The sequence below is a fragment of the Mus musculus genome, chromosome X (genome assembly GCF_000001635.26).
Source record: "Mus musculus strain C57BL/6J chromosome X, GRCm38.p6 C57BL/6J".
Classification (NCBI taxonomy): Eukaryota; Metazoa; Chordata; class Mammalia; order Rodentia; family Muridae; genus Mus; species Mus musculus.
Genome location: NC_000086.7, coordinates 36869196 through 37013374, shown reverse-complemented (window position 1 = coordinate 37013374; position 144179 = coordinate 36869196). Strand labels below are relative to the sequence as shown.

The 144179-nt window shown below is 42.8% G+C and overlaps 3 protein-coding genes and 1 long non-coding RNA gene across 15 annotated transcripts; 2 read left to right on the top strand and 2 right to left on the bottom strand.

Annotated features, from left to right (window-relative positions):
- The first annotated feature begins 23338 nt into the window (after nucleotides 1-23338).
- Septin6 (septin 6) lies at nucleotides 23339-102103 on the top strand. Of its 11 annotated transcripts, none has more exons than XM_030251429.1 (11): nucleotides 23347-23996; nucleotides 38198-38312; nucleotides 46584-46779; nucleotides 66621-66807; nucleotides 71159-71293; nucleotides 78895-78991; nucleotides 83108-83276; nucleotides 86461-86593; nucleotides 90345-90535; nucleotides 92962-93006; nucleotides 96830-99932. In XM_030251429.1, exons 1-10 carry the CDS (start codon nucleotides 23967-23969, stop codon nucleotides 92963-92965), a joined length of 1257 nt encoding a protein of 418 aa, XP_030107289.1. In that variant the 5' UTR covers nucleotides 23347-23966; the 3' UTR covers nucleotides 92966-93006; nucleotides 96830-99932. The 11 variants fall into 11 exon arrangements, with proteins under 11 accessions (XP_006541454.1, XP_030107289.1, XP_006541451.1 ...); XM_006541390.3 differs by having other exon boundaries at nucleotides 23356-23996; nucleotides 71159-71320; nucleotides 98028-99932; NM_001359142.1 differs by lacking the exon at nucleotides 96830-99932 and adding an exon at nucleotides 100121-102103 and having other exon boundaries at nucleotides 23680-23996.
- Gm15008 (predicted gene 15008) lies at nucleotides 101390-102541 on the bottom strand. The gene is made up of 4 exons (NR_045917.1): nucleotides 102486-102541; nucleotides 102279-102374; nucleotides 101767-101820; nucleotides 101390-101643 (listed from the first exon to the last, which is right to left on the bottom strand). It is a non-coding gene; the product is annotated as a predicted gene 15008 (long non-coding RNA).
- Nucleotides 102542-109909: 7368 nt separating this feature from the next.
- Nkrf (NF-kappaB repressing factor) lies at nucleotides 109910-127384 on the top strand. Its single transcript, NM_029891.3, has 3 exons — nucleotides 109910-110639; nucleotides 121620-121750; nucleotides 122863-127384. Exons 1-3 carry the CDS (start codon nucleotides 110374-110376, stop codon nucleotides 124818-124820), a joined length of 2355 nt encoding a protein of 784 aa, NP_084167.3. The 5' UTR covers nucleotides 109910-110373; the 3' UTR covers nucleotides 124821-127384.
- Nucleotides 127385-129152: 1768 nt separating this feature from the next.
- Nucleotides 129153-139080, bottom strand: Ube2a (ubiquitin-conjugating enzyme E2A). Of its 2 annotated transcripts, none has more exons than NM_019668.4 (6): nucleotides 138846-139080; nucleotides 138584-138664; nucleotides 138183-138208; nucleotides 131629-131718; nucleotides 130688-130776; nucleotides 129153-130363 (listed from the first exon to the last, which is right to left on the bottom strand). In NM_019668.4, exons 1-6 carry the CDS (start codon nucleotides 138887-138889, stop codon nucleotides 130235-130237), a joined length of 459 nt encoding a protein of 152 aa, NP_062642.1. In that variant the 5' UTR covers nucleotides 138890-139080; the 3' UTR covers nucleotides 129153-130234. The 2 variants fall into 2 exon arrangements, with proteins under 2 accessions (NP_062642.1, NP_001300625.1); NM_001313696.1 differs by having other exon boundaries at nucleotides 130688-130767.
- Between the last annotated feature and the right edge of the window lie 5099 nt (nucleotides 139081-144179).

The window sequence follows — 144179 nt, the reverse complement described above, 5'->3', positions numbered from 1 at the left end:
CAAGTCTGGGAGAGGCAAGGACAAAGTTTTGAGGGAGGAAGGCCATGCTACACCTTTATTTTGAACTTAAAGCCTTCCAGAATGGCAAAGCAACAAACTCCCATTATTTTCATTTCTTTTCTGTTATTTAAATGAGTCTGTAGCACTTTGCTACTGAAGCCCAAGCAAGTGAATGCAGGGAATGCTTTCCAGGAAATGGACTCCAGAGCAGGCAGATGCCAAAACCAGGGGCCATTCTGCTCAGCAAGCCCCTTTGCTGTCAGTCACTCTCCGTTTGGAATGAACCTATAATGCTTAGTGACAGAGTGTCCTCTGCAAGTGGTCCTCAAGGGGACTCGATAGAAGATAGCTGTTTCCAGAACGCCATGGCCACTTGAAATCTAGTGCCAAGTGTTTATTTAGTGTTTCCAGCTCCTTGATTCCGCACTAGGCTCAGGGATTTAAGACAAGGGATTGTGGCTCACAGGTGAAAGCACATGCTAAGGGCCCCAGTTTGGTTTCCACTGAATGTAGTAGAAAGAGAGAATGACACCTCTGCTTCCACACTCACACTGAGGCACATGTGTGCCACTACTCACACACATGCATGCACACACAAAACAAGGATAATTTTTTTTTAAAGCTGAGGAGATCTGGGTATAGTAGCACATGCCTTTAATCCCAGAACTTAGGCAGCAGAGGCAGGAGGATATCTGAGTTCAGGGCCAGCCTGGTCTACATAGTGAGTTCCCTGACAGGCAGAGCTATGTAGTGAGAGCCTGTCTGTCTACCTCCAGTTCCCTTGGAATTGGAGATACACTGTTTTTGAGCTGCCATATGGGTGCTAAGAATTGAACCAGGTTCTCTGTCAGAGCAGCCAGTGCTCTTAACTGCTAGGCCATCTCTCCATCCCACTTATCATTTATGATTGCACATTTACTATATACAGATCCTTGTGTTAGATGCAGTGAGAATATGAAGAATTTAAATATGGTTTGCTTAAATGAATATTCATGGCTCACTCTTATAATCTTGGGAGCACTGGGATGCTGAGGCAGGAGAATCACAAGTTCAAAGCTAGTCTGTACTAGAGTGGAACTCTGTCTCACAAAAAATATGGTTCAGTTTCAGTTGATTAACAGCTTTATGTCTGTGCAGGAGAACTATAGGGTACCCTTCTCTCAAAATAACAAAATTAGCACACATGTTGAACATGATATGATAGTTAAAAAATGCTTTAAGAGCAAAATATTTTCCAGGCCTAAAGCAGAAATAAGAAATTGATTGTAGATGAGCTGGTGGCCCCAGAGTGAGTTCAAAGCTAGTCTGGACAACTTAAACTCTGTTTCAAAAAGTCAAAGAAAGGGCAAGGGATAGAGCTCGGTGGTAGGTAGGACACATGCCAATCCCAAGTATCAACACATAGAAAGCAACAGTCCTAAGCCAGGGAAAGAAGACATCTGACCGGAGATGTACAGTCATCATGACAATCAGAAATGGGAACTTGAAAGAGAGTTAGTAGTGTTCTCCCAATGTGGTAGAGTTCAGGGTCCCACCCAGCTCATTGAAATGTCAGAGTTACCCTCCTTAGGATTATGTCTGCATCCCCACACCTTGTCTCCACCATGTGAGATGGACACAGGGAGTCAGAAGAGTAGAGGCTGGAGTACTACAGCTAGAGAAAATTGATGAGATGAGTCAACCAGTCAGAGAGAGGCCCAACGTCTCAGGGACCTCCAAGGCAGATGCTGAAATAGATGTTCCGAAACCAGACTACAAATAGCTGTAAAGCTTCACTGTGGAGGCAAGGGTTTGGAGTTAGTTAGCTAGAGATGATAATTGCTGGGTGAAGTCAAATTGCATAAAGCAAGGAGATCCCAGGGCAATGCATCAAAGACACTTGGGTGGATTCCTGGGGGCACTGGCTATTGAGGATCCTAAAGGCTATGTTTGAGCTGGCAATGTAGCTCAGTGGTAGAGCACTTTCAGAGCATACCTGAAGCCCTGGGTTCCACAAATAGCACTCGGATGATAACAAGAATGGATGGTAATGAAGGAAGGAAAACAAGGACTGAATTCATGACAGACAGCTTTTCAGTTCAGCGGAGATGATGGATTTGTTTCTCCTTGCTTGCTGTCTGCAGACTTTGGAACTACGCAGCTAAGCCGTCGCCTCTGGTTCTGTGGTCACTAAGCAACCTTCTGATTAGCTGTGCTCCCCCACCCTCGTGGGTCTCCTTCTCAAGACTAATGAGCTGAGTTCTTCTTCTCTCTTGATCTTTATTTCTCCACATGTTTTTTTTTCCCCAAAGTGGGATGTATTTGATCATTCTCCTATTACAACATCTATATATGCAAATTATAGAAGAAATAGACATGTAAAGAGGAGAGCATAAAGATCATGGACCATCCTTCAACCCAGAACAGATACTGTGGAGAGTTTCATGTGAGTCTAGATCCTCTTCATGTGCCCTTGTGCCTACTACACATACATATAGCCCTGTGCATACTTATTTACCTTTTGTATTCGGCACATATTTTTCTATATTTTTAAAAGTAATTTATTTAATTACATAAATAATATGAGTTCATTTTCATTTGTTTTAAATGGTACTGGGCAATGAACCTCATTTACTTATTTATTTTTGTTAGTTAGATAAAGTATTGCTACTTTGGTTGCCTTTGAATTCACTAGTAGCCCAGGATGGCCTAAAACTCATGATAATCTTCCTACCTCAGCCTCTTGGGTGCTGAGATTGTAGGTGTGTGTCACTGTGCCCAGCTTTGTTTTGTTGTTGTTGTTTCTGATCATTGAGATATTACGGGTTGCTGAGAAGGCTTGCGGGTAAAGTTGCTCACTGCCTGATGACCCGAGTTAGATCCCTAAAACCCCCAGGTAGAAGAAGAAAACCAACTGCCCTAAGTTGTCCTCCGACCTCCACGTATTTGCTGTGGCAAATACAACTCCCAACCTCACATACAAAATAAATAAACGAAAAGACAGCCATAATACATACTATTAAAATAGAGAATTTAGGGTTCTTTCATCATCTTTTAGTAGCTATTTTCTCATAAAGGTATAATGATAACGATTAATTCAATTTATTTGTTATTTATATAACTATTGTTTGTTGTTGTTACTATTATTAATTGTGGGGGGCATGTGTGTGCCATGACATATATGTGTTGGAGGGGAGCAGACCTTGGATGTCAATCCTCACTATGTCACCAAAGGAACGCTGACATTACAGGCACATACTAGCTGCCTTCGTACTCAGATTGCTGTGGTTTCTGGAGGCTTTGGTCAGGTCCTCAGGCTTTTGAGGTAAGCGCTGTATCCAGTAAGCCATCTCTACAGCCCTACATGACCATGTTTAATGACCATACAATATTCTGTTCCATGAACTCACTGTGACTTATTTAAGTAGGGTCTTACTGTTCAGCATGGAGGTTGTTTCCAGTGTTTTCCTATTGCGAATAGTGCCTCAGTCAGCGTCCACTGAGTATATCATTGTGCACATGAGTGATCATTCGCATGGAATAAATGTTCACTGGCAGAAGAGTGAGATCAAACAGTGTGAGCATTTGAAGGGCCGATTGGCCTCTGTGCAGGAGGTGTCAATCTGCACCCCACCACCTGGAGGAGGACAGCGCTCGTTTGCTCCAGTGCTTGCCTATGGTGGATATTTTCAGGCTTTTTAGTCTTTGCCAATCCGCGGGCACAATGCTAGGTTATTGTTGCTTTAATTAGCATTTAAAATTGCTCCTGAGGTTTATTCATTTATTTAACAAATATAATTCAGAACCTGTTGTGTGTCAAACACTGTGTTAGGCATCAGAAATACAATGGGGAAGATAAATGGCCACAAATGTTGATTTCTACAAAGGTTTTAATCTAATGAAAGAGATACACAGTAATGAAATGAACTCACAACATGGGTCAGACCAAACACACACACACACACACACACACACACACACACACACGCACACACGCACACACACACACACACACCCCACAGTGCACGAAGTACAAGTATAAAGAGCTCTCTGAGATTAAAATAGGGGAACTTAGCCTTGATGGGAAAGCTTCCCTGAGGAAATGATTACGTTGGTAAGTAAAGGAAGAATTGGCATTGTCAGGTAAAGCAAGAAAGCAAACATTCTATGGGTGGCCAACATGTACAAAGGCCCAATGATAGGAAATATGGTGTGCTCAGCACAGTGAGTGATTAGTTCAGACATACATGCAGCACCAGAATATCTAGACTTCTAGGGCTGGTCAATCATCCAAGAATTTCTGTGTTTATCCCAAATGTCAAAGAAAGGCAGGGTACTATCACAATTAGTCTTATGAAATGGTCACTGTGGCTGAAGCAGATGAGGTAGAAGGGGTATCCAAGTGGGAGGGAGATGAGATTAACTGATGGGGCTTGAACCAGGGTTGTGGTCTTGCAGATGAAAACAAGACACAGAAATGGACACTGGCATTTTAGGACAGATAAAATGGAAGTAGGAGCTGTCAAAAGTCTTCCCTGGGGAGCTAATTAAAGGTAGTTAATGGTTGCTGGAGAGGGGAAATAGCTTTTTGGTGGTGTGCACATCAGTAGGTTACCAAGGCTCTAGGAAATAACCCTTACTCATGTTCCTGCAAGAACCTAATTAAACTCAGTGAGTAGCTGTGTGTGATGGCGCACACCTCTAATTCCAGCACTAGGAAAGCAGAGGCAAGTGGATCTCTGTGAGTTGGAGACAAGCCTAGTCTACAGAATAAGTTCTAAGACAGACAGGACTATACAGTGAGATGTTGCTTTTAAACAAACAGACAGATGACAGAAAAAAATTCAAAATCAAAATAAATGCAGTGAGTTACCAGCCCAAACAAACAGCCATAAACACATGAAGAGGACTTTAGAAGAAGAAAAACCTGGGTATGAGAAAGTATTAGGGGTGAAAATGATGCACATAAACACATATGCACATACAGATTTTTCAAAGAATAAAAAATATATTAGGGGCCAGTAAGATGACTCGGTGGGTAAATATGTTTGCTGGGCAAGCCTGGTGACCCGAGTTCAAGTCCCAGGACCCACGTAAAAGAAAGAAGGAAATAACTAACTACATCAAGTTATCCTCTGGCCTCCATTCCTACACCCCTGCCACACATACTTACTTACACATTATCATCAATACAACTTAATAAAAAGACAAAAATTAGACTATTCTTTTGAGATTTTAAAATTTTATGTGCGAGTCTGTGCACCGCCTATATGAGGTGCCCTCAGAGGCCAGAAGAGAATGTTGTAGTCCCTGGATCTAGACTTACAGATGGTTGTGAACCCCAGTGTAGGTGGTGGTCATCAAACCCGGGTCCTCTGTAAATCTCTCCAGCCCCAGATGAAATAAAACTTTTAAATGCAATAGTAAAAAACAAGACCCAATTAATTTTCAGTCTGATGGAATGGCATGTACCTGTATTCCCAGTATTTGGGAGGCTGGGAAGATCATAAATTCAAGACCAGTCAGGATTCTCTCACCATAATCCCTACCCATCCTCCCACACTGCCAAAAAATTAATTGTCAGCAAGCTTTGACATATCTCTATTTTGTCTATCTATCTAGTGACCTTGACCCAGGCCAGGCTTCCTTCTCCTGCTCAGGCTAATCATGTTCCCGCCTCTGCCCTCCCTCCATGGGGCTTTTATAAAATAGCAACTTGATTAAGATACAATTATTATGCTACACAATTGGCTCTCTTAAAATGTACAACTCAGGACTGGAGAGATGGCTCAGCAGTCAAAAGCATCGGCTGCTCTTGAAGGGACCCGGATTCAACTTCCAGTGCCCACATGGTGTCTCACGACCTTCTGTAACACCAGTTCCAGGGGATCTGATACCCCACTCTGGCCTTTGTGAGCACCAGGCACACACGTGATGAAGAAATATACACAGGCAAAACATGCATACACATAAAGTAAAATAAAAGTTAAAATGCACAACTCAGCAGCTTTTAGTATTTAGCTGTGTGTGTGTGGTTTTCACAATCACCTATTTTTAGAACATATTCATCACTTCCAAAAGAAACCCCGCACCCACCAGCAGTCACTCCTCATTCCCTTCCTGCCCTCCAGCTCCTGGCTATAATTACTAATTACTACTACTAATTTGTAATTGCTGGTTACTAATCTACTGTCTATCTCTGTAGAATTCTCTATTCTAGGCATTTCACAAAATTAGAATCATGCAGTGTGTGGGTTCCTTTTTATTACTTTTTCAGTTTCTTCATTTAGTGTGTGTTCAAGGTTCACTCATGTTGTGGTGTATATTAGAACTTCATGCATGGATTGTTGCATAACATACTATACTGTGTGGACATACTATATTTTATTAAAACCATCCATCCATTGACGGAATGCATTTATTTCCATCTTGGCTATTATGATTAATGCTGTCATGAGCACTCATGTACAACATTTTTGTATGGATATATGGTATTCTGAATAGTATATGTGTGTTGTACATACTAATGGGTTATATTTTCACACATGTATATCATATACTTTGCATCTAGTCCCTCGCTACCATTTCTTGTCCCCACCTTTCCTGTTGGTCATCTTCTTCTCATGTAGTCATACTATTTTCATGGTGTGTGTGTGTGTGTGTGTGTGTGTGTGTGTGATGGCTAATGATACTGGGCATCTATTTCTAATCTCGGTATGCCTATCATATGGTGTATCTTATCTATGCACATATTTTGCTTTAAAATTAGTTATTTGGTTTATGTTTTTGTGGTAATTCTTTACATATTTTAATTGTAAGTGTCATCAGATATATACTTTGCAAAAAGAGCTCTATGCTTTAAATTATCTCTTCAATTTCTTGCTTGGGATCCATTGGAGCATACAATTTTGAAAAATTAATGAAGTTAAACCTATCTATATGTTAACAATATTAAACATTATTTTGTTGATAAAAATGAAGAGAGGGTGTTTGGACACATAGCTCAGTTGCTAGAATGCTTCTCTGACATGAATAAAGCCGTGGGTTTGTTCCCTAGCACTACATAGAGCAGTTGTGGTGGTGTACAATTGCAAACTCAGCACTCCAGAGTTTGACGTTTGAGGATCAAGAGAGTTCAGGGCCATCCTCAGCTACATACGGAGTTCCAGAATAGCCTGGGACACAAGAAGCCCTGTCTCAAATAGGAAAATAAAAAGGGAAAGATCATTGTCAGGGATTATATTGGATTAGTAAATAGTAGTCATAAAATTTTCTCCAGTGTTCCGTGACTTCACTAGCACTGATTAGTTAGCTAGTTTTCCAGTAACACAAATGGTATCCCTGTTGTTGAATGGGTCTTAAGTCCAATTAGAGAGCAATTGGTTAATACCAAAGTATGTGTGCCAGTAATTCACCCCTTAGGGGTTATCATGCCATTCTGGTCATTGACTTGGTTCATAGACATCTAACAATCTATGAATATTTGTCTCGAGAGCCCTCATCAAGGAAACTTCTCTTTGCAACAGAGATCAGTACAGAAAACCAATCAAAATGCAGAGTCGTGGAGCCTAGTCCCAACAGATACATTTACAAAACACTCCCACACCTAATGTTTGGCAACATTGTAGATGAAGACACCAGAAGGACCGTGAGAACCAGGGGATCAGGGAGTTTGCAGGGCGTTTGCTGTTATAGTGTGTCTTCTGGTAGCAATAAAAGCTAAGCCCAAAAAGTCTTACAAACAAGACCAAATGAGAGCTAAACAAGGATAACACCAAAGAACACGTCAAACTGGACTGGGAAAAGTCTACAAGGTCCAAACACTACACAAACAAGCAGGAGAGGTGGTCTTCCTCCGAGAAGAGCACACCAACTGATCATCTGGTGCCAAACAGCCAGCCCTGAAAACGTGCATGTAAGTAACATATGGGCTGAGCAGGTTATATTTATGAATATATATACATATATATATTACAATGAAAAAAGAGATCATGGATTTGAAGGAGAGTGGGGAGGGGTATGTGAGAGGCTTGGGAGGGAAGAGAAGAAAGGGAAATGTTACAATTATAAACTCAAAAATAAAAATATTTAAAGGTGCATGTAGAATTGGTGAAGTGTAAAAATAAATAAATAAAAAAATAACAAAACCCAAATTGCTTTTACTTGGGTATAGCAGCAATCACATTTAATGGAGATGAAGACATAGTAAAAAGGGGGCCATCTATAAGTACTTTGATTGCGGTGTTCCCAGCCTCTTGAAGTAAGAAAAATAAATTTCTGTTGTTTATAAGCTGCCTGGTGTATGATATTTTGTCAATAGTAACCTGAATGTACAAGACAACATTCTTGCTGAAAATCAATTGACTATAAACCAGAGGGTTTATTTCTGTACTCAAATCTATTCAATTGATCTTATGTCTATTTTTAAGCTAGGACCTTTCTGTCTTTTTCCCATTTTTTTTGTGTGTGTCTGGTGTGTGTGTGTGTGTGTGTGTGTGTGTGTGTGTGTGAGAGAGAGAGAGAGAGAGAGAGAGAGAGAGAGAGAGAGAGATTTGCATGTGTGTAGGTATGTGTGTGCATGTGAGGGCCGAAAGTTGATGTCAGGAATTACCCTCTATACTCTTCCACCTTACTCACTAGGGAAGGATGTCTCAGTCAATTCCAGAGCTCACACATATGGCTACTTTTGCTAGCCACCTTACTCTGGGGACCCTCTCTCTGCACTCTCTGAAGCTGAAACTGCAGACTGGCTGCCATGCCCCTACCCAGAATTTTCATGGGTTTCTTAGGACCCAGAACTGTAGTCTTCATGGTTTTAATACTTAACCACTGAGCATTCTTTCTAGCCCATCACTGTCTTGATTACTACAACTGTATGAGGAGTTTCTCTTCTCTCTCTCTCTCTCTCTCTCTCTCTCTCTCTCTCTCACACACACACACACACACACACACACACACACACACACACACACACCTGCTTCTTTCTATGTCTTTCTAGCTGTGTCTCTGTCTCTATCTCCCTCTCCTTACATCTCTGTGTGTGTTTAGGACAGCACCTCTATGGAGTTCAAGCTACCTCAAACTCACAATCTTCTTACCTTGAAAGTGATAAATTTTCTTCTTTTAAATTAGTTGAAACTGGGTTTTTCTGTCCATCCCTGGCTGGCTTGATATTCACTATGTATCCCAGGCTGGCTTCAGACTTACTGCAACCCCACCCCTCCTGTTTAGCCCTTCTCCACCTCCCTAGTGCTAGGATGACAGGCATGTTAACCACACTTGCTTAACATTTTCCTTTCCTTTTGATGTTTTGCCCTCCTGGGAATTGAATCTAGGGTCCCACATATGCTTGGCAAGGGCTCCACCACTATTCCGCTGTTTTAGTCACCTCTTCCAAACTATTTGGACTATTCTGGGTCCCTTAAGTTGCCATATGAATTTTAAGATCACCTTTCCAACTTCTAGAAATTGAGGTAGCTTTGATTTTTTTATATAGATTGTTTTAAATCTATAGATTGGCCTGGGTTTTCTTGACTTTTAAGCAACTTTAAGCCTCAATACAAAGATCAAGAAAGATGCACTTAACAAGAGAAATGTAAGAGGTTAGGGGGGTGGCTCAGTTGGTGGAGTGCTCTACCATGCAATCAGGTCTTGAATTCTGATGCCCAGCACCCACATAAAAATCTGGGATGGTGGTGATATTATGTATTTGCAGCTCCAACACTCAGGGAGGTGGAGGCAGCGAGAGGCAGAGACAAGCAGATCCCCAAAGCTTGTGCAACAAGCATCCTACCCAAATTGATGAGTTTCTGATCCATCAAAGAGAGCCTATCTAAAAATAATAGAGATGAAGAATAATCGAAGGGAGACATCTAACAGTGACCTTGGGCTTCCATACTCACCATACTCACATGGACACACTTACACTGCACATACACACCAACTTAAGTTCAAGATTTATACACTGAAAATCAAGGCCTAGGGTTTGCTTCTGTTAGCAGAGTGCTTGCCGACACATGAGGCAGCCTCTCCCCCCTTTTTGATCCCCAGCACAGTGTAAAACTAGTTCCATTTAGGAAGGCCCTACCCTCACTCACGTACTGGGAATGGTGACCCAAACTTGTAATCCTAGCAATGGGGAGGTAAAGGCAGGAAGGACAGTTCAAGGTTTCCCTTGGTATATACAGACAGTTTGAGGTCATCCTGGGCTACTTGAAACATGTCTCAAAAAAAAAAAAAAAGCAAGTCATAAAACATTATCGAATGAATGAATGATGGCTCATTATTACTGACTGCAAAGCTTCATCTGATACCCATCTCTTTCAGTTCCCTATTTCTTCCTAGAGTAAATTCCTTCTATTTGGTCATTTATAGGATTTTTAAAAATTATTTAATCAGGACTGTGTAATCGTTAGCATTCAGTTGTTTATATATAGATATTTATGGCATTTCCCTGTAGTCCTTTTCATTTCTGTGAAAATTGGTCAGACTGGCTCCTTTTTCAGTTATGGTTTTGCTAACTTGAATGCCTTTTCTTTTCCTTTCTCAGCTTAAAGAAATCTTTGTCACCTTGATTTTTTTCCCAAAGAAGAAACTTCTGGCTTTGTCAATTCTCTGTTGGTTTTTTGTTCCTTTCCCTTCTGCTCTAGTCTATAACTCTTTTCTTTGGTGTTGTGGGGCTTTAAAATTATTATTTTATTCTTTTTAAAAGTATTTATTATCTTACACATATGAAGGTTGTGACTGTGTGCATGTTTGTACACCATGTGTGTACATGGTACCTGAAGAGGTCAAAACAGTGTTGGATCTCTGAGAACAGGAGTTACCGACGGTTGTGGGTCACTCTGTGGGTGCTGGGAATTGAACTCAGGTTTTCTGTAGGAGCAGCAGTGCTCTTAACTGAAGAGCCATCTTTCCAACCTCCCATTATTTTGTTCTTGATGGTGTGAATTTGTGTGTGTTTGGGTAGGGATATGTACATTTGAGCCTAGTGTCCACGGATGAGGCCAGGAAGAGGTTGTTGGATCTCCTGGAGCTAGAGTTACAGGTGACTGTGAGTCACCTGGCACGGATCTTCAACTAGAGCAGTATGTGCTCTTAACTGCAGAAGCATCCCTCCAGCCTCTACTGTGGGATTTATTTGACCTTGCTTTTGTTTCCTTGGGTGGGAGGTTAGGCTATCGATTTGAGAGCTTTCTTTCCCTTTTTAATGTGGGTATTTCTAGCTACACATTTTCCTGTATGCATTACCTGGAGGGATAGTGTACATCATTTTCACTCATCATGAGAATTTCCCTCATTACCTTGTCCTCTCTTCTTTGGCCCATTGCTACTAGTGAAATTGTGTTGCTGATCTCTTTCCTGGTTACAGATCTCAGGATTCAGGATCTTCTTGCAAGGACACTAGTCCCATTGAGGAAGGCCCCACCCACATGAACTAATTACCTCCCAAACACCCCAACTCCAAATACTGACACATTAAGAATTGAGGTTCAAGTAGTAGTCTCAATTAACCTGGATTCCTGAGATCTCTCAGACACTGGACCACCAACCAGGCAGCATACACCAGCTGATATGAGGCTCCCAACACATATACAGCAGAGGACTGCCGGGTCTGAGTTCTGTCAGAAAAGATACATCTAACTCTCATGAGACTGGAGGCCCCAGGGAGTTTAGAGGTCTGGTGGGGTGGGGGCAGGGGGGGGGATTTGGGAGTTGGGGGGGAGGTTGCAGACAGGGGCATGGGGAGGAGGTATGGGATATGGAACAGTCAGAGGGTGGACCAGGAGGGGGATAAAATCTGAAGTGTAAAAAAAAAAATTAAATAAAATTAAAAAATAAAATAAAAAAGAATTGAGGTTCAGCATATTAATTTAATAGGGATATAAACAGGAAATGCATATTGGCAACTCACTATTTCACTTAATAAATAAACAGATGGGGCTGGGGAAGTAGTTTAGTTGGTTAAGTTCTTGCCTAGCATTTCTAAAGTCCTGCGTTTGATTCCCCGGCACCACACAAAATGGGCATGGTAGTATAAGCCTGTAATCTCAGCATTTGGGAGATGGAAGCAGGGGGATTATAAAATTCAAGGTCAGTTTTGGCTGCATTACAAGTTTGGGATTCTTGAAAAGAAAAAAAAAAACCAGAAAGTGGTTAATGTAGCTTTTATTATATGACAGTATTGTTCTGAGCATCCTGCGGATTTGGAGGTATTTAATTTTTATATAACCCTGTACTATGTCTAGATTTTCTTCTTTTCATTATCTCAGTTATATGAGAAAACAAACTATGGCACAAAGAGGTTTACGATATTGCTTAAGGCCACATAGCTAGCAAGGGGCTCTGTGAGGCTTAATCCTAAGAGGTCTGGCTTCAGATTCCATTTTTTTTTTTTTTAGTGCCAAGTCACATGAAGAGGTGAATAGATAAATAGGTTCTATCAGTTCAAAGAGAAGCCATTAAAACGTCCAGTGTTCATTTGTTATTGGTGGGGTATATTCATCAAAAGGTGAGCAAGATTTAAGCACTGTATGTAAGCCAAGAGAAATTGGGTGAGTCTAGCTGTCATTGCCTCATAACATAAACTTTGCAAGTTCGATTTACCACGGATGTAATGGAGGAGGCAGCAAAGAGCATAAATTTTCTCAAGCCTTCGCCACGACCAGCTTCCAGGCTGCTTAAAAGATACCAGATCTGAAGATGGCCTGAACTTCAGCCACTAACTAAGGACTTTGGGGAAATGAGTCCTTAGATCCAACTTGGTAGACCTCCAGTGCTTGACAAGATTGCGTTTTCTTGTGGAAGTGGCAATACATCTGAACACACTGAACTTGAAGCCACAGGAGGCAAACAAGAGCTCTGTTGATTGGTTTGAGGAAATGCAGACTCCAACTGGCCCTGTGGATTAGGCAGATGGAGACTGGGAGCTGACTTGTGCCCGGTGCGTTCGTAGATTTTGAACAATGCTGTGCCATATTTGGTGGAGAATAAGTTATGATTGCATGAGGATTCGTGAAGATTCCCTTCCCCAAGTGCAGGGGTGGAGGGTGGGAAGAGTTCAAAAGAGGATTCAGATCACAAGGTCCTGAGAGCTCAGCTCTGGAGGGAAAAAGCCTCTCCCATTTTTTTGGCTAGATATGCAGAGCCAAGAACTAACAAGATCTAAAGACCGGAGTCATAACAGCAGGGACACAGCCAGCCTAAGGATGTGCCATGCCTAGCAGAGGTCTGGCACATTTGATTGTTCTACCTTTCATATGGTAGCCATGGTAAGGTGTAGAGGCCCAACTAAGTGTAAGACAGTGAAGAGACAAGCAGATGAGGCTCAAAGACATTTTTAAAATATTTACTTTTAGTGTCTATGTGTATGATTGTTTTGCTTTTGCATATGTTTTTGCACCATGTGCAAACAGGGTTCGAGGAGACCAGGAAGAATGTGTCTGATCGCCTGGAACTGGAGGTACAGATGGTTGTGAGCCACCCAACGTGGGTGCTGGGAACCAAACCTGGGTCTTCTGGAAGAACAGCAAGTGCTCTTAACTGCTGTGTCATCTCTTCAGCCCAGATATTTTTAGAAGTGTAAAGTAACTACTTACTGTGATAGAATTTATATTCTACACATGTAATCTTGTTCGTCTTTTCTTTGTTGGTCAGTGTTATGGTGCTGGGAATTAAATGTAGGTCCTCATGAGTTTGAGGCAAGACTCTACTACCAAGTTTGTATCCCTAGCCTTTGGCTTTTTGAGACAAGTTCCTGTTTTATATAGCTCAGGCTAGCTTGGAACTCCCCATTCTGCCTCTGTCTCTCAAGTGCTGGAATTTCAGGGGTGGATTAATTCACAAGTTTTGATAAATATAAGCACCTGTTTAACAAATGAACAAAAATACAAGTTTAAGGGCCTTTTCATGGTTGCTTTATGATTTACAGACATTGTATGTGCATCCTACCTTGCTAAATTATCAAAACCTATGCCAGGATTTTACAGATGAAGTCAGGCGTGATAGAACACACCATCATCCCAGCACTCAGAAGGTGGAGGTTGGAGGATCAAAAGTTTGATACCAGGCTCAACTATACAGCAAGCTTAAGGCCAGCCTGTGCTACCTGAAACCCTGTTTAATCCCTGCTTACCCTCAGCAAAAAATTTTACAAGTGAATATGTCTAAACTTCTTAAGATGAATGGCCAAGTTTGTGTGTGTGTGTGTGTGTGTGTGTGTGTGTGTGTGTGTGTGTAATTTAAAATTTTTTTATTTCATATGCATTGGTGATTTTCCTGCATGTATGTCTATTTGAGGTGTTGGATCCTCTGGAACTGGAGTTACAGACAGTGGTGAGCTGCAATGGGGGTTCTGGGAATTGAACCCTAGTCTTCTGGAAGAACAGCCAGTGTTTTTAACTGCTGAATCACTTCTGCAACCCTCGGGGCCAAGTTCTAACCAAAGTTGAGGGTCATCCCTAATGTTTCTGAATTAGATCTTCCTTTCCCCTCCCTTTATTCTCCCTTCACTTCACCCTACTTTCTGGTTTTATTGAGCTAGGTAGGGTCTTGCTATGTAGCCCTGGCTGGCTTACAACTCACTATATAGAGCAGCACGGCTTCATACTTATAATAATCCTCCTGCCTCCACCGCCACCCAAATGCTGGGATTATGAACATATAGTACTAACTTCAGCTTCAAATTAAAAGTCAACTTTTATGCGTGGTGGGGTGTTGAGGCCAGAACCTAAGCCTTGTGCTTCTAAGGCAAACTCTCTGCTACTGAGCCTTATTACTACTCTTCTTTCTTTGTTTTGTTCTCTAAAGTTCTTTTATGTGGATGAGTGTTTTGCCTGTGTGTATTTCTGTGCAACACATGTGTGCAGTGGCCACAGAGGTCTGAAAGGGAGTTGTATCCCTGGAACTGCAGTTATAATAGTTGTGAGGGCCCTTGTGGGTCCTCTGTAATAACAGCAAGTACTCTTAACTGCTTAACCGTCTCCACAGCACCCTCACATTTGTTTGTTTGTTTGTTTGTTTTGTTGAGATAGGGTTTCTCTGTGTAACACCCCTGGCTGTCCTGGAACTCTTACCTGTAGACCAGCTAGCTGGCTTGGCACTCATGGAGATCAGCCTGCCTCTGCCTCCTGAGTGCTGGAATTAAAGTTGTGTGCCATTCCCTACAGTACCCTCATTTTGTTAAAATTGTCAAAACTGAAACCCCCATCACAACTAGGTCAGTGGAATCATCATGAGAAAGGACTAGACTAAATAGCTCCTACCAGACTAGCTCATTTTGTTAAATATCCGCGTTCTATTCATATCATTGGGTCAATCAATACTGATCAATGACCAACAGGAAGCCTGGAAATGTGCCCTTTTGAGTTCATACAATTGATTAAACTCTTGGGGAATGCTTTTGCATTATTGTTCTTACAATGCACATTATTGAATAGATAATAACCCATCTTTAATCAACACTTTATTCCATATGTATTCATCTGTACTTTTTTTTATTAGATGACCTCCAATAGCAAAAATGTAAGTAATCTGGGTAAACAAATTTTCATATAACGTCAGGAATCTTGTTTGGATTTGTGATCAGACCCATGGTAATTATATTTTTTTAAAAAATATATTTTCATTAGTTCTTTGGAAATTTCATACAGTGTATTTTAATAATACTTATCCATCTTTCCCTAATTTCCTCACAGATCCGCCTCCACCTTTCCTACCCTTTATGCCATGGCAGTTTATTTAAATCTATAATTTCTGACACTGGATTTGAGAGCTAATGTTTTTATCACTGTCACTGCTGAAGGCTGATGCATTCCCTTAGGAAAACTGGGGAGGAGATAGATGGTTTGTGAATTCCTAGTATGAATGTGGGGAAGCTTGACTTCTGCTTTCACTTGAACCTACTGTAACAGAGCCTACATTGAGGTAGGCTGGGAAGCCATTTGTAGCAAAGTCGACATCATGCCCAGGAGGCAGCTTTGGCTCTTCGTCAATTTGTCACAAAATGACTACTTCAAGTCCCCAAGTTCCAAAATAAGAAGTGTATTTTCAGGTAACCTGTATGGTGGCTGATGAACCTCTGTGTCATGCAGCAGCATAAAGGCTGCATGAGGACCCTGTCATGGAGGTAGCCTGCTGTGTACAGTATAAAAATATGGATGGTATTTATCCTTAGCTGATGTGCTGGCTAGCTTCAGGCCAACTTGACCTGTGCTAGAGTCATCTGAGAGGGGAGAACCTCAACTGAGAAAATGTCTCCATAAGGTTGGACTGTACGCAAGCCTGTAGGGCATTTTTTTGATAGATTATTGATGTGCAGGATGTCATTCCACTGTAGGTGGGGCCACCCCTGGGTGGGTGGCCCTGGGTTCCATAAGAAAACCGGTTGAGCAAGCCATGAGGAACAAGCCAGTAAGCAGCACCGCTCTGTGACCTCTGCATCAGTTCCGGCCTCCAGGTTCCTGCTCTGAGTTCCTGTCCTGACTGCCTTCAATGATGGATAGTTATGTGGAAGTATAAACCAAATTAACGCTTTCCTCCCCAACTTACCTTTTGGTCATGGTGTTCTATCCCAGCAATAGAAACCTTAACTAAGACAACTGACAAGATTTCATCTATACTTGAGGCAAGGTATTTTGGATCTGCATACTTTAGAGATTTGTTCAAAGACATCTCCCTGGCCCATGGGAAGTAATGATTCTAAGTTTGGAAACCTACCCCCTCCCTGCCCTCCACACACGCACATTTATGCTCTCTCTTGGGATTGGATGCCAGCTCATATCCACCTCTGTGACTGGTTTTTCTTCTTCTTCTTCTTCTTCTTCTTCTTCTTCTTCTTCTTCTTCTTCTTCTTCTTCTTCTTCTTCTTCTTCTTCCTCCTCCTACTCCTCTTCCTCTTCCTCCTCCTCCTCCTCCTCCTCCTCCTCCTCCTCCTCCTCCTCCTCCTCCTTCTTCTTCTTCTTCATTTGGCATTTCCCAACCTATTTCTGGTTACTGGTGCTTCTGTTATTGAAGTCTTAACTTAGCTATCATCACATCAGTAAAGGCTCATTGGATTGCCTGAGTCTGACTTAAGGTACCCATTCCCGAGGGTCCAAGGGCATGGTCTCTTTATATTTCTCTGTACTGTAATATCCAGACTATCTTTCCATGCCCCTTCCCCTATTCATGTCTGGATTCTTCATGTAAAATGCTCTGCACACAGAAAGTGCTCTGTAAATCCTTATGAAATAAATGGGTATGCATAAATTAATTCTACTAGCTATCACTCTTTGAATCCTGAATGCATCTCTGAAATCTTCCCTCAGCTAGAGCTTGACATTACAGCTCATTTAAAATGGCATGGCTTCCTTATGCAGCGTCACCAATTAGCCACAAGTCAATATGCCCCCAGGTGATGGGACATACTTTACAAAGTATGTGTGACTTGAGTATGCCAAAGTCAATGGTTACAATTTTTAATTTTTTCCAACAAGAACAACATACCATGACTAGTTACTTTGAGGTCCTTCCTGGCCAGGTAACTATAAAGCCATGTGTTCTAGTTTGCTTTTCTGTTGCTGTGATAAACACCATGACTCAAAGCAACTGAGGGAGAAAAAGGCTTCTTTCAGTTTACACTTCCAGGTCACACAATCCATCACTGAGGGAAGTTAGGACAAGAAGTCAAGAAAGACCTGAAGCAGAAAGCAAGGAGAAATGCTATTCACTGGCTCCCTCACTGACTTCTGGCCAGCTGATTTTCTCATATGGCCAGGACCAAGGGCAGTACTACCCATAGCGGGCTAGACTTCCTACATCAGTTAGCAATCATGACAATACACTACAAGTAATTCTTCAATTGAGAGTCCCCTTTTCCCAGGTCTCTCTAGGTTATGCCAAGTTGACCATAAAAAACAGACAAACAAACAAACAAACAAACAAACAAGCAGGACACCAGTCACCAATTTACAAGGTACTTAAACTCTGTCTGCTAGAGTAGATAAAATACTTGATCAAGTGATAGAAATGTAGATTCAACTTTGAAAGGAAGGATATAGGCTACCTAGAAATGCCGTCTGCATATCTGAAATACTTAGTGGAGGGGCTAGGGATGTGGGTCACTTGATTTTTAGTGCTTGCCTAGTTTAGTGCTTGAGTTCAATCCTAGCATATTATAAATGGGATATTTTGATACACACCTGTGTGGTCTCAGCACTTGGGAGGTAGAGGCAGGAAAACTAAAAGTGCAAGGTTATCCTCAGCTACATAGGGAGTTCCTGCTTTACCTAGAATGTTCTTGCTGCTCTTCTTGCAGACTCCTATGTAATTTTCAGATCTCAATTCAAACATCATTTCAACCATGGAGACTCATATACTAAACTACCAGGCTAAGTTCCATCAGTCTTTAACCTCTTTCTCTCCCACTCCCTCTACTCTCAAGGTACCCAAAACATCCACCCCCTTTTTTTGCTCATTCATTCATTTATTTACTTTTGCTAAATATGTATTTACTTATTCTGGGGGGAGGAGGGGACATGAGCATGCCACAGTGCATGTGTGGAGCCTTTAACATATTGGCCTTTTGGGGGTAGTTAAGATCTAGCTATAGTAATGGGTATCATGATGTTTTCATACATGTATACGTTGTTTAAGTTCAGGTAAACACACACACATTTTGAATGATAAATATCAAATGTTTATCATTCTATTATGGTGAGAACATCCAAAATCATTTCATCTTTTTGAAATGTACAGTTCATTATTATTATATATAGTAACACCATTGCATAATAACACACCAAAACTTTTGGGGGGCACTGCTGTGGATTTAATCCAGAGCCCAATGCATGTTAAAGAAAAGCTCTATTACTGAAATGCATTCCTAGCGCTAGAGTTTTTTTTTTTTCCTTTTTAGAATTTTGAACTTTTTGTTGTTTTCTTTTTAGACAAGGTCTCATGTAGCCAAGGTTGACCTCCAACTTGCCTTGTAGTTGAGGGTGACCTTGATGATTTTTCTGCCTTTATTCCCTAGTACTGGGATTACAGGTATGCACCCCATGCCTAGCTTTCGAGCATCCTGCTTTTTCTAACTGTAACTTAGTACCCAGTTTATTGGCCTTTCCATATCCCCACTTCCTCTTCTAATGCACATTAAGTATCACCCACTAAGACACATGGATAGACTAGGCATGCTGGCTCTTGCCCATAATCCCAGCACTCAGGTAGTGACAGGAAGGTCAGAACTTCATGATCAGAATGGAGAGATGGCTTATCTGTAAGGAGTATTTGTTGCTCTTTCAGGGGGCCTGAGTTTTCTTCTCATGTTGAACTTTAACAATCTGTAACTCTAATTCCAGGGGATCCAACACTCTCCTGGCCTCTGAGGATCTCTGCACAATATGGAATACACTCACACAGATACATGCATACAGATACATAAAAATAAATATTTTAAAAATTCAATGTTATAATTATATTACATTCTAAAAAATAGTTCACGATCACAGGGCTTCACATTGATGATGTCATCTAATCCTAATCACTTCCTCGAGGCCTCACCTCTAAACGCATGCTGGGATTACATGTACACCTTCTCAATATCTCACAAAGGGGACTACATTTTAACATAAGTTTTTGAATGGGCCGACCACAGCAAATAGCATCCTGAGACCTGTCAGTGTACTTGGGAGTACTAACTGCTTCAATCATTCTCTGCTCCAAATTCCTTTTTCCTAGCTGAAGGCAGAGTGACCTTTTCAAATTGCAAATGGGCTCCCGTCACTTCCTCATTCCAAAGTCAACAGCTCCTCCCATCGAAGGACCATTTCTCTACCAGGTTCAGGTAGCACAGCATCTGGGTATCATGGTGTCCTTTCTAGAATGCCATAAAATAATTGATATATTAAATTATACCATGTGAAATAAAATGATTTTTTTCTATAAAACACTTCTATGAACAAAAAATATGTCTACATTATGTGTGTGCAATATAAAAATCGTAGCCACAAGCACAGATGTCCATGAAAAAACTAAACTGTTGAATTAAGCATGTTCAGCACTGGGATGGCCTGTCTATTATTCAGTTACTACTCATTCGTTCATCTTGTGCTTGCTAGCTGGTAAGTGGGAGCGTCTCTCAAATATTTAGGGAAGATTTACATTTAAAAAAATTAAAATAGAGAAAATTCTACCCATTCACCTTCTTTTTTCATTTCTCTAGGAGCATCTCATTTGTGGCAGACACACATTGAGACACTGGATGGGCGTTCTCCTTAGACAGCACAGCCTGAGCACCTCCATTCTGGAGCAAAAAGCCCAAGCAATTTGCTACCATTAACACAGCTCTTCCAGACATGGTCCCATCTTATCTTGCTGTCTCTAAAGCTATTTGGCTCCTGGTCCCACCCCTTCTGTTTAAGATCTGGAATTTCTTAAACCTTCTCTTCCTCTCTTTTTTATTTGTTTATTTTTCTTTGCTGTACTGAAAAATCAAACCCAGGGCCTCGTGCATGCTGACACTGAACTATATCCACAACGCGGACTCCTTCCCGCCTTCATCCTTTCTTTCCTCCCTTACTTCCTTTTTATTCTCCCAAATTGTATTTATTAGTGCATGCCTGCATGCATGTGTGTGAAGGTGCACTTGTGCCATGGCACACATGTGGAGATTAGAGGACAACTCTCAGGAGTCAGTTCTCTCATATGACCTCATAGAATTAATTAAGGTTATTAGTGCCTCGACTTGTTCACCCATCCAGCTGACTTCCTTATTTATATCCTTCTTTAAAAGGGGTGTGTGCGTGTGTGTGTGTGTGTGTGTGTGTGTGTGTGTGTGTGTGTAATGTGTAGTGTGTATATTCCATGGTGTGCTTGTGGTGATCAGAAGACCAAATGTAAGACTTGGTTCTCGCCTTCTACTATGTAGATCCCAGAATTGAACTCAGGGTTCAAGAAGCTGTTCCTTTATCTGCTGAGCCATCTCTGTGGTACCTCATGTTCTTAGGTATGCTTTTATTACGATTTAAGATAGGGTGTCCTTTCAGGAACACTACTAATTGTGCTTTCACAGAAAGTGAGTGCTGAAAAAAAAAAGATAGGGTGTCCTGTAACCAAGGCTGACCTTGAATTCACTATGTAGTTGACCGTGACCTTGAACTCCTAATCCTCCTGCCTCACCTTCCAAGTGTCAGGATTTACAGTGCCCATGAGTCCAAAAATTCATCTTTACCAGAAGCCTCCTCACAAAAAGCCTCCCCTATTCCTTCTTTAAAAAAATAACGGAGACAGAATCTCACTCAGCCCAGCTTGCCTTGAACTTGACTTGTAGCTGGAATAACCTTGAATATGCAGTTCTCCTGCTTTCCCCTTCTGAAGTACTGAGAGCATGAGTAAGTAGAGATACTACACCTGATTTATGTGGTGCTGGAAATCAGATCCAGGCTTTCCTGTATGCTAGGCAGGTGCTCTACCAACTCAATTAACTGCCCAGCCTCTCCCCCTAACCTCTGCTCTTGTTTTTGTGTTTAATTTCCCAAAGTTTTTTTTCCCTATCACAAAAGGAGGAGAGAAGAAACAAAACTTACCAATTGACCATTTATGATATCTCTTCTCTCTTCTCAGTCTTCCTGCCTCCCCTGTGCCTGAGAAGATAAGCCAGACTGAAAAGATTGAGAAGCACGGACTCAAACCAGTTCCAAAACTCCTGTAGAACTGAACGGTCTTTGTAATGGCAGACAGCAGGTAAGGAAGCAACAAGGGCATTGCAGGGGATTTGAATTACATACTCTATCTCAGGCTGGGAGGTCGTGCATTGTACAAAGATCTTGTTCAGGTTCTCATCCCCTCTAGGGACAGGCAGCTGAGTGTGCTACTTCCGTAGGGCACCAAGGTATCTGTGCTGAAGTGTCCCCAGTGCTCTGATGTCTTATGTGGGATGTGTATGTAGGGGCTAGAGGCAGGCATGACTCTTCACAGGGTCCCCACAACCTCCATCCAGCACAACCCTCCTTGTAGCAGCTCTTAAGTCTGTTTTCAACCAAATCCCATGCCAGTAACAGAGCTCGGCCCAGGCCCTTTGTCATCTACTATGTGCCAGCCTTTGTCAGGGGAAGACTCAAAGGCTACCTACTGGAGGCCTAGCCTGGAAGCAGCCAGCGCCTCTGCTTCCCCACCCCCATCCGGTTGAGGCCCAAACCTTAAAGCAGTTCCTCAATTTTAGTCTTGGCTTTATATGTTTGTACTACATCAGTCCAGGGCCTAGGCCTTCCCCCAAGTGGTCCTGGGGGTCTCAGAAATTACAGCTGCTTCTCTTCCTTGATACCGTCACCCACCCTGTGGCCTCTGACTGTTCCAGGCTCTTCTCTTTTAGCCCACTCTCTTGAGTATCTAGAACATTGATGAAACAGGGATCACTTAATGGGATCCTGCTTTCAGCACTGGGGACACGTTTCAGAGAGTCCTTGTGCTCAGGATGTAGAGGTTACTTGAAGAGTCCCCGAGAGAACACGAGAAGCATTCACTGCTGGGTGCAGTGCAGGACCAGGGCAGTTCTATTGTAGACACTTTGGTTCCCTGCTTCTGCTCTCCCTATACTTTCTAGGCCTGGTCTTTGTGTGAGATCCCTCTCCCTGGTTCTTTCTTGTTTTCTGCTGTCCCCTCCTCAGGAGAGAGACCTAAGATCCTATCGTTCTGAAGTGGGGGCCTCCTGGGCCTTTGAGAAACCATATCTCACCAAGTTCATCAATCATACGGAGCCAACAAAAAAGCCAATCCCAAGACAGAGAGAGAGAGAAGAGGAGAGGGGTGGACTCCAAGGCTAGGGAGGTGGGAAGCATGCCAGGAAGAGGGCCACCAATGGCAGTTGTCTGGGAGGAAAAGGAGAGCAGGCAGGCATCTTTCTAGCCTTTGGATGTTATGAGCTGTCCCAGGTCAGCCATATGGTCCTGGGATGAATAAGTATTGAGGAACGATTGGAACTGGACAGAATGATTACCCCTCCTGTATCTGCATCTGCCTCAACAGAGCTAGAGACCTTCAGTTCCCATTCTTAGACTCCCTTCTGGCTTCTAACCTAAAAGGTGGGATGTTCTGCATCCCTGTTCGCCCTGTTCATACTGAGAGGAGGGACCAGAGTGGGACCAGTGACGTCAGTTTCTATTTGGTACAGTAGTGGAGAGCTGGGCTCCTACTGCACCTCAGGACAGGAGCGATGTCCTCCACAAGTCCCAGCTCAGTTGTGGGGCTGCACTGCAGCTCCCCAGTTAATGCTCCATTTCTAAGCTGTAATGTGGTGGCGCTGCAGGTGCTGCAACCCCTGTCCTGCCACCGCCCCTCCCCAACCCAAGGAGATAACAGGATTAGTTAGGGTAGACTACGGGAAAGCACTGACACTCCAGAGACCAATGCTCCCACCCAGGCACCCAGGGTTCTCAGTTGGGAGCACAAGAGGTTATGGGGGCTGGGAAAAGAAAGCGGACTGCAGATCTCAGCCTAGGAGCAAAGAGTAGGAGGGGGAGGAGCCAGGACACCCTTCCAGCCTCAGGTCTGGGGGCTCAGGGATGTAAAGGAAAACAGGGTGTGTGTGTGTGTGTGTGTGTGTGTGTGTGTGTGTGTGTGTGTGACAATTCAGCAGAGGTCGGGACGTACCACGGAGCCCAGTAGCGGCAGGGAGGGGGGGGGGCGGAGGACGTGGTCACCGAGGGGAGCCCCCGCCCCCTTCACAGAGGCCGAGACTCGGGTTGCAGAGAGAACTGGAACTGGGCTCGCCCTAGGGGAAGGCAGCGCGGCCAATCCGTCCCCTCCCCACACCTACTCTGAGGGGGTGGGTGATAGAGGAGAGGTTGGGGTTGGAGCAGCGGTGAGGGGGCCCCTCCCTGGCACCTCCCTCCACCAGACTTGGTCGCGCCCGAAGTGTAACACTTTCTCTTTGTCGGAGGAGCTCTTCTGTTTCCTGTGCAGCAGCTCCCGTTGCGGAGGCACCCGAAGCAGCCCTGGCGGACCAAGGAGCGATGGCAGCGGCCGATATAGCTCGCCAGGTGGTGAGTGTAGGGCTTGGATACCAGTCCCCGGGCTAGGGGTTGAGGGTGTGGGGCTGGGGACGGCCGAGCAGACTTGGTTGCGGCTCGACTACCACCACTACCACGAGGAGGGCAATGGGGTAGCATCCAGGAGCAAAGAGGCAAGGCGGGACTTTTTGCTCCTGGGGTCAGCGGCTCAGTCTACTCTCCCCGCAGCATGTCCTGGAGACCTGTGTTGGCGGGAGGGTGGGGGGGCGGGAGGGTTGGAGAAGCATACTGGCGGGCAGCTGAACTTGCATCGCCGGAGAGAGCTGCAGTGAGCGCCTCCGCCTCCCTTGCTGCAGCTGCGGCCCCGCCGCTGGGGCGTTGCCGAATGAATGGCAGCATGGGTCTGGAGCCCTCCGGGGCCCCTGTCCTCTTAGCTTGGGAGCGCCCCTGCCACAGCTGCCTGCTGGGACTCCAGCTTGCTCAGATAGAGGGGCGCGGAGCTGGGGGGTAGCCCGGGACCTAAGGCAGAGTGTGGTGAGGGGGGCGGGGAGGTGACTAGCTGGAGTAGGGTTTCTCCATATGCATTATATACGTGACTGCGTCTGTATGGGTATCAGCGTGTGCGCATATATGTGCATGCGCGCCCTCCTGCCTTCCCCGTGGCAGGGTTATGTGACCCTAAATGAGTTGGCCTGTTTCTGTGTGCTCACCTCTACGGTGTGTGTCCCTGTGTTCCAATGCTGTGTCCACTTGTGCTGTGTCCCACGGGGTCCCATTTGTGTATCTGTGGAAGGGAGGGAGGGATGCAGTTTATCCCAGCCTGTAGGTGGCTGGTTGGGTATTTTGGCACGTTCCTGGACGGTTCCCTGAGCGTCGGTCTTGGGTTCAGTGTACATGGGTTTATATGCTAAAACCTGTGGCGCTAACATCTTTCTGTAGAGACCAACGAGAACAGTGTGAGACTTGCAGAAGCAGTGTTCTCTCTTTCGGTAGCGATCAACTCTGGAGGAAAAAAAAAATCATCTTAAAAAACTAAAGTTTTCCAGCCTGGGATGTGCAGAGAAATCATACCCAGGAACCCGAGGTTCCATGTTTGTTTGTTTTAGGTCTGAAGTTTGCTTACAAAGATGAAAAGTGGTGACAATTCCACCAGCGCATCAGCACAATAAGCTGAAGCAGAATGAGGTAGAAGGCAGCCAGGCATAGCCCACTACCCCAAATACTGCTGGATGAAAAATGATAACCCTGTAACCTCCCATTTATGAACAGCCTGTGCAATGAGACTCCTGTGCAAAAGGAGGGGGTGGGGAGCAGCCTCTGGGGAGTTGGTGTAATTGCAATTGATTTGTTGTCTAAATCTGAGTCTCCAATCTGATAGCATTTTCTCTACAGATAAAGAAGTTTATTCCATTTCCTGTCTGGCTTTGGAAGGACGGGGTGGTTTATTCGAAACCTAATCCACCCCGTGTACAGCCCAGCCTTATGCAGCCATGGTGTAGAAGGTAGAGGCAGTTGTGAGACGCTGCTTGACAATGATGGAATTTGAGAGATTTCTCAAGATTGATGCTGTGATATTTGTTGCTTCTAGTGTTTTGAGGACAACCAGGGTGACTTTCTTATCTGCATTCTAAAGATGCTATAGTTTTAAGAAGATGAATCCATCTCCTGGCTTATACTTGCTCTATCCTTAGTGACAAAAACAAAAAACCCACAACACTATAATGATTTTTTTTCTTGCTTTAATGAATTTGCATTGACCTGCCCTCACCTCACCAGTCTCCCTTGCCTGGATTAGGATTGCAAGGCTGATGATGGTGAGGGAGAAGATTCCAGAAGGTTGCTTCACCTTAGGCACAACTCCAACAATCCAGAGATCACCTTTGTTCTGCAGATGGGGAGGGCAGCAAGGGGGTGGTTTGGGGGTGTCCCTTGATTTTGCTTTGGGGTGGCTCCACTTTGCTCTGGCTGGCCTTACCACATTGTAAACTGAAAAACATAATTGTATGGCAAATTCTGGAGCAGACCGAGCATTTGAGACTTTGTTATCATGATAAGTGGGTCTCTGGGAAAACTGACGTCACTCTCCATGCTTCCCTCCCTCAAGCCAGCGAAGCTCTTATTTATGTGTCATTTGTCTCTCTGCTTTCCTTTGTGTCTGCAAAAAGTTGTAATTCACCAGGGGAAGCTGGAATTAACTCAAGAGTCTTTGGGTGGCTCGTTGCTTCTGGTTTCTTCAAAGGAGCATGTGTCTAGGGCTTGGGAAGAGAAGACCAGCGAGCCAGGCTATGTGTGGCAAATTTAGAAGTTCTTCTTAGTAAATTCTGAGGCATGGTGAGAGACTGTCTTGGTATGTGTGTTTCAGCGTCTTCACGGATTCCCTGGAGGGTCACTGCCATCAAACATTGTTAGTGGTAAACCTGGCACGGCAGTTGTTGGGCAGGGCCTACATTTGGCCCTTTGGAAATTTGTAATTCAGTTGCATCTCATCTGAATGAACTCCAGAAATGATTCTGCATGAGAGCCCTATGCAAAGTGTACTTGTTTGACTGATGTGAATAGTACTATACAACCAGCCCTTGTCAACCATACCAAAAAAAAAGTAGCATACATGGCTTTCAAGGTTCTAGCCTAGTTGGAGACACACATTGTGGATACTGAGGTAATTAAAGAACTAATAAAAAGTTCCCTGGGGTGTGTCCCACCTATGAGGTGACTTGAACTGTCATTGTTCTGTATTTTGAGAGGTTACGTGCCTGACTCGTTCAGGGTGACCTAGGAGGGCACAGTACAGTCAACTAAAAGCTCTATCTCTTGGCTCAATGTTGCAGTTTTAGTTCAGACTGTAAGTACTGTGCTTTGGAAATCACTAGGCTTGAACAGATCGTACCCACAATGAGAACAGTGTTGCTTTTACCAGTTACAATCAGGCCACTGCCCCTAATGAGCCATCTTGCAAGGACAGCAAGAGTTGCCATAAGCCAGGGTTGTCCTGGAGCAGCTGGCCTCCAGTTGCCACCTGCCATTGAGAAGAAGACTGCTTCTGCATTCTGGTCTTACAATTAGTGATAATTATCTAATACATCTGTTTGTTTGTTTGAGTTGAGACAGACTTTTACCTGTCAGCTATGGTTCCCCTAGAACCCCTGCCTCAGGTGCTCTGGACAGCAGTTAACTCATGGTTTCCCTCTTGAAGCTCCTCCTTAATTCTTTATCACTAAAAGTAATAATTGTATCCCACCCCCAAAAAAAAAGAAGGAAAAGGAAAAACTAAACCCCATAGATCTACCCAAGGACACAGTGCTGAAGAAAGTTTACATGGCCCCAAATAGTGAAAAGGTGTTGAATCCAAGTCAAGGGAATATGGGCAAACATAGTTTCCCAACTTTGCTGTGCCTTTAAGGGTTGCCAAAAAGGTTAGAGGAGCCAGATGTGGTGGTGCACACCTTAGAGATCTCTGTGAATTTGAGGCCAGCCTGCTCTACAAAGCAAGTTTTAGTACAGCAACGGCTACACAGAGAAACTCTGAAGGGAGGGAAGGAGGGAAGAAGAGAGAGAGAGAGAGAGAGAGAGAGAGAGAGAGAGATTGGAGGAATACTACAGCACTAACCCTCTGTGTATGACTTCTTTCTTCAAAGGAGTTTCCAGTTTATTGTTGGTGGAGGCAGACACAAATCTTTATGTAGGGCTGATAAGAGGGCTCAGTGGTTAAAAAACACTTATCATGAAAGTCTGAAATTTGAGTTTGATCCCTAGAATATGCAGAATCAACGACCCTCTGACCTCTGCACAAATACCATAGAATGCAAATCGCCCCCCTGTGGGCCTGTGTGTACACACACACATTTGCACAATAACAAAGTGTTTACAAATCCATATTTAGTTATCATTATCCTAAGTGCTAAAGAGAAGGGCTACTGCCTGCCATGAGAAGTCATTACAGGGAACCTAATTCAGCCATGGATGAAGGCTGTAAATGATAGGAGAGGCCTCCTGAGGGCTTCTGGATAGGAAAAGGGTAGCTGTGAAGATGGGTGAGATCACACTTCTGCCACTTGCTTGGGAACAGTTCATTTGTCAATTCATCCACTGCTGTTTTCATTCATTCTCCACCATTTATTTATCGGGCACAGACTCTGGCAGATCCCATGCCAAGTGCTGGAAGTGTAGTGGTGGCCAAGGCAAGAAGGAACTCTGCCCCCTTGCAGAACTGCCAAATGAGGCAGGAACGAGCCCTGTTTCCTCTTGACATTTTAACTCCAAGAACTGTGAGTGGTAGTGGTGTATTTATTTACAAAACTTCATGACACTACACTAATAGGCCTGTGTAATAAAACGAAAATTTGATCTGCAATCATATGCATAGCATTTACTTTGTGGAGTGTCTGATATAAAATTTCTATTAATTGCTGGTTGTGTTACCAGTATGTCCCCTCCCCCCACACCTTGTTTCTGTAAGGGAAGAGCACCATTGCTTTAACTTGAGCAAAACTAATTTGCAAAGTTAGTCTGCTAGAGGAAAATACAAGCACTAATACAAAATTCAATAGTTCTGACTTCCAGGCTTGCTGGGACTTTTGGATTGTCAGTGCCATGGCTTCATATTAGCATGAACAAGCGAGAAAACCTTTATTCACAGATGTGTTGAAAGTATATTCAAGACACTTGGAGAGAAGAAAAGGGGATGGGGAAGGAAAAAGGATAGCATGCATAGATGTAAGATGCTCAGCTTTCTTGAAATGCTTCCGTCTGTATGACTTCATTTTCCCCAACAACTTCCTGGACAGGTATTCCTGGCCTCTTTATTTTATGCCTGCAGCAAGCAGGAGGCTTAAGTCCAAAGCCTTATTGCTGGTCAGTGGATGAAACAAGGAGACACCTACCAGAGCACACAGATTCCCTGTTTAAAAGCACTAGTCTTTCCAAGGTGTTTCTAAGAAATTAAAATTCTGCCATGTCCCCATTTCCCCCTCTTTTCCTTGCATCTGCCAACACCCCCCAAAGTGGTCAGAGAAAAGCAAGCTTGGTTAGCTATGGAGACTCTCTGATGGTAAAAAAGCTTTTCAGCTCAAATCCAAGATAGCACAGTCACGGGTTGTGTGGGTTTTTTTCTTTTTCTCTCTCCATATTGCTTTAAATAAAAATCTTGGAGCCACCAGCCATGTAATGATGGATTATTTTAAGTAACAACTGGAGGGGGTACAGAATAAATTAGAAACACAGACCCTTCCTCCTCAGTTTGGCAGGAGGCGGCTTCTGCTGTGGGGATTTGAAACCGTGGGCTTCTCAGCTGCCTGCACAGAGGAAGGAGGCCACATGCTCCGGAGGGTGAGAAACAACGTTATCCTCTTCTCCACTGTCTTCCCACTAGAGACAGCCATCTGCTGAATTATGCAGCAGGCTCTCAGCTGGCTCTGGAGTTGGGTCATTCCTGTGACCAGGGAAAGATTTCCAGGCCTTCTCAGGGACAAACCTCTGGGTTCCGGTTCCCCCTGCTAAAGCGGGCCCTGGGGTAACAGGAGCAGAGCTCCGCTCTCACAGTCATGATGAGGTGCGAGGTGGTGTTTGGTTTCCTTCACCACAGAGGCCCCCAGCTCTGAACACTGGCGCAGAGGCAAGAACTGGGTTTTTTTTTTTTTTTGAGATCCCCGTTAAACGAGACCAGATGGAGGCAGAGGCAAATTCAGGCTCCCCAGAGGGCAGTTGGGCATTCACCCAGAGGCCTATGGGTAAAGTCTTTCTTTCCTTTCCTTTTCTTAAAAAAAAAAAAAAGATTAGAGGTAACATGGCCAGAACACCTAGAAAACTGTTCAAACTGCCTTACTTGAAGGAAATGTGTGTGGCTTTTGTGGGAAAGTTGACCCACCCAGAACAGGGGTCACCCCTAGCCTGAAGTGGAGATATTTTATAGACAATGGCTTGTTGAGTTAGATAGACCCATTAGCTCTGGTGCTCTTGAGTAGAGCTGGGCAGCTGGCCAAGCCTAGGATCGGACTGGAGTCAGGAGAGACCTAGAGGAGAGAAAAGTAGGGGAGAGAGACGAGAGTCCGAGCACAGACCTGGGTACCCTTGGTTGTCTTCTGCTGGCCAGAGCTATCGTGGGTGAGCCCACGAACTCCCAGTTCATGTCTCCCTTGTCCTTTCTCACTCCTACCTGCATGGAGCCAGGAGCCTGCTGGCCTGGAATTTTAACAGCAGGAAGAAATACATCTGGTATTTAAGTCAGCTTTTCCATCTGAAAGAACAGTCTGCCTGATGCTAGCACCACTCACTGCCACTAAATCATCACTGGATGACTCGGGACAAGTCACTCCCCCCACACGCACACTCTGAGTCTCCATTTCCCCCTTTGCAAAAAGAGCCCTTGGGTTAGGTGATCTTTAAGGGAGTCTTCAGCTCTCAAGTCCTTGTTTCCTTTTTCTCCAGATTCAGTTCTGTTAGCATCCTGCCAGCTTCTGCTTCTGCCTGAGGTAGCAGAACCGAGCCCTACCCCTTCCCTCCTTCAGCTTTGAGCTGGATGAGGAGAGAGTTTTGGAGAAAGAACTTATGCTTTTAGCTCAGCAGGGTCTCTGTAAGTGAACTAGAAACAACCATTTGAACATTGCCTGTCTGGATAGGTATGTATATATATAGCTATCGAAATTTTATAAAGATACATGACAACTGAATGTTTGTCTGTGGAATGTAACTTTGACTGCACTAGGAGAGCTGGCTAGTTAATGGAGTCCTTGCTGTGAATCTTCTTACAAACAAGAAGCCACTTTGGAGTTTATCTTTGGTATTAAAATCAGTTGCATCTGTAGGCTTTGCTAAAGACCGACCTTCACCCTTGTTTAGTAAAGATGGTTTCTCCTTTGTGGTTCCTTGAGGTCCCCTAAACTGCTTCCCCACTGAAGCTTTGGAAAACCTTGTTTCTCCTTAGAATGGTCCCTAAATTTCTCTCCTAGCCAAAGATTTTATATCTATTGTTTTCTCTTACCCCAACTTGATCAGCCCATGAAAACTCCTGGCATTTGATATGTGGGGTACATTGGTTTTTACCTTTTTGTTTTAAATTTTTGGATCTTATTGGTCTCTCAAGGCTGATAGTATAGTACTTCTCATTCCTTTCACAACATTGACGGCTGTAGATGGGGTTTTATCAGGACTTTTGACATGTTTCAGGGCATAAGATTTGTCTTATGGTTTACAGGACTATAATTATATTGTACTGTTTAATAGTGAATTATATACTAAATGTGACAATAATTCACAATAAAGGAAGAGAAGAATTTATTGTATTGTTGGTAAAACAAATGTCTTACATATAATAAAATTGCCCAGATGCTATAGGCTGTACTTAACCAAACATGCTGATTATCTGTGTGTGTACAACAGTGTGTACAGCATTTTCTGGTTGAAGTTGAGGATTTTTTTCCTAAAATAGCAAAGCCACTTTCCTGCCTAGGAATGTACCATCAGTCTTTATTCAAAACAAAACATTTTTCCAGATTATAAAACTAAAGTATGCCCATTTTAGAAAAATTGGAAAACAGAATGGCTACCCCCAAAGTAACCTGTTAACACTAGTTTTCTCTCTTCACTGGGTTGGGTGTACAAGGTTGTTGTTGTTGTTGTTTTTCCTTTGCTTTACATAACAGCTTTGGGCAAGTATTTCATGCCATTTTGCACTCTTAGAAAACTGTTTTCATTACTTGCTTAATAGTCCATCCAATGTCATTGGGTGGATGGATTGGTTTCAAAAGTCTAGGAGATTTACAGTTTCTCTGTTCCAGAATGATGGTGGAGCAGGGAAAGAGGTGAAGGATTGGGCCCACCACTAAGCAGTCAATGAGGCTGCTACCAAGAACCATGTTTAAGCATTTGTCTCCCTTGCTAATGTTTGAGTGCAAAAGACCAGAGGAGAAAGTCAAGGGAAAGTAGAGTCTTAGGTCCAAATGCTCCCCCTGCCCCATTCCTTCAGGATGACTAGGGCTAACTTAGATACCTTGAGTTTGAACAGAGACAGGTAGTTCTCTATCAACACAGGCAGACCCTGAGTTCCCAGAGGCCTCACTCAGCAATGTGCTTTGTCTGTTAGGGCTGTTCAAGGACAGGTAGAAGTCAGTGGAGGACAGCACTTGCTTATCGGGCGCTTCTGGGACACTTTGCTCCCCCAAAACACAAACAAACAAACCAAAAGCAGTGGGGGAAAGATACACAGCTGGTCGCACCATACCTCGCTGTTCTTTATGTACCATATGTAATATTCAATTAAAATCTGAAATCCGTGTGTCCTCGGGAGGAGGCAGAAGAGAAGAGCAGTGTTTCTGCCTTTGATACAAATGTGGTTATAACGTGTTTCAAAACCGCAGGTGACTGCAGATGACAAGCAAACAGGAAATGGAGTTGGGCGGAGGGAAGTGGGGGGCTCTCTCGGTTCCCAAGAGCACCTTTCATTTTGCCTTCCTTTAGCCACTCTTGGGCTACAACCTAACTAATCACCTGGGCTGCCAAGCTGAATGAGCAAGAACTTTCCTTATCTTATTAAAATATATATATCTGTCAATTATACCGGTAACAATGTGAGTTAGTTCTTCTGTGTCATAAAAGAATTGAACACTACAAAACCCGATGACACCTCTAATTAGGCCTCTGTTTCCATTTCCTGTTCTCTGACGTAACTGCCGGTGTCTTTTGGTTTGGTGTCTTTTCATGCATCTGTCCTAGGTATTGGCATAGATTTATGTGCATGTGCATATATACCAGGCATTTTGTACATACATGTACTAATTATGCATGTCTTTCTACAATTTCTGTTTTCTGTTTTATTCTATGTCTTGGGGGTATTCATATCATTACATATGGTCCTGCTGCATTATAGTGGTAGAACTGTTCTAAAATATTCATGTTCATAATTTATTTTTCAGTTGTCTACCATTTAAGGAATTCCTAGCTTTTCATTTACTATCATCAAGGCTTTAATATATTTCCTTGTACATGAATCTTTGTACAGCTGCGTGACGTTCCACAGAACAGATTGTAAGGGTGGTTCAGGGTTATGGTAGATTCACAATTTTGTTAATTTGCTGCCATGAACATGGCACCACTTGCTACTCAAGATAGCTAGGTAAAGTTTCGGTGTCAGATGTGCTGGGCCAGGCTTCTAGTCGCATCTCCTCTTCTGCACCTTGTAGTCAGGTGAACATTCAATTAACTGCAATCAGAGTAATTAGGATCTCAATTAATTATACCACCTTAAGAAGGACTAAGGAGATAAGGCATCAGAGGTGCTGTAAGAGAGAAGAAAAGACACTTCCTGGGGCTATCCTGGGATCAGTGTACCCTTAGCCCAGTAGTCTGTCCATAATTTGCATGCATACATTTTCACTCTGAACAATTATGATCTTGATGTAAGATTCATTAGAGCAAGACAGGTGCTCTCTAGACAGACTTTTCTAAATCAAGAACTGTACAAATATGTTTGGATGCTTTCTTAACCACAGAGATTGAGACAAAGTCTTGGCTCCTTCAACCCAGTAAAAAGCAAAAATGAAAACAACAACAACAACAACAACACACCAACATCAACCAGGCCCTATGTCTCAAGTTCTCTAGTTAATTTAGGTAGAGTGGACACTGAGTAAAAGACACCAAAGAAATAGAGATTCCGAGTCATGTGTGATGCCACTAAAGGCAAATCTATAGTTACTTCGCTGTAATTCTTTTTTTTTTTTTTTTTTTTTTTTTTTTTTTTTTTTTTGCTTCAGATGGCAGGAAACTGGTCTGATTATTTCTCCCTCTTGGTAAAACCCCCTTCATCTCCCCATTATTCATGGGTGTTTCCTATGTTCATTCTTTATCTCCCTCACTCTTACTACCTCCCAGTGAGCACATCCAATTTTATATCTCTCACTCCCCAAATTTGTTTCTCAGCTTTAAATGCTCTCTGCACCTAAAACCTCACATTGCTAACTACTTATTGACTTTCTTCTCTTAGCTATCGCATCTTGAAATCAATTCTTATTTTCCCCGATGCATGTAAGACTCTTACAAAGCAAAGAGAAAAGGCAAACATATATATTTTTAAGTGAGCAAAATCATGACTAGATAATTTACATACACAATACCCATACACAGTTGACATTTTTAATGTTTACTATCACTAATAAAATTCAAATTAAAGAATGTGATACCATTTCCCAATGAGTCAGTTCACAGTAGATACAAGTCCATGAAACTTCATGGATACACAGACACACACGCATAATAGTGATGGAAACACACATTGGTATGGCCCTCTAGGCCATGTTAAGTGATGAATCTGTGTATAAAATCTGTAAACCTTTTGATCTGGCAAGATTGCTCAATGGGTAAAGACACCTGTTTTGTTGTCGGACTTGACAACTTGAGTTTGGCCCCCAAGGTCCACATAGAAGGAAAGAATGAACTCTTGTAGATTGTTTTATGATGTCTACATATGCACTGTGGCATGCATGCCACCATAAATATACACAATACACATACACACACATATACATACATACATACATATGTACATAAATGCATGTATATAAAAGAATATGTGAACACTTTGGTCCAATAGTCTTCAATTTTAGGAAATAGAAACATTTGCAACCCTGCAAGAAGACTATTTGTTTGTTATGTTTATGTAGAAAACTTGGAGATACTAAATATTCAGCAGTTAGGAAGAGGTGGCAGATTCCTGCATGGGTTTGTTGTATGGCCAATAAACATAACGATTTGGGGTCTAGAGAGATGGCTCAGTGGCTAAAAGCTCATACCACTCTTCCTGGGGATCTTCAGTTGATTCTCAATACCCATATCAGGTGGCTCACAACTGCTGTAGCTTCAGGTCCAAGGGACTCAATGCCTTCTCTTGTCTTTACAGGCACCTGCACTCATGTGCACATACCTATACTCAGATGATACGAGTGCACACCTTCAAAAATAATATAGGCCTTTTAAGAGACAATGTTCTAAGGAAATGATTTAGAAGTATACTTAAGTACTCAGGAAAACATCTGTACTAAGTGTCAGGGTATTAAGTCAGAGTGTGGAAAGGAGCAGATTATAGTATCCCTATTTTGTTAAAGAAAGGTGTGCTGACTGGCAGGAAATATATAGACATGTTAATCATCTTGGGGGAATGAAAATATAATTTCTGGTGTCTAATACTTTCTGCTGGGTGTGATAGCACAGGCCTCATCTGGGTACTGTGAGGTAGAGGCAGAACGACTGATAGTGTAAGAGCATTCTTTGCAATATCTTAAGTCTGAGACAAGTGAGCTACATAAGACGCTTCCTCAAAATGAAGATTTACCAATCACCTATCACATGCCTATTGTTATCACCCACAGCAGTTTAAAGAGCCCCAAAGAGCAAAAGGAAGAGTAAAGACTTTATTTCACAACAATGGGCTTGAGGAGTTTGGGGTGTTTTGAGTAGGGAGTACCATGAACCATGTAATAGTTAAAAAATATTTATTTTTAGATTTGTTTTATATGGTGGGTGTTTTGCCTGCATGTATGGATGGATACATACAATGTGCATGCCTGGTGCCCTCCGAGGCCGGAAGAAGGTGACAGTTCCCTAGAACTGGAATTAGGAATAGTTGTGAGCCACCATGTTGAGTGCTAAGAACTTAACCTCTGTAAGAACAGTTAAGTCCTCTTAACCACAGAGGTTAACCTTCTGAACCCCACATGCAGGAATTGAAAAGCTCTTTCTACCTACACAATACTTGACTGGATGAAAGAACAAGAGAGTAGGGGCAGGATATGTCTCCAGTGGTGTTGAAGTGACAAGGTGACAGACATGTACACATTTTGAGAAAAAATGCTGGTTAAAGTCAACTAACCTGACTTGAGACTCAAAAGGGGAGAGCCGAGATTGGGAGCATAGCTTAGCCATAGAGCTTAGTAGCATGTAATTACCATGCCCCAGTTATGTGGTGTTGGGGATTGAACCTAGGGCTTTATGCATGTTAGACAAGCATTCTCCCAACAGAACTGCATCCTAGGCCCTATATTTGGTAAGTCTTTCACAGTGGCGTGAGTTTTTAAGGTAAGGCGCTCTTCCTACTACCTGCTATCTTTAGTTTGAGAATTCCTTGGACTTCGGAGCACTTAAACTTTCATAGCGCTGAATTTGGAGGCAGGAGGAGATGATAAAATATGGCTCAGGAAACCTCAACTCTGAATCTGTCCCAATTTTGAGGCCTGCTACGTAGGAGGCTCCCTGGAGAGAGCATATTGGCTCTGAAGTCTCTTCGGTGCTTTGCAGAAAGGCTGAGAACCAACAGTGGTAAACTTCCAGCTTACTGTTTGCTTTAAGCAAAAAAGAAAAGATGGGAAATAGGGTAAGGGAAGTGGAAGGGGGTGAAGTGGGTATAGGATAAGGTAATGTGGATCCCTCGTCTTTGGGTGAACAAGGAAGACATCATCAACCTAACTCAGTGATAGCATATGGCAGTCTGTCAAGTGTGCTCTGTTGGGAGTTTGTATGGAAAGATGTCAGAGGGGAATGAATGTTCCAGATGGTAGTCACCAGCACAAGCTCTTGGAGGATCCAATGGCACTGATGGAGCAGGGACACCCCCCCCCCTTACACACACACACACACACACACACACACACACACACACACACGGTGAAGAGGTTGAGTGGCTGCTCCACCATCACATCACATCCCTTTTGGTGTGACACCTAGCCTAACAGCAGGTCCAGTCAGCATAGGAGCTGCCTGCTGGCACAGCCTGGGATGCTGGTATGGTCCCTCCTGGCACAAACCATGGCCTTTTGGGTTGCTTTAGGCATCCTGGTGGTTACGGAAAGTTTCGTGCAGCCTCACCCCACAGAATCTCTGCCTATTTCCATAGCCCATCATTCTTGTGAAGCTCGTCTGCCTCCAGCTTCCATTCTCCACCCTTCTCCTGACACCCCACCCTCGGCTGTGACCATTGGCAGTAAGCATAGTTTATGAGTACATGCAGGCCCATTTCATCCTTTCCTTTTGGTCCCTTGGAAGTCTGCCTGAGTTTGAGACTCTCCTCATTTTATAAAACCATTAACTATAAGAAGCTTAGGCCCTATGCTTTCCAGGGCTGGGAGTGGCTTGGCTGACCCCTGTGAAGTCAAGGGAACCAGTAGAAAGCTGGAGAAAGCTCCTTCCAAGCTAGAGGGAGCTACAAGTGTTTTACTGCATGGTGGGCCAGTTTTTAGGGTCCAAAGATAACCTCACAGTGCAGTGATAAGGACAGCTACTGTTTGAATGCTTTCCACATGCCAGGCAATATGCTCTGTGTGTGAGGAGTATTGTCCTGTGGAGTCTGCACATTCACTACTTACTCGTGGTTTTGTAATGGGACACTGAGAACTTAACTTGTTAAAGCTTGAGCTGCAAAAGTTGGCCTCTGACTCAGATCTGCCTGATTCAAAAATTCTGCACTTTCAAACCATTTTTACATTGAGTTATTTGTCTGTCTGTCTGTCTGTCTGTCCGTCTGTCTGTTTAGTGGGGGTGGGGGGAACTGGTGTCTCATGAGTGTGGAGATCAGAGGACAACTTGTGGGAGTTGATTCTCCTACCGTGCGAATCCCAGGTTTTGAACTAAAGTCATCAGGCTTGGCAGCAGGCACTTGTACCCTCTGAGCCCTCTTGCCTGCCCAAGCCTGTAAGCTCAACCTCTCTGCTGCGCCACATTTGTAGGTCTCCAAAGTGTCCTAGAGAGAAGGTTCACTGCCTTCTAAGGACTTTAGAATGTTCATTGAATATATGTTCACACATTAATTAAATATATAGCATTACCATAGATATTTATAAACATTGCTGTCCCCCTATCACCTCTGAAATACATCCTGTTGTCTCCTGTGACAGATGTGGAAGGGAACTGAGTCTCAGAGAAGCTCCCCAGCCTCTGAGTGATTGAATTGAGATCTCATCCAAGTTTGGATGAGGGGGATCAACTGCCCACATAGTTGATTCTGTCTAGGACAACAAGTGGTATTTATTACTGAACGTATTGAGTGCTGTACCCAAGCATCCATAATTTCCAAGCTGATGGACCATTTTGCTCTTTAGGTATATGTGTTGCAGGTTGGGGAGGGGTGGCTGAGGAAAGAGATGACACATTAGTCCTTTGTGGCTGTTACTTTCTGGCACAGGATAGAAGTCCAAATGGCTTTTAAGCACGTTTTCATTTTCTCCCTTCCCTCCCTCCCTCCCTCTCCAAATTAGGGCGAAGATTGTCGAACTGTCCCCCTGGCTGGACATGTGGGGTTCGACAGCTTGCCTGACCAGCTGGTGAATAAGTCAGTCAGCCAGGGCTTCTGCTTCAACATCCTGTGCGTGGGTGAGTATTTCCAAGGCAGGAAATTCTATTACAGGATATAGATCCTTAATGGCTAGATGTGGCTTTGCAGGTAATTAGGTTAAATAATGTGTCATCCCCATCTAGTTACATGCTTGCACCCCCAATCCCTCTTCTCTTATCCCTTTGTTTATTTTTGTAAGCATCCAGCGGCAATTACGTCTTTCCCCCCTCTTCCCAGACCAGAATCTGGGGCTGTACCTTGGGGAAAAACAGAGCTTTGTGAGACTCAATGGAAAATTTTGTTAAAGGGGGCTGGCTGGCTCAGTTACTGCTGTCAGCTTCTTTTTGAGCGCAGAAGATAAGAACCAGGACAGAATTAGAAGTTGTGTGTCTCTAGTTTGTCTAAGCTTGCTTGGTACAGTTGGAGCTTAAGTGTAGGCATCACAGAGTTGCATGCAGAGATCATTTATTCCCTAGACTGTATCTGTTCCTAGGCTTTATTTTGTTTTGTTTTAAGACAAGAGTCTCATTGTGTGGGCCTAGGCCGGCATGGAACTCAACAAGTTGCTCAGGCTAGCCTCTAACTCTCAGTCCTTTTACCTTAGCCTCCCAGGCCCTGGGATACCTATGTGGGGAGACATAGTGATTTGAGCCCACTTGGTGTGCTAATCGTAGCACAAGAAGAGTTCAATAATATTTCCGAAGTGAATGAATAAGTTAAGTCTGAAGGAAGCCCCTACTATGCCTCTCAACACTTTCTCACAGAAGTGGTTTTGGCCCCCAGTCTGCAAAGTGAAGCTCAGAAGTAATAGTCTTAGGCTCATGGAGAAGACAGCTGAGAAGGACAAAGGGATTGACTTGAGGCAACATGGAAAAATGGCAGAGCCAACATACACTGGAGATGCAGGTCTGACTGACCTGTTGTCCTTCTCTTTGTCTCCAACCACTGCCAGCGATGTCCCTTGAGACCATGAAAGCACTTTAGAAACCATTGAGTACCATCAAACAAACGTGGACAATGGTACCTTGTCATTCTTTAAGAACATGTTTTGAAACCTTAAAAGTCCCAAATTTACAAACACAGTGCTAACTTATAATTTTCACCCCACAGTGCAAGAACATATACCTGTGTATTTTTAGTGACCCGCTTCCAAACCTTAATGGTTACATAAATGCCATAATAAAGCCAATTTTCACACTGGCTAGAACACTTACACACTGTTGATAATTTCCTGTTCTTATTTTTGTATAAAGCATATGGAGAACTCATTCACATCATAGATTCAAGCTACCACTGACTTAGGTACTTTGGTGGTTTAATGTATTGAAAAAAAAATCTAGTGGTATAGGTCTGTAATCCCAGCACTTAGAAGGCTGAGACAGGAGGATTGTAAATTTGAGTGTAATCTGGGTTGCATGATGAGACCTTGTCTCAACTAACTAATTAACTAGCTAACTAAATACTAATCTTTGAATTTTTTTTGAAGTCATTCATTTTCCTCTGATTTTTTTCTTCTTCTCCATTTCCAGTACTCTTTACCAGGTCCTCTTCTGTAGGGAATTCACTGTACTTGTAAGGACAAACAGAGCAATAAGGTCACTTCTAAATGTGGATGGCAGGCAGTCAGCTAGGCTCGCTCACTAGCAAAAGTGACTCATTGCCATGTATCAGCTTCAGAAGCTATGAGATAAAAATATGCGCTTCATGGAATTACACATCAGAGGCCTTAGAGTCTGCCTAGAGGTTGCCAAGTCTTTGGATGCTGACAGTCACACTCACAGTCACATTTCAGTGCTAATTGGGATGGGCATACAAAATAAATGCAAGGCAGGGCAACCAGCCTCAAGAACAAATGTCATCACGTCTAATATTGGCACTACCAAGTTTTCTGTTTAACTAACAAGATCAATCTCTGGCTAATGGCCAACTTATTTCACACAATATTTGATGACTGAAATATCCCAGTGCACACACATACCAGCTTCCCTTGGCATCCCTCCCAGAGTGCCGTATGACCTGTGCTGAAGTTGAGATGAAAGCAAACTGACAGCCCCCCTGCCCCCCCCCCACCCGTGAGCAACCTTTCAACCTCCAGCAAAAGACTGACCTGGTAAAAAGCCCTGTGAGTCAGAATGGGACCTTATGTCCAAGTATAGGGAAATTTGTAATCTGAGTCTGATTCCCCAGGGCCCCCAAGATGAGGCAGCCAACACCAAGACAAGCTGATGGGGTAAACAATCAACTCATATTCCCACCAGGGTATTGCTCATCCACAGCACTTCAGCATTCACCTGATGACAACAGCCTGGGGCAGACTCTCATCCCCAAGAAGTCATATATCTTTTCTTTCCTTTTCTACTTGTCAGGTTTCAGGAAATGGCTCTCTTCCTATACTGTCCCCAGATAGGACAATTAGATAAACCAATCCCTGTACTGGATCCAAAAATGCTTATAGTGCATGCAGCCCACTCTCTTACTGTATTCATGACCTTGCCATTGTTCAGAGAACCCTCAGCTTGCATCAAGGTCACATGTAACTCTCAGACTGCCATCTCAAACCAGCCATAACGCTAGGAACTGTCAATGACTTGGCAGAGAGTCCACAGTGAAGTTGCTGATCTTTGCTCCCCGGGAATTTTGGTGACTGTATTCTTATGCCTTGTACCTGTATGTGACCATTAAATTTGCCTCCTTGATAACTATAAAATGGTTCTGTTTGGTCACAGAAATTGTTCACCCAAAGTATTTTTAGTGTCAAATTATGGTATTGCTAACCTTGATTATTCACAGTCAGCTAGGATAGTTTGTTTGCGCATTGTTGTTTATTTAATGTTGCCCTACTGCTGTTATGCCCATACCTAGCAGAATAAGTATTATACATTTATTATGCCTGTGTGCATTTGTGTTTGGTGAGACTGAAAGGAGGGAAAGAGAATGTTTATGAATTCAGAGCCTAATTTATAGTGCAATAAATTGACTGTACCAATAATTGCTCTCCATGATTATTATGATTTTCAGCTAAGCACATAGACATAAGCATATTATGACTTCAGTCTGATATAATCTCTAGGGTTGACAGTAATTACCTAGTAAGGTGAGATTCCCCACTTCTCTACCCCATCAAAAAAATCATATCCCAATCCCTTAGCTTTGGAAACTTGAGGATCCCATAGCTGTAAACATTCATGTAGCAGGCCTCAAAAAAAAACAAACAAACAAAAAAAACAAAAAACAAAAAACCAACCTGAGCTAGCAGTACCAATGTTCTGAGGCCCAGGGCTTTGTAGTGCTGGGAAAGAGCCCTAAAAGAGACTTGCCCATCCGAATGTGCTGGCAGCACTAATGGCCACGAGGAGCACAAAGGCTCAGAACGATAATATTTACTTTGAAGCTGCTCAAGATTCCAGGCTCAACTGGGCTCTGTTGAACTTGGAAAACACACACAGGACAAGCAGGATTGCAGCTTTCTTGCAGGAGGTGTGCAAAGGGCAGCTAGTATTCTATGAAGGTCAGGTGCTAACCTTTCCATCCCCGTGCCTCTGGGAAACACAGTTGTTAGCATAAGGCGGCCACAGGGTTTGGTCACTGGCTAGCAAGGCATCATGGGAGAAAACAGGTTTGTAGCAGCCATTGATTTCCATGGTGTCATTACTTCCATCACATAGGCTTGGGAAGAGGTGCAGGAAGCTGCCTGTGCTGGCTGAAACACACCACAGTCTGCCTCGCCTCTGCAAGAACAGGAAAGAGAAAGGACAAGGTCGCACAGCCAGGCATGGCCTTGGTCTCTCTCCATAGACTCTCATGGCCAACTCTAGTGCCTGGAGAGTTTCCTTTCAGAGAGTTTCCTTCCGACCTCCCTGTTGAACTCAGCAGAATTTTCTCTTGGCTTATTCCATCATTTACAGTTGAGTGAGACTTCTCTCCAAATGACCAGGGGCTGTGACTAGCTTGCTCTTTGCTGTATCTTTAGCCCCTATATAACACCTATATCTGGTGATTATCAGCGGCTTTGTAAATACCTGTTGAGTGACTAAATAAATGAATATGCCATGCTTGTGAACCTCACTAAAATGTATTGGTTCAACGCATGGACTACAGAGGTAGCCCACCCTGGTGAAAATACTGGCTATGCTACCTATTAGTTTGTGATCTTGGACTGTCATCTCCTATACAGTATATAGAGGAGGAAAATCAGGTACATGGAAGTGGAGGAACTTGCAAATTCATGAAGCTAATGGCTGACTCGGTTAACCTAACTATAAATTAAGGACAAATTGTATTATCTACCTCTGGGTACCACCGTGCCCAACCAGGATAGAGCTCTTGCTTAACCTGAGTGACTTGAGTCCTTGGGCTCCATTACCAACACTAAAAAAAAAAAGTCATAGTGCCTATATACCTTCTAAGCTTCCTTCAAGGAGCAAATAAAATCTATGGAAGCTGAGGGTGTGGCTCAGTAGTTGAAAGCTTGCTTCATATCTGTGGGGTCCTTGGTTCCATTCCCAGCACTGCATGAAAGAAAATGAAAACATGCATTTGGTTACAGTAATGCCTGGCACAGAGCATATAAATCTGCTACAGGAAAATACTATTGGTGTATGCCTCGAAGTCCTAGCACTTCGACGGCTGAGGCAGGAGTCTTAGGACTTGAAGTCCTTGTCTCAAAATCAAACCAAACCAAGCAGAAAACAAAACAAAACAAAATAAAAAACCCTGCTGCTACTGCTTCAACTTTCCCATTTTGTAGAAAAAAAGGACTAGAATTCAGACTGGGGACAGGGCTTGGGTTTTGTCATAAGACAATGTAACAGTAGCATATCTAGGACTTGTATTTTTTCCTTTTTCTTTATTGCTTATTTTTGTTTTGAAGACTGGGTTTCTCTGTGTAGCCCTGGCTGTCCTGGAACTCTCTCTATAGACAAGACTAGTCCTGAACCCAGAGATGAATGTATCTTTCTCATCTTGCAAGGACTTAACTGTCCAAAGAACCAGAGATTGACAGCTACTGAGGAGAACAGCTAAACTTTTATCACATAATATGTGTTAAATTTAAATTCTTTTCTAAAGAGATTTATTTGTTTTATGTGTATGCATGTTTACCTCCATGCACGTATGAGTAGCACATGCATGCCTGGTGAGCAATTTTGGGTCCCCTGGAACTGGAGTTACAGTTACAGCTATTAGCTGGCACATGGATGCTGGACACTAAACCCAGGTCTTCTGCAAGAGCAGCTAGGGCTCTTAACCACTGAGCCATCTCTCCGGCCCCTGTGTTGTTTTTAAAAGTTATTGTTTCTAGCACAGTGTCAACAATAAGCAAAGTGAGAGCTAGAACATGAGTTCAAGGGGTTAAGAAACCCTGCTGTCCATTACGACACGCACTAGGAGGGCTGGGGAGAAGGAGAGGGAAATTGAGCCCTTGGGACTCATTGAGTTTCCTGCTAGAAGCCAGTTGCCAAGTTCCTACCTTCTTGCTGAGGCATGGTGGAATCTGCTGACCTGACCCTATTAGGCCACGTGTCTTATCCCCATACACATTTACTATTGGACCCAAGATAGCTATAGGAGGAGATATCATTCTAGTCTTGGGCTGGGCCTGTGCCAGCCATTGAGAGAAGGCTTCCTTCCAGCTCCAGGTCCCACCATGATGACAACTGAGAGCAGAAGCACTCAAAAGCCACTGAAGGAGCTGGCTTCCTTTTCTGCCTTCTTCTAAGGTGGCATTTATTGCAATTCCCTAAACACAGCAAGTTCTCCTCTTCCAGACCGTTGTTATTTAACAGCTAGTTGCTGCAACCCTTGTGTGCTGGCAGGTGTCTGGGTGGTCAGTTTCCTTGCTGCTCCTCCCTGCTGCTTGCCCTACCTCGCCCAGCCCCCCATTTCTCCAGCTGTGCAAACAGGGCGGGTCTCTGGCTCAGTAGAGCTGATCCTGAGACCTATGTGAGGCTTCCTTCAGGCACTCTCAAGTATACAGAGGAGTGTCTGAGAATTCTTAGGATGTAGAGGCAGGGGGCCCGTATTGGAGAGCTGTGGAGATTGGAGCCCACCACTGTCTAGGAGCAGCAGGCATATTCAGTAACGATCTCAAAGGACAAAGAGGGATGAGGTTGAGGAAAATCCATTAGATGTACAAAAAAAAAGAAGGTTAAAATGTACCTGGAACATGAGTGTCCAGAGAGTGGAACATGGGTGTCCAGAGAATGGAACATGGGATGTATCTGGAACATAGGTGTCCACAGAGTAGAGCATGGGTGTCCAGAGAGAAGTCGAGTTAGAACATGGTGCCCATGCTTCCATTCTCACCTCAGAGATCGTGACCCTACTCGAAAGTGAGCTGCACCATGTTCTTTGATGGGGTGTTCTGCTGCATGCCTGAATCTGTCACCTCCGTGGCAAAGACCTTACTGCACCATATTTTTCTTGGGACCTGAACACCTTCTTAGGGGAGAACCAAAAAAAAAAAAAAGCATCTCTTCTTAGACAATCTTTGTCTCTGATGAATAGAGCAGATCCTGGTTGGAAACACAGTCTGTGTGAGGAACTCTTTTTGCATATCTTGGCAATTCACCTCATTACTCATACCTGGCTATGGAATAGGGCTGGGGACCTTGGTAACCAGTCTAAATTGAATGTTCTTTTCTTTCTCTGCACATAGAGACTCTCATAATAGGTATTTTTATGTCAGTGTTTAGGATTTTATATACACACTGAGAGAGTGGGAAAGAGGGAGCATTTTCAGTTCCCCTCCATGCAGTTCTATGCACTGCCTTGCAAATGTCTACTGTTGGTCCCAAGGGAAGATTTGCCAGGCCAGGCACTACCCAGGGTAAGCCTAACCCTAACTATGAGGATTAAGCAAAGGTCACGTAGTCTCTCCTTGCTTGGGGAGGTGTAGGAAGAAGAGGAACGGTGCTAGTAAGGGAGTACTGTGGTCCAAGGTGGTCCAAGAATAATCCAGCATCCTTAACTTTGTGACAGGGTTTCTCTACATAGCCCTGGAACTCACTATGTAGGTCAAGCTGACCTCAAACTCACAGACATCCACCTTCCTCTGCCTCCCAAGTACTAGGATTAAGGATGTGTACCACCATGCCCAACCTGTCATTAACTATTGACTTCAAGACAAGGCTGGGCTCAAACGAGAGATTTAACAGAGGTTGATCTTATCCTTCTTATTTGCCTCTATCTCCTGAGTGCTGGCATTACAAATGTGTATGCTCAGTTTCTTCAGTGCTGGGTATCAGATAGGGTGTCAACTATCACAAACAAACACACTACTGGCTGAGCTACATCTCCAGCTTAGCTACTGACTTTTGGTTCCTAGTGTTTCTTATTTCCTTGGGGAGGGATGGGGAGCCAAATACAATCTGAATCCACAGAGATGAAAAGTGGCTTTGGTGCCTAGCCCAGCTATGGCTTCCTATCAGCCTCCTGCCTAGGTCCATGTCACCAGCATCTCTCCATTTCGTGGTTGTGATGTCTCTTTCTCCAAAGACTCCTTGGTTTGAGGCAGTGATTTGGTAGCCTCTCGTGTCCCAGGAATAACCTCCCCAAACCTTTACCAGTCCACCATAACCCTTCCCCCATTTATCGGCCAAGTGTAAAATTCTAGTGGTTGGATTTATTAGTGTCACACAGCCAACATGTTAGTTAAGCAAACAAATGCCTGGTTTGTTTGAAATTTAAGAAGAGTAATTTGCAGCTTAAGTTCATTCCTGGGTAGATAAAAAAAAAAAATAGTTTCCCTGAAAGGTCATCTAGGCTGGGAGAAGCCAAAAGTAGATACAGTCTTTCCACTGGGAGACAAAAATGTGGCATCTGTGGGTTGAGCACTGTTTGGGCAGAACCTGAGGCCAGGGGATGAGAGGAGAGGGTATTTATTTGACAACTGGTATTTATTTACATGTTTTACTTAGAAAATACAGAAAAGCTAAAGAAAAAATGAAAACTATATATAAAGGCCACCAGTCAGAGATAAGTATTAAGAGGAGTATATTATACCTCTGTACAGGCTACTTCTAGGGGTAATTATACCCCTCTATCAGGATGGATAGCATTTCGTTCTCTGCCTCTAAAAGCAGTATATCCTCAAGGTGAGGATTCAAATAACAGAAAAAACTGTGAAGACAAAAGTGGAAATTAGCCCAATTCTCTAGTACTGTGAGCTATCTGCTGCTGGCATGTCTCTGCTTTCCCTTTTCACATAACTGGTACTATATATTCTATGTACTTCTGTGCAATTGCTCACTTATGTAAAATATGATGCACAATGGCTGCATAGTCATTGCTTGATCTCTTTTGCTTTTCAGGGGAGACAGGTTTGGGCAAGTCCACGCTCATGGATACCCTGTTTAACACCAAGTTTGAAGGGGAGCCAGCGACCCACACACAGCCAGGGGTTCAGCTCCAGTCCAATACCTACGACCTCCAGGAGAGCAACGTGGGGTTGAAACTCACAATTGTGAGCACTGTAGGCTTTGGGGATCAGATCAACAAGGAGGACAGGTAACAATGGGACAGTGGGGGAGGAACCATGAAAAGTACCTTACCATGGGAGTCTTGGAGAGAGCACAGATTCTGGGGCCCACTAGAGTGATATGGGCAGGCAACTTGTAAGCAGGGCATCATTGTGGGATCTTTATCTACAACTGTGCCACTCCATATACTTTGACAAAAGAAGGGTGTCTTTCTAATACACGTGAGTGGATCCTTGATTCCGTTCAGCCTTGTGCCAGGCCCTCCTATAATCTAACAACCTACAAAGGATTGGCTTAATCTTTGCTCTTGACACATTCATGGGAAAGGCTTTTCTTAAGCAAAGAATTTCCATACAGACGACTATGTTCTGTGAAGGAGTGGGTGCAAAGAGGTGAAGGGCAAATTGCAATGAGACCACAAGGGCAAGTACAGTCAGTTCCATGCAGAGAAGTCGGAGAGGACTTCACAGGAAAGCCTATGATAACTCCTGAAGAGCTGGCCAGACAGACAGCTGATGAGAAAGAAAGGCAATCCAGGAAGCTGCCCACTTCTTTAAAGGTAAAGTGATGCAGAGAACTCAGGTGTGGTCTAGGGAACTGCAGCTTGGTGTGCTTAAGTAGAGAAGCAGATTTCTTTTTTTTTTTCTTTTGAAAATTTTTTTATTAGGTATTTTCTTCATTTACATTTCAAATGTTATCCCCTTTCCTGGTATGCCCTCTGGAAACCCGCTATTCCATCCCCTCTCTCCCTGCTTCTATGAAGGTATTCCCCCCACCCACCCACCCACTCCCACTTTTCCATCTTGGCATTCCTCTTAACTGTAGCATAGAGCCTTCACAGGACTAAGAGCCTCTCCTCCAATTGATGTCCAACAAAGCCATCCTCTTTGGTTGGTGGTTTAGTCTGAAAGCTCTGGGGGGTCTGGTTGGTTGATATTGTTGTTCTTCCTATGGGTTGCAAACCCCTTTAGCTCCTTCAGTCCTTTCTCTAACTCCTCCATTGGGGACCCCGTGCTCACTCCAATGGTTGGCTGAGAGCGTCCACCTCTGTATCTGTCAGGCTCTGGCAGAGCCTCTCAGGAGACAGCTATATCAGGCTCTTGTCAGAAAGCACTTCTTGGCATCCACAATAGTGTCTGGGTTTGGTAACTGTATATGAGATTGATCCCCAGGTAGGTCAGCCTCTGGCTGGCCTTTCCTTCAGTGTCTGCTATACACTCCATATTTCCTCCTGTGAGTATTTTGTTCCCCCTTCTAAGAAGTAGCCAAGCATCCACACTTTAGTCTTTCTTCTTCTTCAGCTTCACATGATCTGTGAATTGTATCTTGGGTATTCCAAAGTTTTGGGCTAATATCCACTTACTAGTGAGTACATACCATGTGTGTTCTTTTGTAATCGGGTTACCTCACTCAGGATAATATTTTCTAGTTTCATTCATTTGCCTAAGAATTTCACAAAGTCATTGCTTTTAATAGCTGAGTAGTACTCCATTGTGTAAATGTACCACATTTTCTCTATCCATTCCTCTGTTGAGGGATATCTGGGTTCTTTCCAGTTTCTGGCTATTATAAATAAGGCTGCTATGAACATAGTGGAGCATGTGTCCTTATAAACATAGTGGAGCATGTATCCTTGTTATATGTTGGAGCATCTTTTGGGTATATGCACAAGAATGTTATAGCTGGATCCTCAGGTAGTATTCTTTCCAATTTTCTGAGGAACCTCCAGACTGATTTCCAGAGTGGTTGTACAAGCTTGCAATCCCACAAGCAATGGAGGAGTGTTCCTCTTTCTCCACATCCTCGCCAGCATCTGCTGTCACCTGAATTTTTGATCTTAGCCATTCTGACTGGTGTGAGGTGTTGTTTTGATTTGCATTTCCTTGATGACTAAGGATACTGAACGTTTCTTTAGGTGCTTCTTAGCCATTTGATATTCCTCAGTTGAGAATTCTTTATTTAGCACTGTACCCCATTTTTTGCTTTCTTTTTCTTATTAGATATTTTCTTTATTTACATTTCAAATGCTATCCCCTTTCCTAGTTTCCCCTCTGAAAATCCCCTATCCCCTCTCCCTCCCCCTGCTCCCCAATCTACCCACTCCCATTCCTGGTCCTGGCATTCCCCTATACTGGGGCATAGAGCCTTCACAGGACCTAGGGTCTCTCCTCCCACTGAAGACCAACTAGGCCATCCTCTGCTACATATATAGCTAGAGCCACAATTTTCATCATGTGTTTTCTTTGATTGGTGATTTAGTTCCAAGGAGCTCTGGGGGTACTGGTTAGTTCATATTGATGTTCCACCTATGGGGCTTCAAACCCCTTCAGCTCCTTGGGTTCTGTATCCCATTTTTCATAGGGTTATTTGGTTCTCTGGAGTTTAACTTCTTGAGATCTCTGTATATATTGGATATTAGCCCTCTATCAAATATAGGATTGGTAACAATCTTTTCGTAATCTGTTGGTTGCCACTTTGTCCTATTGACAGGGTCCTTTGCCTTACAGAAGCTTTGTAATTTTATGAGGTCCCATTGTTGATCTTAGAGCATAAGCCATTGGTGTTCTGTTTAGGAAAATTTCCCCTATACCCATGTGTTAGAGGCTCCTCCCTACTTTCTCTTTTATTAGTTTCAGTGTATCTGGTTTTATGTGGAGGTCCTTGATCCCTTGGACTTGAGCTTTGTACAGGAGATAAGAATGGATAGATTTGCATTCTTCTATATGCTGACTGCCAGTTTAACCGGTACCATTTGTTGAAAATGCTGTCCTTTTTCCACTGGATGGTTTTAACTCCTTTGTCAAAGATCAAGTGACCATAGGTGTGTGGGTTCATTTCTGGGTCTTCAATTCTATTCATTGATCTACCTGCCTGTCACTGTACCAGTACCATGCAGTTTTTATCACTATTTCTCTGTAGCACAGCTTGAGGTCAGGGAACTTCTGATTCCCCCAGAAGTTCTTTTATTGTTGAGAATAGTTTTTGCTATCCTGGGTTTTTTGTTATTCCAAATGAATTTGAGAATTGCTCTTTCTAACTCTATGAAGAATTGAGTTGGAATTTTGATGGGGATTGCATTGAATCTGTAAATAGGTTTTGGAAAGATGGCCATTTTGACTATATTGATCCTGCCCATCCATGAGCATGGGAGATCTTTCCATCTTCTGAAATCTTCTTCGATTTCTTTCTTCGGAGACTTGAAGTTCTTATCATACAGATCTTTCACTTGCTTAGTTAGAGTCACACCAAGGTATTTTATATTATTTGTGACTATTGAGAAGGGTGTTGTTTCCCTAATTTCTTTCTCAGCCTGTTTATCATTTGAGTAGAGGAAGGCTACTGATTTGTCTGAGTTAATTTTATATCCAGCCACTTTGCTGAAGTTGTTTATTAGGTTTAGGAGTTCTCTGGTGGAAATTTTGGGGTCACTTAAGTATACTATCATATCATCTGCAAATAGGGATATTTTGACTTCTTCCTTTCTAGTTTGTATCCTTTGACCTCCTCTTGTTGTCTAATTGTTCTGGATAGGACTTCAAGTACTGTATTGAATAGGTAGGGAAGAGAGTGGGCAGCTTTACCTATTCAATGTAGTACTCGAGAGGCAGATTTCTTGAGAAACCAGTGAACTTTAATCTTTGGGGTTCCCATGTGCAGCCACTTTTAGTTATAACATGGTCTTTTTTTTTTTTTTTTGAGTTGTCCTGTGCATTTTGTACGCATAAGGCCCCATTAAACCTAGAACATAGCCTGGGCTACTAGTTGAAGTGAGCTAGGGGAAAGTAAAGGGAGGGGGCAAACAGAGGACAACTCCTGCAGGGGTTATAGAATGTACAAATACGGATCCATTCAGAAGTTCTAGGCAGCAGAATGTAGTCTGATTAGCTTTTGAGATAAATCCTTTGGGCTAGTGTGGAGATACACTGGGTAAACAAGACCAATCAGGAAAGTATTAGACCAATGAAAATTGAGGCACGAAATAACATAGGAGCTGAGATAGGGAAGCAGAGATGGAGTCCATAAATATTGAGTAAAACTGACAAAACCTAGTAAAGATTTCATATGGGGTTGTGAAGGCAGAAGTATCTAGAATAGAAATTCAGAAATCCGAATTTCTGGCTTTGGGGAATAACTCAGTTATAATGGCCTTCCTTGAGAGATATAGGTGAACCAGACTTTAAAATACCAGAAACAAGGCATTCCAATTTTGAGATATGTATAGAATATTTACATGGAGGATAACCTCAGTAGTAGGCAGTTGACCATACAGAGTCACAAGTCCAGAGAAGAAGGTCTGGGCCTAGGTAAATGATATGTTCCAACCACATACATATGTAAAATCATCCAGCAATCAGAGAGAGAAGGATGCTGTGCTAAACACAGGAACCTCAGGATATCCGTGAGGTCAGCAGATGGAGGAGAGGATTGTGAAAAGGGACTAAAAAGCTCTAAACAGAGAGAAAGAAAGAGAGCCAGAAGAAGCTGGAGTAGTTTGGGGATGCATGTGAGGGGTGAAGGAGGCTGAGATAAGGGTGTGATAAAGGCTGGGGGGAGCTGGTAGGATACTCACAGAAAGGACCACTCAAACTCCTTTTTGAAAAAAATCTCTGTGTGTATGTGTTCGTGTATACAAGTATAAGTGCGTGTACCATAGCATATGTGCCATGTTGCATATGTGGAGGTCAGAGGACAACCTCTTACTTCTTGGTTGTTGGTTGTCAACCTTGTTTGAAAGATTGCCTTTTTCTGTTCTATGCATATGTCAGACTAGCTGGCCAGAAAATGGATTCTCCTTTGGCCTCCCATCCCATTTTAAGACCGCTTGGGTTATTGATGTGTGCTACTTTCTCCAGCTTTCCAGGTTCTGGTGATCTGAACTCAGATCCTCATGTTTGTATGATAAGTGCTCACTGAGCCTTCTTCCCAACTCTTTATCAAAAATCAGAAAGATTAGTATCTTTTCTTCCCCAGTGGCCTATGTAGTACCTAGGCACTATGAAAGCTAGCCAGTGGGAGTTTTCAGATCAGGTCCAGATTGAATTCTCTGTGTCCTGCAAAAATAATAGCAATAAGATCTTAATATCTAGTTATGATGGGCAACCAAGAACATTCGTAGTAGCCTCTGGAGCCTCCAAGACCAATAACTGAGAGGGAGGTATGTCGTGCCTGGCACTGGGGTTTTTGTTTTCTAACCCATATCTCCTAAGAGCGGCATTGACCACCCATACAGCATATCTCTCTGTTCAAATTCTTTTTTAAGAAATTCATTCTTTGTGCGTTTATGTGTGCATGCATGCTGGGGATTAAGCCAGGAACTTTATGCATGTAATGTCTTTGAAGCCAGAAGAGGGAGTCAGATCCTCTGCAACTGAAATTATAGGAGGTTGTGAACTGCCTCATAGATGCTGGAATCAAACCCAGGTCTTCTGCAAAAGTATCAAATATCGCTTACAAAGTAGTAGTTTTCCACAAGGAATGAAAATACATTCTTAGTTTGGGTTACCCCACTCCTCACTCCTCTCCCCCATCTTTCCACCTTATCCCTGCTTAGACTATTAACCCCTGGTAGACACGTAGTTTCCTAAGAACTGAAATATAGTCTGTTTTCTATACAAACCTCTAAAAGGAAGACACCTTTCTTTTTTTAAATAATTATATTTGTTTATACATTTACTTATTAATTAATTGCTTAGTGTGTGTGTCCATGCACATACACCCATGTATACTTGTGCCATGGCATATATGTGGACATCAGAGCACTACTTTGGGGAGTCACTTCTATCCTTCTGCCCTGTGAGACCCTGAACTTGGACTCATACTGTCAGGGTCTGTAGCAAGTGCCTTAATCTCCCGTATCATGTCACTGGCCACAGCTGATTTTTTTCTTTCTATAAAATGGCTTATTATGTTAATCTTCTTTAGTTGAGCATCACTTAGACCCTATTCCCCATCAATTTAGTAGTTGGGCTCAATATGATCATTACTCTAAGCTGCACATTTTTTTTTAGAAAGCCTTCAGTGAAATTTCTCACAGTCCTTTCCTTGTAGACATTCTGCATATGAGTGCTGTCTTGAATGGGATGGCTTGGGATTACTGAAGAGATACTATCTCCTAGACACCAGTCTATTTCTGTTTCATTTCTAGAATGTCATCGTAGTTGCTCTTGATTATAAAATTGATAGTGTGGCATACTGGCACATGTCTATAATCATAACACTTGGTAGGTTCATGCAGGAGGATTTAGTTTAGTGCCAGTCTGGGTAATTTACTGAGAAGTTATCTAAAACAAAACCAGAACAACCTAACCAAATAAAAGACTGAAATATATGTTACATATATATTATAAAAATCAAACAGTACAAACTCAAATAAGAAATGATAAAGTTTCCCTGGGATTAGGGTAGAGAGCAAGAATGAAATAAACTGTAATCATCTGTAGTACAAAGCAGTTTGTTTGTTTTCTTGAAGCACAAGGGATTGAACCTAGTACCTTTTGTTTGCCAGACAAGCACTCTAACACTGATCTATATACCCGGCCATTTTCTTCTTCTTTCTTCTTCTTCTTCTTCTTCTTCTTCTTCTTCTTCTTCTTCTTCTTCTTCTTCTTCTTCTTCTTCTTCTTCTTCTTCTTCTTCTCCTTCTCCTTCTCCTTCTCCTTCTCCTTCTCCTTCTCCTTCTCCTTCTCCTTCTCCTTCTCCTTCTCCTTCTCCTTCTCCTTCTCCTTCTCCTTCTCCTTCTTCTTCTTCTTTTTTTTTGAGACATGGTCTCAGTAGGTCGTCTAGGCTAGCTTCCAACTCTATCTGTAGCATAGATAGACAGTTTTGTTTGACTTAGTGATCCCCATCCTTGTAATCCTCCCTCAGCCTCTCTAACAGCAGAACTACAGACCAGTGTCAGCAGCCCTATGAAACTGGTGTTTTCTATGTGCTATGAGGGGTATTTTACCACAAATATGTCAGTGCAACTCCATTGAAACAGGTCTTCAGAAGACCCCGTCCTTTCCACAGCATCTGTTTAAACAAGGACGAAATAACCCAAACTGGTGGAAGTCACATTAGTTGCTACATCCTTGCACTTCCTGTACTTGGTAATCCAAGCATGCAGGAGGCTGTGGCAGAAAGACCAAGAGTTTAGGGCTATTTTGGGCTACAGACTGAAGCCCTGTCTTAAAAATATTAAAATAGGAACTGTTGCTGGAGGTCAGTTGGTAGAGCACTTGCCTAGCATGCACAGAGCCCTGGGTCTGGTCATCAGCATGCCCCCAGGCATGGTGGCACACACCTGTAGTCCTAGCATCAGAAAGGTAGAATCGGGAGACTCCGCAGTCCAATGTCATCCTTACTGTACAGTGAATCTCTGGCTAGCCTCGGATACTTGGGACCTTGTCAACAAACAAACAAATGGATTTGGTGATGTTTTGCTGTTCACAAGGATACATGCCTAGAATCATACATGCATAGAATCCCAGTACATGAGGCATGTATCCCTATGACACAGAGGCAGGAAGATCAGGAATTCAGAGCCAGCTTCAGCTTCAGAGTGAGTTTGAGGCCAGCTTGTTTACAACATGGGACATTGTCTAAAATTACACACACACACACACAGACACACACACACACACACACACACACACACACACACTACTTGCAGCTTGGTCTACTTATTTAGTTCAAGGCCAGCTAGGACTGCATAGTGAGACTTTCTCTCAAAATAAATACCACCAAAACAATCAACCACACATAAAATCCCGAATACTGATAATAAATGAAAGAAGAAAAAGAATAAGGAGTGCTAGAGGAAAAAAAAAAAAAGAACCCAGGGGTAAGTAAGACTTTTCAAGACCAGCTAGAGAGAAGAGTGGCTAGGAATTTAAGCTTTTGTCACAGGCAGGCCTGGGTTCTGATCTCATATTGCCACTTGCTAGACCAGGGACCTTTAAAGGCAAGATTGTCCAATTGACTATGTATCAGTTTTTAAATCACCTGTAAAATGGGTACAATGTCCATAATAATCTTTACACTATCAGGATATGGTATAACATACTTGACATGGATGACAAAAAAAAATGCTGAAACCATACCTGGTACAGTATAACTACCTAACAAATAGAATGTGTTATTATGAGCATGATTTTACTGGTAAGAATCAAAGGAGAATATAGCATTATGTAGCATTTATGGGAAAAAAATAAATAGTGTACAAGAAAAGGAGAATTAGAAAAAGTCTATTGGATGTGGCAGGATGAAAACTTTCAATATATTTAGGACTGATTATTCTCAGAAGATTGTAGGTAGAAATTAGGTTGGCATTCTTGTGAACGGGACAGGAGGCATCACAACATGGGTGGGGGAGAAGCAATAGAGTAGAACCATGAGGACAGGGTGAGATTTGCATTTGCATGGACCTTTCACCTCTATAAGTCAGCAGGGATAGAATGGACCATTGAAGAAGTGCTGCTGGGGAAAATAGGCCATCCGTCTAGAAAAACATAAAATGAGACCCTCTCATCCAAACACCGCTTATAAAAATAGATTCCTGTTGGACTAAAAACAAATTCTAAAAATATAAAGAGAAAATGTCGGAGAATATTTTTATAACTTTGGGGGTAGAGAAAGCTTTTAGAATTGTGAAACAGTCTAAAATTCACAAAAGGAAAGAGTGTTTGGGTCTAAGTTAGAGGAAAAGTTGTTGAGGGCTGGAGCAACGGTGTCATGGTTAAGAGCACATACTGCTCTTCCAGAGGACCAGAGTTTGATTCTTGCATCCACATCAGTTGGCTCACAGCTACCTGTAATTAGCTCCAAGGGATCTGATGCCTCTGTGGCAGACGCTTACTGTCACGTGCACATACTCAAGCACATACATATAAATAAAAATGATAAAATTTTTAAAAATAAAGATATCTTATGTTTTAAAATATAAAAATACCATAAAGCAAAAGTGAAATCAAACTACAAATGGGGCAAAAATATTTGTAACCTGTGTAATAGAAATGGATTTTAAATGAAAAAAGGGCTTCTGTAATTCCATGAGAGATAAACAGATAATTGACTAGGAAGAGAGATACAAATGGAACAGTCAACACTATGAAATGATGTTCATTCAGCTTCCCCAGCAATGAGGGAAAAAAACATGATTTTTCCTCTCTCAGATTTGCAATAATAAAAGATGATATAATAGCCACTGCCACCAGGGAATTTCATTCATGTGGGTGTGTGAATTGATCAGATTTTTTTTGGAGGGCAAATTTGGCAGCATCCATTAAATTTTTGAATGTGAATAATTCATGGCCTAGCAATTCTCCTTTCCTTTACATTGCCCAGAAAACACACACACGTGCTTACAGGAAGCAATAGTGTCCACTGCAGCATTGGCTATCAAATGAAAAACCTTTAACCTGCCTACCTGTCCATAAGTAAATCAGCTACATTAGCTGTGTTGTGACCATACCATGGGATCATATTTGCAGCTTACATTCACATGGATACATCATCAGGTCATGCTGTTAACAAAAATGAGAAGTTGTTTCACTGTGCCATTTATGAAAATTCTCCCTCTCACAAAAACAAGTAATCTCCTCTACATCTGCATAAAACTATATAGGAAATCTCTGGAACAATATTCAACAGACAGACAGTAGTGATTACTGATAAAGCAGGAAGCATGCATGCATAGATTGTTTGTATAACTGAAAGGAAATTTAAAGGATGGCGCTTGAAAAGCGGAAATAAAGTAGGTGTAGACAGTGGATTTTAAAAGCTGGGGAAAGAGATAAGGCAGTGTGCAAAGGGAGATAAGGAAGGCAGGGGCAGTTCTTTAGGATAGGAGAAATTAGGAAGGCTTAAACAGGGAACTGAAAGTTATAGGATAAAGAAGAGGAGGTAGACTTGATTCAGAGAGAATCCACCAAACTTAAGATTCAAGTGAGTATGGAGGAACTTGTTCAGTTTATCAACAAATGTCTACAGTGTGCCAGGAACTGTGTGAGAGGCTAGTGGCACTAAGAAACATTGCATTTATTTATTTACTGTATGCATGTGAGGACAGTGTTGTGTGATGAGACTTTTCCTGGGGAGACATGACACACGTTTACTCACCCCAGATAAGGAGCCCACGACAAAGCATGGATACCAGCAAAGTTCAGCCTTGTGATGATTCACAAGGTTTACTGGGGTTGCTAGACAGTAATATGGGTGAGGGGTTACTTACAGGGCAGAAGTGAGTCAAGGATAGTTGCCTCACCAAAGCCCACCCCAACATGGGTGACAGCTCACAAAAACTGGGGACTTGAAGTACACTGCACAGGCTTCAGGCAGTTCAACAAGTTGGGGAGTGTCCTTTCCAAGTGACTCAGTTGGTTGAACCCTCTTCCAGGCTTCTTGGCCTATTTCTGCTTCCAGGAAGCTGGTGTGGTCTGAAAGTATCCTTTGCAGCTTGGCTTAATTGACAGTTGGTGAGACTGAAGAGTGACTCTCGGCAGTCTTTATTGCTTACTAGGAAGGGAGGTGCCTAAGTGAGTCTGCTCAGTTTCAGGGACTCCCTGAAGCTATTTTGAGATGTTTACCTTTTGGCTTAAGGAATTTCCTTTCAGTATGGACTGTTTCTGTTTCTGAGGAACTAGCTATACTATAGCAGCTGTGCTAGCCAGCTGGTGCCATGGTGTGTGCCTGGAGGTCAGAAACAACCTGTAGGAGTTGGCTTTCTCCTGCCACCATGTGGGACCAGAGTGTCAAATTCAGGTGGTCTGGCTCAGCAGCGAATGACTCTTATCATCTGACCCATCCTTCCAGCCTACTAGTAGGCTATAAAGCCCAGTGTTTGGGTAAGGAGCTTTCATCTTGGTGGAGGGGATGAATATGTATGCATAAATGGGGTTAAGTCAGTAATAGATAGCAGGGGTTTACAGTGTGGAAACAAGAAGGGGTAGCAATTGGCCAAGCCTTGCTGTGAGAGTCCAGAATGCAGGTTGATAAGCAGGGTGAGCAGGTGGTCAGAAAACGCTGGGCTTAGTCTTGAAGTTGTCAAGGATAAGTACAAGTTAGCCACCCTGAATATAGCTGGTATTCGGTATGTATTTGGTGAATGAATGCATGAGCTATATATTAGTAGGGAAAAATAAGAGAATACCAGTAAGGTTTCATCATTTGATAACAAAACTATCCATAAGATGTATTAACTAGGATGCTGGCACAGGATAGAAAATAGTCTACAGTGAATAGAAGAGTGAATTAGATTTAAAAAAAAAAAGCTAAAAAGATTGTTCTTTTCAAGAAACTTCGATTTGAATCTGAGTATGGTGGCACATGCCAGTAATCCCAGCACTTGGTAGATAGAAGTAGACAGGTCAAAAGTTCAGGGCCCTAAGGCTAGAAAGATGGTTCAGCAGTTAGAGTACATACTGCTTTCTCAGAGGACAGAGTTAAATTCTCAGCACATATATGTCATGTAACACATAACCACATGTAATGATAACTCCAAGGGACCTGATAACTCTAACCTCCCCAGACATTCATATTCATGTGCTCATATCAACCCCACATATAGATGTGATTTAAAATGAACATATGATTAGAGCTCAGGGGATGAGGTTGTATGAGCTTTGTGGCCTTGGGTCTGTTGGTAAAATAAGCTGCCAAACTATCATGTGACTAATGGGGTCAAGAATCATATGGGAGCCTGAGATATCAAGTGAAAAATGAATATGGAGAGATGGCCCAGCAGTTAAGAACACTGACTCCCAGAGGACTGAGGTTCAATTGTTAACACCCACTGAGCAGCCCATAACCATCTGTAATTCCAGTACTAGAGAATATGATGCCCTGTGAGGGCACTGCATCCAAATGGTACACATACGTGTGAATGCAGCTTAAACACCCATATATGTAAAAACATACATAAATATTTCTTAATTTTTGCATTTTTCATATATTACATTTTGATCATATTCTTTCCCCTCCCCCAAGTCTTCCCAGAATCTACACACCTCCTTACTCACCCAACTACACGTTCTTTCTCTCCAAATAGAGAAAAAAAATCAAGAACACAAACAACAAACCAAACCCTAAGTCAAAAACAAAATAAATCACTGAATCATAACAACAACAACAACAAAAACCCCACACACATGGAAAAATATGGAGTCTGTTGTGTGTTGATCGATTCCTCCTGAGTATGGGGCCTGCCTTAGAATACAGCCACTGTCAATCTATTGGAGAAAACTGATTTTCCCCTCACAGCAGTTATCAACTGCAAATAGCTTCTTGGTTGGGGGTGGGACTTTGCATTCCCCCATCTCTGTGTTGGAATTTTGACTAACTTAAACTTGTGCAGGTCTTTTGTGTGCTGTCATAGTCTCTATGAGTTCATATGTGCATCGGCACTGTTGTGTCCAGAAGATTCTGTTTCCTTGGAGTCATCCATCACCTCTGGCTCTTAAAGTCTTTCCATCTCTTCTTTTACACAGATCTCTGAGCCTAGAAGGGAGGGGTTTGGTAAAAACATCCCACTTAGGGCTGAGTGCTCCAAGGTCTCTCACTGTTTATGTTGTCCAGTTGTAGGTCTCTGTATCAATAGCCATCTACTGCAAAAGAAAAGTTCAAGGTCATTCTCTACTACATAGTGGGTTCAAGGCCAGCTTGGGCTATATGAGACCCTTTCTTTAAAAAACTGAAAAGAAAAAAATAAGAAATCTCTCTCCACTCATTAAATATTTATTGAGCTTCTGTGCTAGGTATAGATTCAAAACTTGACTGCTTAGGGAAAGGAAGGCACAGGAACATTGTTGGGGAGGATCAGAGTTGAGGAGGATTGGATTGGGTTAAGAAGAGTTCTCTTTTGAGATGAGAGAAGACTTAAGTATGCTCAAGAGTTGAGGAGAAAGAGTCAGTAGGAAGAGAGGAGACAGAGCATGGACCAAGGATCCCAAAGAGGCTGCAAAGGATGATCACGCATACAAGGATAACAAGCCTTGCAGAGCTGAGAGATACTTCATCCTTAGATGAGAAGGAAATGGGAGGGTGGGTACATCTTTAAAGCTCAGGAGATGAGGTTGTATGAGATTTGTGGTCTCAGCTCTGCTGGTAAAGGAAGCTGTCAGACTATCATGTGACTGATGGAGTCAAGAATCATTTTGGAGCCTGAGAGATCAAATGAAAGTCTGAAATGATCAATGAGAGAATAGTGGCGAATGAGCCAACCAAGGCCAAGCAGGGGCCTATTATATTACTCTGGAGATTGAGATGAAGTTACAGAGCTCTGTAGGGAGCAGAGGAAAGCCCAAGAGAAGTCCCATGCGAATGTATATTTTGTAATGGGCATGGCCATGTCAACAATATCACAAGGCCCTTGGACCTATGAGACAACTGGGGAAAGCTTTTACCCATATGATTCAGGCTCAAGAGAAATAGCAAATCTCCTTTTAAGATTTATCAGTGTGTACAAAGACTAGTAACTCCAGACCCCTCCTCCGAAATATTTATAGCCAGAGACTGCTCACCTTCAGAGACCTCCTACAGAGACTTGCTAGGCTTTGCTCCTGTGCTGTACCTAATAAACACACTGAGGTTCCAGTTGATGGGGATACAGGTAGCAGAGCCCAGTGTGATCTCAGGTTCACTGTATGTGTGTGTCCTTTCTTTATTCCCTTGCCAGGATTCTGGAGCCCTGGACACATGGAAGTTGTCAAGCTATGAATTTATAAAAGTGTCAAGAAGCACAGCTTTGTATTTGTGTTCAAACTTTGACAGCAATCAAGTAGTCAGAACCTGAAATGTATTCACTCGGTTCTTATTTCACTAGGCAGCCAGGGTGGAAGGACAAGGGTGGAGTGGAGCTGAAGGTGTTGATAAGAATGTTTCATGATGGACGTAGTGCCGCACATCCGTAGTCCCAGTTATTAGAAAGGCTGAAGCAGGAAAACTGCTTGAGCTAGAGTTCAAGACCAGCCTGGCCAACACAGCAAGACCCTGTCTCCTAAAAATGTGGTTCAGTTGACCAGCCATATAATTCTGCTTTGGCAGCCAAGAAGCTGATATCACGAAGACCTTGGTATCCTGTGAAATGAGACAAAGAATCAGACTCCTGAGCATTCTGAGGAGACAACTCATACTTAGGAGGATCAAAGGCATAAGGCAGGTTGTAGACACCAGATTGTGGTCAGAGAGTTGCATGTTACAGGGAGGATTTCTTGGGTGGGGAGCAGAGGGAGCCAAAGTTATAAAGTCAAGGCAGTCACAGCATTGGAGACTGGAAGAGTTGTTAGCAGGTACATTGGAATTACATAGAGTGGGGAGAAAGATTGGGCCAGGTACTACCAAAGGAAGACAGGCTGGGTCTCCAAAGAAAAGAGGCTTCGCATTGACATGATAAAGGAAGGGATGTCCAGAGGGTTGTCTGGAAGAGCTCCACGCTGGCCTACCTTATCTCACCTCAAGGTGCATGGGTTGTAGGGAAAAGAAACATATCCTGGAGATGGCTGCTGAGTGACAGTGTCTCCAGGGGAGAGTTAGCTTTCAGTCAGGTGATCAAGTTAATGACAGATGCCAAAACTTCTCAGACTTTAGTATGTACCCAAACCACTGAGGCTCTTGACAAAGCTCATTAAGCACAATGATCCAGTGGCATTTAATACAGCGACAATCACCACCACCTCTGTCTGCTGTTCAGCCATCCCTCCGCACAGTTCCCACACATCTATTTCACCCCCAAAGAAAACTCACCTAGTTGGCCACCATTGGGAAGAGAGGCCCCTTGGTCTTGCAAACTTTATATGCCCCAGTACAGGGGAACGCCAGGGCCAAGAAGTGGGAGTGGGTGGGTAGGGGATCAGGGCAGGGGGAGAGTATAGGGAACTTTTGGGATAGCATTGGAAATGTAAATAAAGAAAATATCTAATAAAAAAAAGAAGAAAGAAAACTCACTGGACAAGTCTCCAGTCCTTGTTCACCTCAGCTTCCAAGAAATGCCATTATTTTATGTCTCTGTAAATTTCACTGGTCCAGGTACCTCATATAAGTGAAATCCCATGGAATTTGTCTGTAGATGAGTCACTTCCTCCCTCCAGCCCTCCCCCTCCTTTCAGTGTTGTCGATGGATCCCAGGGCTTCACCTGTGTTATGCGGGTTGCATTAGAATTTCTTTATCCCTGAGGCTCTTTATTGTCTGGCTAGTCTACGTTCTCTGTACCCAAGCATCTCTGGATAGACTTGTGGGCTGCTTCTATTGTGTAGCTGTACTTAATAGTTTCTTCATTCCCTTTACAGTCACTACATTTTAGCTCCCCACCCTTCTACTCTTTCTTGTTTTGTTTTGTTTTGTTTTGTTTTGTGAGACAGAGTTTCTCTGTGTGGCCCTGGCTGTCCTGAAATTCACTATATAGACAAGGCTGGCCTCGAACTCAGAGAGATCCTCCTTCCTCTGCTTCCTGAGTGTTGGAATCAAAGGGGTTCCCCACCACTGCCAGGCCAGCTCCCTGCCTTTCTTCCTTGCTTAAACTTGTCAGGCTGGCTTCTGCCTTTGGGGCATTATTACAGACTGCTTCTTGGACTGCCCTGCTCCCAGATCTCACTGTGGCTTGCTGGTGATACTCATTCTTGCAGCTCTGATACCGAACCCTCAAAGAAGCCATCCTTGGTAATGGTATTGAAGTAGCCGAACTCCTAGTACTTTCTTTTCAGTACTCTATTGTAGTGTCTCCATAGTGCATTTCACTACCAGAAATGAAGGAGAACTTAGACCATTGTGCCATCTAGACCATTTAGTATTGTGCTGTAGACCATGGCCTCATTCTCAAAATAAATTCTGAATGCCTAATGTACTAATTGTATTAAAAATACAGTTATCGAAATATTTTTAAATTTTGATTTAGTAACCCATATGCTTCTCTGTTAAGTTCCAAAATAATGATATCTATTTGCAGGCTTAATAATTACCAGAATACAGAAACTATGATGGATGTAGATGCTATTTTGATATATGTTCAACCACTGGAATGGGAAAGAAAAATATGAGTGATCTGTACTGCATAGAAAAATCACAGGCACCACAAACAATACTATCGATTATTGTCTCGGTTTATAACTGAAGAAACGGGAACATTTCAGTTAGAGGTGTATTTTGTTCCTGTGTAAGTTTGTGGATTCACTAAATTCTATCCATAGGCTCCTTGGAGGTCTGTGGGCTCCATGTTTAAAACTGTATGGATAAAGCTGAAGAGGTAGCTCAGTGATTAAGAGCACTGGTTATTCTTCCAGAGGACCCAGGTTCAATTCCCAGAACCCACCTCAGGCCTTATAACTGTAACTTCAGCTTCAGGGGATCTATCACCATCTTCTGGCCTCCATAGATATTAGACAAGCACGTGGTGCACAGACATGCATGCAGGTAAAAACGCCTTTACATGTTAGAAAAGAATTGCATGAATGGTCTGTGAAAGTCTCAAACTTATTGCCTTAAAGGGAAAAAGATTAATTGTAGCGATGAGGAAAGATGGAATCTGCCAGGGATAGACTGGTAGAAGAAAACTGTCTTCTGTAGCCCTCCATGGAACTAGTGGGTGTGTCATACAGAAACATCCTCTTGGGAGGGGCATGAGAAAAGTAGTGCCTTAAAGAAAGAAATCGATAGTTTCTTTGCTCCAGAATAGAGTTCAGTAAGTATAGCAACATGTGGCAAAGAGATAGCCACTGAGGGCAGATCGGCCATGGGGGCAGAGGTGAGGGAACTCAGACAGAAGGTGGAACCCTTACTGTATGCCAGACAGCAGGCCAGACACTGGCAATACAAAGCTGACTGAGACAAAGATGAGTCACCCATCTTTCAGATCTCATTAAACCCAATCCTGGTGGCAGTTTGGCTGGTCTGTGTACTTCTTCAGAGACCCTGAGGGCCAGAGGCAGACCCTGGGATTTTAGGTATTCAGGAGGAAGGAAGTTGAGGGAAAAAATCTGCTCTTCTGTTTCCCCTGCCCCTTCGTGTGGAGCGAAAACTGAAGTAAATGAGAAATTATGTAATAGAAGAAAGCAAAGCCATATCCTGATCATATCATTCAAACCAGCTACCCATCTAAAAATTAACTACGCCTGAGGGATGCATCCTCTACTCTCACTATGAAATCTTCAGGAGCTTCTAAGACTCTTTGCTACCTAAAGAATCATTTGTGCTTCAAAACAGTCTCAGCTGGGGAAGGGGGAATCAAAGAATGAATGAATGAATGAATGATATTTTTAGATTTTTTTTTCCTTTGGGGTGCCAGAGATACCTTGCACCTGGGTCTCTTCCTGTCCTTGCTTCTCAGGGTGAAGGATGCTGTGGTTCTTTTTTTAAATGTCGCTTTCTTCCTTGCTCCTTGGGGGCTCTTTCACAAAGGCTCACATAGGGAGCTGCTGCAGGTGGGAGGTGTTGGCTGGGCTCATGTCTCCCTTTGATCATTCTCTTCTGGCAAAGGAATCTGAAAATCCCCTGCCCTAGGCTGACAGAATTATTTCTTCCTCCCAGAAGGGAAGCAGCATCTCCAGTGGAGAGGTAGCATGCAAACTGAGGCGGTGAGAAGAGAATAGGGATGAAGTTGTAATGACCTACTTAGAGCAAAAAGATGATGTTGGGGTCATGGGTGAAGCAGAGATTGGGCGAGATGGCTCAGTGGGTAAAGATGTTTGCCACTAAGCTGGTGACCTGAAGTCCATCCCTGGATCACTCATAGTGAAAAGAGAGAGAAGTGATGCCCATGAGTTGTTTTTTAACTTCCACACTTATGCCATGGCACACACACAGTAAATAAATATATTTTAAAAATAAAGGAAGGAAGGAAGGAAGGAAGGAAGGAAGGAAGGAAGGAAGGAAGGAAGGAAGGAAGGAGGAAGGAAGGAAGGAAGGAAGAGACTGTCAGGGCAATTGGGGTGGCTCCAGTGCAGACAGGGCAAGGAAGAAAGGAATTTCCAAGAATGTCCAGCACAGAAAGGAGGAGTGAGCTGACTATTCTTTTCTGAGGTTTTAAAAAAATTAGCATATATTAATCATCTATGATAATGGGTTTTATTATGACACTTTTGCACATTACATAGTATATTTTTATTATATCTACTCCTCATTCCATTCTCTGGTCCCCTTTCTTTTCTTTTCCCCCTTGGTTTTTCGAGACAGGGTTTCTCTGTGTAGCCCTGGCTGTCCTGGAACTCACTCTGTAGACCAGGCTGGCCTCGAACTCAGAAATCCGCCTGCCTCTGCCTCTCAAGTGCTGGGATTAAAGGCGTGCGCCACCACTGCCCAGCTCTGGTTCTCTTTCTATTGATCTCCTTGTTCTTCCCAAGTAATCCCTCTTTTACTTTTATTTATATAAATAGAGGTATTTTAATAATCACGTTTTCATTTATTTATTTGTATGTGCATAAATGTATGTGTGCATGTGTATGCATACCATGGTGCATGTAGAAAGGTCAAAGGGCAACTTTGAGAGAAAAACTGGAGAGAAACCCTCTAGTTTTCTGTTTCCGTCATGTGGGCTCTGGGAATCAAACTCGGGTCCTCGGGCTTGATGGCAGATGCCCTCACCCACTGAGCCACCTCAGCAGCTCCCTCTTCTACTTTTATGACTTTGTGTATGTGCACAGGCAAATAATTGACTTACAGATATTTATAGGAGCATGTTGTAAGTGATTGGTTATAGAATCATGGGCAACTCACCAGTGGGTACACTACTGAAGAAAATTCTTTCACTCCCTTAACAACTACTAACTGCCTATAGACTTACTATTGTTTAGGAGGCCTTGATGAATCAGCTGTGGTGGTACACATATGTAATTCTAGTACTCAGGAAGCTCGGGCAGGAGGTTCATGAGTTTGAGGGCAGCCTAAGCTACATAATGAGTTCCACACCAGCTTAGGTGGTGTGGCAAGACATCATCTCAAAAATAAATAGATTGAGCTGTATGCATGGTGGTGGATGCCTTTATTCCTGGCACTGGGGAGGTAGAGACAGGCAGATCTCTGTGAGTTTGGGGACAGTCTGGTCTACAGACCAAGTTCCAGGACTGCCAAGGCTATAATGAGACCCTGTATCAAAAATGAATGAATGAATGAATGAATGAATGATTAAATGAATGAATATGTCTTGTTGAGTCATGGAGACTGCCTAGGGGAGCTTTGCATGGATACTCAGTGAGCTGGGGTTCCTGTGTAGATGATATGGGGGAAGTATCTTTATGAAATTTTGTCTAGGTGCTTAGGTGAGAAGTAGAGAAATAAGTGGCTATGGAGGTTGCTAATTGAAGTGCTCCACTCATTGCTGCAAGAATGAGCAAAGATCCCACAGCACTGTGACATAATTTACCCCCAATGGATCACAGAGAGGTCTTGTGTACACAGCTCTGGTCCAAAAACATGGTGTGAGGAGATGCAGGAAGCCTCTAATGGGCTTAGATCGAGGGCCTAATATGGAGGACTGTCCTCCCAACTACAGATCCCACCAGTGGCTTCCACGTTGCCTCAGGGCCCATGGATCTGAGAGAACAGTAACTCCTGGGAAGCAGCACTGAGCAAGTAACACCATGTATATATGTATTTACACTGCCGGCTCACAGAAGGGATTTAGGGCATACGTAGAGAAGGCTTAGGAAGGAGCTAGACATGAAACTAAGCCCAAGGCACGCAAAAGCAGGACTGAAACAAAGAAAGAGAAATGGTCATTCCACACTGAAGAAATAAGTTGGGCTCATGTGCACCAAGAAGTCAACCAGAGCTGTCAGTAGAAGAGATGGAGAGGTCTGCCAGAGTAGAGGAGGGGGGTACAGTTACACAGCACGCTTTGCATTTCTAACTAGGACTGACTGTCAGAACGCAAGCATTCGAAGCTGTTTCTCTCCTCTCTGCTCTAGCTACAAGCCCATCGTGGAATTCATTGATGCTCAGTTTGAGGCCTACCTACAAGAGGAGCTGAAGATCCGAAGAGTACTGCACTCCTACCATGACTCCCGAATCCATGTCTGCTTGTATTTCATTGCCCCGACAGGACATTCGCTTAAGTCTCTGGACCTAGTGACCATGAAGAAGCTGGATAGTAAGGTATGAGACAACTGCTGGGGCTCCACAGGCTGGACTCTTCCTCATCTAATACACAATGGCTCCTGGATTCCAGTAGAGGTCTTATGGAATCCTAATCCAATTCTTTGTTACCGTCCTTCATAAAGATGATATTACAGATGCCTGCATTTGGGTCATATGCTGTGTCATCTGGATTCCTAGTATTAGGGATGGATTTGTCCTGAGTGCTCTTCCACCTTATCTGTCTTGGAAATAAAGATGGATACAAGCATGGTGGCTATTCAAGGCTAAGGGTGCTGGGTTTTGACAATGGAAAGTGGTTCTCTTTCCTTAAAAAATTATATTTCTTTTATTTTGTGTTTTCGAGTATTTTACCTGCATGTCTGCATGTTTGGTGTTGAAGGAGTTCAGAAGATGTCCTAACTAATACCCTAGAACTGGTGTTAGAGATGGTTGTGAGCCAACAAGTAAATGCTGGAAACCAAACCTGGGTCTTCTGCAAGAGCAACAAGTACTCTGAACCGCTAAACCTAAATTCCCAGCACCATAAAAACAAATTGAACATTGAATTCTTTTAAAAACCTAATACAGGGCCCCCAATGGAGGAGCTAAAGAAAGCACCCAAGGAACTGAAGGGGTCTGCAACCCTATAGGTGGAACAACAATATGAACTAACCAGTACCCCCAGAGCTCATATCTCTAGCTGCATATTGTAGCAGAAGATGGCCTAGTCAGCTATCACTGGGAAGAGAGGCCCCTTGGTATTGCAAACTTTATATGCCCCAGTACAGGGGAATGCCAGGGCCAAGAAGTGGGAGTGGGTGGGTAGGGGAGCAGGGTGGGGGGAGGGTATAGGGAACTTTCAGGGTAGCATTTGAAATGTAAATAAAAATATCTAATAAAAATATTTTTTAAAAGCCTAATTACTATAGTTTTTCTTTCCTAACATTTGGCATGCACCAGGCATTGTATACGTATACATGTTACTTCATCTTTCTTTTCCACTTGTATATGTGTTATATGTTGTTCATGTGTTCATATGTGTGTTTGCATGCATGTAGGTATACATATGTAGGTGCATCTGCATATGGGTGCTTATATATGTGGAGATTGAAGATTGATAACAGAATCATCCCATCATCTCCCTTCCACCTTGCTCATTGAGGCAGAGTCTCAGCCATGCCAGAATTCACCCATATGGCTACTCTTGCTAAGCTAGCTTGCTCTGGGAATCCTCTGTCTCTGCCTTCTGGGGCTGAATTACAGGCAGACTGCTGTGCCCACCTGATGTGTTTGTGGGTTCTCAGGATCCTCATGTAGAAAAAGCTTAGTCAGTGGAAGTGCTTCATTTTGATTGTTTAAGAAAAACTATTTTATTATATTTTTATAATTTTTAGATTTTGTTAATCTAAAAAATGTTATGCAATATATTCTCATCAGGGCTTCCTCTCCCCCAACTCCTCCCAGGTCCTCCCCACCCAAATCCGTGTGCTTCCTCTCTCAATCAATCTCTCTCTCTCCCCCTCCCCCTCTCTCTCTCTCTCCCTCTCTCTCTCTCTCTCTCTCTCTCTCTCTCTCTCTCTTTTGTTGAAAAAAAACTAAAAGAAACTTCATGAAAACAAAAACCAAATATACAAGTAAAAGATCAATAAGGAAAAAAAGCCTAAACAAAGGAATATGAGACAAAACATCTACAAAAACATTTTGTGTTGGCCATCTACTACTGGGCATGGAGCCTATCATGAAGTTAATATACTCAGGGAGACTTCATTGGAAAAAAAAACACATTTTTCCTTTGCAAGTAGGTATCAATTATAGACAGCTTTTTGGTTAAAGATGGAGCCTGTGTTTACATCCCTTCTCTCAGCAATTCCATCTGGCTTGAACCTGTGCAGGCCCTGTGCATGTTGCCACAGACTCTGTGAGTTGATATCTGCCTCAGCCTCATTGTGTCTAGAAGATGTTGTTTCCTTGGAGTCATCCATCCCCTCTGGCTCTTACAGTCTTTCCACCTCCTCTTCCACATAACCTGGGAGAACAAGTTTGATGAAGACATCACATTTAAGACTGAATGCTCCAAAGTCTCATTTTCTACACATTGTCCAGTTGTGGGTCTCTGTGTTAGTTCTCATCTACTGTAAAAAGAAGCGTCTCTGATGAAGGTTGGACAGGGCACTGATCTATGAATATAGTGGAATGTTGTTAGGAGTCATGTTATGCAATGTTCTTTGGGCAGAGCTGTAATATTCGGTTTTCCCCTAGGCCCATGCCCTATCCAGTCTCAGGTGTAGCACTGTCAGGCATGGATTCCATTTCATGGAGTGAACCTTAACTCCAACTAGATGGCAGTTGGTTACTTCCACAACGGTTGTGCCACTATTATGCTGGCATGTCACTCAGTCTGGTGACCATTGCAGGGTTTGTAGCTGGGTGGGTGATTGTCTTTGGGTAGTGTACAAAGTATATCCCAGTACCATGAACACTAGTCAGCAGGGGTGAGGCTCTAAGTAGGCCTGCTCAGCTTCTCAGTGTTTGAATAGAATGTGTAAGTGTTGGCTCTAGCAATAGGGACTGGGCCCTGTTTTTGTCCTGATAATCTAGTGTAGTCAGGTACTGTTAGTTACATTTTACACATGAGATCACTGAGGCGTGGAGAGGCAAATTGCCTGTTCAAGGTCAGACAACTTGTAATGAAGCTGAGATTTGGCTTTAGCTCTCTAACTGCAACTTATTTCAGTATACAAAAGTCTAATTTACATCTAGTCATTTGGTAGCATAGCCATTATAAAAACTGAATGTCAGCTATAATCAGAATAAGAGTAGTTTTTCCATTTTTGTAGCAATGAGCTCACTGCTCATGAATAATAGGCTGCTCCTGAAATGCCTTCATGCCCAGCATGCCACAGTATAGGGCAGCATTGAGCCATGTGGTGGGCAGTCTGGTGGGTGGGCTGCATTAAGTAAGCAGTTTTGGGCTTATGTTTATTGTGTACCAATGAGGACTTGGACAAAAAAATGACAAGGAGATTTAGATTTGCCTGTGGTTATGCTTGGCAAAGATTCTGATCTCTTGATACCCCCCACCAAGACTTCAAAGAAGATAACTGCAAGACCTAGTCTTGGACCAACATCCTAAGCTATGTGATATGAGCCTTTGGGGGACTTGGAAAGTTCAAAAGAGACAGGACTTCCCATGCTCTCCTTTCAGAACCCGTGGCCTGAGTACCATTCATGCCGCCCAATGGGGTTTACGAGCAAGAATGACTCCATTCTATGCAGGAATGTGAGCTTTAGTCTACTCTGTCTCCACAAACCACGCCCATGACAGATCCCTTTACCTTTGGCAATAAACACTTTCCCCCATCATAGAGGGATTTCAAGGCTCATGGTTCAGGCAGGTTGAACTTTGGGCTTGCACTAGGCCTTTCTCTTGCTATCTGAAATTGGGCATTCACCCCTGCTTTCTTTACCCAGAAACAAATCCTCCAACTCAAGCATTAGTAGCTTGGGTGAGGTGGGATAGGGGTATGGAGTGGTGAGACAGGATCTTGTGAAGCTTAAAGCTACCCTCAAACCCAATATATAATTGGAGATGACATTGAGTTGATCCTCCTGCCTCCACCTCTCCAGTGCTGGGATTATAAGTGGAGCTGAGGATGGAACTAAGCTAGCATCCTACCAACTGAGCTCTTTGCCCAGCCCAGTCTACCATTTCTGCATAAGTTTCATGTCAAATTGGTATCACTGGTTCTTCTGTGCTTAATTAACTGCTCCAAGTAAGAAAGCCACATGTCCATTGTCACCAAGTTCTGTCCCTGCTTCTTTTTTCTGATACCTCCCATGTGGATACATGTTATATCTGGCTGGGGCAAGCCTAGGTTGAATGGGTTGGAACAACTTACTGTTACCAACAAATGTCCATCTGTCACCTTGTCAACCACAGATTCCCTGTCATCTTTCTTCTTTGAACTACTCTAGGGGTAACCTTGATTTCAAGGTAGATAGCTCATAGTTGTTCCTAGCTTTGGGATAAGTCTGACTTGGATTTGAATTTTAGTTCAGCTACTTATTTGTCCTGTGGCCTTAGACAAGTTACTTAACCTCTGTGTGGTTCAATTTCACATTGGCAAGACACTAGTAAAAGACCTTCTGGAAAAGTTATTGTTAAGATTAATTACACTAAGCCATAGCCAGTGGCCAATACATAGTAAGTACTCGTCATTTATTATTATATTGTTGTTTGGCCAATGGTGGAGAATACAGGGCCTATTTGCTGAGCTTTCCCTCTAGGCGCTAATGGGAGCCCTAGGTTATGCAGTTTTCAGTTGCTAGTCAACAACAGTTAATCCCACTTTGTCCCTCTTTCTCCTAGGTGAACATCATTCCCGTTATTGCCAAGTCAGATGCCATTTCTAAGAGTGAGCTGGCAAAGTTCAAGATCAAAATCACCAGCGAACTTGTGAGCAATGGAGTCCAGATCTATCAGTTCCCCACAGACGATGAGTCGGTGAGCGAGATCAATGGAACCATGAATGTGAGTGGGAACACAGGGTTGGCCTTTCTAGTCTTGTGTTCTTATGATCAGTCTTTGACAAGAAGCATCGAAGTACCTTCATCATCCATCTTAATGTGGTAACTCTTGATTACCTGAGTCTCAGGTATTGATGACAGAGGATCCAGAGCCTAAAAAGCTCCTCTTTCTACTGATGGCTGCTGCAAACCTCAGCAATGCAGATTAGTAACCAGGGAAAGGGCAAAGGCTGCCTCTGGACTGAGTGGCAAGCTGGGAATGCAGACCTCTCTTTCTGCTCTCCTCCTCTTCCTCCTTTGTGGCTCATATGTGTGTTCATATGTGTGCAGGTATATGTACATGTGTGTGGAGACATGAGGCTGATGTTAGGGGTCTTCCTCAATCACTCTCCACTGTATTTATTGTGGTAGGGTCTCATGCTGAAACCAGAGCTCGACCAAACCTCATAGTCTCTGCTGGCCTATGGGCCCTGGGGCTCCCCTGCCCCTGCCTTGTAAGTACTAGGATTGCAGGTAGGTGCTGTACTTGGCCAACTCTGAACTCAGGTCCTCAAGATTACCAGACAAATGCTTTATCCACTGTGCTACCCCTCCAACCCTCTAACCACCTTTTCAACAGCCCTCATATCTAAGCCAGAGTAGACTGCAGGAAAGACATACTTTGTTTGTTGCTGATTACCGACAGTGCTGGTCCAGCAAAAGACATAAAGGCTGAAAAAGTTGGTTGGCCTCAGAGGATGGGCTGTTGTCCAAGAATTAATCCCTGTTGTCAAGGAGGGACAATGAAAAATAGCCTCCAATTTTGCTAGCAACCACAAGTAATTTTTAAAAAATGATTTTCTTTATTTTTATGTTATGTGTCTGAGTGTTTTGCCTGCGTGTAAGTAGATCATGTGTGTACAGTCTGCAGGGAGGCCAGAATCCCTGCGACTAGAGTTGGAGATGACTGTGAGCTGCCTTATGGATGCTGAGAATCAAACCCAGGTCCTCTGCAAGGGCAGCAAGTACTCTGAAAAGCTGAGCCGTCTCTCCAGCCCAGTGATGTTGTTTTTAAGCATCAAGGTTATGCTTTACCTTATTAAGTATGAATGAATTTATAAGACGAGTCCTCTTCCCTCCCCACCCCCAGAGGAATGAGTAATAAAGGAGGCAGAGAGTCAAACACTCCCCGTGCTTCTTTACAGTGTGTTGCTTGCTGTCGCTGTGGAGGCTTCAATGTTGTGATTTCCAGGAGACAGCTAATAGCTTTCAGCAAGCCTCTGCTTCGGGAACAGATTTCTTTCTCTCTATTGAGAGGCATCAGTTTTTCCTAATGACATAATGTCAGGGGACAGCCAAACTCAGGAAAGTCTTGTAATAAAAGCCATTTTTAGCAAACTTTTCCTGCTGCTGGTGCCCTCTAAGTTATCATTACAACATCAGCTGCCACCTCCTATGAATTGGCCAACGAATTAGCATAGCCGGGCAGCAAGTCACTGTCTAGCCTCATGTCCTGCCCATCAACACAGCCCACCCGAGACAGGTTTATTAGTAGAAGCCCTTCATCTGCCTTGACAAGTCTGAATTAACTGAGACTCAAGTCTGCCTGCCTTGTGGTAGGTGGAGCTGTGTTCCCCGTGACCAACAATGGGTATGGATAAAAATGACAAAACACAAAACAGCGCTGTCTTCTCCAGGAGTCATTGCTTCTGGATGGAAATGAGGGACTGTGAGGACAAGAAAACCAGAAAAGATGCACACAGCCTGCAGAGAAACGGGAAGTGCTTTCTGGGTGTGGCTTTCACTGATGTCTGGAAGCATCTACACACCTCAGGACCTTAGTCCCTGTAGATAGCTTCTGAACTCATTTTCTCTGAGTCATCAAGCAGTGTTCATACTTGTGGTTTGATTTGCTAGGAACAAATAGGCCTGATAAGTTCTCAGCAATATGAAGATGTCCCGTTATTGCCACTACATTATGGGTTAAGAGTGACAATCACCCTTGCTCTGTTCTCCTCTCAAATCTGGCTTCCTGCTCAGCCCAGGGCTGCTCCAGCCTCAGAGTTGGAAACTTGCCAGTGCTATGAAGCAATAGTTCTCAAGCATGCTGCTGTGGCAGAGGAGAGCTTGTGAGTCCCACGATGCTCATAACAGTCCATAGCTCATCACTGCTTCACTTTGAAGAACTCAATTAAAAGCTAGATGTGGCAGTGCATGCCTGTGATCCCAGTACTGAGGCAGGAGGATTACATGTTTGAGTCTGGCCTAGGCCAGACATTTAACAAGACCTGGCCTCCAAAAGAAAAGAAAAGAAAAGAAAAGAAAAGAAAAGAAAAGAAAAGAAAAGGAAGCTAAATCTCATGAGTTCAGGGTCACCCCCCTAAGTAGTATTGCTCAGTATTCCATCATGCTCTCTTAAATGGGAAGGGAGGAGAAGGAGTGCCTTACAGCTAAGATACCTGAATTTAGGGATATCTGTGGGAGGGGCCTGTATGAGAAGCCTTTGTGTTCTGTATGCTGACTGGGAGACAGGAGGGAGGAGTCACTGCTATAATAAACCCAGGAGTGCTTTGCCCTCCTGCCACCATTCCAACTGTATCAAAGTCTCTAGAGAAACCATACAGTGGCACCACCAGGGATGGGGAGGGGTGCCTGGGTGCTATGAGGACCGAGTGCCGGCCTTTCCAATCTAGCTATAGTTCCAGATCCCTAGTCCTGCCTGCTGCACAGCCAGTCATCATGGGAAATTGAAGAGGCAGAAGTGTTTTTTGTTTTTTGTTTTTTTACATAGTTCAGGAAGACTTTACAGCTGCTCTTGTTATTCCCAAGTAAAAGATATTCATGGGGGAGCACCTGGCATTGCCCTTGGCTTCTGGATGGCTCTAGAAAACCTTATTTCAGATTGTGGGACAGGAGATGGAGAAGTTGGGGGAGATGGAGTGAGTCTGCTCCGTGCTATTTTCAACTCATGCTGGGATGGCTCTCACAGCCATAGAGGTTAAGTCTCAAAAATGTCACATTGTTTACATTAATTCATTAATTTGGGACATGGTTTCACTATGTAGCCAAGGCTGTTCTTAAACTTGTGACCTTCTTGCCTCAGCTTCCTAGTGCTTGCATTATAGAACAGAGTCACCATGCTCAGCTTACCATTTAGATACAATGCTACTGGTCTGGCAGAATAACACACCGATAGTCTCAGCATTCGGGAGGTAGAGGCAGGAGGATCAGAAGTTTAAGGTTATCTTCTACAATACAGAGAGCTGGAGGATAGCCTGAACTACATGAGACCCTGTTTAAATAAATAAATAAATAAATAAATAAATAAATAAATAAAGTAATGCTATTCTTAGAATAGCGCAAACTGTAGCTAGGGGATAAAGAACAGGTCCAGAACTCAATTAAGCCCAGTTAATTGGCCAGTTGTTAGGCACTGGGTTTGATTTTAACAGTAAGGGCACGTGGTTGGCAAACTGGATCACAGGGAGGCTAGAGGCTCAAGCCTGTCCTCTCCCTTGATTCAGCAATGATACCCACATTGTTTCCATGTACTTCTGTTGGGATGACCAATGGTATTTGATGGAATTAGCTGACAGTCTTGTTTAGCCACTAGGCTGAAGTGGGGGTCAAGTAGAACCAGCCTCATAACTAGGAAACTCTGTCAACCCTGGGAAGAAATCAAAGCCAATCAGTATATATCACCAGAAAAGATTTTGGTGGAATTTTGTAGCCTAAAGGGAAACAAACAAACAAACAAACTAGAAAACCACCCTTCCAGTCTTCAAAGCATAATACACGTGGTTGTACAAGGATAGAGTAAGTCATGTAGGATGGATCGTCAAAGAACTTTCAAGTGGACCAAGGGGAGTTCAAGGTAGATGTGAGCCTGGAAAAGTAATGTTTTCATTTGAAAGTGTTGCCCATGTGATAGTAATAGGAGATGGAGCCTTGCAGGGCCTGATGATGCAGCCTGAGAATCTCAGCCACCCTGCAGGCTGAGGCAAGATGATCACAAGCTGAAGATGTGCTTAGACTACAGAGTTGAGTTCCCAGCCTGGGCAACTTAGTGAGACCCTATCTCAAAACAAAAACTAAAAAAAGGAAGGCTGGGGATCTAGAACTCAGTGCTATATAACATGTGCCTGACATGTGTAAAGCCCTGAGTTCAATGTCTAGAATTGATGATTTTTAAAAAGAAGGGGACTAGAGAAATGGTTTGGAGGCTAAGAGCACAGAGGATCTTAGTTCTGTTTCCAATACCCACATAGGGTGACTCACAACCTCCTGTCGCTCTAGCTCCAGGGGATTTAACCCTTTCTTCTGGCCTCTGTGTATACCTGCCCTCGCATGCACACACCCATATACAAATATACACAATTAAAATAACTCTCTTTTGAAAAGAAGAGCGATTGGGGGTGAGGAGCCAAGTGGTGGCGTCACAGCATGCTTTAATCCCAGCACTCAGGCTCTCTGTGAGTTCAAGACCAGTCTATTCTACAAAGTGAGTTCCAGGACAGCTGGATCTGTTACACAGAGGAACCATGTCTCAAAACAAACAAACAACAAAACAAAACAAAACAAAACAAAACAAAAAAAGGAGTCAGAGTCAGGAAGGGGGAGATTAGGCCTTTATGGTTAGGTAAGCCATAAGGGCTGCTCCCTCACTCATAGGATTAAGGGTCTTTATAAAAGAGGCTTCATGAAGAAGTTAGCTAACTTGATCATCCACTTTCTGCAGTGGGAAGATGTAGCAAGAAAACTCTCATCAGACACTCAAATGTGCTACTACTTTGAGCTTAGATGCTCAGTCTCTGGAACTATGGAAAAGAAGTCTATTTATGTTCTTTATAAATTACTTAGCCTCAGGTATCTTTTTTTTGTGGTTGTACAAAATGGGCTAAGTAGTGACTGTGGGACCAGACTCCCAAGACAAGCCCAAGACTGTGTTGTAATAGCACTCTGCACCTGGAGGATCTCATATCTGCTGCCCCTCATCAGACACTTAGGTAGCAGCATTACACAAGGTCCCTGGAAGATCTCATATCTTGGTCTCCCTCATCAGACACTTAGGGAGAATTACACAAGGTCCCTTTATCAATCTGCTCATTATGTGTGGGCAGGAGCCTTGTCTTGCAACGATTAAGAGTCTCCTCCCTGAAGCCACATATATGAAACACCGCTTCTCAGCTTCCTGCAGGAACCTAAAATAGGGAGGGTGGAGGAGAAAGTCTGGCCTGTATTTTGAGAGGTATCATGGATAGGACCTGGTAGTGTGATTGAAAATAAAACTCCCTTTGTGGACACTTTGCCCCTTCTTAGAATTGGGAACAAAACACCCATGGAAGGAGTTACAGAGACAAAGTTTGGAGCTGAGACGAAAGGATGGACCATCTAGAGACTGCCATATCCAGGGATCCACCCCATAATCAGCTTCCAAACGCTGACACCATTGCATACACTAGCAAGATTTTGCTGAAAGGACCCTGATATAGCTTGTGAGGCTATGCCGGGGCCTGGCAAACACAGAAGTAGATGCTCACAGTCAGCTATTGGATGGAACACAGGGCCCCCAATGGAGGAGCTAGAGAAAGCACCCAAGGAGCTAAAGGGATCTGCAACCCTATAGGTGGAACAACAATATGAACTAACCAGTACCCCCAGAGCTCTTGTCTCTAGCTGCATATGTAGCAGAAGATGGCCTAGTCGGCCATCATTGGGAAGAGAGGCCCCTTGGTCTTGCAAACTTTATATGCCTCAGGACGGGGGAACTCCAGGGCCAAGAAGTGGGAGTGGGTAGGTAGGGGAGTGGGGGGAGGGAGGGTCTGGGGGACTTTTGGGATAGCATTTGAAATGTAAATAAAGAAAATACCTAAACAAACAAACAAACAAAAGAAAGAAAGAAAGTAAAACTCTCCATCCTGCCTGATTCCATGCTGGTTGTCATAGCCATGTGTCTTTCAAGAACAGCTGACTTGCAGTGACTCCTGGCCTGCTGTGCTTAATTGATTTCTAACAGATGCTGTTTATTTAGCCAGGACACAGAATATAGACCACCCTAGGTGGCTTGTGAAGGCTGGCAGCCAAAGTGTGGTGCCCCCCCCCACACACACACTTCCTGCAAAGACCTAGCCTGGGAGTTCAGTACATGCATGACTTCTTTAAGCAGTCTGTCCTGGCTCCCTCCGATAGCATATAAGGAAATGATGTTTGCCTGTACTTTCCAGAAACATCTTTGATGCCAGTTGCAAGGAAGCATGCTGTGGGAGGTTCTAGGAGTCCTCAGAATTCAGTCTGGTGTGGGCTGTGCATTCGGGAATAGTCACAGAGCTAGGGGAATCAAATGACGGGAGTTTGCGGAAGAGAGGCCTCGAGTTACCCTATCATTCTGACAGTGTCCCTTGATGATAAAATAACAGGCCTAAGGGAAGACTGGCATTTCCTATGCCTTTATTTTCTTGGTATTTTCTTTCTTTCTTCTTGAGCCTAGAGAAGTGCCTCCCACTTCACACCCGGTCCCTCCTCCATCACTTTAGAGCTGAGAGCCCAGGGTGCAAGCAGATGATGCTACAGCATGGTTTTCCTTCTCACCTCCTCCCTCAGTCTAGCCCTCTGCAGTCACTGCCCCTCATCTCTCCTGCAAACCCCAAACTCATGCCCCTTTCGTCCTGTTTCCTACTCCATTCAAGGAGTGTTATGAAGCATCTACTATTTGCCCTTGGTCACATAGTATCTAACAGGATTTCAAGTATATAATTTAGGCTTCCTCAACAAGAGTACAAGCTTCCAAAGTGCAAGGGAATGTATCTTCTACTTCTTTGTGTCCCTTATAGTGCACCATCAGAGCTCTTGCCTTGACAAGAATAACAACAGTCCATCTTAATGGTTTTCAGCTGTGCTCTCATACTCTAGGAAGGAAGGGAGCAGCAATGCCAGTAGCTGTACACAACCCTTTCTGATGCTCATCTACCTCCAGCCGGCAGCAACTGTGACTGTGGCTATAGCCACCTGCTCCTGCTCCTGCTCCTGCTCCTGCTCCTGCTCCTGCTCCTGCTCCTGCTCCTCCTGCTCCTCCTGCTCCTCCTCCTGCTCCTCCTCCTGCTCCTCCTGCTCCTGCTCCTCCTCCTCCTGCTGCTCCTGCTCCTCCCTGCTCCTGCTCCTCCTCCTGCTCCTGCTCCTGCTCCTCCTCCTGCTCCTGCTCCTGCTCCTCCTCCTGCTCCTCCTGCTCCTGCTCCTCCTCCTGCTCCTGCTCCTGCTCCTCCTGCTCCTGCTCCTGCTCCTCCTGCTCCTGCTCCTGCTCCTGCTCCTGCTCCTCCTGCTCCTGCTCCTGCTCCTGCTCCTGCTCTTGCTCTGTTCCCTATGTGTTAGACCATGCCATTGTTATCTGTTATCTTAAATTCCAGAGCAGGGAGGAGAGAAGGGGGCCTCTTATCCCTACATAGCTGTGGAGCTCTGGAGCTTACTGAATGCCTCCCAGTGCTGATGCAATGAGTGATGTTGTAGAGGGAGCACCCAAAGGCCTGGAGATGAGCAGCAGTTGCATCATGGGGTGCTTGATGCCTTTCTTCTGGAGTTCTGAGTGCTTGTTTGCCTCTGTTCCAGGCCCACCTGCCGTTTGCTGTTGTTGGCAGCACAGAAGAAGTGAAGATAGGCAACAAGATGATGCGGGCTCGGCAGTATCCTTGGGGGACTGTGCAGGGTGAGTCTCCTGTGGATGGGCTGTGCTCAGAGAGCCCCTCCTCTGTGTTTTTGATGCCCCCCTGCCATGATATGACAAGTTCCTAGTTTGTCTCCTGCCTCTGCTACTCAGTTTAGGTCTCAAACAGCCATAGGGGGTCACGAGCAGCAAGCTCTGGCCCTGTGCCTGGATTCTAGGATGTGAGCAGACTCCCTTTGTCTCTAATGAAGAAAATACTCCCTTGTAACTACCTCCAAATACAACAAAAGACAAATGGACTTGGCACAGCATAGAAAGGACTATACAAGTGAGTGTGTCCCTAAGAGAGGCACAAGAATGTTCACAACAGAGAATAATGATAAATTATTACAAACAATGAGGTGTCCATAAAAATAGACTGGATAATTTGTGAAACAGTTATATCATGGGATCTTAGACAGAGGTGAAATTGAATGAGTGATAGCTACGTCTGCATGACTGGATCTCAGAAACACAACGCTGAGCTAAATAAAATCACACAAGCCTGCGTATGATATGAATTCCAGAAGCAAGCTAAAATAACATGATAATATGTTTTTGTGAATTCATGCACAAGTAATGAATGATAAAACAGTTTTAAAACACACACACACACCAAGAGCTGGAACAATGGCTCAGAGGTAAAAAGCACCTGTTATTCTTGCCGAGGACCTGAACTCCATTCTAAGCACCCGAGTCACAAGGGTCACTTCTGCTTTTATCTCCAGCTCCATGGAATCAGAACTTTCTTCTGACTTCTGCAGGCATCTCATGTAAACACACACACTGCAAAAAATATAAATTAAAATAATTCTCTAAAAACAGGACTAGCGTGATGGCTTGTGGGGGAGGGGTAAAGGCATTTTCCTTCAAGCCTGCTGGCCTGAGTTTGATCCCCAGAGGCCACACAGTGGAAGGAAAGAGCTGACATCTGAAGGTTGTCCTCCAACCTTCACATAAGTTCACACATACACACCCACACCCTGTCACACTTAAAATAAATTAAAATTTAAAAATATACAAATGAATGATAAACCCACAGGCAGGATAGCGTTAACGTTTCATTGCCAGAGGAGGCAGGGAATAGAGAGAGGGACATGATATCAAAAAGAGGCCAGCAGGGCCTTCCAAGGTACTGGTAACAGTACTTTCAGTTGTGGAGATATTTAAAAAATTTTTAAATTTAAAACTGCTTTAAATTGCACATACCTATTTCATGGACATATATATATATATATATATATATATATATATATATATATACATACATATATGATTATTTCATAATTTTAAAGAATCAGATATATATTTACATCCATTCATCACAGGTTTTTTGGTAGTGTGCCTCAGACATATTATGCTATGCTATGCTGTGCTATGCTATGCTATGCTATGCTATGCTATGCTATGCAGTTTAGTAGATCATACAAGCTCTAGGACACTGCAGTGGGCAGAAGTTTAAGGATCTGAGTCTATAGCTGTAAACTGTGCCATAGCTGGCAGTTTCTCTGTAAATTCATCCCAACCCTTGGACAAATAATAGAGAGTGGGCACCCAAGAAGAGTAGCATACATCTGTAAGTCCAGCAGTGGGAGGGATGGAGGGGGGCAACTGGGATGAGAGGGTCGTGAGTTCAAAGGCAGCATTGGACAGTGCTTCAAAAAAGCAAAGGTTGGTAGTGAGTTGTGCATCTCGCTCACAAAGGCCAGAATGATTCAAGGCACAGCAAAGACCCACTGACAGTAGCCGGATTTCATTCCTCTTCCTTTTGTGGTGCTGAGGATGGAACTGACTGAGAGCCTCATGCATGCTAGATGAGTGCTCTGTCTTTGAGCTCCATCTCCTGTCTGGATGTCCCATAGGTAAGAGAAGATGGTCAGAGCTGCACTAAATTTTGTGCTTCCCTGCCATTTGGAGCTGGGGGGGGTGTTACAGTAGGAATCTTGGCAAGTGGCTTCTAGACCAAGAGTCACCCTCTTTGGAGTCTGAGGCCTGACAGACAGGAACCTGAGGTGGGAGGAGACAAACCAGCAGACACTACCACCCAACACAGTGGAGAAGACCTGGAAACATCCTGACAGAGCTCTACTTACAACATTGCTCTAGCCAGAAATCCACTTTGCTATGACTTAGTCCAGTGACTTCCATGCCCAACTTAGACTGCCCTGCTCTTATCCCAAACTTTTTTTGGGGGGTGGTAGTGGTTTCAGGGGTTGTTTTGTTTTGTTTTTTACTCCTGAGTTGACTATTCTTTTTGAGTGAAGAAGCAATTGAATACTGCTTGGAAACCTTAAAGAAAACTTAGAATTATTCCTTCTTTCACCACTCCCTCACTTTTTAAACAGGGTTTCATGTAGCCCAAGGTGGTCTTGTATTGACTGTGTAGTTGAGGCTAGCCTTGAATTCCTGACACTCCTGAGCCAACCTCCTAAGTGTTGAAATTACAGGTATACACACACTATCATGCCTGGGTCTGGAATCATTCCTACTGACCAGGGATAGCAGTCCACAGTTGGAGAAGCAGCTACATATATCTTGGTCCTGAGAAGTTACTTTACTGATGCAGCTTGTTATACTAGTTTATGTTCTATGGCAACAGTTCTCAACCCATGGGTCACAACCCTTTGTGGGATCAAATGGCTCTTTCACAGAGGTCACATATCAGATATCCTGCATATCCAATATTTACATTATAATTCATAACAGTAGCAAAATTATAGTTATGAAGTATCAAATAATTTTATGGTTGGTGGTCACCACAACATGAGGAACTGTGATAAAAGGTAGAAGCATTAGGAAGGTTAGGGACCAGTATTCTAAGGCAACAGGTAGGGTTCATGTCATGTAAGGGGCCTTAAGCAGAAAGAGTACATGGACCACCCTGGAGTTTGGACAAATACTTCTGATGACCATATCTGACCATCTATGATGATACAACTATTCTCAACCCTGTCATTCCAGAACCCCTCCTCTCTGTCCCTACTGTCCTCTTCCAGACCCTGAGAGACAGAATCTTGGCTAACTTATCTGTTTATCATCTCAAACACTACTCTCCTCCTGTACATGGCCAAACACTACCACCCAACACAGTGGAGAAGACCTGGAAACATCCTGACAGAGCTCTACTTACAACATTGCTCTAGCCAGAAATCCACTTTGCTATGACTTAGTCCACATCCCTCACCTTCTTGCTCACCATCCAAAATGAATACCTTTGCCCTCAAGGCAAAGAAATGGTACACACTTTCTCCTGCTTAGGATTGCCATGCTCATGCCATTATCCACCCTTGGCAAAAACACCTCTTTGAAAGCTTCTATTTCCCATATGGGCCACCCAGGGGGTCTGCCCCTCCTTGTCCCCACCACCTATTGCTATCCTGGTTCTTTTTCCTTGCTCTTTGGAGACTCTGCCTATGGTCTTTCCCCTACACTATCTGCTTCTGGAGCCTGACTCTGCAACCTGCCCTCCATATAAACTTGCCTAGCCTTTTGGAGGCCTGGTGGGGATTGTGTTCTATTATCTGCTTGATAAATTCTGTTCTTCCTTCCAGAGTCACCCAAGAGGTTGTGTCTATGGGGATGCTACAGTCTCCTGGGAGTTTGTAGGTCCCCCTCTTCTGGGCTTTTATGGCACTGCAACCTTACCTTCATGTTTGTAACTTTGGCTTTGTGTTGTATTGTTCTGTTTACACGTGCTTTCCCACTAAACTGTGGCTTCCTAAAAGCATAGGCCCAAGACTTCATTTCTTAATTCTCAGGGTTACACATAATACTGGGAACTGAGATTCCAGGAATACTTACTGGGGTGCCTGGTTAGACAGATGTGTGTCTGTCTGCGAAGCAGTGCAAAGCAGATATTCCTGTGGAAGTCTGCTTGGTGGCATTAACGCACATTCTTAGATAGTTTCACAGTAGTAAAGTTTTTACTATTGCCCTTTCATAATGTTTCATTCCCAATGTTCACAGGAAATAGAATTAGGTGGTTAAATTTGTAGGCGCCGTATAAACAGGCTGCAAAGCACTGTCACCCTTAGACATTTTACTTCTCACTTCATCCATTTCTTCCTCTGCCGGCCTTCCTTTCCATATCCATCCAATGCCCCAATACCCGCTATGCAGTTGAAAACGAGGCTCACTGCGACTTTGTGAAGCTGCGGGAGATGCTGATTCGGGTCAACATGGAGGATCTGCGGGAGCAGACCCACGCCCGGCACTATGAATTGTACCGCCGCTGTAAGCTGGAGGAGATGGGCTTCAAGGACACCGACCCTGACAGCAAACCATTCAGGTACCTCTTATGCCAGGTCAGGTCAGCCTGCTCTAGCTCAGGAAGCCTTGCCCTGAATAATCAGCAGGGGAAGTGAGGCGTGGAGGTTCACTAACTCCTAGATCACTGGTGCTGCTTGAGTGTTCCCTCTCTATGTCTGCACAGCTGCCAGAACAGCTGGCACCTTGCTTAGAGACACAGACAAAGGAGGGGGCCTGGAGGAACCACTCTGTTGATTGATCACTCACTACTTCAGCCCCTCCCTCCCATGTATAGCTGCTGTAGTGAGCCCTGCTTACACGGACTCGGTGCTGGGGCTTTGTTCTACTGGGTGGCAGTTAGGAACTGCCCTCTGTTCCCACTTTCTTCATCTGGCTCTCGTATTGCTTAAGACAGCTTCCCAATATGTTCTTCCCCAACTTCCCCGTTCTCAAAACCAGATAGGAAAAAGTCAGGCAGAGTGGCGCAGCACTGGAATCCCAGCTCTGGGGAGGCCTAAGCAGAAAGATGGCCATGAGTTTGGGGACAGCCTGGGGTACTTAGCAAGTACTGTACCATAGCTACATAGCAAGAGCATTCCTTTAAAAATAAACAAAAACAAAATGAAGAAGAAAAAAGGGGAGAGCTGGGTATGTGATTTGGTAGTTGAGTGTTTGCCTAGCATGCACAAACTGAGTTTATCCCTAACACCAAATAAATAGATAAGAAAAAAAAAAAAAGACCAAGAAGTAGTTACTTGGCTTGTATTGGTGATTTGCATGATGCTCTCTCTTCCCCACTGCCTTAGCATTTCAGTGTGAGTTTTGTTTTGACCACTGACGATGAATAATCACTGGTGTTTTCCTCAAATCAGAATCTAAAGTGCTTTTCATTATGCAGGTGGGAGCCATAGACCAACGAAAGCATCTGCTCTGTATATACAGTATGCGTCATTATCCCTGCATTTTGAATTAGCATGTGTTGCCCTTTACTGTGGCTCTATCTCCTTTCAGGAAATGTCAGACATCCGTGAGCAAGCCGTGGGGGGGGGGATATCTGTGGGAGGAAAATGCCTTCAAATGGCCCCTGGGATCCCACAGAATCTGTTTATAGCCCAAGGGACCCAGGACACCATACAAGCAGTCCTTTGGGGGATGGCTGCTTTGGGAATGGCAGCTTGCCAGCTCTCTGTGGACAGGCAGGTCAGGGCCCCAGAGCTCCTGAAGTGGAAGGAGCTAGTTTGTCTCTGATGGAATCTCCTGTTTCTCTCCTTCACCTCCGCAGCTTCCATCTGCATCCGGAAGGAGGTGTGCCTCTACCTGGCCACTTAGTCCTGGCCTTTCCTCTCCTCCCCACTTAATACCTGTTCCTGCCTCTTCACCCTCTTCACCAACCCTTCCTGTCCATCTTGTTTGTAAATGCTCCCCACTAAGAGAGTACTTTTTTAGGCCAGTTCCTCACCTGTCAAGAGGTTTGTCTCTGACAGGAAGGAAACAGTTCTGTAGCTCCTGATTATCTTCCTCCTCTCGCTTCCTCAGCCCACTACAATCTGCCTTCTGCCTGCCTCCAGCTCTCTACAAAATTCTCTCCAAGGCCTGCACTTGTGGATTGGTGGCCAATTCCCTTGTGACTTGATTTTTAGCTTTGATTTTAATGTGAAACATTAATTTGGCTTGAGACACCCTGTGCCTTTAGCTCTTGCAGTATTGCCCTGGCCAGCCTTGTCTCTCTCCCTTTCTGTCTTGTTCCTCCTTGCTCTTGCTTTCAAGCTCATTTTCTTTAGCTTCCTCCTCTAAATGTTGGTGCTCCCTCGGGATTCCTTCCACAAGCCTCTGCTCTTTCACACTCCCATCTCTTTGTTCTGGTTCTTTTATTCTCACAGCCCTAATCACCACCAAGCTATCTGATGAATCCAAAGCTAGAATTTTACCTCTGAGCTCTGAACCTATTGATGCAACTGCACCCTGGACATTTCACTCAGGTATCTATGGATACCTGATCTGAAGCTCTAGCAATCTGCCATCTACTCCTTCTTCCTCCTCCTCCTTTTCCAGCATTTCCTGTTGCTATTCCTGTTCTGCCATCTATCTAGTGGCCCAAGGCAGAAACTTGAATCAGATTCTTTTGGGGGTATATTAAGAGTTTATTGTAGATCGTAAGCACTAAGATTCAAAGAAAGGTGCTTGCAAAGAAAGTAAGACACACTTAAGAAAGTAGGTAAGTCTGAGCAGGAAGAGCTGCCAAGAATCAGCCTTGATTTCCCCCACCCAAGTCCTGAGAATTCTTCAGCCCTACTGTTGCTCCAGATCACTCCATTTACTACCAGCCTTTAACATGAAGAGCCTTCCATTTTATACTTGAATTGCTGGAACTTTCCCTTCCTAAAATAGCCAAGTGGACTTTCTCATGTTTTGACTGATGGATAAATACATGTCCACTTTTTAAATGTGGCACCCAAAGCCTGTCTTCTTTTTCCAGACTCAGGAACCTCCCCTCTCACTCCTCCATGGGTCACATGATGTCCCCAGGCCTGTTCAAGTATGACCACATCCCCAGGAACACCAATCTTCACTTGTGTCTTTCTTCTGTCTTTGGAGCACTGGCCTTCACCATGCTGACTCCTAGTATTTAAAAAATAAGTGCAGGTCGGGCAGTTGTCTTAACCTGGGCCTCCCCCCATTACACCCTAAGTTCCTTTAGGACAGGCATGGTGGCTCTGGGCTCTAGATGGTGAGCAGCTAGCATCATGTCTATTCACACTGGTCACTTAGGTGCTAGGTAAAATCTCAGCAAGTGTTTGGTGAAGTGGGAAATCAGTGTGGTCTGTCTCAGAGCCAGGGCCAGGCAGGGCAAGACAGTGGGAGGGAGGGAGGGAGGCCTTAAATGAAAAGACAGGAGACACAGCTTCTGCCTCTAACTAGGTGTGTAATCTTCAGAGACTCACTCTCCTCCATGAGCCACAGTTTCCTCATCTGTAAGAGAGAGACAGAGACAGAGACAGAGACAGAGACAGAGACAGAGACAGAAAAAGTTAGGTCCTATGGCTCCTCCAGTAGCTCTGGAATATTGCTGTTGCATACCAAGCCAGATGTCCTGCCCTGCCCCACCCCACCCCTTTGTGCTTCTCACTTTACATTTCTCTGTCAGAATTAGGGAAGAGAGGGGCCTATTTTCTTGACCAGGGGTTGCCCCAGAGGCAGTGGAATTGACTTGATCCTATCTACAGTTTGCAGGAGACATATGAGGCAAAGAGAAATGAGTTCCTTGGGGAGCTCCAGAAGAAAGAAGAGGAGATGAGGCAGATGTTTGTCCAGAGAGTCAAAGAGAAAGAAGCGGAGCTCAAGGAGGCTGAAAAAGAGGTAAACGTAACTATGGCAAGGGAGGAGAGACTGACTGAGCATGGCAGGAGGGGCCTCAGCCTTGACAGACAGAACTACTAGAAGGGAGAGGGGCTTGTAAGCTTTGGGCAGGACTTGAGTGCAGTTTGGACAGACAGGGAATCTGATGACATCTGTGTCTTCTTGACCTTTATTTCCTAAGGATGGGGCATTTTTCTCATTCTATCCATTATTTAGAGCCATTGTCATCCAACATGGTAGCCACTAGCTGCAGTTGGGCATTTCTTTCCATTTGAATTAATTTATTTATTTAGGTTTTGAAGCAAGGTTTCTATATGTAGCCCAGGCTGGCCTCAAATTTTAGATACTCTTGCTTGAGCCCCATGAGTCTTAGGATTGCAAGCATGTATTACAGTGCCCCAAAATATTTTTTTATTAAGTGACAATAATAATTGCATATATTTATGAAGTATGATGTAACTTTAGTAAGTGTTTATAGTGTAGAATTATTAAATCAGACAAATAAATCAGTCAGTCACTTCATATGTTTATCTTTTTAGTTCTGTTGGAAACATTTACAATCTAAGCCTAGTCTACCCACCAGGCCTATAATCTCAATATGGAAGAGCAGAGAAGGAACCCACGTTCAAGGCTTCCCTGGGCAACTTAGTGAGATGCTGTCTCCAAATAAGAAAAGTTGTAAGGGGGCTAAGAATGTAGCCCAGTGGTAGAGCTCTTGTATAGCATACTTGAGGCCCTAGGTTCAAAATCTCTAGTACTGCTGGGAGTTGGGGCATTTAAAAAATCTACTCTTAGCCATTTTTAAATGCACCATAATATGTAAAGCTTAGCTCCTCTCATAGCTCATTTCAAATGTTCAGTCCTTGTGCAAGTGGTTCAATACAGCCCTAGCACTGACTATAGCACAGGTACGGAGCCTCTCCAGTATCACACAAAGTTCTCTTGGGCAATGGAGGCAGTGCAGTCACAGAAGGGTTGATTCTTTTCCCATTTCCTGGACATTTGGAGTTCTGTAGAGACAAATAATCATTTTCATGGTTGGCCTGCCCCATCCTACCTTCTCTGATAACTGTAGAAAAATGTAGTCCTGCACCATCTTAGATAAAATGATGAAATCTAAGATGATGACAGTGGGAGTATTTCTTGTTCACTTAGATTTCCTACTCTGTCCTCTTGATTATTTATTTATTTATTTATTTTGGTTTGGATGTATATTTATTTGATGTGGGGCTGGGGTGGAATGAACTCAGGCATTCCACATACTAGATAAGTGCCCTACCATTGGTTGTCACGCCTAACACCTTCATCTTGGTTTAGAGTGGGAAAAAAAAAAAAAAGAAATCACTGCAATTCTAGCTGGTTTTGAAACCAAGATCTGATGGTCCTTTCTAAGCATTGTGAGCTGGCCAGATGTCTCAGTGGGTAAAAGTGTATGCCAGTCAATCTTGACAAACTGAACTCAATTCCTGGAATTGACATAAAAGCTGGATACCAGTGGCACCCATCTGTAATCCTAGCACCGTGATGGTGAACTAGAAGGCCAAGACAATAGAATCACCTGGAAGTTCATAAGCAGCTAGTATAGGGCATGCTGTATGGCCGAGACAATATTGGCACAAGGTGGGAAGAGAGAACCAACTCCCCAAAGTTTTCCTCTGATTTCCATATGCATGCTATGACACATGGACACACCACCATCATCATCACCATCAATTTTCACCTTATTTTATGTGCATGGGTGGGTTTTTTTGCCTGATTGCATGTCTTTGTATCACTTGTGTACCTGGTGCCCAAGGAGGCCATAAGAGGGCATTGCATTGATCCTCTGGAACTGGAGTTCCAGATGATTGTAAACTGCCAAGTGGGTGCTGGAGATCCAAATCGAACCTTCTAGAAAAGCAGAAAGTGCTTTTAACCATTGAGCCACCCTCTAGCCCATAATAGTAATAAGTTCTTTAAGAAAGAATTAAACATATGCAGTTATTCCAAGGCTCCTATACCAGTTCACCTCCTGATGCCAGAGTAATTATCCTAAGGTTCAGTTTAAAAATATCAGCCAGTGTTTCCCTTCTGGGCCCTAGTTGCTTCTTTGGTCTTGTGATAAAGACCTACCTGAGAAAAGCAACTTAAAGACGTACTCTTTGGCTCACAATTCATTGTGGTAACAGAAGCATAATGTAGCTGGTCACTTTGTGGGAGGACAGAGCGGGGCAGAGACTGTTGATACTCAGATCATTTTCTCCCTTTAATTCAGTTCAAGACCCCAGCTCATTGAATAGTGCCACTGACTTTCAAACTGGGTCTTTCCACCTCAGTTAGCCCAATCTAGATACTCCTTTATAGACACATCAGAGGCTAGTTTCCATGGTGATTATAAATCACCCATCAAGTTGACAGTCAAAATTAGTCATCACTACCCTCAAAAACATAAACAGGGGATATAATTAATCCCCGAATCTGTTAACCTTTGATTTCCTTTGACTCTCCAAGGTTATCACCAAAGCTTGTGGCAAAGGTATTGGTTTTATTTCAGTTTTACTTTAAGAAGAAAAAAATGTTACCCACTACCTTTAGGAAGAGTGGTATGGGCATCTTAAAGAGAAATGAATAAAAGTTGAATGAAGTAAAGCTCGTTTAAAGCAACTGATGCTCCCCTTAAGTGATTAGGAGAAGCTGGTTTAGACAGCCAACTCATCCATTGCCATACCTTCCTAGGCACCAGTCCCAAATGCCCACACCACCTAGACAACTGACCTGTAGTCTGCACCGCAAATGCTACAGAGTGCAACATTTCCTCCTGAATCCCCAGGAGAAAGAAAAATTATGCTTGGCATATTTATTAAGGTTATTTTCTGCATTCTAGTAGTGTGACTGCCTGTGCTTCAGGCTCTCTGAGCCACTTGTCACAATGGCCTTCCTTGCCTCTGGTTAAGACTGAGGTCTCAGGTCTGTAGAGATGGCTTAGCAGTTAAGAGCACTTGTTGCTCTTGCAGATGACCAGGGTTTAGATCCCAGCTCCATGTATGGTGACTCACAACTTAATACATCCTTAACTCCAGTTCCAGGAGATTTGATGCCGTCTTGTGACCTCTGAGGGTACAAGGCACACAGGTGGTACAGAGAGAGAGAGAGAGAGAGAGAGAGAGAGAGAGAGAGAGAGAGAGAGAGGCAAAAACACATACAAGTAAAATAAATAAATCTTTTAAAAATTGTTTGGAAAGGCTGAGGTCTCAATACTCATCCAATTTTATGGACCCTTTCTTGTCTCTGTGTTCAAGGCAAATATTGCTGTGGCCAGCTTTGCTATGGCTCATGTTTTTATCATGATCCATGGGGAGATGCCTCAGTGAACATGAGTGCTTGCCCTGCAAGCATGATAGCTTGAGTTCAGATCTCCAACACCCACATAAAGAGCCAGGCATGGTTGCACGTGCCTGCAATCCCAGCCTTGAGGGGCAGATATAGGTGGACCCTAAGATATGCTTGTTCGGGAGATCTTTACATATGGACGATCCCATTATATAGTCCTCTAAAGACTGGGTTGACCTTAGACAAATGCCTTCATTTAGGAGACTTTTGGTTTTCTCATAAAATGAACATAATAGCGGAACCCACTTCAACAGTGTTGTAAGCTAAGGCATTGTATAATAACCTGTAATCTCAGCACTGAAATGGCAGAGACATAGCTGGGCTGGGGACTGCTTGCTGCTGCAGAAGGACTCTCTCTAACCTCCTTGTGGCCCTCTGCCAGCTGCATGAGAAATTTGACCGTCTGAAGAAACTGCACCAGGAAGAGAAGAAGAAGCTGGAGGATAAGAAGAAATGTCTGGATGAGGAAATGAACGCCTTCAAGCAGAGAAAGGCGGCAGCTGAGCTGCTCCAGTCTCAGGGCTCTCAGGCTGGGGGCTCACAGACTCTGAAAAGGGACAAAGAGAAGAAGAAGTAAGTAGCAGGCTGCTAGTGTATGTGTGTGTGTGTGTGTGTGTGTGTGTGTGTGTGTGTGTGTGTGTGTGCGCGCGCGCGCGCGCACGCACATGTGAGAGAGAGAGAGACAGAGACAGATGGAGAGAGAGAGAGAGAGAGAGAGAGAGAGAGATATCTTTCCTTTCCTACTCATCCCTACCCCCTCCATCCACTACATAGCACCTAGAGGCCGTGGGAATTGGCTGGCAGGTGTGAACTGCAGGCTTGCAGTTACACTCAGATAGCGTCCATTTGTCCCTGTAGCACCCAAGTTGGAGTTGCTAAGAGAAGGTGAGTAGTGGTCCCCAAAGTGTAGCTTTTCTGTTTGTCCCAGCTAGGGAAGCTCTGCCAATGCCTGGCAAATGGTAAGGGAAGGTGGACTAGGAAGTTGGAAACAAACCAGGAGAGATATGGAGGGATAGGAGAGGTAGAAGGAGAGCAACAAAGACGATGGGCAGATCAGCATCGCCCCCAGACTCTAGAATAGTGGTTCGCAACCCGAGGGCCGAGACCCCAAGCAATCTTTGCACACGGGTCACAGGTCAGATAGCCTGCGTACCCAATATTTACATTATGATTCATAACAGTAGCAAAATTATAGTTCTGAGTAAGCAACCAATGTTATGGTTGGGGGTCACCACAATGTGAGGAACTGTATTTAAGGGTTGAAGCAGTAAGAAGGTTGAAAAACACTGCTGTAGCTGTTCAATATCATGCAGCTTACAGGTCTGCTTGCTCCTCCCAAATCTGACTGGAGGAGCCTACAATCTAAACCTTACTCTGCCTCAGTTATCAAAAGATACAGCCTGTGGAAGGTAAATGCTACCACTGAAAGGCTGTACCTTGTGTCCCATCTCCCATTCCTTTTCTATACCTTTTCATGCTGGCTGCTTAGTTATGCCCAGCCTGGGGCACTAAGAACCTAGAGGGGAGTCTTCAGATGCCAGTATCCTCTTTGTAGCCCATTTTCAAGCTCGGGGAATGGTCCCGAGAGAATTTTATTTCTCTAAATGTTTGCTAAGTTGATAGTTCTGTCATATCCCCCAGACTCTGCTTGCATAAATTACCCACTCCTCATTTCAGAGCCAGAAAAGAGGAAAATGTTTCTGGCAAGAAAATATCCAGAGGTTTCCTTGTGCTCCGCGGTTGTTTGTGTAATAGGTTCAAGGGAACTCCAAGACAGAATGTTTAACAATAGCCTTTCTAAAGGATTCTTAAGGTCCCAGGATACCACATGGTCATGACCTTCTATTTTGGGCCACTACTCTGAGTCAGTCACTGGATGCTTCCCAGAAGAAAGAACAGTCTTTTTGCCCCTGTCCTGGGATTCTCACTTAGGAATCACACAATGAATACAAACTACTTACTAATTCAAAGCACTGAGTTTTGCCATCGTATTGTCCAGATTGACGACCTAATATGTAATTTGAACATTTTCACCAACTTGGCCCAGAGAATTTTTTTTCCCAGAAGAGAATCTTAAAACTTCATATTGCTGGGTGGTGGTGGCCAACATGGTCTATCTACAAAGTGAGTTCCACAACAGCCAGGACTGTTATACAGAGAAACTGTCTCAAAAACTAAAAACCAACCAACCAACCGAACAAACAAACAAAATCCTTACATATCAATGACTTGTTTTTGTTGTTGTTGTTTTGTTTTGGCGGGGGTTTTTTGGTTGGTTGGTTTGGGGGTTGGGGGTGGTTTGGTTTTGCTACTAAAGTTCAACTAGCCAGATGGAAAAACTCTTTGGATCCACCATCTACTAACTTATCAGTGATAATATATCAGTTAAACTAGCAGAAAATAATTCATACATTCCTTTTGGGAGTGATATGAGTGGAGCCCTGAGCTCTACACATGTTAAGCAAGAGCTCTACCACTTGGCACCCCTGGCCCTGGATTCCTCTTTAAAAGACCAGAAATATCTGGGGTTGGTGACAGTGTCCTTTTCCAGTTCCAAGATGGGAGAAAACCTTGCTGGAACGTGGCACCTTACACTAGCAGTCATAGCTGGCACAATAGCCTGTCCCCATCCATGCTCTGATGGACACAGGTCTGGGCACCTTATGCATCTCTAGAAGATGTCACTAAATTTATGCTCCCATAGTGCTTTTGCTGATGATGATTTGGGGAGGGCAGAGATTGTGGTAGAAATGTGTTTTACACAGACTGTGGTTGAATCTGACCAAGTTCCAGATTCAGTATTTCCTCGGGATACCCCTCAGGAGACTAAGAAAGAATACCACTGTTTCAGGGGTGTCTGCCAAGCCACCCTCACCTGTTCCCTTTTCCGTTTCTCCTAATCACCTTAGACTGCTAACATTTCATTATTGGTATTAATTCATAGTATTGGATTTCTCTTCATGCTCAGTCCCTCTTCATCAGTTCTTACTGTTTTACAGTTAACTCTGCTGTTTGCTGCATGCTGCATGACACCCAGGGTCCTGGTAAGCTTTATTAACTCTAAATAATACTAGCAGTGGCTTCTACAACATACCTCCCCAAACCCCACACTTGTAGCACCCATAGCTAACCATAAAAGAAATGGCTTCATCGGACCGGCTAATTTCCTCCTGAGACTTACAGTATGAAGATGTTATCTGGCTGTGGTTTTAAGTGGAATGCTTGCCTGCCTGTCTGATTGGAAGTGTGTGTGTGTGTGTGTGTGTGTGTGTGTGTGTGTGTGTGTGTGTGTGTGTGTGGTTTTGCGGCTAGAACAACTGTGTAGCATAGGTAGGCAGATCATGCGACCAACATGTAAGGTTTCAGTCCAGATTTTTTTTTTTCATGAAGAGTCATAATCATGACTTTCAAAATGAATTGTGATGAAGTAGGAAATTGCTGGGTTCACAGTACCTACTGGCAATGTCACAGTCAGTCTTGACTCACATCACACCCCAAATTTAGGAATGCGCCAGGAGAAATTGCTTCTATGTCTCCCTATAGCAAATTGGTCCTTATCTGAGGGGTTTAACTTCTCCAATTTCTTTTGATTATATGCCTTACCCTCCAAATATAAGCAAAGTAGAAAACAAGGAAGAGACCTCAGATACTACAGGAAAGTAATAAATTTGGTTCTGTGAGGGCTAGTGAGATGGATGGCTCAGCAGGCTTCAGTGGCGGCACCTTTCACAGAAATTCCTTTAAGCCTAGCAGCCTAGTTCAATCCCTAGAACCCAAATAATAGTGGAAGGAGAGAACCAACTCCAGAAGTTGCCCTCTAATCACACTACACCATGGCATGTGTGCCCACAAACAGTAATAAGAAGTTAATTTTTAAAAATTTAATTCTGGGTCTGGAGAAGTGGTTCAGGGTAGTTAAGGACACTTAACTGTTTTTCCAAACAAGCTAAGTTTTGTTCCTAGCACCCATATATTACGCAGCCCACAACTGCCAGTAACTTTAGCCTCAGGGTATCTGACAACTTCTTTTGGTCTTTGTGGAAACCTACACACACACACACACACACACACACACACACACACACACAAACCGTCTAAAATGTAATTCTGTAAGTAAGCACAAGCATCGTGGAAACCTCTGTTAAAGAGATAAAGCAGGAAATTCTTAGTAAAGATCCCTGAGGGCTAGTGCTTGTGTCTACAGAAGTAGATGGGATCGGTCCCTGCCATCACAGCTTTTACGGAGAGTGAAAGCAGTCATCATAGGATGGATGAATGCAGTGCTTTCACACCTTTTATCTGCTCTCCCAAAATCAGGCAGTGAAGGGAAATTGAATGTAAATGCTTTGAACAACAAACACCCTTAGACTGATTTCTTTTTAAAACTCTACCATGGAAACTTTCAAATGTGGCTAAGAGAAGAGATAATAGTACACAATTCAGCTCCATATTCCTGCAGCTGAGTCATCAAGGAATCATTGACATACAGCTAAGTCAGATTCTGCAATTACCTCAGACATGCTGGATTATTGTAAGGTGAAAACAGTATCAATTCATGTGTAATATACATAGTACATAGTTCTAAGAGATAATGATGCTCAAAAACAGTCACCATTGTCGCAGCTACAAAATCAACAATAATTTGCTAATACAAAATATCTAGTTGGTGTCGGATGTACTCATGAATTGCCTTAGTTTGTTTGTTTGTTTGTTTGTTTGTTTGGGTTGGGGACTAAAGCATTGAGATGATGCCCCCTCGGTAGGCCATACAGTGGTTTATATAGAGAGCCTGGTATTAGTCACAAAACCAAAGGCTACAACTGTTGCAGTAGAGACTTCAGGCAGCTGGCAAAGGCATCCTCCTTCCAAGCAAATCCTGGCAAGGAAGTCCATCCAAGCTTCTGAAACAGAAAGCCCAGGAAACGAAGCCAAACAAATGCATCCTAAAAGAACAATTAAATGATTTACTGCCTGGTTCTAAAGCAAACCCTGGAGCCCCTACTAGGGCACTGGCATCAAAGAGCAGCTTTCTATTTAGGAAGACTAAATCTCTGAAGTCTCTGCTCCCCACCATAGTCCAAGTGCCTAGCTATGGTCTGAGACATAACAGGAGCTCAGATCATGTGGAGTTTCTTTGTTCCACCATTTTTAATGAGAGCAAGACAGGTGTATTCTGGTGAATTCAATTTTGGCACATTCCGATTTTGTTGCACACTGATTGACACAATTTCATTCAGATTTTCTTGAGTATATCTTTATTAGTAGCCATCCCTAAAATGAACCCTGTAAATTATAATTAAAGCCATGCCTTATAAGTAAGAGATAAGTGATAAACAGCTGGAGCAGCCAATTTCAACCCCAAGTCCGTTAGCTTTTCTTGGCAAGCTTCTCTGTAGTAGATTGCAAAAGCAGTTCTGGATCAGTTGGTCTGAGAGAGCCTTAGCTGCCAAGATTCTGAAAGCCACAAAGGTTATGTGCCCTCCTTCCCAACCTTCACTTGGGGTAGTTGATCAGAAAAGCCATCTGGAATGCAGGCTGAGTGAGGCTTACTTACATATGGAGGAGAGTGGGTGTATTCATTGTGTAAAACTGATTGCATGTTCTCAGATATGCATGTTCTTCTAACTCCACCCCCACCAAATAGCTCTCATTTAATAGGATGGCTGTTGAGTCCATTTTTCTGAAAATAGCTGAGAGAATCAACTTAAGGAAGGAAAGTTTAGTTCTGTTCATGGTCACTTGGCCTCATTAATGTGGCAAAGGTCCTGCCAGAACATCCTGGTGGAGGTGTATACTGGAGCAGAGCTGTTCACTGCATGTCAAGCCAGAAATCAGGCTGGGGCAAGATTGCAGGGCTTGCTCTGGTGACCGTCTTCTTCCAATAGGCCCACCTTCCAGTAATGCCTTCATATGAATCCTTCTCAGGTTTCCTCTCTCAAAATCAGGGCCCTCAGATGCTAGTTACTTCCTCAAAACTCCTTAGTTGGCAAGGAAGACTTCAATGCATGAGTCTTTAGAGCACATATCATAGCTAAGCCATTTAAAAAAAAAAAAAAAACCTTCTTCAGGTCGTAAACAAGGATTTAGATACATAACCAAGAAGTTCTCTGAAACAAGACTCTCCCAAGTGATAGAAATGTCTTGAGTAGGTATCTCTTATCCTGGATGTAATGATACTACTTTCTTTACAACCACAGGCATGTCAGTCTCTTCATATGTGACATAAGGATCAATATGACTTGACTTTACTTATATCATAGGAAAGAAATCCCAGGAGACAGGTCAAAATGCTACATGAACACAAGCCAGTGATGGGTTTCTATAGTTCAGGTTTACTGGTCACTGGTTGAAACCCAACCCCATCACACACTTGACAAGCAGGTATTGGCTTAGGGGTAGAAGTTAGCCAGCTAAACTTGCTCTAAAGACTGCCAAAGTTGAAACCTCCACTTCTTTTCCTGTAGGTCAAGGGGGCAGTGAGCCTGCTGCTGTATTTGGTGGCCTAAGGTGACTAGAGACTTGGTATTCATAGACAAGGTTAGCTGGATGCGTGTGTGTGTGTGTGTGTGTGTGTGTGTGTGTGTGTGTGTGTGGTGTTGGCAGGTTGTTTGTCAAGAACAGATTTTTAAAACTGTGTAGGTTTTGATCTTTATTTTGCTTTTTAATACCACTACTATTTAATAGTATTTAATAATACTACTGCCATCCATGTTAGAAAGCATTTTCCCAGGAGCCAGTGCACAAGACTTTAAGACCATCTAACATAGCTATTCTACTATATCTATTAGTTATGACTTAATTTCCTTCTGACTTTTTTGGTACGTTCATCCGTCCATTCATTAACCCCCCTTCTCTTTTCATTTTCAGTTTGGGCTTCCTGTAGACGCGCCCTTTCCTGTGCAACAGAGCTGGGCTTCCCTCTCTTTATTTCCCCCCTTAACATGCTTAGAGGGCATACACCCCATGCCTTCCCTTTTTCTTCCTTCAAATGTTTATAGAAGCCTGAGAGTCAAATGATGATGTCTGGTTCCTGACCAAGAAGCCAGCAATCTCGTGGCTTGGAGATACATTCCATACCTCAGTCCCTCTCCTAGTACCCTCCACCATATGCTCTCTCACATCCTCAATCCATCTCTGCCAGACTCACACATGTTTACAGGTCACTGTTTGTCACTTTTGTGTACCAGCTTCCCCATTAGAATTCAACCGATACTTGTTTTCTTGAAGAATTTCCATCCACCAGTCAGGGGTCAGAACTGTCCCCTTATACTCCTGCATCCTAGTCACTGGGATTGTTCTCCCACTCCTCTAATGCCAAGAGCCATAGCCCCTTATAATAGGTTCTAAAAGAATTGCCAGCGATGCCTGTTTCTTCTCCCATCTTAGCCAAGCCCTTTCTTGATTTCCTTTATTCGGAGTCAGTTTACACAAGCTGTGTTAAAAGTCAGCCACACATTTATTCACACCAAGCCCTTCCTATACAAAACACAATTGCTGGAACAGATAGTGTATATTCCCCCTCTCTAATTCTAGGGACCCCCACAGATACAGAAGGGAAAATAAACTGGAATGTTATCACCAGCCTAGAGTCTTGATTCATAGGCTTCTAAAATTCTCCTTGGGGGTTTCAGCATGCCATTGGTCAATTCTTGCCATCCCAATGAAGTGGAATAGCAAGAATAATAATAATCCAAGTAGCTGATCAAAGAATCCAGGCGTGGGGTTGTCTAGTGTTCTAGTCTCCCTGATGAATGTAATGGTAGGGTGAACCTGCATTTGCACAAGTGACACTTGAAAGAGGGAAGAAAAGAGGCATTGTCACTTGAAAGGTCATTTACTTTGGTCTAAGGATTTGATATTTTTAAAAATATGGTAGTTTTAAGTTTTATAATGGGTCCCGCCTGATTGTGGCTTTTGGAAACCCTTTGAAGTACAGAGCCTTCCACCGTCAGGGCCAGGAGGCAGAGTATGGCTTTTGGCGTTTGGCTAGTGACAGAGCAACAGCTAGAGGCGACCTGGCAATGATCTGTGGCTAATATGGCGTCTCTCTGCCCTTCCTTTGCAGTAACCCATGGCTGTGTATTGAATAGTATGGCCCGCTACAGCTGGACTGGACTCCACTTAGCCTTTTAAGCGAAGGTTCTTATTTTAACTGACAACTTTTTTTAAAAAATATGGTGCCAGACAGCTGGGCCCTCCACCCCTGCTCTGGTACTTCAAGCATTTTGTTTTTGTTTTTGTTTTTGAGTTCTGCAACTTGCTTCTGCCTCCCAGTCCCACTGGCATGGACCCTGACTTCTTTTATCTTGTTATAAAGGTGGCTGTATGATCACTACCTCTAAAAAAATGCAATAAATAAATTTGCAGGCCTTCTGAACTGTTACAAAAGGGCAGGGGCCATTGTCTACAATCATAGTTAATAACTTGAACCTAAGACTAAGCCCAAAGCAGAACTTGTTAAAGCAAGCAAGACAATGTGCGCACTTTCTCTTTTCTTGTTGGCAAAGAGAGAAGGCGGTTTTGATCTGTACTGGCCAATGGCCAGAGGCAAGGACCAGGTGACAAAGTGAAAGCCTGAGCTAGTCCTTCAGAAAAACCAACTGGAAGTGGAGAATTGCAGGAAACCCTATGCCTAGAGGCGAAACAAAATGAAGCCAGCCACCTCGGGAACAGAAAGCCCTAAAGCAAAATCTCCAAGTATCTCAGATACACTCAGTAATCAGGAGAGCCAGGCTACTGAGTGAAGGCTGTCTGGGTCTCCTAGAGAAAGGCCCCTTATTTGTACCCATGGAGTTCTGTTTGTTTTTAAAAAAACAAGTTCTTACTATGTAGCCCTGGCTAGCCTTGAAATCACAAAACAGACCAGGCTGGCCTGAAATTCACAGAGATTTGCCTGCTGGTATTTTGCACTGGCATTAAAGGCAAACACCACCACACCCAGCTGCCTTAGGGGGGTTAATCCACCTTCCCAGACTGCCTGCCAGCCTGAAAGTACCACCTTCCTTAAAAAGTACTTGTATTTTTAAACGAGGCCTTTCATTTGCATCTGTATATACACTCCCTACTTGAGCCTGGAGGATTTCAGAATACTTCACAAGTATTTGAGCTACACAACCCTCTAAAAGCAAGCAAAAACTGTATATAAAGTGAGGAGCTTTTTGATCAGCATGGCTGATATACCCCACCCCATGCTATAGGAGGATAGTGACACGTAGAGAAACGAAGGGACTCATCCAAGGTCCCAGCGCTATTCCTTGGCAAGCAAAATTTCCAATTTCCTGTCTCTGGGTTCCTAATCCTTTTCACCAAGCAACCCAAGTATTTATGGTTTTTTCTGGAGACAAGATTTTTTTCTTTTTTTTTTATGTTCAGAGAAACCAGTGTTAGATGACTCTTGAGGGTTTTTATGTAGAAAAATAGGATAGGGTGGGTAGGCACAGGTGAAGAGAAAGCTCCAGGCCAGCTGCCATGATGCTGGATGATCAGTTAGCTGTAAGTCTGTAAGTCAAAACAGAAAATCAGATCCTGTAAGTCTGAACCAGGACCAGGCCAGTGTACATTTCACTGGTGCACTGTGTAATCAGGGAACTCAGGTAGATATAAAAAGCAATGGTACCTATTAAAAGATGATGCTAAATTTCATTGAGAAGTTCTCACTGTAAATGAGACAAACTTTTGTCTGTCTTCACTTGAAAGTCTTTAATTAGTACAATTGTTACTATTTTTTTAAAAAATTACTCTAAGTTCCCTGTTTACTTCTGGCAAAACAAAAAACACTCATTAGAGAAATGGTCTGTGCTTTTCCAGACTGGAATGGAATGGCTTCCTGAAACACACACACACACCCCATTTCTCTTAAGCCAAGAAGTCTGCTTTCTCCACCTGGTTTGGATTTTTTAAAAATCATTTGGCATTCACGTTTGGCTGTTAATATGTGCTTATTTTTAAATTAAAGCAAGATGCAATTAAACGTGTGTGTGGTGTTCTTCAAACCTTCTCTATAGATTTCCTGTGCTGATGGCCCATCGTGACCTGTTCCTGTCTTCTCAGCAGTTAATCTGTACTACCTTCCACTGTCCACCCCCCTTGCATGTCACTTTGAATGTCCTTTCTCCTTGGCTAATTTCGTGTTTTCTCTCTCTTTCTCTCTCTCTCCAGCTTTTTTTAACCTTGTCTTCAGCAGCTGTACTAAGTCTAAAGGAGAAGACTGCCATTATAGAAGAGTTAGTTAGGGCTCCATACTGTCTCAAGCAAGAAACCAACCAATCCCCCTCCCCTGCAACTGCGCACATATACACCACACTCAACAAGTGTACATGTGTCCCTGTGTCCAGGCAAGAAGCTCTCTTCTGACTTACATGGTGTTTCACATGGAATTGTCTTGTCCCAAACTCACAAGGCAGGAAAAGAATCATCAGAGCTGGAAATGGACCAAATGTAACCTCAGAGAGACAACAACAGGACCACTCACCCAGGTGTTGTTAAGTGACTGTGGCAGACCTCAGCTGTGGTGTGGAAGTGCTGTTCACCAGGTTTTGAGTGTTACGTTGTTTTTCTTAAAACGATTCTCTGGTTCAGTGGGTTGACTGTCTTCAGACACTATTAAGCTGATTTTGAATATGGAAGAGAAAGTTGAGTGGCATTTGCACCTTCAGCATTCACAGACTTTCTGCAGACCCCAGCAAGGTGGGGAGAAATGGAACAATTACCATTCAGCTGGAGAAAGACATGAGGGCGGGGGGAACTTAAGCTTAGTTGAGAACAAAGTTTCTCCACACAAACTTCCAAGGGGCTTTGCAGGTTTCGCAAGAGGTTTCTATTCAACTTGGTATCTTGAAGGAGAGCTTTGATGGCGGTACATCTGCCTTGAAATCATTGGCTTTCCTTACTCTCTGAATACCATGTGAATGTGCTCATTCCTATCTGTCCACACCACAGACACCAACATTCTGCTGTCTCGTCTCTTGAGAGAGCCTCTTTGCATGTTTTCCAGAATCTCCGTTTGTTTTTCCTTTCTTCTCTGTGGTTCTTTTTGCTCAAAGGTGTGATCAGTCACTGCTCCTCCGGGGCTTCCATTCTCCAGAAGATACATCCCGGAACCAGCACTGTTTAGCTCATTATCTTTCTAATGTCCATGTCAATTTTCAATAAAATTCAAAGAAATGCTCAGTGGCTCCATGATCTGCTCCCATCAGTTGGTGGCATGGGTCACGGCAATTTGCTTTAGGAATGGGTGGCCACCTCCCAAGTGGATAAATTGGGAGGCTCAGAGAGCTGCCAGGAGCCTACTAAGTCTTCCTCAGTGGACTGGCATGTCCCTTCCCCGTGCCTTTCTTCCTCCTGTCCCTGACATTCCCATGGGACTGGGTGGTATTAGCAGGAAGTCCTCAGCTTTCCCTTTAACTAGCACTGGTTGAACTAGTGTTCGACAGTAGAAGGAGGGTAAAGACAGAAAATGGCATTCCACAGAACAAAAACAAAAACAGCTCTTATTTACTCCTGTGCTGTGAACATTTTCCCAATTTCACTAGTTGAAAGGCATTCTGTAGATACCAAGCCTTGGGTCACTCAGGGATGCCTCCAATCCTCCCGGGCATTGCAATAGGTAAAAGGGAGAGTGGTCAGTTTTCAGAAATCTGCTTGTGAGTGAATTGGGGCTTGCTTCCCTCAGCTTCATTTGCCTGAAGACCAAATGATGAAGAAAGGAAACCTAGAAGCCTCTGCTTGGATACCAGAGCAAATAAAATTGACCAACCTCTACGCAGCTCACACACTAGGGGGCAGCAGAGTGAGACTATACTTACGACGTTGGTGAACACTGATACTGAGAAGGTGTTGGAAAACACAGGATCCATAATCTGTTGGAATAGCGGGAAAGTTGTGTTGTGTTAAGAAAACCACAGGCGGCCTGGTAATACAGTAAGTCGCCTACCGCCAAGCCCAACTATTTGAGTTCGATCCCCAGGACCCACATGGGGGAACGCGAGAACTGATTCCTTGCAAGTTGCTCTCTGACCTCCCAACACGTGCTCCAGCACTTCACCCCTACACGCACTTCATCTCAAGCCCCCAGCCCCCACACACACCAAAAAATAAATAAATAAATAAATAAATAAAAAGAAAGAAAAGAAAAAAGAAAAGAAAAAGAAAGAAAAAAAGAAAGTCAAATGCTGAGTTCAAAGCACTGGGGTTCTGTTTCCAGTGGTAAAAGCAATAAAATCTTAAACCAGGTGTCAAATTCCTATAATCTCAGCATCCAGAAAGCATCGGGAAGAGGATGTCTTCTCTAACCAAACACAGTAAGTCCAATACCAACCTGGGTTATACATCCAGATCCTGTCTCAGTAAACCCGGCGGGTTGGGGGTGGGGCTTCTTGAGAAAAGAATACCAGCAAATCCTTCACAGAGCTAACTGAAAACAACAAACAAAAAGTATGGGGCCATTAGGGTCAGCAAGCTGGCTCAGCAGGAAAAAGTACCTGCCGCCAAGCCTGGTGGCCTGGGTTTGATCCCTGGAACTCACGTGGTAGAAGCAGAGATGGACTCACGCAAGATGTCCTCTGAGTTTAAGTCAAGTGCGTCATGTGGGCACAAACTCGCTAAATAAATACTTTAAAAATCCGTGGGCCGGGCGGTGATGGTGCACGCCTTTAATCCCAGCACTCGGGAGGCAGAGGCAGGCGGATTTCTGAGTTCTAGGCCAGCCTGGTCTACAGAGTGAGTTCCAGGACAGCCAGGGCTACACAGAGAAACCCTGTCTCGAAAAACAAAACAAAATAAAAATAAAAATCCGTGGATAGAACTGAAGAGATGCTCTGTAGGTTAAACCCACTTGCTGTTCTTGCAGAGGATGGGGTTTCTAGCACACAGGCTTGGGGGGGGGGGTTTCACAACTGCCCCTGCACCTCCAGCTCCGTTGATTCTCTCTCCCTCTTCTGGCCTCTGAAGCTGCAGAATTCACAAGCACATACCCACACGCGGACAGATACACATATACATGATTTAAAATAAATCGTTTTTAAAACCCTGTGCATTTACTAAATGGGGTGCTTGGGTTTGGATACCTCCCACTGAGAACCATCTCCATTTTGCATTACTGCTTGCCTTCTTGGCATGGGCTTTAGAATGTCCTTGCCCTAATAGGGAAGGGATGTAGTTCAGTGGGTAGAATTCTTGCCAGGCACTTACAGCCTTGGGTTCAATCCTCTGCACAAAATAGAACCAGATGTGGTGGCACAGTCCTGTAATACAACACTGAGGAGATGGAGACAAAAGGATCAGGAGTTCAAGGGCAGCCTTGGCCACTGTGTAATGTTCTATACTAACTTACATTATGGGTAATAAGGACATTCTCTTCTATAACCATGTCTTAGGGTTTCTATTCCTGCACAAACATCATGACCAAGAAGCAAGTTGGGGAGGAAAGGGTTTATTCAGCTTACACTTCCACATTGCTGTTCATCACCAAGGAAGTCAGGACTGGAACTCAAGCAGGTGAGGAAGCAGGAGCTGATGCAGAGGCCACGAGTGATGTTCTTTACTGGCTTGCTTCCCCTGGCTTGCTCAGCCTGCTCTCTTATAGAACCAAGACTACCAGCCCAGGCATGGTCCCACCCACAAGGTGTCTTGATCACTAATTGAAAAAATGCCTTAGAGTTGAATCTCATGGAGGCATTTCCCCAACTGAAGCTCCTTTCTCTGTGATAACTCCAGCTGTGTCAAGTTGACACAAAACTAGCCAGTACAAACCACAATTGTCAACTTTGGTAACTGACTCATCTCATTATTAAACCACTTTCATCTACCGAATAATTTTCTTTACATAATTTCCCTTAAATGTAGGATTTAGTCTAAAGTCATACATTTTGCCTTGTCTTCTAAATCTTTAATTGGGAACAGAATTTCTTTTCTTTTTATGACATATTTTTTCTAATATTTTATTTTAAAATTGTGTGTGTGTGTGTGTGTGTGTGTGTGTGTGTGTGTGTGTATACAGTGCCCATGGAGGTCAGAAGAGGGTGTTTGAGCCCTTGGAACTGGAGTTAGAGTAGGCTTAAGTGTGCTTGGAATTGAACTCTGATTCTCTCAGAGAATGGTATGCGTTACTTAACCTCTGTGCCATCTTTCCACCCCCAACACTGATCTTTTTAAGGTCCTGCTTTTTGTTTTTGATTTAGGATCCAAGATGTGGGCTGTCAAGATAGCTCATCCATCAGAACTGCTTGTACATAGTCCTAACAACCTGAGTTCGAGTCTCAGATCTTACAAGGTAGCAAGGAGCAAACCAAGTCAGAGTGCTCTTCTGACTCTCATAAATGCACCATGGCACACACACACACACACACACACACACACACACACGCGCGCGCGCGTGCGCGCACAATAACTCAGCAATTCATTTCATTTTGGGTCAAGGCGCTACTTCATTCCTCCACTACATAATTGCTAGGCTTGTTCATTTCCTCTTCCATCAACAAACTTGCTACTAAAACCCTATGTGGAGAAACTAGAAGTCCCCAAATACACCTTGCTCCTTGTCAAAACCCTCCCAGATTTAGCATCTGCTGATAGCTTTTGCCTGAATGGATCTGACAAAACAACTTTCAATTTCAGCTCTCCGTTCACTGCTGCTAGGAAGTGCACAGTGACTGCACAAGAAGCACAAGGCTTTTCTTCCATCTCCTTTATCTACCTAGCATCACTGAGGATTTATGACTTTATATAATAAATGTCAGGGACAGTTAATTTGGGATTTAATTATTTTATTAACTTTCAAACTTAGCATACGGAGTAATGGGCTTCATTACGACATTTTCATGAATCCAAGTCATTACACTTTGTTATCATATATATACATATATATATATATACATATACATGCATACATATATGTAAAACTTCTTTTTTTAAAAAAGATTTATTTATTTATTTTATGTATGTGAGTACACTGCACCTGTTCTCAGACACACCAGAAGAGGGCATCATATCCCATTATAGATGGCTGTGAGCCACCATGTGGATGCTGGGGATTGAAATCAGGACCTCTGGAAGAGCAGTCAGTGCTTTTAACCACCGAGCCATCTCTCCAGCCCCTCTACTTTGTTCTTATTTGTCCCCCACCCGTAACCATCTTTCACACACACACACACACACACACACACACACACACACATTTTTCTCCTGTTGGTTCTTTTCCTCCTCAAGTCCTCTTCCTTCGCCTTTCAAGTCATACTTACTCCATTTCCTGTTCTTTTTCTTCCTTCCTTTGCCCCTCCCTTGAGAATTTCCCCCCTCCCTTCTCATATTCCTCTTTGGATTTTCAAAACACACACACACACACACACACACACACACACACCAATGTTTTCTACTTCATTACTGCTCCTAATGACTTTGGTGCTCAGGTTAGCCAGCTTTAGCCTAATTGTAGGTTCAAGATTATTGCTTTGGATCCATTAGTAAACATTCCTCAAGTGCCTCTGTGGTAAGGAATACTGTGGTCAAGAACCCTGTGGGGTGAAAGGCGAAGTATAATTATCTAGGAGAACAAAGTGGACTGATGGGAGAGGAGGGAGGACAAAGGCAAAGGAGAGGGATGTTCACTGCACACTATATACTCATGGGAATCTAAAAACTAATACATACAGTTTTTTCAAAAAAATAAAAGAAAATTGTGTGAGACTGAGTCAGCAGGATTGCTGCAGGTTTGAAGACAGCCTAGGCTACAGAGTAAGACTCTGACTCAAGAAAAAAACAAAACAAAAGCCCCTTACAGGATTTATATGCAGATTATGGCTGATTGCCAGAGAGACACTTTCTTCAGGGCTGTAGCCGATGGCAAGATGTCTGTGCTCCCATAAACAAAAGTTGACCCACGCTACTGTAAACTACCCTAACTTAACTCATTGCATTACCAAAAAATAAAATTAAATTAATTTTTTAAAAAAATCTATGAAAGTTGAAAGCAGGTTAGTTAGGAAGAGGAAGGAAGTTGTAGGGGGAAGAGCGGAAGAGAGTTACTATAATGAGTTGTGGGTATGATCAAAATAAGCATGCAACACTTGCACACATCTAATTTCTGATATGCTAATGGGAATAGTGCTTAATTGGGTTCTTGGTTCTGAGGTTCCCTCCTGTCATTACTGACTCCTTTACAAGGACGGTCAGGAAAGGAAGCCTGGTGCAGTCAAATGGGTTGTGTGTGTGTCTAAAGAGAGCGACAGAAAGCTGTGCTGGAGAATGATGAAGGGTGAGAAGATGGAGGGTAACAGGTTTGGGGAGTGGTTCAGAACTGCAATGGGCTGTGTTTATAATCTCTTTCCTCCACAGGACTTCAATATTTATTCAGATAATCTGTTTCTGTTTCTGTGTCTCAGCTGCTTCCTGAGTGATTCTGTACCTTGTGAAAAGGGAATGGGTTAAAACAGGTTGGCTGTAGGATTTTATTAAATGGACTCCTGGAGAGAGGTTATAGAGCATACAAAATGTTCTTCTGTTTTCTTATCTAGAGATGATACGGTTTACAATCTATCAAGGGAACCATAAACATAACAACATTATGGTTGTTCCAGGAAAAACAAACTCCTTTTCTTGGATATCCGGGAATACAGGGGGCTTAATCCAGGACCTCGTACATGCTAGGCAGGCACCCCACCACTGAGCTACATCCACAGCCCACTAGATGGCCTCTTAGATCACTTTCACTGCTTCTCATGTTGTATTTCAAAAGTCAGATTTTAAGAATTTGTTTGCTTGCTTGTTCCTGACCCCTACCTTTCCCCCGGCTACTGCTCTCTGGAAACATCCCTACAAATACACTCAAAGTTGTGTCGTTTTAATGCCCTAGGCAATTTTTTTTATTATTTTTGAAACTAAAACATAATCACATCATTTCCTACTTTCCCTTGCATGCTCTGCTATGAACCCCCTTTCTCTCTCTCCCTCTCCCTCTTCCTCCCCTTCTCTTTCTCTCTCTCTCCCTCTCTCTTTCTCTCTCTCCTAAATATACAAACACAATCTGCTCAGTCTATATAATGCTACTTGTATGATTATAGTTGGAGAAGCAAAATTAATCATCACAGGTGCTAAGATGCTATAACAATTTTATATTTTGAAAATAACACATAAGAAAGATAGATGTCTACTCAAGCTTATTCAGAAATTCAGTAATAAATTTGTGGGACACACACTGACTTAAACATCCAAGCTAAGGCCACAATGTTCTACAGGTTCAAGGTTGTATGAACCTTCTATATAAGCCAACTTAGGAAATGGATCGCATATCTGTTATTCAGGAATCTATAGGAAACTCTGCCCAGTATAATCATAATTCCCTGAGTAAGAATAATTGTGTGCAATATAATCATCTCTCAAAACAAAGCATATTTTAAGTTTATAGCAAGAGGAAAAATGGTAAATATGGATGTTGCAAACAACTGTAACTGGCCCACAGGAATAATGTGGTTTCAGAATTAGTGCTTTTCTGAATTAATGCTAATATGGGAGCCTTAAACTTAAATGCAGATCTGATCAAGATTTGTTCTGAGTGAAGAGCAAGGAGTTTTCCTTTTTTCTCAGAGTTAAAGAAAGATGTCTTCGAACTGCAATATTGACTTTGATGAGGGTTGGTAGCATAGAACATGTGATGATAGGTTTTGGGGCTGCTATAAATGAGGCTGAATAGCTCGAGAACTGAAATTTATTTCTTAAGAGTTCTAGAGGCTGGGAAGTCTAAGATCAAGACTTTAGTAGAAGTGGTTGTCTGGGGAGGAATGTTCTCTGCTCCCAAGATAGTTTCTTGTTGCTGTATCTACCAGAAGAGAGCAATATTGTATCCTCATATGGGGGAAATGCTGTGTGAAATATGTTTTTATAAAGATCTTAATCTGTCAGGAGAGAGTAGCCTAATTAACTCTTAAAGATCCTATGTCCTTTTCTGTTCTTGGTGTGTGTGTGTGTGTGTGTGTGTGTGTGTGTGTGTGTGTGTGTTTTCATTTTTTAAGATGGGGTCTCACATAGCCCAGGCTGGATTTACAGTCAGTTTGTAGCAGCAACTAGCTCCCAAATGCAGAGATTATACTTGTGTCCCTACACCTAGCTTAAGACTCCCCTCTTTTTAAGATTTATTTTGTGAGCATTAGTATTTTGCCTCCATGTATGTATGTACAACACATGCATACCTAGTACCCACAGAGGTCAGAAGAATGGTTGTAAAGCACCGTGTAGGTGTTAGGAACACAACTCCTCCTCTGTAAGAGGAACAAGTGTTCTTAACCACTGACCCATCTCTTCAGCACTAAGACCCTACCTCCTAATGCTATCACATTGGCCATTAAATTTCAGCAACTGCATTTTGAAAGGGACATAGCCATAGAAGCCTGAAATGGATCAAATTATTAAAACACAATCACCTTATGATGTAGACTCTAAGAAACTAGGATGGTGCAAAGAGAAAGACATCCATAAATCTGACTAGCCTATGGCATGCCCATGAAAGCCAGTGCAGGCATTAAGAGCAAAAAAAGGAACCCCCTGTTTTCATAGAGTGGTTATTTTATCAAGGGAATAAGAGTCAGTTGTTTTAACGTTTTTCTTTCTCAATTTTTTATTAGAAGATTTAAAAGACGCAGTGCTAACTTGTGAAAGATGTCAAGACCTAAATTAAAATGACACCATTGAGTGGAAATAGTTACATGTGTAGAAATGTGCAAAACCAGAATATAATATACGCTACAACATTAATCAGCAGTGGATATACACCTAGAAGGAAATTTGAACAGCAGTTCTCAAGAAAACATAATTAAGAATTTACAGCTTTTCGTAATAATTAGGTGTGGACCCATTCAATAATGAGTTTTGGTATTTTTAATAAAGCATAGATACTGTTATTGAGATTTAATTGTAGGGCAATTTTTCCAGTGAAGTAATTCTCTCCCTCTCATGCATCCCTTCCTGTTTTCCTAGCATCTGTCCTCCCTTACTCCCACAGACACACATAAACACAAATTAGAAGCTACATTTGTTATTCTTGTCAATCCGCAAGTTGAGCATAGATCAGAATCTGTATTCCAAGTATCCAAGAGGCCAGGCTAAGTTCGAAGCTAGCCTCCCTTTTTCGTTAAAGTTGAGGGTAATACTGCTAGTGTAAGTGTTAAATCTATGCGGGGTTCATTCTCATTACCATGGTTGCCATCTGTATAATGATTTGTCCATTATTCTGCCCAGCGGCTATTAACTAGTCTTTTGGGTCTTTAGTAAACTGAAATAAAAATACATGATGATACGCTTTGTAATCTCAACACTTGGAAGGTTCAGGCAGTAAGACAGACGTTCACGATCACTCTTAGTTGTACTGTGAGTTGGAAGGTAGCCTGGGCTGCAGTTGAAAAACAAAACCATGTGCCGTGTGTGTGTGTGTGTGTGTGTGTGTGTGTGTGTGTTTTGACTCGACAGACAATACAGAATTGTCTGTAACCATGATCAGAAAAATGTAAGAGGGTCAGCTAGAGAAGTGTTGCTGTTATTTTCTTTGCAAATGTCGCCTTTTCAACCACACTTTCACAAGCAACTCCAAAGCTGATGCTGAAAGACGCATTGTTTTTTTTTTTCAAGCTATTCTCTGAAGAGGCATCTCAGAGCTAACAGAAAAAAAACATGCCACATCCCCTTGAAACCCAAACCCCTTTCCAAGGACACAGCTAGAGCATAATGCCAGGCATCACAGCCAACTAATCACCTGAGGGCACCTTCCAGGGACTTAACGGAATCATCAAATTCTAGAACCCCACTGAAGCCCCGAGAGTCCCCTACCAGGAGTCTCCGCCCTTCTGCCAGTCAGCAGAGTGCGTCAATGAAGAGTGACGTCAGAGGAAGGGAAAAATGCCCATCGCGCGAGATTTCGCGCGGGACTTTGAAGTTGGAGACCGGTTGCGGCTCATGCGCTGTGGCCTCACAACCTCAGGGTGGCACGCGGGGAGGTAGGGTGAGAGACCCGAGCCGGGGAGCGCAGCGTGCTGGTGCTTCTCCTCCTTCTTTTCTTCTTCTTTTTATTTTTTTTTTTTATTCTTGCCGCTACTCTCTCAGTGTGTGGGTCCCAGGGTCCGCAGAGGTGCTGTGTGGCAGGGCCCAAGTCCGCTGCCTAGTGTGCCCCATATATAAGGAAGCCCTCACGTCCCCACATTAGTTGGAGCCGTGCGGCTGGCGTGGCGACAACGACCATTGACCCCCCATCCCCGTTTCTCTGTAAGCGTAGCCCCCGCCCCCCCCAGGCACATACCCCCAGCCCCCCCAGTCTCAGCCCTGAGCGTCCCTCACACACAGGTTGCCCCCCCCCAACCCCAGCCGCCTCGCTTGCCCCCGGCCAGTTGGTAGGCATCGTCCCCGGGGGCCGTCCCCACTCTGAAGCAGAGAAGATGGCTGGAGGACGTCTGTTGCTGGGGGGCGACTTCCTGTCGCCGCCGCCGCTGCCCCCCCTCCCGCCGCCGCCGCTGCCGCCCCTCCCGCCGCCCCCGCCTGAGCCAGTGCTGGAGCAGTGGCGCTATAGCCACGAAAGTGACTGGCAGTGGGCTCTGCGGCGGAGCTTCATCTGCCGGCACCTGCACAGCTATCCCGGGGCTGCCCTGGACCAGCTCCTCGCGCTCTCCGCCGCCTGGACAAACCACGTTTTCCTGGGCTGCAGGTGAGGATGGTGTTGGGAGGTTGAGTTAGGGACAGGGTGGGAGATGGGTGATGCGGGTCGGCTGAGTGATGGAGGTGAAGAACAGATGACGGATGGTGGAGTTTGGGTTATGGACAGACCAAGGCAAGGAGAGAGTCAGTAAAGGTGGTCCAGATGGGAACCGGGGCAGGATGCGGATTATGGCTTGGAGGCTTAAGATTTGAAATTTTGCTAGAGGACATGGAGACGCTTCACTAGTCGTTGCGGGGTGGGGTGGGCGATCGCGGTTGCAGGCGATGACATGACAGCCCATGAGGGCACAGAGATGCCCCTCCAGGACCAGAGATGGAGATAAAGTAGATCCTGGAAGAGGGTCATTGAGAGGTAGTCGTTGCGATTGGTGATAAAGAGCAGAACCTCAGACCCGCATAGGGGCTTCCAAGGATGCGACATCTGCAGAGGCTATTTGATGGAGCTTCCGAGGGGAAGACAAGGAACTCCGCAGTTCTAATCCTAGTCTCCAGACCACTCTCTTCTTCTACCTCCATGAAATAAAGCAACCCCCTCTCCTTGCAGCCCCCCAGCCAGGTCTTATCATCTTCTCCTGGGGAGGCGGTATGTGTCGGGTCTTTGAGCCGCAGTGTCAGACTTGCTTGTAGATTTGCGCATAATGTACTCAAACAAAGAAATGGATCTATCTGCTGGAAAGATGGATTGCCATCTTTTCACCTTAAATGGGATAGGAGGAATTAACATTTGGCCTCTGTGTGAGGTTTTAGGGCTGTATGTCTCTCTCTCTCTGTGTTTCCTCCTTTCCTAGAACCTGGTGGCTTCTGAACAGGCCTCTTGGAAAGCACTTTGCGTTCTATGGAGACTGCAGTATGGTTCCAACGCAGGTTTTTTTTTTTTTTTTTTTGAAACAGGATGTTTGGATCCGCTGTCCTTCAGAACCTCAAATTTGGCTTTATCCTAGACTAATTACTTCAGTAGACTGGAAAGATTCTTTATATTCCTGTCTAGCAGTCAGTTTGTTTTTATTAGGAAGAATGAGAAATTCTGGAAGATGATCAGATTTGGTTCAGCCAGATCAGTTCTAGGAATGACTGTAAACAATGCAGAAGAAATTGTGTACTCCTACCTTAATTGTTGAACATGGCAGCCAGTGTGAAACTTCGCTTTGCCCTATCACAGAATTTTATATTTTTCTATCTTCTCTAAGTTAACATAATTTCTACTTTTAGAGATAATGGCTATTTGCTTGGAGGAGCTGGTTGCTACTGGGAAAGTCTCAGCAATTAGTCCTCAGATAAATCTAATTTACATAATAATGTTATTCTTGCAGTAAAAAGGTACCTTTATCTTACAATCCTTGGTCTTAATACCACAGGAAGCTACAAAGTATCGAAATCTTAAAACATCTTTAATAGGGGAAAGTAACCGTCCTTTGTGTTCATAACTAAACTTACCTTCCCGCTGGAATGGAAAACTGGGAGTTGATTTTACTGTTTTTCATATTCATACCTTTGTCTTCAAGGCCTAGAAGAAACCTTACGCATTATTCTACTTTAGCATAATAGCTGCTCAGTAAATGTCTGGGGAGTGATAGATGTAAATACCTTTGTAATAGATAGCGTATTTTCAACACTTTTTATCTTATAACAACCACCCTAGGGGTTAGGAGGGAGGCATCTCCTTTTTACAGCAAAGTCAATGGAGGCCAAGAAGTTAAGTTACTATGCAAGGTCTCACAATTGTTTCCAGTCTGATTCCCTTTCCACTGAAATACAGCTGCCATGTGTGGAAATGATGGACCAGAAACAAAAGCAAGTAACTGACATAAGTCAAATCTCTAAATGCCAGGCTTACATCCTGAGAACAGCAGCTTCATGCATAACCAGGGTCTGAACACAAACCAAGCTAATAGTAGTTGGCCTTAAAGCTCAAGCACCCAGGATGTTATGGGTGGATATTGGCAAATCCTTTGTTTAGAATAGTCGTTGTGTTGCAGTATTACCTATATCACTACAACAATTACTATAAGATTATGAGATAGATGAACTGAAAAAGCAATGTTTTGTATTATATTTGATCATTAGACGTAGGAGAATGGGACGATCCCAAGAGAGCTTTGGCAGTTTGCAACTCCATGTGGTTCTCACATTAGATATCCTTGGTTAGCTCACTCTTTGGGTACATAAAATCTACATTCTCAAAGTTGGCAGCGTTCTTGTTTTGTGTTACAGACTGTTCTTCTAAATTGCAGAAACATGGTTATACAGCCCTTTGTAAACTCAAATTATTAACTTGTTGTTCAGGAGATTCCATTTGAGTAGAAACTGAGATAAGAGAAAATCTGAAATTGAGATTCAGAGTATGTTTTGTTCCTTTTGGTGATACTAACCATTTCCATGGAACAAATTTGAGTTTGTTCGTGCGCACACGCACACACACACTCGCATATGTGTGTTCATGCATGCATGTCTCTCTTTGTGTCTCTGTCTCTCTCTCTGTATATTTAATAATATGTTTATGTGGGTGAGTTCCTTGACTATAAGGCCAGGCCAGAGGTCTGCATCTCTATCACTCTCTACCTATTGTTTGAGACAACTTCACAGACTCTAATCTAAAGCTTACCAGTTAGGTTAGACTGTCTGGCCTCTGAGCCTCTGAGATCTGCCTGCATCGTCTCTACCAGCACTTGGGTTGCAGACTGTGTAGTGTGTCACCATGCTCTGGTCTTACATGTGTGTTGGGGATTAAAACTAAACTTAGGTACTTTTCTGTAGCAAGCACTGAACTACCTCCCCAGCCTTGAATATCTTCTTGACTCTATAATTGTGGGGTTTACACATACACATGCATCAAATCACCTGTTTTGGATACTGCATATGGTGGCCCAAGACTTCCATCCTAGCACTCAGGACTTGAAACTGTAGCAAGTGGGTGGTGAGTTTAGAGCTTGCCTGAACTATATAAGGATACCCTGTCTAAAAATTAACAACAATAGTAATCACCTGTTAGGTTTACTAAGCACCAGTTTCCTGGGCCTCTGCTCTAAGTCTTCCAAATCAGAAGATGTGAGAAGGGCCTCAAAACTTTTATTTCTCTTAGGTTACCAGATACTGATATCGCTAATTTGAGGACCAGTAGAATAAAGTGATAGTTTTGTTTTTAAGATTTATTTATTGGGGGGCTGGTGAGATGGCTCAGTGGGTAAGAGCACCCGACTGCTCTTCCGAAGGTCCTGAATTCAAATCCCAGCAACCACATGGTGGCTCACAACCATCCATAACGAGATCTGACTCCCTCTTCTGTCGTGTCTGAAGACAGCTACAGTGTACTTATATATAATCAATCAATCAATCAATCAATCAATCTTTTAAAAAAAGATTTATTTATTGGGCTGGCGAAATGGCTCAGTAGACTTCTTCCAGAGGTCTGAGTTCAATTCCCAGCAACCACATGGTGGCTCACAACCATCTATAATGAAATCTGATGCCCTCTTCTGGTGTGTCTGAAGATGGCCACAGTGTCCTCATAAAATAAATAAATAAATAAATAAATAAATAAATAAATCTTTTTATTATGTATGCAGTGTTCTGCCTACATGTATGCCTAAAGGCCAGAAGAGGGCGCCAGATCCCATTACAGATGGTTGTGAGCCACCATGTGGTTGCTGGGGATTGAACTCAGAACTTCTAGAAGAGCAGCCAGTGCTCTTAACCTCTATGCCATCTTTCCAGCCCAAAGTGATAGTTTTTAATTTACTTTTTTAAAAAGATGGGTCTCATGTAGCCCAGACTGTCCTTGAAGTTGAGAGTAGCTGAGGATGATCTGAAAGTTCTGATTTTCCTGCCTCCCGTCTCCTGAGTGCTGAGATCATGGGGTACACTACCATGTCCATCTTTATCTGATGCTTGAACCTAGGGCTTCAGGAGTGCTAGACAAGTACTCTATCTATTGAGCTATGTCCCCGACCCTCCTGTCTACTTTTAAATACTCTTTCCTCATTGTCCTGGCAACAAAGAAACTCAGAAAACTTTCCCTTCGCTTTTTCTGTTTTATAAAAGTAAGCAACCTGTCAAGAAGTTTTGCTAGATATGATGTGGTTAATGCCCAGAATCCCATCCCTTAGGAGTCTGGGACGGGAAGAATTTTCTGAGAAATTTCTAAAACAGTTTCAAAACATTAGTCTTGTGGCTAATGAAAACTTATTATAGTCTTCTGATCAACTACATACATGAGAGGTAAATAATTTTATACATATGAATACCTAGGGTGTCTGCAGTGTTTACTTACAGATTGTAGCTAGTGTGTTTGCTGCTGTATTTGTTTTGCAGGACTTGAGTGTAGAAGCTAGAATCTCAAGGATGGTAGCCAAAAAATAAAGAAATAACACAAAACCAACATAGCTACTTTGACTCCTTTTCGTCAATATAATTCTTTTTTTTTTCTTTTTAAGTGAGTTTTTATTCGTCAATATAATTCTTAAGAGTTTGGAAGCTAGATTTTGTGTGTGTGTGTGTGTGTTTGTGTGTTGTGAAACATAACTTTGCACGTAGGCTAAGGAAGTGGGAGACTTTTGAAAAATTCACCTCCAATCTGTACGTATATTATTACCTTAGACCATTAAGCATCTTGTAAGTAGTTTTGAATGAATCATTTTGTATTTTTGTATTTTGTTTTGTTTGTTTCTTTTTCTTTCTACTCTCTCTTTATTTTTATTTTTCTTTGTTTGTTTTTGAAACCGAGTGCCACTGTGTAGCCTTGGCTGTTCTGGAACTCATTCTGTAGATCAGGCTGACCTCCAGCTCCCAGAGTTCTGTCTCTGCCTCTGCCTCTGCCTCTGCCTCTGCCTCTGCCTCTGCCTCTGCCTCCTCTTGACTCCTGGGGTTAACTAGAGAGTTGGCTCAGTAGTTAAGGGCACATGTTGTTGTTACAAAGGATAAACATTTTATTCCCAGCACCCACATGGAGGTTCACCACCTTGGGCACCAGATATGAATGTGATACACAGACATAATATGCAGGCAAAACACTCATACATAAAATAATAATTTTAAAAAGACATGTGCCACTACATCTGACTTTTAAGTTTCTAATCTCAGCGTTTTGATTTAAAATTTAGTAAAGCTGTTTACTGTATTTGTAAAGAATTTATAACCACCTATTACTGAATACTTACTAAATTTCATATGCCATTGTATATAATGATCTATGTTTCTCTTGTAGCCATGCACATAGATGTAACTTGTCTTGTGACCAAGACTATGATATATATGAAGAAAAATCTGTTGCCTATTATAAGCCATCTTTTAATCATGTGCTAGACATGGTAGGTGAGTTGAAGACCACCCTGCTTTCTAGAAGCTTGGTGCGTTATAAACTACATAAAGAACTTTAACAGATTTAAACTGTTACATTCTGTTACAGTTACAGTTCTGTGGTTTTCCCTTAAGTATTTACAGCCAAATGTGTGACCTAATGGACACATAAATGTGTAATGTGCATGCATTTAAAAATGATAGTAGACCTGCCTTAGTGATATTTTACATCGTATTCTATAATACAGAACTGTGTGACCACTAAAACCCATATGGTAGTAGGCTGTGGAATATAGCTCAGTGGTAGAATCTTTGCCTGGAATGCTCAAGTCTGTGAATTGAGTTTTCAGCATGGCAAAACCAAAATAGAATAGATGTGGTAGTAGCATGAGGAAAACTCTTACAATAGATAACAGTTCAAAACAGGTTATTAGTTAGTAATGGGGGGGCATAGAAAATAAACAAGAAGAATATAAAGTAACACTTTAGATGATACTGCAGTTATCATAGCTGAGATGTGAAAATTTTCTTCATTAGTTTTCTTTGGAGTTAAAGGTATTGTTTTTAATGTATTATGAAAAATCACTATGGGAGATAGCAATGACTTGACCTTTATCCTTCAGTGGGTAGATATTTAGGTAATTTTAGCAATTTTAATTTTAGGTTAGAATTCTAGTGATCTTATTAAAGACTCTAAAATTTCTGCATTGTATTTTGACTAGTCAAACATTAGATAACATGATGGTCTTTCCATTCTTATGTAAGCTTGCTGGGCTTCTTTTGTATCATTACTTCCTAATAAAGGCCAGAGTCTGACTGTGTTGGCAGCCTACGCAAGAGTTTATTTTTATAGCCTCTGGAAGATGGCAAATTCTGCAGCAATTGTAATGAATAGGGAGCAATAAATAGGTACAATAATTACTGGTGCTGGAAGAAACTTGTGAGACAAGTGAATGTGAATGGTGGGAGCCCTAGGTATTCCCTTCATGGCCATCATTATGGTCTGTGTACCATTTTCAGTTATACTGCACATTCAGAGTCAGGTTCTAATTGAAGGTCTAGAGAATTTTGACTGGACCCAAGGCAAATGGCTTGGTTGTACCACCAATTTTTGCAAATGTGAGATCAGTGGTTTTAAAAGTTGTGGACTTTGGACTAGAAATGTGGCTCGGTGCTTAAGAGCACTGGCTGCTCTTTCAGAGGACCTGGGTTCAGTTCCCATCACCCATATAGCAGCCTACAAACTATCTGTAACTCCAGTTCCAGAGCATTGGACATCCTCTCTGATCTTTATGAATACCAGGCACATACATGGTACGCAGATAGTATAATATATATGTAGATAAAACACACACACATATATATTAGTATATATATTAATATATGTTAGTATATATAAGTATATATTAGTGTATATAAACTAATTTTTATAGTAATGAATAAAAAATGTTTTTAAGCTGTGAACATCACCTGATTTCATAGTCTTTGTTTTCATCCTGTACTTTGGAAATTGGACTCCCCACATCCAAGAGGAAGTGATGGGTACAATGTCTGATGCTTTAGATACCTTTTCTGATGACCAGATAAGAGTAAAGAAAAATAGGATTACTCTGCATATTCAAGTACTGATGCTAGCTGTAATAGCAATTGTCTGTAAGAAACGAAGGTTATAGCTAGCTTCCCATAATCTGTCTACAAGGTTTTGATTTATGCTCTACAAGAAAATCTATCTGATGGGTATGGAACCTACTGTACTGGATGGGGAAGATGTTAATCTTTAACTTCACTACTCATGAAAAGCCGTGTGTGTTACTCATTTTCAGACTTTCTTCCCAGATACTACCAGTTAGAAAAAAAAAGGAAGGATTAGCAGGTGCTAAAACTTCACTTGAGGTCATTTTTTAATTGCCATGCAGCAAAATTATGTTATCAAAAAGCCAATCTAGCCTGTTGTGGTGGTACACACCTGTAATACCAGCACTCAGGAGGCTGAGATACATATGACTTGTATAGTGAGACCCTGTCTGCAAACAGATGAAGTGGGTAGAAGAAAACAATGAAAAGAAACCCAAGAAACATAAGGCTAGTAAGATGCTTCAGGCATTTGCCACTAAGCCTGATCCCCAGGTCTCACATGGTGGAAGGAGAAACCCAATTCCCTTAAGTGATTATCTGACCTCCTTATGCACAATGTGATTGACACATGTGCAACCCCTCCCTCAATGATTATAAAATACTACAGTTAGGATAATGGCATTGTTATTATCAGCAGACCTTACTCAGAGTCCTCTAGTTTTGCTGTTTGTATTTCCTCATGTATAGTGGTTGCGGGGGGGGGGGGGGGGAGTAGATGAAATGGATCAGTGGGTAAAGAGTGTTTGCCACACAAGACTGATGACCTAACTTTGATAATCTGGAACTCACATTAAGATGGAGGGAGAGAACTGACGCCAGGGTTGTTCTCTGACCACCACATGAGGCAGGCACCATGGTGTTTACAATTTACAATTGCAATATGTTTTTACAGAAGACCTTTACTAGGCCCAATACCACAAAGATCCCACCTATTGTTCTTTTAAAATAACTAAACCCGCACAGTCCCACTCACTGTGACATGTATCACTGGGTTGGTCCTTTTTCTTGCTATATAGTTCTCTGTTGTCTGTTTATACCTGAGTTTTAACCTTTCACCTTTTGAAAGCTATCTGGGCTGATTATAGTTAGACCTATAAGACTCTTGTGAGCACTCATATACAAGTTTTTGTATGAATGTAAGTTTTCTTTTCTTTAGGATAAATGCCCAAGAGTACAGTTCATGTGGTAATTGATGTTTAGTTTAATTAGAAAATGCCAAATTGCCGGGCATGGTGGCGCACGCCTTTAATCCCAGCACTCGGGAGGCAGAGGCAGGCAGATTTCTGAGTTCAAGGCCAGCCTGGTCTACAAAGTGAGTTCCAGGACAGCCAGGGCTACACAGAGAAACCCTGTCTCGAAAAGCAAAACAAAACAAAAAACAAAATGCCAAATTGTTTTCTAGAATAACTATATCATTTTATAGTCCTACCTGCAGTGCCTAAGTAATCCAGTTTCTCTGTATTCTTGGCAGCATTGGATGTCATCCCTAGGATATATTTTGACCATCTTGACATGTCGATAATGTCTTCCAATTACGTTTTCCTGGTGGCTGATAGTGCTGAATGTCTTTTGTTCATTTGCAATCTGTCTGTACTCTCCAGTGATAATGGCCTTTAGGGTATGTGTGTGTACATATGTACATGACAGACATGTATGTAGGTGAATGAACTCACAGAAGCCAGAGTAGAATGCTAAATGTCTTCCTTAGTTGTTCTTTTTTTAACTTTTTTTTTTTTGAAACAGGGTCTGTCACTGAACCCAAAGCTCACCATTTTGGCTACATTGGCTGGCCAACAAGCTGTGGCATCCACTTCTGTCTGTCCCTCAATTCAGAGGTTACCGACATATATGGCCATGCCCAGCTTTTACATAGGTGCTGGGAATTTGAATCTGGGGGCCTCCTGTTTATATAGCAAGTGCTGCTTTACCCACTGAGCCATCTCTCCAGCTCTTCTTGTGAATTTGAAAGCTTTATTTTGTTCTTCTTGAGTTTGGAGCCAACGAGTTCTTGTGAAGTACATGGCTCACAAATTTTTTCTCCCAGTCTGTAGTGTATCTTCTTTGTGGAGTCTTCTAAGAAGACAAGATTTAAATTCTGATTAAGTCCTTTTACCACTTTTTTTCTTTTTTTAAATTTTTATTTATTTTATGTGTATGCATGTTTAGCTCACACATTTGTTTGTATCATGTGCATCCTGGAAGTTCTGACGTTATGGATGGTCGTGAACTGGTTCTGAAGTTATTGTTTGTTGTTAGCTGCTATGTGGGTGCCAGGAACTGAACCTGGGTCTTCTACCAGAACAAGTGCTCTTAACTGCTGAGCCATCTCTCCAGCCTACACTGTTTCCTTTATAGATCATGCTCTAAGAACTGCTTGGATAGCTTAGATCTTGGAGGGTTTCTCCTACTATTTTTAAAATGAAAGTTTTATAGTTTTACACTTTTATTATGTATATAGTTCATATGCTTTTGTAAAGCGAGGGTTAGGTTTGCCTGTTTGGTTTTTACATATAGGTGCTCATTTGTTATAGAGGTTCTTCCTCTTTGGGGTTATATTTGTAATCTTGTCAACTGCTAAGCTTGTATTATTTACACGAGTCCATTTCTGGGTTCTTCCCCTGCCAACACTTGACCAGTAAACTTCTTGTGCCTTGCAGAGTGCTAGTAGGCTATCATTTCTTTCTTACTTAGCTGTAACGCCTTGGTAAAAGACTTGCCTGGGCTGGAGAGTTGATGTTCTTGCTGTTGGTGAAGAGGAGTGGAGTTTTGTTCCCAGTACCCACATGAGGCAGATCCCAACTCTAGTTCTAGTTCTAAGAGTCTGATGCCTCTGGCCTCCCATGGGCACCTACCTACACATGTGCACACAATTCCCGAATGAACACTCATAACTGAAACTAAGTCTCTCTTTTATTTTTTTTTTTTTTGGTTTTTTGAGACAGGGTTTCTCTGTGTAGCCCTGGCTGTCCTGGAACTCACTTTGTAGACCAGGCTGGCCTCAAACTCAGAAATCCACCTGCCTCTGCCTCCCGAGTACTGGGATTAAAGGCGTGCACCACCACGCCCGGCCGAAACTAAGTCTTTAAGAGCCATTTTCCTTGACAACACTTTGGTGGTTCTGAGGTACAGTTTGTACAGGAAAATGCAACATAAATACTTGCATTCTTCCTTTAATATTTACTTGTTTATAGAATAATGATACCTTTCATCCCCCAAAAGTTACCAATAATGGGTTTGTAAGTATTATGTACTAATAGATTTTAAATATATTTGATATATTTAAAAGTCACTGTTCCTGTAATCTTTGACAGTTTCTTTGTTGTAGGCCCAAGAACTGGGCTCTTCTTGGACATTTCCTGCCCCAGACTTGGAAGCATGCATTTCTCTGAGGAACATGGATCCTTTTCATGAGAAATGATAGCAGCTACAATTTGGATGTTAGTAACATAGCTGTCCTTAACATTCTTAGTATTTTTGTAAACATATAAATTTAATTGTTTACATGCAGTACATATTTGAAAGAGATCATGAGTATATAGGTATATTTTCAATTAATGTGTTAAAAATAAGGTTTTGGCTAGAAACTATGTCTGTATGTCTTTTTTAATTATTTATTTTTATGTACATGACTTTTTTTTCCCCTGCATATATGTCTGTACACAACACACATGCCTATTGCCCACAGAGTCCAGAAGAGAGTGTTGTATGCTCTAGAACAGGAATTATAAATAGTTGTAAGCAGCCATGTGGGTGCTAGGAATCAAGTCTGTGTCCTGGAAGAGCCTTAAGTGCTCTTAGATGATAAACCATCTCTCCAGCCCCTGTGTTTGTATATGTTTTATGCAGAAATCTTGATCTTAATGCCTAGTGAATAAAACTACTCATTCTACAGGTAAATATTTTAGGTCTGATTCTTTGTTTTCATAACAAAATTGCCCTGCTGATTAAGTTCTTTGGAAGCAATGATAAGACTATCTCACTTAGAAGCATTTTAAAAAGGATATCTATAACTATTTTAATTGTAGATTATATTAATTTATAGGTATAGCCCACACTTGATGGAAAAAATTCTTCACATGGCTGAAGGTATTGATATTGGGGAGATGCCGTCATATGATCTAATGCTGCCCAAACCTTCCAAAGGCCAAAAACGCTACCTTTCAACCTACGATGGTGAGTATACCTTGTTTCTGTAAAGTGGGATGTGAAAAGTCTGGCTTCTTGAAATGTGTCACATGGCTTCAAATAACACTGGTAGCGTTGGATTCTATGCAAAGATAAATGATTTTTTTGTTAAGTTTCTTTTATTATTTTGATTTTGAGACAGAGTCTGTCTGGGTAGCCCTGGCTGTCCTAGAACCCACACGGTACACTAAAGTGGCCTTCCTGCTTCTGCTTCCTGAGTGCTGGGATTAATGGTGTGTTCCTCCATGCCCAGATAAATGGTTTCTAACTCACATACAACTTTTGATGGTGCTAAAAAGAACGGAAAGTACAGAAGTCCCAGTATAATGCTGTCCTTGAAATCTATGCCATGGAGCCTGCCTCTAAATAGAAGAGTCTCATTCGGAGACCATATGAGCATCTGAGTAATTAAATATTCTTGGATAGGTCCAGATGGACTGAGGAGTGCTATAGGGAAGAAGCCCTAGTCTCTGGTATAGCCTTAGTAGTGGGTTTCCATGGCTTCAAATGTGGTGTCCCCTATTAATCATCAGTTACAGCTTTTGGCTGTTCTAGAAATACAGGTGACAGCATTTTGTGCAGGACAAGTCAGAACTAAGGTTTTGGTTGAAACCTGATTTTGATACTGTAGTTACACTGATAGAAAGCTGTGTAATAGTTACTCACCTCGGGTACAGAAGCGAAGGATGAAGTAAATGCATCTGGTCATTTATCATTCCTGTTTCCTTCAGAGTCATCTGTAGTTCTGGGGACCATTTAGCACAGGTGGTAAAAGATTGTCGTAGCACATCTCTCCAGTATAGGCGAAGAGTACATTTCACTGTGCTTTAGCGCTTCTGCTGAAAAGTCCTTCTTTTCAACAGCCTACATACTTGTTTGATTCAATGAATTGTCTCCTGATAAGAGTTTTTCTTTATGCATGGAGGGAGGGGAGCATCAACCTTATTAGGTAGAGTCCCACATTGCTCTGAATCCCTTTGCCCAAGTGACTGTACAGGCCTTGTCCCAGCAGTACAGCTTTCTGATTGCTGCTATTTTCCTGCTTGGTTCTTTTGAAGTATTCCCATTTTAATGAATTGTAAATTTCACTCATTCTATAGGTCAGAATCCTCCTAAAAAGCAAGCCGGTTCCAAATTCCATGTGAGAGCTCGTTTTGAGCCTGTACATTTTGTAGCTAGTAGTTCAAAAGCTGAAAGACAGGAAGATCCGTATGGCCCTCAAACAAAAGACGTAAATGGACGAACACATTTTGCCAGCATGCCAAGAAACTTCTACCAAGATTATACTCAAGACTCTTTCAGTATCCAGGATGGAAATTCTCAATATTGTAATTCATCAGGATTTATTTTCACAAAAGACCAGCCTGTAGCAACCAACATGTATTTTGACAGTGGGAACCCTGCCCCAAGCAGCACATCCCAGCAGGCAAACTGTCAGCCAGCTCCCGAGCCTCCTCCTTCACAGATGTACCCTGAGTCCTTGGTTGCCGAGAAGCAGTATTTTATTGAAAAGTTAACAGCAACTATCTGGAAGAACCTTTCTAATCCAGAGATGACTTCTGGATCTGATAAGATTAATTATACCTATATGCTAACTCGTTGTATTCAGGCATGTAAGACAAATCCTGAGTATATATATGCTCCTTTAAAAGAAATTCCTCCTGCTGACATCCCCAAAAATAAAAAACTTCTCACGGATGGTTATGCTTGTGAAGTTAGATGCCAAAATATCTACCTAACTACAGGTTATGCAGGTAGCAAGAATGGGTCCAGAGATCGAGCTACTGAGCTAGCTGTAAAACTCTTGCAGAAGAGGATTGAGGTTAGAGTTGTCCGACGGAAATTCAAGCACATAATCGGAGAGGACCTTGTGGTGTGTCAGATTGGTATGCTTTCATATGAATTTCCCCCAGCTCTGAAACCACCAGAAGACCTGGTAGTACTGGGAAAGGATGCTTCTGGGCAGCCTATTTTTAATAGTTCTGCCAAACACTGGACCAATTTTGTCATTACAGAAAATGCAAATGATGCAATTGGCATCCTTAACAATTCCGCCTCATTCAACAAAATGTCAATTGAGTACAAATACGAGATGATGCCAAACCGCACATGGCGGTGTCGAGTATTCCTGCAAGATCACTGCTTAGCTGAAGGTTATGGAACCAAGAAAACAAGCAAACATGCAGCTGCTGATGAGGCTTTGAAAGTTCTTCAAAAAACACAACCCACTTATCCATCTGTCAAAAGTTCCCAGTGTCACTCAGGCTCTTCACCCAAAGGATCCGGAAAGAAGAAAGATATCAAAGATCTTGTAGTTTATGAGAATTCTTCCAATCCTGTGTGCACATTGAATGATACGGCTCAGTTTAACCGAATGACGGTTGAATATGTCTATGAAAGGATGACAGGTCTCCGCTGGAAATGCAAGGTGATTCTAGAGAGCGAAGTCATTGCAGAAGCAGTTGGTGTGAAGAAAAGTGTCAAATACGAAGCTGCTGGAGAAGCTGTAAAGACCCTCAAAAAGACCCAGCCGACTGTCATTAACAACTTGAAGAAAGGGACTGTTGAAGATGTGATTTCAAGAAATGAAATCCAGGGCCGCTCAGCAGAAGAAGCTTACAAACAGCAAATCAAAGAAGACAACATAGGGAATCAACTGCTGAGAAAGATGGGCTGGACGGGTGGTGGTTTAGGGAAATCTGGTGAGGGCATACGGGAGCCTATCTCAGTTAAAGAGCAGCATAAGCGAGAAGGCCTTGGTCTAGATGTAGAGAGGGTCAATAAAATTGCTAAGAGGGATATAGAACAAATTATCAGAAACTATGCCCGCTCTGAAAGCCACTCAGATTTGACCTTCTCCACGGAGCTGACCAATGATGAACGGAAGCAAATCCATCAGATTGCTCAGAAGTATGGCCTGAAGAGTAAGTCTCATGGGGTGGGCCATGATAGGTACCTGGTGGTAGGTCGAAAACGGCGGAAGGAAGACCTACTAGATCAACTCAAACAGGAGGGCCAAGTGGGACATTATGAGCTTGTTATGCCCCAAGCAAACTAAGATTTTACTAAGTTGTCTTATAAATGCCTCATGAGGTAGATACACAAATAACAAAAAAAGCTATATGTTCTGGTTGAAGAGTATTCATTCTTAAGATGTTTCACCTTGTTCATTTCATATAGTGCTTTATTAGGTATTGGAACCTAGAGAATTCTGTCCACTTGTATTCTTAGCTTAATCCAGCAGATGATATTGTGCAGTTACTGTTTGTGTCTTTGATATGGCTCTGTTCCCTCAGATTTTAGTAGTTTGTACAAGTAAAAACACCCATCTAAGTGCAATTTCACCCTGAGGCAAATACTTCACATTATAAAGGGCATAGCACAGCCATCTGCAACAATATGTAAAGTCAATGCTGACTCTTAACTACGCTAATTCCAGATTTACTTAACATGTCAGGTCATTTTGTATCACCAATTTTCATCTTTGTGAGAAGCCAGTTGTAGAGCATTTAACAATAAATTGTGCTGTACGTGTAAATGTCTTTATCAACTAAATGATGTAAAATTTTCTTTAAAGTAATTTTAGTGTGTGTTTGTTTATAACTTCTACCCTGTGATTTCCAGGATATTGGAAGTGATTTACTGTATCTTGTGACATATGACTTTTAAACAAATTCTAGTCTTCATGCTGAGAGAGCACTACTGAGAGAGATGTCGAAAAGTTTCCAAAAAGCCTTGATTCAATCAGAAGAAAGAAAGCTTGAACTGTTTGTTCTTGGTGCCTTGCAGAGAGACTCAGAGCAACTCTCCATTGTAGCTTTCACATGGTTTGTGCACCACACCCAAGGCAACCATAGCTGTGGTAGAGCTTGGTAAAAGACTGAAGATACACTGGTGCTTTGATGAAAAAGGTCAGTTGGCTGGTTCCCCTCTCAAAAAGCTTATTACTCCCAAAGCCAACTTTGTAACATACTTAAAACTGCTATTTTCGCTTATTTCTGGAATGTAAAAATGTATAAAAATAAGAGTTAGTGTATGCTTCCTGAATAAAAAGGAGCCAAAGTTGATCAAAATTAGTGCTGTAATTATTTCTGGAGAGCAGCCTAGTAGCAACACTTTGGGTTTTTGAAAGTGATGATTGCACAAAATGTTTCAGTTAGAGTTAGAGCACACACAGATAAATGTAATGATTTAGCAAATGGGAGCAGACTCTGTCACTCATCACATTTTGGGGGGTGTTTTTTTTCCTTGAATGCCAATATTCTGGCTTATCAAATCTTTGGGTGTTTAGTTTTATGTGGTTTTATTGTATCGTAAATGAATCAACTAAAATCCAGCAATACAGCAAATAAATATTAATATTTAGTTAACTCCAGAGAAATGATGGTAAGGACTCTTAGGCTGTTTGCAATATCTTTTAAAAAAAGATTTATTTTTTTATAATGTGTGGATGTCTGTGAGGGGGTTATATGCATGTGAGTGCATATGCCCATGGAGCCCAGAAGTGTCAGTTGGAGCCTCCTGATGTGGGTGCTGGAAACTGAACTCTGGTCCTCTGAAAGAGCAGTATATGTTCTTAACTGCTGAGCCAGCTCTTGAGCACCCATTTGCAGTGTCCATGTTTGGCATACAAGTGGTTCACCGTACATGGTAAATTCCTTTTTGCCCTCCCCTTTTCTATTTAATGCTAAAAGGCTAGAGTAAAAGACTATTTAAACATATCAATTAGCTTTTACACCTGGATCTCTTAACTTAGATGCACCTCTATTGGCTAGCACAGTACAGCATCAGCCTTCTGCTTGTTTTCCATACCATAGTCTACATACGAACGTTAGTTTTAGTAAAAGAGATGTACATTTTACTTTGGTGCTTAATACTTTAGCAAAAGCAGAGAACTACGATAGAATTTTGTGATTATAATTATTTTTTTGTACCTGCCAAAATTCACTCCCATTTTGGAAAGTTGTGGTTCGGGTACTTAGAACACTGTGTCCTTGGTTCTGAGTGACAAAAGGTGGGTTTTAGAGACTACAAGATATGGAAACTTGGTTTGCATTCTCGATGTACGTCTTCCTCCCAGAATGTTTTGTTGTTGTTTGGTTTTGGTGGAAAAATGGTAGAAAATCCAAAGTCAGGTTTGTTGATAAAAGTGTAATAAAGCAGATGAATTACACTTAAGGCTTTGTGATAAATTGAGTATTTAAGAATTGGGTTCATTTTAGGGGCCCAGATAACTTGGTAAAGCAGCTTTCATATCAATGTAGAATTAGAACAAAGTCACCAACTGCCAGAGAATAAAGTAATGTGGAGAGATGAGGTTGAGGAATGAGCTGCTGACAACTGTTGCAGTGTGCAGTTGCCCCTCTTGTTGGTCCTTGCATTTTCCTTTTCTAAGACATAGCAGTCATTTTTAGTTGAGGAACTTTGCTGTAAAACCTGACAGTATGGGGGCTGGAGAGATGGCTCAGTGGTTAAGAGCACCGACTGCTCTTCTGAAGGTCCTGAGTTCAAATCCCACAACCACCTGTAATGAGATCTGACGCCCTCTTCTGGTGCATCTGAAAACAGCTACAGTGTACTTAGATATAATAATAAATAAATCTTTAAAAAAATCTGACAGTATATGAGCACTTCCAAGTTTTATTTGTATTAAATATAACCTGAAAACTGTCTTATGTATATGTGCTTGTGCTCACAGAGCCACTTTTGAATCCCCCTCCCACCTTGATTGCAAAGGTGAATAGAAAGTACACATTCCATTGGGGCCATTTCCTTACTTTTTCTTTTTAGATAGTATTCAGTGTGTTCACATTGCTATGAGTAATCCTTGAGCTGGTTCCTAAATAAAGGACTCCAATTACAACTGTGGTTCTTCAGCATACCCCCTTCCTCACATAAGCAGGTGCAGAATTGAAGACAAGATCATATCTCAAAAAGGCACCTTGCAAATCTGCTTTAACTTTCTTGTAATTACATGCAGACAAGGCAGCCTGTGATAAAAATTACAAAGGAGAGAAAAAAGTAATTTGTATTAAATGTTCCAAAGTGTGTTTAGTGCTAGCTCTATGTCTATGTCTCTGTCAGCTTCATTATTTAGGTTGTAAAAGGAGAAATTGGAGATGGTGTTTCTCAGAAAGTGTATAAAACAAAACGTTACTAAAGCAGCCTGTTCCTGGTCTCAAATTAACAGTATCAATATTTAAGGTGCCCAACTAAAACAAGGTGAAAAGTTCAAATACCAAACAAAAAATATGATGGGATTCTACTCTGAAGCAGATAATGGACTTGATGGGAAACACTAAGTGTATTTGCGGACATCACTCCTAAGTGGAACAATACAATTAATGTGGTATTTAATAGTGTAGATTGAACTCTCCCACAATGAGGTTTAAGTACCCTTCAAGGATGACTGGGGTGCATACATCTTTTCCCTCCAACTATTAATAAGACAACATGCCACTATCAGAGTCTCTTTAAAATGAAATAGGTTGCTCCTCACAGAGCCTACTTACATCCCAACATGCTGTCAGGGAATACTTGTCCTAATAATTTTATATAGAATTTAAACATTCTATATAAAATTTTGTACTGTTAAAAGTTTATTCATTTTATGCATGTGTTGTATGTGACTGCCTGAGAGGATGTTTGTGCACCATCTGAGTGCAGTACCCATGGAGACCAGAAGGTGGCATCAGATCCCCTTAGAACTGGAGTCAGTAGTTGTGAGCAACCCAGTGAGTGATTCCTGGGAACTGGAACAGGATCCTCTGGAAAAACAGCAAGTGTTCTTAACCACTGAGCTGTCTCTCCAATTGTCCCCCAAGTCCCCATTATTTTCCTTTGATACAGGGTCTCGTTATGTAACTGGATGGCCTGGAACTCTGTGGATCATGCTGGCCTCAAACTCAAGAGATCCATCTGCCTTTGCCTCCCAATGATGGAATTAGAGGCTTGCACAAACACACCTCACTAAGCTAGAGGTTGGTTTTTAACAGGTAGATTGTCAAGACCAACAAGTTAGAGCTTGGGCTCTGAGGATACTAGTAAAATAACTATCGTAATTTCATGCTTTTTCTTGCCTACAATATATCCCGAATTTATGTCAAAATGTTTGAAAAACATTAATTCTGTGACTGAAAACTTGAAAAAAAAAAGGAAAAAAGGGTTTCTAACAGTACTGGCTGTCTATTCCCAGAAAGCATTTTTCCTTTTTGCTTTTGTTGTACTTATTTTCCCAAAAAGTGCTTAATTTTTTTAATAAAAATAAATGAATGGATAGACAGGTGGCACTGTGCCAATTGCCATTTTGTTCACCTGTTGTACTTATTTTTAAAAGGGAAGATAAGTAGATAAGAAATCCCTTTAAAAGTTAATAAAAGTGTGAACTAAATTTTAAGGTTATTTTTTTATTTACAACTTTTGAAAATGTACAGTTTTTACATGGGTTACTTGTGCAAAGTTAGAAATGCTATAAATGCATAATAGATTAACAATGAAAATATATTAGACAAAACATTTACAAGCCTTGCCCCATACTGTATATTTAAAAGTGTAAATATTCAAAGAAAAAATTGCAGATATGGGCAATAGAAGGTTCTCAAAACACTGAAAGCATGCAGCATTAACTCAGGATTTGAATGGGAAAAGTTTGCAAGATACACTCCCTTCCGTGAATCATAAAAAGGAAAGTTCATTTAGGGCAACACTGCTCCTTTAAGAGAATAGAGGATCTTCGGTTTTTCCTAACTTTAAAAAAAAGTCTAGTCCTGTTCTTACACCTCTATAAAAACCAACTCTGAAGGCCAGAATTCCGAAACAGAATGCGTTTACACTATGAATATCTCGCACAAAGTGGACTGTGTCAGTTATTAAAATTGCTTCAGTTTGTTAGCTGGGTCCTTTAGCAGTCTCCTTGCTACCAGTAAGTGCCATCTTGTAGTTCATGTTCATATTGCTTACAAATGAGTATAGGGTTTTTCAGCTTTCCTTCCCCTTTCAAATATTGTTTATATGAATGTATTCCTGTTTTCTTTAGGTCATATTCTAAATACATTCTTCGCCAAATCAAATACAAGGGAAGGAATGGCCAGGATGAAACACAGCAGCAATCATTTTGTTACAAATAACATCCTGGTCACCAGACTATACATAATATTTTATCTTAAAAGCTTAGTATAAAAAGTACAGTAACCTGATAACTGCTTTGAGGCTGGAGATGAGATACAACAAAGGGACATATGCAATTGTAATGTTTGCAAGTAACCCAGGTACAGTACATTGGATTTCAAATAATGTCTCTGATGCTCCACAGGAGGACAGAAAGGGGAAGAAAAACTTGCCAAGGGAAGACAGAAACAGCACAACAGCTATTTTGTTTTTAATAAAGTAAATGTAATGAATTAGGAATAAGGTGATAAATGCATCAATATACATTTTTCTTATGGCCAGCCTCTTCTTCTGCTCTACCCTGAGTCAACAGTCGCGCCAGCTTTGTTCTACTATTGCAGAAACACGCTTTTCATATTCCCGCTTGTTCTCCTGGTACAGCTGGGCAGCCTGGCTGTTTGCTGGACTATTGGGATTAGGTTCATCCAATAGAGACTACAGAGAAAAGATACAAATATGAGTGAATTCCTCAATGCCACAAGACCAAAAAGTTGTTGAGAACAAATGCTTATTTTATCAGTTGGTGATAGCACACCTGTCCCAAATAGTTAATTTTTCCATCTCCACATACTAACTTTAACTGCCAGCAGTTCAGGCAACGACACATACACATATTTCCTGGTGACTTGGAATTTAATGGCCTACTCCCTTTTACTTATACAATAAGCTTAGCCCAAAAATTTAAAAGGTCAAAACAATCACTAACGTAAAAACATCAAAGATCATAATCACAATAAAGAAATTTTTTAAGAAGATCACCTGTATGGACGTTAAAATGGAAGACACATCATAGGTTGGACTCCAACGGTTCTGAAGTATATCCAGACATATACTACCATCTGCATAGACTAAGAACACAGAAGTTGGTATGTTAAATATAAGACTACTAAAGTTTAAACATATTCAAGACAAAAATACTCAAGGATACTTAGCTTTTTAAAGATTCCTAGTTAGGTATCTAAAAAGGTATCAATCATCACTAGGGAAATAAAGCGATCAGGAAATAACAAGTGGTAATTAACTAGAAGGCAGAGCTTATTCTGAAGTAAGAGCCCTTCTGTTCAGGACATATGTTTCCCAGTGGTTATCCTAACCATAAAACCATGGGAAATTCAGCCCACCAAATCTGAAAACTATATATCCTATTTATAATAGTAACATTTTAGCATTCACAAATTTTTGACATAAATATAGAAGCCTTTACACCATGAAAAAAAAATCAAAATTACAAAAAGAGTAAAAGACAGAATCCTGTAGACTGCTAGCACTTTTCTAACAATCTGCACCAGGGCCTTCAACTGAATCTGGTGTTTGATAGGTCTGAGGTGGATCACAAAATCTGTGTATTCAATATGTTCCATGGTAATTCTGATTTGCACCTGAAGTTGAAAACTGTCTTTCTGAATGCTAATGAAGATAATTACAATACACAATTACCCTACTTGGCCTTTTCATTAATCAGAACCCCCCAATATTTTTGTTTAGTAAGTAACAAAGATCGCAAAGCCAGCAGACTGTTAAGACTCCAAGCAAAGGATCCTCTTGCATTTCTAGGACTGAGATCAAGATAGTAAAAGACCATGAACAAATTCATTTCCAGAGACAGGAAGATACCTAAGCACTACACAAAAGCAGTAACAGCATTTGGAATCCCACTATAATAAGCACTGTAGACCGTATAACATGCTTGGAATACTTACCGTTAGGATGGAACATCTTAGAGACAAATCTAACAGTAGGTGGCTTATTAGGATACTCTTCAGTGAATTCAATTGTAAGCTTAAATGTTCCTGGAGGTAAGAAGGGGAGAACATTTTATCACCTTTTTCATATGTACTTTGTTTTTAACGCTACCTGAGATTTTTTAATTATTAAATAACATAAAGATGGGGAGATGGTATAGAGAAGAGAGACTAGTTAGGAAACATCTCTAGGAACTATTCTAAGAACCACCCCCAAAAGTGATTTAGTTATTTTTCCATTATTCTCCAAACCTAAAGACAGTCACCGTAAACAAGATCACTGTTTGCTGTATGTTAGTCACTATTCACTTGGAAAATATCCTTCAAAATGACAAGGAACACAGATAAAAACATTGATTTCTTTTCAGGTAATGATTATAATGAAAACTTAATTGAACTTAAGTCAGAACAAACTTTGCAGTGTCTCTTAAAGCCCTTAAGTTTGACTCACAAAGTACTTCACTAAAATGCTAGTACCATCATTCATACTAATGAAGGGAATAACAAAAATGATTTTAAAATTACATTTGGTTTATATTGCATTAATGACACCTACAAATTTATCTTTAATACTTCTTAAAATATGCCAACATAAGGTTAGCTGGAGGCCCTAAAGCATCCTAGGTATCGTTCAAGAATTGTAGGCTGTTGAATAGGGACAGTGTGTGCATAAGAGTAAAGTATTATTTTTAATTGTGCTTTTTTGGTTTAGGAAAGCAATTAGTTTCTTTTTTCTTATTGAAATCTCTTTAAGTAAACTCAAGAATCAGTTATGGGTCCTGATGACCATAACTTGCCAAGCATCTCTGAAACGCAGATACAGGTTAAAAGAACATATTCTCTGACCTTGGCTTCAGACCTCCACAAGCACACCCTGACACACACAGAAACTCATCATATACAATATAGAATAATATAAAAGAATCAGACGCAGTGGTGGTTGTGTGTACCTTTAATCCCAGCACTTAGGAGGGAGAGGCAGTTGGATCTGAGTGCAAGGCCAGCCTGGTCTACAGAGTTCCAGGACAGCCAGGGCTACACTGAGAAACCACCTTGAAAAAACTGTGTTTGTACGTGCATGCATGCATATATATATATATATATATGCATGTGCATGCATGTACACACACACAGTACAATATATATATATTGAATTTGATTCCCAGAATCCATGAAGTAAAAGAAGAGAACTACCAAGTTGTCCTGTGGTTTCTACATGTGTACCAACAAACATACAGAAAATAAATGTAGAAAAAAGAAATTCTACAAAGCAAAACACACACACACACACACAGAGGGAGGAGGGAGAAAGAATTGCTTTAAAAAAAAAAGGCACAAGGGCCTTAGATTATAGTTCAATAATAAGAGCATTTTGTTTAGCTTGTTCCAGGCCCTGGGTTACATGCACAGAACCACCAACAGAGAAGTAAACATACTGTAAAACACGAGAATAGTACATTTCCCAACTACTGTTACTTTAGAAACCGTTGTATTTTGAAGGCCATATGTAGATATGTAGATACTGTATTAAGGAAAGGGAGCAAAAGAATAAGGAATGGACGGACATATTACAGGGCATCAGAGCATGCTTATGCTCATCACCTCCTGCTTACAGTTTTCCTTTCTGTTGAGACAGGGTCTCTCTATGTAGCCCTGGCTACCCTGGAACCCCTACATACACCAGGCTGGCCTTGAACTTACACTCATCTACCTGCGCCCCAGTGCTGGGAGTAAAGGTGTATCCTGCCACACCCAGCAATCTTCCTCTTCGTATTGACTGAAATGCAAGAAAAGTGGAAATGGCAGACCCTATTCATTAGAACTCTTATTATAAACAGGTAAGTGATAAAATCTCACTCAGCTATAGGTAATGGATGTATGACCAAGAAACTGCTCGAAAACTGGGCAAGCTTAACAGCACACAGAGACTCCAGCTACTCTTAACTAAACCTTCATTGAATGTGGTACCCAAAGAGAATAAAGCAATACACAAGGAAAGCAACTACAAAAACATCACAATGGGTTTCAGGGCTGGGTTCCCAGCACATAAATGGAGGCTCAGAAGATCCCATGGCCTCTTCTAGCCTCCATGGGTAACAAGCATACACATGGTACACAGACATGTGGTAAAAAAAAAAATACATGTATCACTGAGTCTGTATTTATTTGACTAAACCTCACCTTTTGCATGTGCAAAAAGAAAGCTAATACTTAGTATCCACTGCGATACTGCTGGAAGGCTTTGAATGTGGCAGGTGTATAGTCCTACAAGGCTCCCCATAAATGAACAACTGCTTTAGCTATAATTCTGCCTCATATACCTAGAGCTGACTGAACGAGAGAAAAATACAAACTCCGAACTTTACTACCAGTCAGAAGTACACAAGTAAATTCAGATATTAAGCCTCACTCATTTCCTGTCAGCGCAAACACATATATTCATTAATTGAGTATATATGCAGCCAGTTCAAATTCCTTGGCTGAAGCCCTCTGCCTGACTGTGGCCTGGAAAAGCAACAGGAGTTTTACCCTAGCTACTAAGTAGCGAACCCAGTCTTTGTAAAAGTTTTAGCTCTCTTCAAAAGTAAAACATTTGATTTATAAATAAATTAAGACTTACCCAAAGCCGGGTGGTGGCACAAGCCTTTAATCCCAGCACTCGGGACACAGAGGCAGGTAGATTTCTGAGTTTGAGGCCAGCCTGTTCTTACAGAGTGAGTTCCAGGACAGCCAGAGCTACACAGAGAAACCCTGTCTCGATAAACCCAAATAAATATATATATAAATATATAAATATATATATATATATATATTTATATATATATATTTATATATATATTTATATATATAAATATATAAATATATATATAAATATAAATATAAATATATATAAATATATATATATTTATATATATATATTTATATATATATATCCCATAACTTTTATATTTAGCTTACCTACAAAGATATTTCAACAAAGTATTTTTTTTCTTTTTTTTTTTTTGTAAGAAGGCTACAAAGAAACGCTGTCTCAAAAAAAGCAATTTGTTTCTTTGTTCCAGATTTCCTTTTTTTTGTTTGTTTTGTGGTTTTTTTTCCGAGACAGTGTTTCTCTGTGTAGCTCTGGCTGTCCTGGAACTCACTTTGTAGACCAGGCTGGCCTCGAACTCAGAAATCCGCCTGCCTCTGCCTCCCGAGTACTGAGATTAAAGGCGTGCGCCACCAAGCCCGGCTAGATTTCCTTTTTAACTAGGACCAAGAATCTACCAAGAATTAATGAAAAGTTGTATGAGGGCTTTTAATTTGGAAACACGTTATTTATTTCTACCAAATCTCCTCCCTAATTATAAATTCTCCAAAAGTAATTAGAAGTAATGCAAAAAGGCCAGTACTTGTTTTTGCTAGTCAGAGCTCTAAACACTGGAGGAAGCAGTCCCTGTGTACGGGACTGTGAGACAGGCACTGTCAGTTAGCTTAACCCCTTTCAGCTATGCCATGTTAGAGATAGATATACACCATCAAACAAGAAAAGCCAGTACTATCAAAGGCAACAATCCGGGAAGGTAATGGATTCCACAAGTACCTTTTCAAATCGGACTACTTTAAACATCAGGAGCACTCTTGAAACCTTAAGTAGCCAGCCTTTAGCAAAACGATGAGCTATTAATAAGCTGTGCCTAAGATAAAACAGTCTGCGCAAAATGGGGGTGTGGCGCAATGAAAGTAAAGCCCATTACTGCTAAACCAGTTTACACCAGTGGTTCTCAACCTGTGGGTTGTGACCTTGAAGGGTGCTGCTCAATGCCCCTTTTACATGGGGCCACCAAAGACCATTGGAAAACACATTTATTTACATTACAATTCACAACAGTAGCAAAATTACAGTTATGAAGTAGTAACGGAAAATAATTTTATGGTTGAGTGTCACAACATAAGGGAATGTATTAAAGGGATGCAGCATCAAGAAGGTTGAGAGCCACTGGGCTACACATAAGACTTACCTATAAAGACTTAGCTAACACCAGCCAGGTGGTAGTGCCTCAACCTTTGATTCTAGCATTTGCGAGGCAAAGGCAGGAGGATCTCTGAGTTGAGTTCCAGGACAGCCAAGGCTACACAGCAAAAAAAAAAAAAAAAAAAAAAAAAAAAAAAAACCTGACAAATAAAAGTAGCACCAATCTAGCAGAGAAAAGTTAGACTCTTACACTAAATTCACCAAAGTTGTGTGCCCCAGAATCACTCAGTCCTGTGACATTTCTTTTTTTTTTTTTCCGTTTTTCTCGAGACAGTTTTTCTCTGTATATCCCTGGTTGTCCTAGAACTCACTCTGTAGGCCAGGCTGGCCTCGAACTCAGAAATCTGCCTGCCTCTGCCTCCCAAGTGCTGGGATCAAAAGGCGTGCACCACCACGCCCGGCTTCTTTTTTATTGCAGCATGAAAGAGCAGCAACATTTACCTAGCCAGTGAAGCAGAGAAAAAGCTTACAGTACTCTGGTGACCGTCAATGGTTTCCGAAGGATGTCTTGAGTATTTGAGGCAATTTACAGAATAAGTTGATTTTGACTCACCTCACAGCATTTAGTTACTAGTAGTAACAAAAAGCAGTCTGACTCAGCAACATATATAGGAAAAAAGTTTAGAAATGTTTTTAAACTAAAGGCATATGTGTCTTTGTGTGTGTGTGCACATTCGTACATTACTAAAGATAAGTCATTGAGAAAAAAATTAGAGGTTTTAAGTACCCCAAGTACTAGAGAACTCAAAATGATCTAACCATCCTTTAAATGAATGAAACCTTAAAAATAGCCCCAAAACCAAACACACACAATTTAGTATATGCATATAAAACTGTATCACTGCCAATTTTGATTCTGATATTGTAGTCATTCAAGATATTGCCATAATCCCAGCACTTGGGAGGCAGAGGTAGTGAATTTCTGAATCGGAAGCCAGCCTGGTCTACAGAGTGAGTTCCAGGACAGCCAGGGCTACACAGAGAAACCCTGTCTCAAAAAAAACCAAAAACAAAAACAAAAACAAACAACAACAACAAAAAAAACAAAAGATATTGCCAAAAAGGTAATGGGACTTGGGTAAGAGTTTACAGGGACTCATTAATAGTATTTATTTCAACTGCACAGGAATCTGTAATTATGTCAAATTAGAGTGGGGAAGGCTTTTCCTTGTTGTTTTATTTTTAAGACAAGGATAACTCTGACTGGCCTGAAATTACAGTAGACTAGACTAGTCTCAAACTCATGGAGTCTTGCCTGCCCACTCTGCCATCTAAGTGCAAGAATGAAAGGCATAGGACAGCAAGGCAGCATTCAATAAATATATCAAGTTTTGAAGAGCAGTTATTATGTGTTTAAAAGTTAAAGCCTAGCCGGGTGTGGTGGCGCACGCCTTTGATCCCAGCTACCAAAGGAGAAAGGCAAACAGCAACCTCTCCATATTACCTACAATACTGTTATGCCTGAAAAAAAAATGCTAGTGCAATGGTGGCATAACCAACCAATGTTTGATTTGACTTAAAGCCCACCCCACAAGATGGAAAGCATATCTGATACTAGTTAGATGATCAAGAACCAGAGACTAGCCGGGCAGCGGTGGCACACGCCTTTAATCCCAGCACTCAGGAGGCAGAGGCAGGTAGATTTCTGAGTTCGAGGCCAGCCTGGTCTACAGAGTGAGTTCCAGGACAGCCAGGGCTGTACAGAGAAACCCTGTCTCGAAAAAAACAAAAAACAACAACAACAAAAAAAAGTTAAAGCCTAAATCGTTTGTTATGCACCTCTTGATATAAACTCAACATTCAAGTAGACTGGATACCGGCCAAACGGGGGCTACTGTGAGGCAAATCTCAATTCTGAAACTGCTTTGAGATTATCAGTCAGAGGATCTAACCGGAAACACACACTGTAAATGAATTGAAAACTCAAGGAACAACATTATACTGAAATTAGACATGGAAGAGCATCTCTAAAGAAGTGAGGCTCGTGACCTTAGTGACATTGCTCAAGCCAGGCAGGCAACTGTATGTCAGAGAAGCTTGCATCCATTCAGCACTAAACAAGCCACACACTAAGCACTGCTGAACACACTTCTTGCCCTGGGGATGGAACGCTTTGTGGACCAGATGGTTGCTGGTGAACTGGTTTCCTGCTGCATTATCTCTGTGGGGGCTAAAGTTAGCAAGAAGGCTGCTCAAACCTCCACAACCCTGAATACCAGCGCTGTGGCACTTCTTTTAAAAAGTGACTACTTTCACCCAGGATGGATTAAACGGGGGGGGGGGGAGACGACACAAACGAACGGAAAAAGTGAAGTTTTGATTAAGCCTAGGTCTAGCCAGAACAATCCGCCACACACTGAATTTCACTTGAGCCTTTGGTGGTCAGAGGTGGCAGGGGCAAAGCCGCTTCTTTAAGTGGGGGGCGCTTGCTGATACCCGGGACCCCCTTTCCCCTGAAGAGTAGGCTCCTGAAAGGTGGGCTAAGAAACTCTCTTACCATCCTCAAACGGGGTCCCTTCGGGCCTGCAACACAGAATAAAAACAAAAACAAGAGCCCGTTAGTGCCGGCTCAGAGGGTCCCCGCCTCCCCGCAGCCTCAGAGGCGGCGGCTCTGTCAAGGTTTCCCATCCCTGCCGCCTGGTCCGTCCCGCACCGCTGTCCCGGGTTAGGAAAAGGCGGCGCAGGCCGCCGCAGCCTCCGCTGCCCCTCGCCACCAAGAACCCCAAAGAGTTCCCCTAGCAGAGAGAAGGCAGCTAATCGAGGCAGAGGCTCCGGGGAGGCGCCTAGGCCCAAGCAACCCCAACTCTCTTCCCCTTTCCCCCCATGCGCGGCTCGTCTAGGGGCCGGCCCCGGTCCTCCCTGCCCCGGTCGCCGGCGAGAGCCGGCCCGCAGACTCACCCAAAAATGACCGCATTCCAAACCATTATGTTGTTCTCCGACGGAGCCCCGCTCACTCCGGCCGGAGGATCTTCCTGTAACCTTCAGAAACAGACACACAGCGGCTGCCCTCAGCCCCGCGATTCGCCGCCGGGATCCCCCTCCCCATCACACCCGGAGCCGCTCCGCTTCGGGCTCCGCCCTGTGCCCCCCGGCAGGCAGGCAGGCAGGCGGGCAGGCAGGCCGCCCCCTCGAGCGCCTGGCCCTCGCGGACGCGGGTTACCTCTTGAAGTCCCTCATGAGGCGGCGCCGGGCCGGGGTCGACATGGCTTTAGCGGGCTCAGCAGTCGGGCATATACCAGGGTCCGCGGTCCCCGAGGAAGCCGAGGAAGCCGGAGAAGCCGAGGAGGCGCCGAGAGGGACGGCACTGCCGCTCCGGAGCCGAGGGTCGGTCTGGCGCCGGCTAAGCACCACCCCAGAGTAGACGGGGGCCGAACCAACCTGGGGAGAACGCGCGGGGGGGTGCGGGGAACGCCTTACGCCCGGCGGACCGTACCAAGGCGGCCACGGGGCGGGGAGAGCCAAAGTTGACCTGTCAATCACGTCCCACCTGAGAGCCCTGGCCCTGGACCTAAGGGAGGAGGTGGCCAAGTTCCCTGGGGGAAAAGGCTAGGCGGGAAGCAAAGGAAACCTTCAAGTCCCGGTGATTTAACAGGGAGCAGCGCGGGCCCCACTTGCTGACTTGAAGAGGAACCCCTGCGAAGTTTTCTTTTTATAGGTACTTACTTTTTTTCGGGAAGGAGGGGCTCTTTTTCTATCTTTTTTCCCCCTCTGTTGAGACAGAGTCTCCTATAGGCCAGAGAACCTCGAACTCACTGTGTCGTTGAGCATGATTTTGAACTCCTGACTCTCCTGCTTTCACCTCCCAAATGCTGGGATTACAAGAGTGCACCACCATGCCAGTCTTTTAATTACTTCTTGTTTTGTTATTGGTTCCCCCTTCTTCCTCCACTTATTTGTTGATTGATTGATTGGCTGATTGATTGTAGGGTTGGTCTCTTGTAGTATCTAATGTAACACAGGCTAACTCAGACTCACTGTGAATCCCAGAGGCTGGACTTGGAGGTCACCTCAGCCTGCCAGGAATATGTCTTTAACCTTTCTTCTGTTTTGACAAAGAATGAATTATTAAACTGCCAACTACTGTTTAGGGTCGGGGAAAGAGGCGAGAAGATTAGTTGAAAGAAAAGAGTGGAGGAAAGACTTGGCACAGGCAAAGCAGTTCTCCAAAGGCAAGGATGTTAGGGTCACAGTCCTGTAGACACGAGAGGCTGGGGTAACTGCTTAAAGTCATGGGGAAAGTAATATAAATAAATAAATAAATAAATAAATAGCTCTTGAGTATGAAAATGGACTTTGGGTCCATCTTCTTTGAGATGAGGGTGCACAATTCAAACCCAACTTTTAACCCTAGGACTGAATGAAATGATGTTGGGGGGCAGTGGCAGAAATGAGAGCTTCGCCGTGGTGGCGCACGCCTTTAATCCCAGCACTCGGGAGGCAGAGGCAGGCGGATTTCTGAGTTCGAGGCCAGCCTGGTCTACAAAGTGAGTTCCAGGACAGCCAGGGCTACACAGAGAAACCCTGTGTCGGAAAAAAAAAAAAAGAAAGAAAAGAAAAGAAAGAAAGAAAGAAAAAAAAGAAATGAGAGCTTCTCCCAGGGAAAATAGACTTTTTACAATCTCTATGGGTACTCACAATTTGTCTCTGGAACCACATTTCCCCTTGGTAATTCAGCAAGCCAAGCAGCTAGTTTAGAAGAGTCTGAGGTATGAGCTTATCCAGCTGGAGAGTATTGGAAGGACCGGAGGCGGCAAGGAGAGGCAGGGCGCACAGGAAAAGCTGCAAGTCTCAGGCAAGCCTCCCAGGGAGTATAGGGACCTGCAAAAGCAAGAACAGTTTCAAAGAAGCATTTTCAAAGATCAACCCAAAAGTCACTTAGTGGGCAGACAAGGATGCTGGAAATTATGAGAAAGGCAGGTTTGAGTTAAATCTGGGAGAGTTTTGAATGCCAAGCTAATGGAATCCTTGGAAGGTAGTGGAGGCAGGAAGCGACACCATTAGAGCTGGGCATTCAGAATCTTCTCCCTAGAGAGCAAGAAAGTAGCTGCAGGGCTCTTTTGCTACTGTGGAGGAGAAACACTGTATCAGGCAATCTCACCTCCCAGAGACAAGCGCATCCTTTACCATGGGAACTACTACAGCTTCAGTCTTCAACAGAGATTTTCTTTCCCATTAAATCCTGCTCACATTTTGAAATCAATCTCTCTCTCTCTCTCTCTCTCTCTCTCTCTCTCTCTCTCTCTCTCGGAGAGCCCAGTCTTCTATAGTCATCAGAGAAAAGGAGGGGGGTAAATAAAGAGCACTTGGCAATAGATTGAATGTGGTGGCAAGAATGATGCTTTAAACCCTGAGAGCAGTGGGGCTTTGAAGTGGCCGTTAACAGAACTAGGCATAAAGGGTGAAGGGACACATCTGGGAGAAGAAATTTTGAGTGGGACTTCCTGAGCTCCTGGGAGTGATGAAACAGCCATGCGAAGATGTCCAGAAGTCATCAGGTGCATAGGAGTAGGAAGCACATACCAACAGTAGTGATTTTCCTAGGTACTTAATGGCAAGTGCCTTCCTGACTAACAATTGTTACCCCCCCATTAACCCCAACATATGAATCCGTTAAAGCAAGTTTCCCTAATAGTGTTGGATTATGGCTGTTGGTGGGAAAAGGTTACCAAACAAATTTCAAATATCCTTTCTCCTCATCTAGGAACACGAAGTCTTCTAGTTCACACATGAAAAGAGCAAAAGCAAGGCCTGCAAAAAGAGCATTTGTTCTCTGTCACTGCTGAACTGATAGCCATGAACTGCAGGTCAAGTCTAGTTCCTTGTGGTCATAGGGCTTGGAGCCCTATTTCACTATTAACTGCCAAACTGGGACCACTCCCAGCTCCCAGAGGCCACCTCCATTCTTTGCTATGTGACCTACTCCCCTTTTCATTGCCAACTGAATATTTCTCTATTATTAGCTCCTTTCCCTACTTTGAACATTTTTCTTCAAGGAGACTGCAATGTACTTTCTCTAACTTCTCTGATTATATCAGACCCAATGTTGATAATCTCTATATCTTAAAAATCCTCTAACTTCAGGTGGTAGTTACTCTTGTCAATTGACTGAAATGCAGTTCAGTACTTGCCTGGTGTGTGTAAGGCTCCATGTCCCATCCCCAGTACCTAAATAAATAAACAAACAAATAAAAGCTACTCAATTTCTTCACTATAAAATCTAGACTAACCATCTAGAGACTGCCGCACCCGGGGATCCATCCCATAATCAGCCTCCAAATGCAAACACCATTGTATACACTAGCAAGATTTTGCTGAAAGGACCCTGATATAGCTGTCTCTTGTGAGGCCATGCCGGTGCCTGGCAAACACTGAAACGGATGCTCACAGTCAGCTATTGGATGGAACACAGGGCCCCCAATGGAGGATCTAGAGAAAGTACCCAAGGAGCTGAAGGGGTCTGCAACCCTATAGGTGGAACAACAATATGAACTAACCAGTACCCCTGAGCTCTTGACTCTAGCTGCATATGTATCAAAAGATGGCCTAGTCGGCCATCAATGGAAAGAGAGGCCCATTGGACACGCAAACTTTATATGCCCCAGTACAGGGGAACACCAGGGCCAAGAAGTGGGAGTGGGTAGGTAGGGGAGTGGGGGGTATGGGGGACTTTGGGATTGCTTTTGAAATGTAAATGAAGAAAATACCTAATTAAAAATTGGAAAAAATCTAAACCAAGCGTTGTCTTAATAACTAGACAAAGCTATGTGCATGCACCAAGGATCAAGAGTCTTTGGGAAGGCTGGCATCATTACAACCCTACCTGCCACAGCAAGAGTGAGATCTATATTAAGTATACGGGAATCCCTCAGTGTTGAGAAACTGCACCACCAAAATACCACTGGTATAATGTGGTCAAGACAAACTTCCTAAAACAAGCCCATTTCGGTTTTGCTGTAAAAGAGACAAAAATCCCATTTCTGAGCAAGTATATGAAGCTAAAGCACAGCCTGAGGAAGTGGGTACGCTGCCTTGCTTACTCAAGGAGTTCATACGTCCACTTGGCTGTTTTTAGCAGGAGGTGAACCAAGGTCTTACTTGATAACCCAAGTTTCTTGGAAAGCACTATGTTGTGTAGCCTTAGTTGGTCTCAGACTCACAGCAGACTTCCTGTTTTAACCTCTTGAGTGCTGAGGTTGCCAGTGTGAACCATCAGACCAAGATTGGGAGAAGTACTTCACAGGAAATAATGAAACATCAGCTTGGAAGATCAAGAGTGACAAAGTTGAGTAAATGCCCTTAAATGCAAGGGTGGGGGTGGAATTTAGGCTCCATGGCCAGCTTTTCTGAGAGTTTGAGCATGAGAGAGAGAGAGCGCGCTACAAACTGTATATTATTAAGAAGCAGCATGCAAGCTAGGCATGGCGAATGGTGTCTTTAAGTCCAGCAATGGGGGCTGGAGAGATGGCTCAGTGGTTTAGAGCACTGACTGCTCTTCCAGAGGTCCTGAGTTCAAATCACAGCAACCACATAGTGGTTCACAACCACCCGTAATGAGATCTGATGCCCTTTTCTGGTGTATCTGAAGACAGCTACAGTATACTTACATATAATAATAAATACATCTTTTTAAAAAATGGGGAGCAATGGGGAGGCTGAGGCAGGAAGAGTGCAAGTTCAAAGCCAACCTGGGTTGCATAGTGAGGTTGGGAAGAAGAGAGAAGTTGTTAGGAGAAATGAAGGAGAAATTATTGACTGGTTATAAGTGTCTGAAAGTAATTACAAGATACAGTAGACATGTTGAAATTTTCTGTGGGCTTGTCTTTTTTTTTTTTTTTTTTGGAAAAGTTCCTTGTCTTCCTTTACAACTCAAGGGTCTGAACCAAAGTAATTTACAAGCCCCAGGGCCCCTGTCTGATAATCGTGTCCTCTGACAGAAGCATGGAATTGTATCCTGGGGATGCTGTGGGCCCCACTCTCCTCATCAAAGCAAGGTTGCCATAGCAAGCCGGAACACAGAGTTATTTTCCAGCACAGGTGATTATCAGGTTAGAACACAGTACCTGTCCCACAGCTAGCCGAGCATTCGTTCACTCCCATCTCGCCTTGACATCTGGAAGAAGTGCCCTCTTCACAGCCAAGGACTTCACAATGCCTGAGAGCAGAGGACACTCTCTCCTAGAGGGAAGCATCATCAGTTCCCTTACTTTTATTGGAGACAGAAAACCAGGGTTTCTGGTTTGCCCTGCCAGGCAGAGTTTTACAGCTCAGCACTTGAAAACTCTTAGCGCTCACGACTGAGACAGAATGTTTTCTGAATAAGAAGCACCACCCTCTGCATCTGTTACAGAACATTTTCTTGGAATTATCTTCTGCTACATACTTGATAAATGATTTGTGATATTTGCGTCTTCATTTTTGGTTTACATTTATTCAGTGTGTGTGTATGTATTTATGTGTGTATTTGTATGTGTTTATATGTGTGTGTATTTGTGTG

Bases quoted from the DNA above. Each gene is read 5' to 3' on its own strand.
- Septin6 (NM_001177324.1), top strand. From the start codon at position 23,967: ATGGCAGCGGCCGATATAGCTCGCCAGGTG. The intron at 23,997-38,197 runs GTGAGTGTAGGG...TCTCCAAATTAG, and splicing joins CCGATATAGCTCGCCAGGTG to GGCGAAGATTGTCGAACTGT. The intron at 78,992-83,107 runs GTGAGTCTCCTG...CCCGCTATGCAG, and splicing joins TCCTTGGGGGACTGTGCAGG to TTGAAAACGAGGCTCACTGC.
- Nkrf (NM_029891.3), top strand. From the start codon at position 110,374: ATGGCTGGAGGACGTCTGTTGCTGGGGGGCGACTTCCTGTCGCCGCCG. The intron at 110,640-121,619 runs GTGAGGATGGTG...ATTAATTTATAG, and splicing joins CACGTTTTCCTGGGCTGCAG to GTATAGCCCACACTTGATGG. The intron at 121,751-122,862 runs GTGAGTATACCT...CTCATTCTATAG, and splicing joins CTACCTTTCAACCTACGATG to GTCAGAATCCTCCTAAAAAG.
- Ube2a (NM_019668.4), bottom strand. From the start codon at position 138,889: ATGTCGACCCCGGCCCGGCGCCGCCTCATGAGGGACTTCAAGAG. The intron at 138,209-138,583 runs GTGAGTCTGCGG...TCTGTGTTGCAG, and splicing joins TGGAATGCGGTCATTTTTGG to GCCCGAAGGGACCCCGTTTG. The intron at 131,719-138,182 runs GTAAGAGAGTTT...TCTTACCTCCAG, and splicing joins AGGGACCCCGTTTGAGGATG to GAACATTTAAGCTTACAATT.